At 37.4% G+C, this 144,179-nt stretch overlaps 7 pseudogenes; 2 read left to right on the top strand and 5 right to left on the bottom strand.

Moving 5' to 3' along the window:
* Window positions 1-81,711: 81,711 nt before the first annotated feature.
* LOC149164804 (histone-binding protein MSI1 pseudogene) lies at window positions 81,712-82,506 on the bottom strand (annotated as a pseudogene).
* A 403-nt stretch (window positions 82,507-82,909) lies between these two features.
* LOC149164803 (pre-mRNA-processing-splicing factor 8A pseudogene) lies at window positions 82,910-84,051 on the bottom strand (annotated as a pseudogene).
* Window positions 84,052-87,265: 3,214 nt separating this feature from the next.
* On the top strand, window positions 87,266-91,729 carry LOC149164802 (expansin-A2-like; annotated as a pseudogene).
* A 26,285-nt stretch (window positions 91,730-118,014) lies between these two features.
* Window positions 118,015-118,952, bottom strand: LOC149164801 (pre-mRNA-processing-splicing factor 8A pseudogene; annotated as a pseudogene).
* Window positions 118,953-122,585: 3,633 nt separating this feature from the next.
* Window positions 122,586-123,376, top strand: LOC149164800 (expansin-A8 pseudogene; annotated as a pseudogene).
* Window positions 123,377-141,166: 17,790 nt separating this feature from the next.
* On the bottom strand, window positions 141,167-141,958 carry LOC149164799 (histone-binding protein MSI1 pseudogene; annotated as a pseudogene).
* A 403-nt stretch (window positions 141,959-142,361) lies between these two features.
* On the bottom strand, window positions 142,362-143,365 carry LOC149164798 (pre-mRNA-processing-splicing factor 8A pseudogene; annotated as a pseudogene).
* Between the last annotated feature and the right edge of the window lie 814 nt (window positions 143,366-144,179).

Here is a 144,179-nt window from a genome sequence, read left to right as displayed (position 1 = left end):
GGAGTACTCTAGAAATCTTCTTACAACCCAAATGCTCGTGCTGCACAACACTACAATATCGTTGAGGACTTAGCGCAGACTCTGTCGGCTATGTCCGCTTTAGAAGTTCTCCAGAGCTGCCCTTCTCAGAGGAATTCCTTGCTATCCACTATTGGTGGCATAGACCCGGCAGATTCGAATTTAATTACTTTTGACTTAGAACGCCATACCCAGAGACTGCCTCCTCAAATCGCATTCCTTATACAGGTTATCATTGATTCCAAAACAATTCACCGTACAGTCATCGATGAAGGTGCTTCAACTTGCATCATGTCTGTCGCCTGTTGGAAAGCTATTGGATCTCCTACCCTGAGTCAGTCTCCCACAACCTTGGAAGCCTTTGATGGAAGAACCTCTCATCCTTATGGTATACTCCAACATTTTCCCATCGCTTTAGAAGGGCAGACGGTCGAAATGGAAGTTGAAGTCGTTGATGCTACTCTTACCTACAACCTCCTTCTCGGACGTAGCTGGATCTACACGATGAAAGTTGTTGCTTCATCTTTGTTTCATATCATCTGTTTCCCTCATCAAGGGAAGATTGTTACCATAGACCAACTATCTTTCTTCGCTTCTTCTTCTTAAGGTAACATCCCTTTTGTGGAGCATACCTCGAAATTATCTGAGAGTTTGGGAGCCGGACTTTTCAAAGATCCCACCCTTATGGGTGTTTTTCCGCTCCCACCTCCTAACGTCGCCTCTGTTAATATGATCACTACTTGTTCTGATCCGTGGATCATTCCTCCCACCGACCAAGTAGATTCTTGGGGCGACAAGATGTCGTTGAGTCCTGCCGAACTCAACTACGTTAAAATTATTGCTGCATTGGCTCCCTCTTCCGAACTTGCTCCTTCGAGCACGGTTCTCCATTCATTCGATCCATCCTCAGGGCTTGTAGATGAGGCTTCTTTGGATCCTTTGCAAGAAACATTCTCGTCCGATGAAGCCATTATTGAGACTATGTCTCTCGAGGAACTTCCTTGGCATGATTCTCACCATCGTTCCTCGTTTCTCCCTGCACCTCAGGATATTCTCACTTGCCTTGAGCGGTTTGCTCCTTGTCTCCCACTGCAAACACCTGTTCAGATTTATCAGGTGTCTTCTGAAGGGAATATGGCAAATATTATGCAAACCCAGCCCATCGACATCTCTGTCAAACCAGGGGTTGTCGAGCATCTTCATATTGGAGTCACTTGTACTCCCGAGGAGATTCAACTTTATTCCAACCTCTTTCGCGAATTTCGTGACGTTTTTGCATGGTCCTACGAAGAAATGCCCGGCATTGATCCTAGCATAGTGGTGCATGAGATAATCACGTACCCAGGTGCTAAGCCTGTTCGTCAACGTTTACGCCCCGTACACCCCCGAAAGGCTGCAGCGATTAAGGCCGAGGTAGAGAAACTTCTTAAAGACGGTTTTATTTCTCATATCCCGCTCACAGATTGGGTTTCCAATATCGTACCTGTGACTAAAAAACAAGGTACAATCCGCGTTTGTGTTGATTATCGTGATATAAATCGAGCCTGTCCTAAAGATAATTTTCTGACACCATTCATTGATCAAATTATTGACGAGTGTGCTAGAAGTGAAGTGTATTCTTTCATGGACGGTTTTTCTGGTTATAACCAGATCAATATTGCTCCCGCTGATCAACACAAAACTGCCTTTATCTGCCCGTGGGGCACTTTTGCCTATAAGAAGCTCCCTTTCGGTCTTAAAAATGCCGGTGCTACCTTCCAGCGTGCAATGTCCTATGCGTTCCATGACATTCGACACATTGTACAGCCTTACCTGGATGATCTCCCTGCTCATTCAGCTAAACGTCAGGACCACCCTAAACACCTTCGCGAAATCTTTCTTCGCTGTCGATACTACCGAATCAGGCTTAATCCTCACAAATGTGTCTTCTGCGTTGAATCTGGCAGACTTCTCGGGTTTGTCGTTTCCCGAGAGGGCATCCGTTTGGATCCCCTTAAAGTCGAGGCTATAGTGAATCTTCCTCCCCCTGCTTCTTTGCAGCAATTGCAGAGTTTGCAGGGTAAAGCCAATTTTTTACGTCGTTTCGTTCCAAACTATGCCGAGGTGGCCAAAGGTTTTACACGATTACTAAAGCGCGATGTCCCTTTTCATTGGGATACCACAGCTCAGGAATCTTTTGAGCGTCTCAAGGGCCTCCTTGTTTCTGCTCCATTGCTCCGTCCTCCCAATTATTATCGCGACTACACCTTGTATTTGGCTGCCGCCGACACCACTATCGGCATGGTTCTTGTCCAAACTGATGATGATGACACTGAGCATGTTATCTATTATCTCAACCACAACCTTTTAGACACGGAAACTCGATATGCTTATGTCGAGAAGTTGGCATTAGTCGTAGTCTGTGTTGTCCAACGCTTCCGTCATTATATTCTGTTGTGTACTACTACTGTGATTTCTGATTGCAACCCCATGACGTATATATTGTCATGCCAGTTGCTGGGGGGCAAGTACTCAAAGTGGATTGTTATCCTCCAAGAGTTTGACTTGGAATTTACCACTGCCAAGTCCAAGAAATCCCTTGTATTTGCTGAGTTAATTTGCTCTTTGCTGTCTTCTTTCCCGACCTCTCACATCGAGGATCAAATTCCGGATGAGACCCTATTCCTCATTAGCACCCTCGATCCATGGTACAGAGATATAATTATATATCTGCAAACGTCCTCCTTTCGCCCAGGCGTGTCCAAAGATGCTCGGCGAAGGATTCGCCATCAATCTCAACCATACCGTATCATTGGCGATACATTATATCGTCTCGGCGCCGACTCTGTTCTCCGCCATTGTCTTACTCTCGAAGAAGTTGAGCGGGTCTTGAATGACTGCCATTCTGGTTCCTGTGGCGGTCACATGTCCGGATATGCTACTGCCCAAAAAATCCTCCGTGCTGGTTACTTTTGGCCCTCTATCTTTAAAGATTGGATTTTCTCCGTCCGCTCTTGTCATGAGTGCCAGATATACCAACGGAAGATGCGAGCGCCTCCTGCTCCGTTGCACCCTGCTGTCGCCGTCGGCCCTTTTGCCAAATGGGGCATTGATTATATGACCTGTAACCCTCGCTCGGCCGGGGGGCATGGGTTTATTATCGTTGTTGTCGATTACTTTACTTAATGGGCCGAGGCGATGCCTACATTAACTGAAGACGGTCACACAGCGGCGAAATTTTTATTTAATCATGTTATTTCGCGATTCGGTGTCCCTCAAGCCATCGTTACTGATCACGGGAAGCATTTCCGTAATCATATGATGTCGGAATTAACAACCCAGCTAGGCTTGCAACACGATAGTTCAACTCTGTACTACCCTCAGTCCAATGGCCAAGTTGAAGCTATCAATAAGGTTTTGGTTATGATGCTTCAACGTACTGTTGGCATGCATAATTCTAACTGGCATTTGATGTTGTTCCCTACCTTGTGGGCCTACCGAACCTCTGTGAAGGATGCCACTGGTTTCACTCCATTCCAGCTAGTTTATGGACTAGAGGCTACCCTTCCGATTGAATGTGAAATTCCTTCATTAAAGTTAGCTGTCGAGCTACTTCCCAACACCACTCCGTTAGAAGAACACCTTCTTTACTTAGAACGGCTGGATGAAACTCGTCGCCTGGCCTCCTTGGCCATCGAAACACAAAAGAAGCGAGTCAAGACTCACTTCGATCAGACCGTACGTCTGCGTTCTTTTGTTGAGGGAGACTTAGTCCTGCTCTATGATCAGGCAAAAGATAAGCTAGGAGCAAGAAAGCTCGAGTCTATGTGGCTAGGCCCTTACATTGTCAAGAAAGTTCTGTAGAAAGGGGCCTACGAGCTGATTGATTATGAAGGAAACCCTCTTGCGAAGCCCCGAAATGGGCTTTATCTGAAAAAGTACTATGCGTGATGCTGGTACATTTTATTTTGTACATACATGTACTCTAGCTAGTGTGTTGTGTGTGTGTGTGTCAGTTTTAAAGGCATAACTGCCACTTATTGTGTTTCTCGCTTCTTGTGCAGATGTCGAATACACCTTATGTTGGTTTCGCTGATGGTGCCTACCGCAGTACTCACAACTTGTCCTCTGCGGCGTGGGTAATCTATGATCCTCATGGCAAACTGATAGACTGTCAGGGTGTGTGTTTGGGTCGTACTACTAACAATGTCGCCGAATACTGTGCTGTAATCGAGCTACTTGCTGAAGCAATTAATCTCGGCATTTGTGCATTGGTAGTGAACCTGGACTCTCAACTTGTCATCCACCAGCTCAACGAGCAATATTCCGTCAGAGACCATCGCATTTCAAGGTTGTATTTACGTGTGAGATTGTTAGAAAGGAACTTTGATTTTATCACATATCAACATATTCCATGACAATTAAACACATTATCTAATGCATTGGCCAATCATGTATTAGATAGACATTTGCGTAATTTGTAACTAAAACATTATACAAGCTAGCACATGAAAAACACAATAATAAACCATAGGCATATGTATATATATACGTGTGTGTCATAATGTTTGCGCCCCGCGCATTACATAATCCAAAAAATAATACATGTCCAAAACTCATACAGCCGCTGACAACATGTCTCTCAAAAACGTGCAAAAATGAAACCTAGGTGTCTAATCACGGTGATGCTCATGATAGCATGTCACCGCTCGCACCAAACGTCTCAACAGACGATGGACGCGAGTAGATACTCCCACTGTGTGCCTCTGGTATGCTCTAGGCACGTCTGCCAATCTGGCATAATCTGGAATCCCTCGAGTAAGTGCCTCAAGGTTCTGAACTAGATCGTCACCCGCATCACCCTCTACCTGAGGGTCGGCTGCAGGTTGTGCTCTCCGTGCGTTATGAGGCAAGTCAGCTGGTCGCTCTGCACCAACATCTGCATACATATATATAGATGTTGTCAGAGACAGGCATGTATTGCAAAAAAAACTTAAATACATAAAAACATCAAAACACAAAGAGTTCTTACCTAGCTCCTCGTCCCAGTCCTCTCCTGCAGGCAATGGGAGATCTGGATCTCCAGTAAAATCCGTGCCCGCATAGGGCCAGTCCTCGATGACAATCATCTGGTGACGGAGCCAGATAAAGAACTCGGGCCTCCAGGCCATCTGCTGGCCCCCTCCTCCTCTGGGCATGAGTTCTGCCCATCGATTCAATCTCGGCTCCCGTGGCACTGGATCTGCCACTATACCTCCCTGTACCCGGAATATCGGCAGTCGCTCCAGGAAGAAAGTTACTACGATAGATCCGTAGCCGAACTGTTTGTTCCCATCACGCTTACACTTGGTAAGCTGCCTTTTGATGTTTGTCGTCACTGCCGTGGCCCAATCAAACAGTGTAGGTTGGAGACACTCAGTTGCCAGCAGCAAATGATTTTTGCTGGCCTCGTGGGGCGCCTGTACCCCAGCTGTCCGGGTGATAGTGAACAAAATCACTCGTAGCACCAGGTCGGGAACCGTGATAATATCTACTTTGGCACTGTTTGATCCAAACTGTGCCCCAGGACAAACTCTTTCCATCACCTCTCCCATCTTCTCCCCGGAAGGCCTGCTACCAGTCAAGATGGGTCGTGCACCTCGCCGCGATAGACCAGTAATAAAGTAGACATCGGAAACATCTAACTCCAATGTCTGGTCTTTCAGGCGAAATACCTGATCCTCCGTATCCCAAGCATCCACGATGAATCGCAGCAACTCAGGTTGTGCACGTAAGTATGAGGTGAGGAAGAACTTTTTCAAGCCACAGTCTCTCAGAGCATCCATGCATGCATCATCCTCCATTGCCATGGCATCCACAACATCATGCTCTCTTTCTCTCCATTCTATATCCATTCCGACGAATCCCTGCAACCACAAAGTCGAAATTTTCATCATTAGATCATTGGTGAAATCAAAACTGAGGAAAATTTTCAATTTCAACGGTCAAATATGCGGGAAATTTAGGTCGCAAGGTCGCGACCCCTTTGAGCAGAAAATCCCATTGGCGCAATCCCGAGCAGAAAACTCGCGCCAATGGCGCAGCCCTATGAAATTTCAAATCCTCTTGCAGAGGACTAATCTATGGATGAAAAACTGAAAGAATGGAATGAAAACAAAGCTAAGGATGAGGCCTCTTACCTGCTTCAGACGGCGGCTCGAATGATCTCCTGGATTGATCGCAATCAGCAGTTGAAATTTGCACCCAAAACCCTCCAATGGTAAACTCACAAGGTAAAAAGTGAAAAGTAAATTTATTTTTTACCATTTCACTATTTATAGCATTTTTTGACCTAAAAATACATTAGAAATGATATTTTTTGAGTATTTTTGGAATATTTTTATGTCAAAGTGGGTTTTACGCTGTTTTTTGTATGATGACAGGGGTTGGTGCAACTCAAAGCAATGAAACGAGCTCCTTTTCGACTTTTTCAAGCTCGGTAAAACATGAGAAAAGGTTACTTTAAGGTCCGCTTTCAGCTCTTTTCTGACCATTTAAAGAGGAAAAGATTGCCGAGTTACTCCTCTTGACTCGTTAAACGTTAATAAGGGGCGGTCGTTTTAAGTTCTTTTTGTCGACCGTTAAAACATAAAAAGATTACCAGGTTTTTGTCGTTTCAAACTCGTTAATGGTTACGAAATGACGTGGTTTTGATCGCTTTTTTACTTTTTCAGGTCGAAATCACTATTTATGAAAAGTACTCCTCGATCATAATGGTCGGGCGGTTCTTTCGGGCATTATTTTATACTTTTTCGGGCCTGAGAGACACAACTTTACGAAAAAGGATACCTCTGGAGTTTCCTTTTCTGCTGTCTTTTCAAACTCTCTAAACGTGAAAAGACGCCGAGTTCTTCCTTTGTCAGACTCGTTAAAACCTGATGACATCGGATTTTGTCAAAACGACGTACCACAAGCATATGCTATCCCCATCAAGCTTGTTAAAAATAATTGGGGTACTCGCCAGAAATGGCGGTGGAAAAAAGGAACCATAATTACCATTGTGTCGGCAGTATGTCGCTCTTGAACATGGCACTTCTCTGCTTTCGTGTCTGGGTGGGGATATCTCATCTCATATTTTTCACTTGCCTCCGTGGACTTGGGTACTCCTATTTGACCTCTCATCTCCTCACTGCCTCGTCATCATGACCTCTGATACATTGATGTCAAATACTGCCAATTTCATTGTCGTGCCGCCGATATGTTCAAGAGAAGTTGACCTCTGCAAAGAAACAACCTCCCTCTGATAGCTCCCACAATCTTGATTCACAACATTATCTCTCTATCTCGTGTCGATGATGTGGGAAACATTATGGCCCACCTTCGATCAAGGTCACTTCCTGTCGACTTCAGCTCGTTATCCAAGAAGTTGATCTAGAGACTCCCTTCTGGTGCCTTGGAGCCTGCATGCCTCAATGGCAGGTTCTTCGTGTTCGACGTGAGGTTTTCATCATTGGCCTCCAATCGAATGATTCTACGGGTGTTCGACGTCAGATCATTAATTCACACGCCGTAGATTGTACCTATAGTACCTTGAGGGCCATTTTCATTATTGGTGGTACCTCTCGCGTCTGTTAACAGTTTCCAATATTGACTGGTAATCAGATGATGTTCATGCATGTTCGACTTCAGCTCATATATTCGCATGCTTGAACTTGTACTTTTGTTCGGGTCGAGATGGAGCGCAAGACCCTGGATTGTGTCTGTTGTAATCCAGGCGTGATTCTTGATACATGACTCATTCACTGGATGGCTACGACCATACCTGAGTCAATTCATTGATCCTAACCAGATGGCTGCGTCCATACTATGGATCTAGATTATCATGTACTCTCTTATGGATGGCTGCGACCATACCATGTACATCATGTATTTGAGCTATCAGTTGTATCTCTCAATGCAGATTCTCGGCAACAGCTACATGTGTTCTTGTCAAGCATTTCACCCCTCTCTCTCTCTCGGGCCTCATGCTTTAGGGGGCATCTGTTACACAATAATTTGTCACCATTGGTCACTGTCCCTGTTACCCCTGTTTCCATACATTGGAGGACGCATTCCGGGACCTGTGAGCAGTGACATAGCCTAAAAACACTTGCATTATGTTCCCCTGAGTATGTACTTCATGTTCCCTGAAGACACCTTCTGCAAATTATCCCTGAAAAGTGCCCTTTTTCCATTGGCGCGGGTCCACAGTGTCTTACCCGCGCCAATCACTGAGATCCTCAAAAAGGGGTGCGACCATTGGCGCTCTGTCTTAGAACAACATCCACGCCAACCAAGTTTGGTAATGATTTTTGACAAACGCGCACCCATATGTTTTTTCCCTTCAGATCACGAAGTCTTTTGAGGATAAAATCCATCTGATAGAGGTCGAGAGTCATCATCTATCCTTGACATCTATCCACAGCGGCTTTTCGGAGATAATGTCAATCCACAATGGGTGTCCTGGTGCATTGTATCTTCCTCCCTTCTCCATCTATAAAAGTCTGTCCTCATGCATTAAACAAGCTAGTTTTTGAGTAATGCTAGTTGTGATTATGCTTGTCCTGAGTAATAGTAAGAGTCTTGAAGCATAGGGAGGTTATGCTGCCGGAAGTCTGAGAGAGAGAAGGTCTATTGCAAGACATACATAGCTACTCGCCCAGCCAGAGGATAGGTTCAACGTCAGAACCTTGGTTTTATCTTTCTCTTCTTATTATTCATTAATAAACGACTACTGTTATGGTTCCAATCTCATTGTTCATCATGATAATGTTTGGTTTATTTCCTTTCTGACTGAAATATAGTTGTATGTTAGTGGATTTTATGCTTGTTCTCGTTTCGTTCTTTGCATGTGCAGGTATCCATACGCGGGGATCGCAAGGATTGTGACCTGCCAGAGCAAGGGAACGGGAGTATCAACTCTTCTTCGACATTAGCGTTGGACTCCAGGTTGGTTCTCGTAATCCACTTTTAATATGCAACTAGGAACTTGCGTAGTAGCGTGATTTGATTGTTGCTAGTCCCATTTTGGGCTAGTGGGATCGCCTCTGTCCGCAGAGGGGATTTACCTCTCCAACAATTAGCCTTAGTGAGAATTCAAGCGCTGCTGGATCTAAATCTAAGAGTGGACAAGAGATGCATGAGCATTCTAAAAAATCCGAAAACGACCAAGATAGAGGCGAAGAGTCAGCTAAGGACACCACTCAGTCACTGGAATTTCCGCAGCAGCAAGTTATCACCTCCCCGTCAAGAGATGTTCCCCCTCTCATCATTGAAGCACCACCTGTCACAACAAAATTAGACAAAGAATGGGAAACCTTCAACGAACTGATCAATCTTGAAGGACAGGCCCCAAAAACACCTGTGAGCAATACACAGGTAACACAAGAAGTGTGCTCAACCATAGTTAGCAATGTCACAGAAACGGAGCATATTCTTATCGCTCCATCTTTTGAGCTTCTACGGAATGTAGAAGAAATTCCCCCACTGGACATATTTTACAGTCCCCAACGTAAAGCAATTGTAAGAAGGAAAAGAAAAAAGAGAAAGTTAGAAAACACACTTTCTCAAGATGTTGAGCATTTAGACGTCCTGTGGAAAGATCCTGTCAATAATCCAACTGAAAATCTCACCAAACTGTCTCAGATCGCAGGGGCGTATGCCTCTGTGACAATTGACAAAGCATCAGAAGTACAGCAATTTCTAAAAGAGCAAGAAAAGCAGATACAGGTACTGCAACTACAATTGCAGCAAGAAAATGCCAATAATGAGGTACGAAAACAACTTGAAAAGTTGCAGGAAGACTTCCAGCAAATGCAAATAAGTTATCAAAGAAGTTTGGATGAAAAGGGAAAACAATTGCAGGATGTACAGGAGATGCACAGAGACGACCCCAAAATTACAGAGTTCATTTCAGAGTCTATTGCCTTGAACGAACAACTACTGCAGCAACAGGAGGAGTTGGGACAGAATATATCACAGTGGAGTTATTATTGCGAACTAAGTGATAAAATCACCAATCAAGTGGTGGACTTGCAAAGTGACTATGATCAGATTGACAAACGAGTGATGGAGTACTTGGCTTGGCAGGAAGAAGACGAGGGAAAAAGAGCAGGTGCACCCAAGATCAATGAAAATCATAAAGACTTTCTCTTCAACAAATGGGACGATCAAATCAGGGAAGCGGAACAAGCAGCAGAAACAACGGCTACGACAACGAGCATTCTTGTCGACTGTGTAAATGAAAATTTGCACAGAGCAAACTTGATCGAAGAGACCACCCCAGGGTATTTTCCAAATAAACTGCGACTAGAAGCAGAATGGAAACAGAAGGCACAAGAAAAGGAAAAGGCGGTCCAAGCACTAGACAGGTTAAATTGGGAGTGTTACTGGGCATACTTGGTAAAGCCGCATAGTCAGAAATGACTCTGAAATGTATCATAAATGCGACCGAGAAAGTAGTGCCAGCTCTCATAGATTCTGTTTTCTCAGCCCAGCTCAAAGCAGAAGTCAGCCAGCCGACTCTCCTCAAGCCCATGATGAATGCATGTAGCTTTAAGGATCATATTCAGAAGTAATTTTATTTAGAATGTTGTTTTTTCTTTAAAATTAGATTAGAAAAAGGACGGTCATTTGAAAATCACTTCCTAAATTTTGTAAATTAACTATTATTAGAATTAGGAGGTAGTATTTTAACCCTTCTCATGCATTTGGAGAAGGTTCCAGAAATTTGTCAAAAATTTGTCCTCAGAACATGCACTTCTACACCCTCGGAGAGGGTTTTGATGAATGGATGGATCGAGGTTTATTAATGTTTGCATTGATACTGCTACTAATGTTGCACTTCTGTACTCTTAGTAGATGTTAGAACAAGTAGAGATAAATAATTTTTGCTTGAAGCTTATGAGTATGATTAGTCATAAATGGTACTTTTATCTCTTGGCCATTTCTGCTTATATTCTTAAAGTGATATATAGTTTTTAGTTGTTTATATGTTATTGCATGAATGTGTGAGTTACCATTTGGCACTTTCGTACGGTGGAATCATTTATTTATGTTTGATATATGAATAACTTATTATGCGATATGTTGTTCACAACTACTTTGCCTAACTTTCTATGCAAAGTGGTTCATCTTAATTGATTTCTATTCTTATGATAGCTGAATGATCTTTATTACCGGTTATTGTTTGAAATCTCTTTAGATCACATAATAGAAGAAATACATCCTGGGTTAGCATAGATTAGATGTGTTGTTTTCATTAGATTACAATATCATTAGAATTAGACTAAAGTAGCTTAGATTAGAACTTGTAGATCAGCATCATCCAACTCTGCACACACACACCCTTAGATAGGGAAACTGGTCCAATTATCCCCAGTCAGACCCGCTATACCAAATGGATAAGGAGCTGCCAACCAAGGTCTGGACCGGGTGGGTATCCCTCTTGTTGTCGACCCGATTTTCGGGGCTTCAACACATCCATATCCATCTCTTCTTGAAACATCTTGGAAAATGGATGGATGGTTTTCAACATATGACAAAAATAATTTTATACTCTATGTATTTTTGTTTCTTGTAGTAAGCCAGAGCCTTCATGTAGTATTTTAGAACAAGAAGGAAAAATGAATGGGAAAATCTTTGGAATGATGGTTGGATGGTGGAAATAGATGAGGGTGTTGGATTGGCAAGGCCTTGATCCTTCTGAAGCATCTGAGCAAAGGAGGAGAAAGTCCATGTTTGACTTCCTTTGACTAGAATTTTGACCAATTTTTTCTTTTTTTGTTGCCAACTTGTTTTTTTTGTTTGTAGATGTTAGAGATCCCCTGCATTCATAATAGAGATACATAGAGAAAAGATTTTTTTTCCTTCTTCTTTTTTTTTTTCCCTGGTAGGCCTTCTAGCCACCTAAATGAGAGTTTCAACTAGTAGTTCTTCCTAGGTGCCTCAAAGGAGCTTTTCACCTAGGATATTTTCTTTTTCTTTCTTCTCTCCTTTTTCAAACCCATTGACCACCTCATGGAGGTTTTCAATCAATGAGCCAATCTCAGGTGCATCAAAGGAGGTTTTCACCTGAGATTTTATTTTTTGTCTTATTTTCAGTTTTTATTTCTTTTCCTATCCTACTGAACTTGAAGAAACAAAATCATTTTCAAGTGTAGGAATACTTCCAATGGATCCAATTGCATAACTGGATGACATATAAAGTCATGTTTAGGCTTGAAACATATTCTTTGACATCTACTAGAATATAAGAGACCAAATGCTTTGACTTTGATGATATCAAGCACAGTTGAATAAGAGAGTATTGTTGCAACTTAGATACCATCTGGAACCATATTTCAATATAGTTATGATGGCCTTGGTCAACTTCCTGATTTGGATCATCTTGGATGTCTTCTTCTTCCATGGAATTCACATCTTCTTCTTTTTGTTGATTATTCTCTTGAACACATAGAGGATCTTATGGTAAACTTGGGTGCACTTTCCCAATCTTTGATTATGATGTTTTCTCTTCGTCAAGTGTAGCCCATGATTGTTTTTTCTTTTCATTTGAATCTTCTATTTCTACATGTTGGCTTCAATGGAATTAAGAGAATCTCTTTTTTGCAATATTCTTCCTGAGCTTAGATGAATACAATTGGGATCAAGAGGAGATATTTGTAAGTGTTGTACCTCAACATTATAAGTGGGTTGAGCTACTTCATTGTGTGGGCTTGGAAATGGTGGTACAGGTAGTTGAGTGGGAATGGATCTTTGAGATAGATGTCATAGGGGTTGTGGTTGTGGTGGAGGTGAATGGTAGGGATAGCATGGAGTTCGGTATGGAGGATATTGAGGAAAATATTGAATATAATGTGGATGACTCCCATTAGTTCCCTGCCAACCTTGTTGCCAAGATTGGTTTTGGGGTTGAGATGACCCAGGTTTCTGAGGAAAGTGTATGTTCCAATAAATTTGATATTGATTTTCATAAGCTTTAAATTTTGAATGTGTCTATTGCCTCATATCACGTTGCATAAGCTGCCATGGCCCTCTTAGAGCTACAAAACATAGTTGCATTGGAAACCGACTTGCTCCATTGTCCTCTTGGTAAGATTCCTTCAACCTTGGTAATGAGGGGAAATATTTAATAACATACGATTCTCCATGGAAAACACAAATGTAAACATCTTCCATTTCTTCATCTTGCATTCTTAACATTTCTACCTATTTAGTTAGACTTTTTAAGAAATTATGTTTTAAATTCATCAAATAAATTTCCAAGTTTAGCTTGACTTACCGATGTTTATGCTGATTTACTTACTCTTGCCCTTCCTCTTGATATGTGTTTTCATGTTTCACATATTTCTACAAATTATTATTGGTATACATCACCTCTACTCATGAGATCAAGGAGATCAATCCATTCATCCCTAATTGTTCTAAGTAAGAGGGGTTTTAATGTGTCATATCCTAAATGATGTAATTTTTCCCTCTTAACATTATACATGAACATCTTTATTAGATCCTCAAGGATATAATCTTATTTTTTATTCATTCTAAATATTTCTTCATTAAGATCATGATCTTTATATTTTTCTAGAAATATATTTTGCATATCATTCCATGATCTTATTGAATTAGTCCCTAAACTCACAAACCATTTAATAGCTATGTCCTTCAATGTTGTTGGAAACAATCTCAATTTTTGAATGTTTAGTAAGTAACCATAATATCTACAATGGATCTCAAATTCAAAGAGAAAGGTTTCTAGATCCTCTAACCTTAGACCATGAAATTTTGGAAGAAAAGATGGAGGGATGTTCTTCATGTGCACACTACCATTAGTATCTTAAAGGAGAAATCCGAGAGGATCTTCCTCATTGACATCATCTCCATATATTTCTTCTACATTATTTGCCATTTCTTCTTATACCTGCAAACATGGATGATGATGTGGATCTTACTACACCAAGTGATCAAATGGGCGAGTGGGTTGGTGTTGGAGAATTTTTTTTTTTTATGATTGAATGAAAACAATAATGTAATGCACTTTTCTGTTTTTGAAATGAAATATGTCGAATGAATTTTTTATTTTTTTTACAAAAAGTAAAAAAAATGAATCAACTAGGGAAGAAAACAATGCATACTTTGACACCTCCTCGACAAGGATGCCAAAAAGTGATGAGTCTCGGTATTGCAGCAAGAATGATGCAACTCCCAAGTCTACCAACTTTAATTATCAACCGGGGGTTCATACTATCTTAAGAGGTATCGACACTATATGTGAAACATACAATGTGCCATTCCCTTGTTGTCATGATGTAATGGAGTGAATGTAATAAAATCAGATCCTAAATTAATTGCAGAAAATGAAATGATCGAAATGGAAACCTTAACCTATTGCAAGAAATAAAATACAAGGGAAAAAACATATTCTAATTGTATAAAATAAATATCATGAACTAAATGTCAATAATTACATTTCAAAGATTTTAGATCCATTAACAGATTTCATTGGATGTGGCAATCAACAAAATCATCGTTGTATTATCCAATTCATAAATTTGTCCATTAACCCAAATCACTAAAATATTTTCCATGGGTAAAGAGGCAAGTCATAAGTGGTCTTTATTCATCCCTAATCACTAATTTAGAGCATAAGGGTCATGATTGAACCCTAAGGTACCAAATCTAATATTTTTGAGGAAATTTGGGCAAGTATATACATGCTGGAAGAGTACTATAGGAAACAACAGATTTACTACCGGAAACTATAATTCACTGAATGACTAAGAAAATCAAATACAAATTGGGTGTGACAAATTTTTTAATTGACTAGGATTTCTAAGGTGTCTATTACAAGTTGAATCACTCAAAAATACCTCTGTTAACCCATGCTAAAAAATAATAGAAAATTACTAGTCTAAAATCTAGAAATTCGAGAACTAGTAAGCAAATAAACCTACCAAATGCCTAACCTAATCAAGTGCAAATGCAATGGGGTATATTGTTTTAGTATCTATAATTTTTTTGTGATATAATGCAAGTGAAATCAACTCAATTGAAGATCGTTCCCCTGCTCTAAAAAATAGCATAAATTATTGTTATTTGCAAGAAATCTAGATTTGGGAATAAACAAACTAATCCAAGTAGCTCAATGATTACTATGAACTTACAAAGTTTTTCCAAGGATGAAATGATGCTTGTGATCTTGTAAAACAACTTAATTCAAACATTTAACCGAATTCTTGAACAAGAAATCATTAATACTAAATACAGGAATAGAAAAAAGACAAGAACAAGAGATACATGTGAATAATAAGTGAAAATAAGAAAAGTAAATGATAAAAAAGGGATTTGAGGCTCCTGGGATGTCCAAGCCCAAGGAAACTCAGAGTCCTATGAAGTAGACCAGTATTTAGAAGCTAGATATGTCACCAATCTTTATTATTTCCATCAATACAATTACATCCATGTAGAAAATGAGAGTGGAGCTGCAAAAATATGAGTTCTTTCCACAAGAAGACTAAGAAAAATCAACCTCTAGATGAAATTTGACTCGGTACTTATAAACTTATTAGGAATGAAAATTGATGAACCTTAGTATTGCAACAAGAATGTTGCAACTCCCAAGGCTACCAATTTTAATTATCAACCTCGGGTTCGTACAAACTTAAGAGGTATATGCACTATATGTACAACATACAATGTGTCCTTCCTTTGCTATCATGATGTAATGGAGTGAATGTAATAAAAGGATATCCTAAACTAATTGCAGAAAATGAAATGTTCTTAATGGAAACCTTAACCTATTGCAAAAAAGAAAATACAACGAATGTAGCCTATTCTAATTGAATAAAGTATAGATTATAAAATAAATGTCAACCATTATATTTCGAAGATTTTAGATCCATTAAAAAGTTCTTTGGATGTGGCAATCAAGAAAATCATAATTGTATTATCCAATTCATATATTTCTCCATTAACCCAAATCGCTAAAATGTTTTTCATGGGTAAAGATGAAAGTCCTAAGTTATCTCTAATCTTCCCTAATCACATATTTAGAGTCTACAGGTCATGTTGAAACCCTAAGGGACCAAAACTATTCTTTTTGAGAAAATATGGGTATGTGTATACACATTGGAAGAGTACTACAGGAAATAAGAGATTTACTACAGGAAACTATAATTCACCGAATGACTAAGTAAATCAAAGCCAAATATGACGAGACAAATTTCATTATTAACTAGGATGTCTTAGGTCTCCATTCCAAGTGGAATAACTCAAAAATACATCTGTTAACCCATGATAGAAAATAGTAGAAAACTACTAGTCTAAAAATCTAGAAATTCGAGAACTAGTGAGCTAGTAAATCTATCAAATGCCTAACCTTTTAATCAAGTGTAGATGAAATTGAGTAAATTTTGTTAATAACCAGAATGTTTGTTTTTGTGATATAATGCAAGTGGAATCAACTCTATTAAAGCTTATTAGCATTCTCTAAAAAATAGTAGAAATTTATTGTTATTTTCCATAAGGGACTTCCATAAATCTAAATTAGGAATAAGAAAAAATCAACCCCTAGAGAAAAATTCGACTTGGTACTTATACAGAATGATTAGGAATCATTTCCCATGGAAGAAGGAAGCTTTCCCCACCAAAATCCCTTGATTAGTGGAGCTCCACAATTTGTGCCATAATTGCATAATATCTTGTTGATTTATTATTGAATATTGATCCTCCCCTAGTAGGAAGTAGTTCCCTAAATTATCTCCTCCTAGAAATCTTAATAATTTGCCCAATATTCTCAAAATATTCCACAAAAATAAATAATAGTAGGCACACATATGAAATTATCCATAAACCTTCCTAATGAACATATTAACGTTAAAAATGCATTATCTAATGCAAAAGCAGAGGTTTAATGTGTTTAAGGATTGTTATATGGGCCTTAATCTATGTCTAATTTAGAGGTCAATCATCTACTATGTCAAGAGAGTACTCATCTCTTTCCTTCTTATCTGATCTATAAGGAGAATCACATGAAATGTAATCCACCATTTTTCTTGTCATCGTTGATCTTCTTCCTACAAGCATATAATAACAGATAAGCCAAATAGAAACATGATCAATGATACCTCAGTTAAGTTCAGGGGAGTCTACCTCATCTGCAAAATCAATCTGGATTAGAACAACATATGTATATATAATGAAATCAACAAATCAATCGACTCAACATCAACATCATGACAACACAAAACCAAAATAGTCACCATCACAATGCATGCATAACGAACACTTCGATGAAAACAACACATGCATAACAATGACACCTACCCCATCCAGTCCAAGTTCTTGAACCCGGATGCTTAGATACCACCTGCGGTATCATATATCAATGAAAGTGAACAAAACTAACTCTAATACCACCATGTAACTGCCTTATCACATGTTTACCCAATTTCACTAGCCTGTTAGGGTAAACATGATACAAAGAGTTACTACGACATGACCTGACTTCCAAGCTCCATTTATGGAAGTGGGGTTGAAAACCTTACAACTCACAACATCTCTTAGGGCTACAATACACTAAAGGGACAAAAGACCACCCCAGGTGACCAATCTCTAAGTTAGGGCTCTTTTTTACTACGCTAATCCCATAAATGCATGCATGACACAACCAAAGTGTGGTTATAGGCCTCCAACCGCATGCAACTACTACCATGCAGTTAGAGCCAAAAATCTCAAGTTTAGACAGTGTGGTCCTAAGATATGAGAAACCTTTCTGCCTAGTTTCGCAACTACTTCGTAGAAATACCTTTAACTTCTTATAATGATAGGTGACATAATAAAAAATATTTTCATACAAAAATTGAACAACAAATTGCCGTAGACATGACTAGTCTATAACATACATTTCATCAATCACATGGAAAGCATATAAGTTATAGGTCATGAATGCTTATCTAATCATAATAGCTTGAGATTCATGTGAGGATCATAAAGAAGGATATATTCCCCCTCCACATAGCTACAATAGCACTTATTAGTCCTTATATTCATCAACCATCAGATAAGTAAAAAAATCATGTCAGGAGCTATAGATGATAAACATCATACAACTAACATATAACCATAAAATAAAAAACATAGGAATAACGAAAACTCAGACATAATATAACCAACCTAATCACTACACGTATGCAAGAATCATAGTAGAATAATAAATACTATTAATATATGAGAATACCAACCAAGTAAGGGGATTCCACGTACCACCTGACCATATATTGAGTTGAAACAAATCTCTCTTTCAACCAATCACCCTAGTGCCATATTCCAAGCATGAATGTGAGATCTCATGGATTACACCAAGACAAAAACAAACCATGGATTCTAAAGGAAAAACAACCTCAACCCTCAACCACAGTGATTCCACCTATACAGTAGAACATCACTAACACCAACCATATCAGTCTCTACCTATGTTTTCTAGGGCTCCAAGAACTAGTAACTCTACCCACAACCTTCTAGGGCTCCAGAGTGTTTGTCCAACCTAGCTCTAGGGATTAGAAACTCAACCCACCAAGGGCCCCAAAGAATTTCTCCAAACATAAGCTCGAAGACAAGTAGCTCAACATAATTTATTCTAGGGTTTCCATAGCATTTATTCCAACCCATAACCATAAGGAACATGAGCACAAACCAGAGAAACAACAAGTGGAAAAACCCACAACAAAATGGCTATTTAGGAAATGAAAAGGAAAGGATAAAACCATTTTCACTCCATGAAAATATCAATGCTAATGATAAAACATAACCATAAAATAAAATGCATATAACATCCATCCATAAATCAACAAGGAAAAGACACATGCAACTTGTTACCTGCCAAGTAATCTAGGTGCAGTTGCTGATCCAATTGTTCCCTTGCGCTTTCCTTCTTTCCTTTACCTTCTTTATCCAGATCCAAAGTATTCCATAGTGCTCCAAGAATACTCTAAGTTTTCAAGAGTATGAGAGATTGAGAGAATGAAAATGAGAGCTCCAAAACTGAACTGACAAAAGTTTCTGAATTGACCCTTAAAATCCTTTTTTATCATTGATGCTTCTATTTTCTTCATTTTCCTTCAATTTTCCTCCATTTTCCTTCTTATGCAAATATATTTCTCTTAACCTTCCTTTTCTCCTATTTCCTTTATTTTCATAAATAAAATTCCAATTATTACCACTTTTCTTTGCCAATGCCTTTACCGATTTCCATATCCATTAATTATTCATAAGTGGTACCCATCACTATGTTTTCCCCAACATTCAACTTGTAATACATGTCCCATGACCTTGGTATTATTTTGTTTACATGAAAAATCAACCAGGGGCTATTACATTTAGTGGTGAGAGTGTCCCATAAGAACTTCCTCATTGTGCTGATAAGGTGGTAAATAAATGTCCCTCATGGTTCTTCTTCTTTAGATTCAAAAATGATGACAGGATACATATGATTATTACATGATGTGGTTTGAATATCTTCCTAGTTGAGAAGGAATGTTAATTTGGAAGCTCAGTGATAAATTCCAACCATGGGACTAGATTCATCTTTTCAGGAGGACCAAATTTTACTATTGAAGTGCTCAATTTGGACAAGCAGAAGAAAAGCCCACATCTGAACATATGGACAGGTTGGGCCTAATAGGAAAATGGACACGCTTGGAATAATATAAATAAAAGTGACCTCAAGCTTATTTGCTCATCACCAATTATATTCTTATCTTCTTCATTAATTGGTTCACAAGGGTTTGAGGTTGGATCAAGGAGATCAGTGCGTACAAGTATGAGATTACATGGTTTGAAGCTCACACGTGTGTCTAGTCTTTGGTTCACAACAATAGACTTGTCATAGGTACTTTTTGGCTATAAGTGTAGGCTTGTTGGCTCAACAGTGTGGTTCAAATTTCTCAACCACATGCATATCTCATCCACCATGCAATTGGGAGTTAGGGCTAACGTTTAACATTTGACCTTAGTTTATCGCAGTTGAACGCAGATAGGAAACGTTTTCTCTGATCTGTATCGATGTTGGGAACATATTTTTTATTGTTGTTAGGTTATTTTTTTGGATTATTTTGTATTGACTCATTGTATCATCCATTGAAGATTTTATGAAAATCTAATAGAATAATAATTACAAAGGGTTTTCCATATGATGGGCTTTTCCTTTGTCATTGACTAAAAAAATGGTGTCTCTTGTTACTATGTTACTTGTCCCCTTTGTCATTGCATTGACTATTTTATCTTCAAATACTATTGATGATTGGAAATATTAGTAATTGATCAAAGGTTGCTAATACAAGAAGTGAATTAGGCTAAATTATTTGAAACAACATAAAGCAATGTGAAATTTAACAATTAGGAGTACCCCACATAGTTTGAGATGAGGTAGAGTATAATCTAATTATCGGGTCAATAGCTATTTCAACAACTTGAAATCATCATGATTCATTTTACAAAATGAATTTTTGGTTTAATGTCTGATATGTATGTATCTAATCCTTGGGAAGAGTAAGTGCTAAAAGTGCAACACTTATGCGAGGATGATTTGTAAGACCAGCCATTACACCTTTAGGTTGTGCATGGTTAATCAGTTTAGGATTAAGAGGCAACATGGTTTTAGATACAAAGAGGAAGAAAACAATAATATGAACTTGGGTAGTTTTAGAGGAAGAGGTCATATTAAAGCCAAGCAAATGGATATATGTTGTAGTAGTTCATTTATATGAGGGTTTATTAAAGAGACTTTGTAGTGCAATATAATGTAGGATCAAACATGACCATTGTGGAGAGGTTCCTCAAAACCTCCCAATAAGGCATCATCAAATTTGTTGTAAGGAGAGTCTATAAAACAAGTGAGACATGAGACATTATGTCCTGGATAAAATAAAGGTTTTATTTCAAACTGAATCGACCAAATATTTACATAACTATATCCATGGGTTAATCCCCATTCAATTTAAAATTTGATCAAAGGGATTTGTTATACTTGATGAGAGAAAGATATTGGAACATTGACAGATGCAAAAATAAACATTCATTGAACAAAAATTAAAATCTAGGGATTCTATAAATTTTCTTAAATGCAATAGGAGGGAGTTTCCAATTAGGATTAGGTTGTAGCCCCTAGGTGACAATTATGGCATCATATAGTTTATCTTTACAGAGCCTATTAAAGATCGTGGGAACCCAAGAATTATGTGTATTTTTATGGCATGTATTCTTAGTGAATGAGAGAGAACTATTTTCTGCCATTTCTTTTATTGGGTCTTTGTAGACTATGTTGCGTAAGCAAGAAAGAAATTTTATAGAAGTAAGATATGCATCACGTCCAAAAATGACCTTGAATTTGTTATCACACAGAACTTTTCCCTAGAAGTTTTCAGAAGAAGGAAACGATCGAGGTAACCACAAACCAACTTTTAAGCATAGGCTGTAGCCAACCTATGGCTCAAAGAGGGCTTTCTCTATATGATTTAGTTTTGTTTGCTGGGATTTTAGGCTAGTTCTGAAGGTTCAAGGCATTTTGATTTGTATTGAAGGTTGGATGGTGGAATCCTTAAAATATATGGATAGAATGATGTTTCTGGACCATTGGGCTATGGAGTCAAAGAAGGGAAGCAGAACTAAAATTAACTCATTAAAGGGAGTGTTAAAAGGGCAAGCTAGCATAGTAAGTGCAGGTCTTTGGGCCAGATGAGTGAAATGATCTTAACCAGGGTCAGAGAGCACTTAAGAATTCTCAGACTGGGATTAAAATTAGGAACAAAAGATAATCATAAACAAAGGGAAATTAAGAATCCTTTGCTATAGATTGCAGGGAGACTACCTAAACTAAGGAGCAATCAAGAATTCCTTAACTTAGGTAATTCGCAGAAAACATTAAAATGCATAATAGTTAAAAAAAAAGTGCAATGAAGCAAATTTTGAGATATCATTGCATATTATAGCATTCAGATTTTAGATATACAATAAATATGGTGGGAAAAATTTAAGAAAGATAACAACACAAGAGAAAAATACTTGTCTGTGTGTTGCTCTACACGTGAATCCTATGAAATTTCTTCTCTTTATTCATTAATCCAACTTGTTGGTCCAAACAGTGATACAATAGCTTACAATCTTGTGATAAAAAAGGTCTATGGAAATGTTTAATAATCCACCCTACATACATCGAACTGTGAACTATTTATACAAAAATTATTACAAAATATCTCAAACTAACTTGAGATTTAATCTATGAAATACAATATCTTCTTGCAAGAAGATAGAGACAGTTATTGAACTATTTCATGTTGTCCCTTTTATTGTGGTACTGCTGGCTTTTATGGTTGGATTTGTAGCCCTTTATGCTGGCTTTCTATTGTGGTCTTTTACGCTGGAATATTCATTGACTTTTCTTTCACCTGATACTCTTGGACACTTATACATTTTGGCATGCTGACCTTGTTTCGATCTTTTTACCTCGTTGTTTATTTTTAATGTGCAATGACTTTTTTACTGCGAATTTCTCACAGTAAAGCAATCATCTTTTCCAACCATTCAGCTTCAAGTAACCTAACATTCATCATTCTCCTATATATCTCATCAGCCTCAGTATACTTGGCAAAGTTGGGTTTGGTGACGAACAAGTCTTTTACCTCATGTTGGAGGAAAAACAAGTTCTCAAATGTATGATACAAAACTTTTCTTGTCGGCAGTGCTTTTATTCTTGATGATCTAGCTTGTTCTTTAGCTAACTTTCTCAGTCTTCTATCATAGTCCTATTGTGTCATAAGTTTTTCATTAATGACTAGTGGACTAGGCAATCCTTTTTCCCTCAAAATTTGGAATTTGGGCATGAATCTATCAATGGTTGTTTGCATCTTTTGGCACTTTTCCTCCAAGTTTAGCATTAGGTTCCTCTTGGAAAGGAACTTCCTTATCTCCAAAATGGTTTCAGTTCTATCTTCTATATCTAGATCATGAAGCTCATACCTGTTTTTGCTATTGAGGATGTGGATGAGTCTATTGGCATCCTTAGGCATGTCTCCCAATTCATCCTTCACCTTCTGAATAGATTTTGTAGCTATCTTTATTAATTCAGCCTATTCAAAAATAACTTGAATGGATGGCCAAATATCATTAACAGGGTCAATGATATTGACCCATAATAGTTCTTTGGCTTGTCCAAGGGATTTCTCCAATGTTAGGTCTTTCTCCATGGCTTTGACTCTCTCACTCATTCTATTGGCTTTTTGTGCTTCTTCCTTCTACATAATTTGGGAAACTTTGTAGTCAGTTTCTAAACTTGATACCTTTTCTTTTAGACTATTCATTTATGTATCCTGGATAGACATTTCTTCCATGGTTTTGACTAATTCTGTTGCTTTTTCTCCTGATGCACCTGTTGTTGTAGATTCTTCTATAACTGGCAATGATGTGGCAGGTGGAGCTATGGGTGTCAGTGAAGCTGCCAGTGTAGAAAGGACTACAGTAGATACTGTAGGGATGACATTTGTGGAAGTTGTGGCAATGTCCTTTTGTTTTAATTGGATCAGGATATCCAATTCTTTCTCTATTTCTCTTAGTTGATAATTGAGTCTTAAGACTAATTCCATCAACTCCTCATGCTTTTTTTAGGTCTCCAAAACTTCCATTGTTTGAGGATGTTGCAACTAGGGTATCTTTAATTGCTTCTTAAGTGCAGCAATATCATTGTTCTTCTTCTTTATTAGCTGCTTAGTAGCCTTTATATCTTTGGTATCATGTCACAACTCATAACTAAGTCTTCCAAACACTTAGTCCTTATATCCTTGGCCTGTGAGGAAGCCTTCTCCAACTGAAACTATGTCGAGATGTTGTTTAATGAGTTTTGTAGCTGATGGGCAGCTATGGCTTTACCTGTTAGGGTGGAGTATAACATCTCTTCATCCTGTTTATGAAATTCTATATGGTCTATGGGATGAATATCCCTTGCCAATACTGCAAAGTCAACCCTCTTGAAATCTGAAGATGTCTTGGGTTGTTATGTTGTAGGTTTGATAAAGGACATTTGAAGTTTTCCCTCCTTGATATCAGAAGCTGACATCAGTCTTGTTTGATTTGTGGGAGTGAGTTCTAGATATTGTGCATAAGTCTAAGCTTTGAGTTTCTCATTCCTCATTTTGATTTCTTTATACATGTCCTTTATGTCTTGGTCTTTGTGAGTAGGCCTACTAAATGAAGACACCTCCACACATAGTTTCCTTTCCAACATTTGAGTCTGTGATGTGGATGGCTCTTATATGTCACCAGATGGAGTTGTGTGCCTACTTCTGTCTACCTCTGTGTTGGTTACCTGTGTTGACCTTTCTCCATATTCTTGTTCAGAGGCAGGATTGAGCTTTTGCCTCTTGTTGTGACATGTTTCCTGCTACAGATTAGAGGTGTCCATTCCTGAAGTGGAAGCTCCCTCTCTGTTTATTTTTGGATTTTTCTCCTCATTTTGAGGAGTCTTCATGATAAGAGGGGTACTCATGGTGGCTTCTTGTTGTCCTGGCACCTGCATAAATGAGCTCTCATCAAGTTGCCTCTCTAAATCAATCAAGGTATTCTCAACGCCTACCTTTGTACTATCTCTATCTATAAGAGTGTTCTCCAACCACTTAGATTGATTGGCATAAGCTTTTATTTCAGGTATGGGGTGATAAATGTAAGGCCCCAATTAGGCATTTTTCCTAAGTCTGGTCATGAATTCCTCAGGGTAATATCTCCATATGAAACTTTGTTGGAATTTCATTTGCTACAAAATTTGGTCTTCGTCCTTCCCTGCCTCTCTAGAACTGCAGATGAAGGGGCCCAATTGATCTTTCACTCTCAATTGGGCTTTCTTTTTGGCTAAAACAAAATTTACTTCATCTAAGTTCATTATCTGCCTATTATATTCCAAAGCAAATAACCTCATGGGGAGGTATTTGGGTAGTTTATATGGTGCAAGTTGGCACCCATATATCCTTATCTCTGTGTGATTTTGGTACAGGTAGTTGGAGGACCCTTTTTATCTCTGGACTTATCCTAGGTGGAGGATTTCCTGTAAGCATGGTCATGACTGGGTGTACAAAAGAGTCTATAAAATATGAATAAGTGTATGGTGATCCAAATTTTTAGAACAATGGGGTCCAAAAAATGACAAACCTAGGTTGGCCTTTGGTATCAAGCTTCTAGAGAGTGAAAGGGAATCTATTTGGTTGGTAGTACAGGAACATTTGATAGAGGACAAATGAGTATTTAAGCATTCTTTCATTGCTCACTGTAGTAAATTGTTCATACATCCTATCAGCTATAAATTCAGCAAAATTGTACAAAACAACAGGATGTTTTCCTGGGGTATAAATGGACATGATGGAAAGTATAAGCTCATCAATTTATTCACTAGTAGTGTAGCCAAAAATGCATGATATCATGGTCACAATCTTCTTGCCCCTTGTAGAGAAGATGGCTGACATGTATCAAGGGGGATCTTTGGGAATATTTTTTCTTCCACAATAAAAGTTTGGAGTAACTGGGCCAATATAGATGCATTTAACTTGGTGTACTGGTCTATAAAATCCCCAATTTAGAGTGAGGTTAGATTGGGTCATGGTTGGAAATGTAACATTTAATTTATGGATTCAGATGTGATGGTGAAAAAAACCTTTTGGTCATGAGACATGATGGTTCTATGGCTAGGGACATAGCATGCATTTCATATGTGGACAATTTCTAGGAAGATATGCACTTGGGGGAACTGATATCTGGGAAAATTGGACTCCCAGAGGCCAATGCCATCTGAATCGTTCAGGTAGTTGTCTTTACTTAAGCAATGAATTTTGAGAAGGAGCTCTAGTGTAGTGGTATCTTTTATTTGGAAGTCCCTGTCAGCCAGGGGAAGGTGGTCTAGGTCCAAATGCGGAGTCGTCATGGGTTGGACATCCACAACAATAGGGGTAGCCATTATTTAGTTCTTGAGGATTTGACTTAGGTGCTGGGGGTTCCCTCTATGGTTTTGAACAGAAATTGGAAACTTCAAAGGGTTCTGGCCAGAGATGTTTGTAATTTTAACTAATTTTCAATTAATTGGACTTAACAAGGAATAGGCTGAATGTTTTTCAATTGTACAGGGAATGGTATTCTATGGTGAAATACTTGGAAATTAGGCAAATTGACTTTAAACTGATGGTTCTCGATGGCTGGACAGGTTTGCATGGTTCTGGTACGGACTGGGAGTTCCTTTGAGTTGTCTGTAGCGTATTCTAGAGTGAACTTGGAAGTGTGTTGGTCAATCCGGTGTTTGCAGGAGTGCAAAGGTTTTTCTCAGTTTTGCAGCGAAAGTGAGTGAAAAGAGAAAAAAGAGGGCTTTTTGGCCTTTTATAGAAAAACAATTATTTTTGGTGGGTTCATTTACAAATGAATAGTTGGTGGTTTCTTTGGTTAATCGGGAAGGTGGTATTGGAGGGCCATCACACCAATTTTGTCGTGTGGGCTTTATTCGAGAGGGGTCACCCGATGTGCTTTAGAGCACGAAACGTAGCATTTGGGGGGTCGGGGAAAACCGCCTTATCGGGTGGGTAAGGTTAGGTAATCGGGTTTAGCTAATATGGATGTAAGTTTTCAGATTAAAAAGATGTTGATCAAATGATGATTGGGCAAAGGAAACGCGTTGGTGATAAAGTGCGGGTTTAAGGGAGGGGCCCAACATTTAAACACTGGCGGTATGGGTTTAATTAGGATTTTAATCATTGGATTGAAAGTTTAATGACAGAGTTTAATTCTGTGGGTAAAGGTCGGTGGTTGGGTGAGCCCGATATGACTGTGGACCGTAGGATTTGGGCGCGACTGATCGGACGATGGTCGGGCGAGGGAATAGCTCGGATGAAGTGTACGAAGGGTTTAGGGGGGTCTGACTCTTTAATCACAAGTGATTTGTGATTTATTTAGGGTTAATGGGGGGATTTATATGTTTTGCAGGGATAAGGGGTAAATGTATAGTTTTTAGTAAAACTAAGGGTCGGGGGTATTTACATAAGGGAATTAATTTAATACGGGATAATGGGATTTCAGGGAATTTATATAATAAAATTAGAAATTAATATGAAATATAAAGGGCAGAGTGGGTTTTTTCTAAGTAAAAAGGTGGAATGTCACGTTTGCATGCTTTTCATACCTTCAATACTTAGGATGAAGTGTTTCTTGTGGGTTTTTTGAGTGAAAAGGGATTTACATGGGGATTTCCACTATTCCTAGGTAAATGGCATCAACCATAGGAAAGTAGGGTTTTATTAGGGAAATAAGGGGAAATGAAGGGAGATGAATTTTTGATGAAGGGGATTCTAGCACTTGTGTCAATAAGTCATTAAGGCGAGGGTCCGCTCCCTCCAAAATTTAGATAAATACTCTGAGCCTCTTTGACTTAAAGGATTTGAGTACTTAGAACTTATTTGCGGGAGATTAGTAAGTAGAGGGGTGAAATAATTGAGGGGATGTTAAATAAACCGAGTTGTAAACCATTGTCCTTGCTTCATTTGCTTCTTATGCACATTTGAAGGATGAATTTAAAATATGACATAAGTGCCTTTATGTAATCACATCATACTTCTGCAACCTTTCTTCTACTTACGCATTTACTCACTCTACCATTTTTTCTTCATTTTATTTGGGTGCATTTAGGCTAGAAAACCCTTATCAATTATTTTTCTTTTACAAATCAAACTATCTAATTCTAACCTTGTATCATCCAAGGGCTCAAATTAAACTGATGAGCTCCTTTTATTTACTCTACCTATCTAATGATCTACCAAGATTAAACTGTTTGGTCAGATTTTATTCTCTAACTATAAACATAAAATTCAAAACATGGTATAATCAAGATTAAACAATTTGATTACCATGGATAGTGGCATGAATAACAAGTTTCACACAATCATTATTATGCATAAAAGTAAATAGTAGTGGCATTTTGACTTGCTCAGTTTCATGGTCTCTTTTGTTTTTTTGGGTTGATATATTTTCATCTTTTCAACTTTTCAACTTTTCTTATTCTTTTTGTCCTCTGATTATTCTTTTAGGACATACCCTATTTACATTTTTTAATTTTTTAATATGGAAAACATTTGTAGAAAGCAAAGGTATGTACAATATTACAACGCTTAACCTTAGTCATTAGAAATTATGACTCCTATTCGTATAGGAACCTAATAGCATCAACAATGGTACTCTTGGCCTTCAAACATATATCTCGTTGGTGGTTTCCTACATTAGGTTCTTCAATTTCACATTTACTTCCATTCTTTCACATCGCGCTTACTCGAGAATTACATTACATTTCTCACATACTTTCTAAGGCAATATCTCTCATACCAATTTTACCAGGATCTAAGACACAACACATATTAATCGTACACAAGTCACAAGACAGAGAAAATATAAAAATTCAAGACTATAGAAGTAGTCATAGGAAAACATTTTAACACGTAGAAAATATGCCAATACTTCCACATATATGGAACACATGATACGAAATTGATAACTTAAAACATAATTCATATTATTATTATATGAACATTATAGGAGTTAATTGTTTTTTTCCTCGGGTTCCTCTAGTGTGGAAAGAAGAGAGCATAAATATTTGAATATACATTATTTAGGACACACAATATACAAAGGCAGAGACACTAAAAGCACACTCAATATTGACAATTCTATGGGATGCAATTCTTGAATGGTGAGGCTCATTGTGTATTTATACAAGAGTTTAGGTGGTGGAATAATCCTCGTGAATTATTATTAAAGATATACTCGTTTTATATTATATTGGTACGTCATATTAGACCATATCTATACTGGCTAAGAGAATCTTGTACAAACGAAGTTAGAAAATGGATATTGTCAGATTGGACAACCCATGAAAATGGAATAATATAAAGTGGAACGATTTTGGTCTCCCATGAAATCATGTGATAAAATAGTGTCTAGGATTATATGTGGAACAAGATAAGTAGAAGACCTTGGCCGTATATTGTGTAGTATTGTCCCATATTTGGAGGTTCCATCATGCTTGCTCATCTAAATACGTTAGTAAGAAATATCTGGGATCATTAATAAGGACCACTTACACTCTTATTAACCTAGAATGTTAAACTTTTATGGAGTTCAACAATGGTAAATAGTATACTTTTTTACCAAAACATGGACAACACATACAATATCTACATGAATGACAAATGAGAACCTAGCAAAAACCATGAGGAGTTTGTGGTAGTGCGAAATTAACCTAATATGTTATTATCATCGCTTTGATGTCTTTTATTTTTTAACCTTCTTAATTGAGTAGAACTGCAAGACAATTATCCTTCCAAAATTTCTACTCTATAGAAAAGGCATAGGCATCTAGCTATACACTCCATCTTAATATTCAATGATTACCCTTCTCCAATAATCTTTTGTTTGTGAGCATACCCTTCACATGTTTTAAATATTTCATTATAGAAAAAAGAAAATGATCGAGGAAGAACCATAATGTTTTAATACTATTTCTTATTACAACGATTTCTTTACAAGATGGAGGATATATTTTATCTACATAATTGAAATTTCTTGATGAATACATATATATCTCTTATCTCTTGGTATTCTTTTGTAGCATAAATCATGCTCATACTTCTTCTGAAGTACTTGTCCCTAAAATAAATGGGAGGTCTTGATCCGGACTTAAAAAAGAACGCAACAAATTACAGAGATAACCATAAACACAGATATGCAGTGGATATAGTACTTCATTTCATTAATGTAAAATATTGAAATATGCTTACAAACAGTAATGGAAATAAACCAACTAGGGCAATGGTAGCTTATCTCTAAGGAAAGATGTGGTGGCTACATGCCTCTGAATTGTGTTAAAATGAGGCTCGAAGGCCTATTTATTGTTGAGAAACAATGGAAAACTCTTAAAATTCCAAAACCTAACCCTAGAAGATGAAATTCCAAACTATGGGCCCCATTTGGGTAAACTGGTACATCAGCTTCTCGGGGTCGTAACTTTGGCATCCAATCTCCATTTGATGCATACAATAGCTCGTTAGAAAGATCTATCCAAACACTACCACTTTGGGAAGGGCAACATCAGTCCATGGACCCATGTTGCACCTAGATTTCCCAAAAAACATCATTTAGGGCCTCAAAACAGCTCCAGAAGTTCAGGACCTGAAAAACTGCTAAAAATAGTAAGTTGTGCTATAATTAAGAAAACTGAAAATGCTGAGAGAAACAATGGTGGGGGTCCAGGTGGACTTGGCAGGTGGCCACCAATATCCACCTAGATCATTCCTCCCCCCTTAGGAAGCAATGGTCCCCATTGCGTTGAGTTCCTCCATGAGATGAGGAAACTTTTGCTAAACTTGGTCCCTGGTGAGCCACTTGCCCTAGTGAAGGAGTTGGCATGTTTTGACAACTTGATACAGTTAGATATTCTATTGGTGAGTGTTCTTGATCTGTGTGTCCATGATCTCATCAGTTGCTACTTGTTCTATGCAATCTGGATTTAATTTTGTGGGTGTGATCTGTTCTGCAATGTCGGATCTGTCTCGCAATGGAGGAAAGTATGGCCAAAGGTGGTCTACATTGAACACTGGGTGCAGGCCAAGGAATGGGGGAATGTTGAGCTCAAATGCATTGTCTCCCATAGCCTTAGTAATTGTGTAAGGACCATATCTAAGTGGTATCAGTTTCCGATAGGCTCCAGTAAGGCGTTCCTTTTGCAAATGCAACTAGACTTTGTCGCCCACCTGAAACTTGTGTGGCACCCGATGTTGATCATGTTGCTGCTTGTACTTGGCATTTGATTTCTCTAGAATGTCATGGACTTGCTGGCGAATATGTTGATGTGCTCAATGAAGTTGGTTGCCCTGTCTGTTTCAGACTGGACATGAGCCGAATCTGTGTGAGTAGCTACAAGTGACATGGCCACATCAATGGGGCATAGTGGCTGGAATCCCAAGCCCACCTGAAAAGGGTTGTGGCTAGTCAAGTTGTGAAGAGCTCGGTTGTAGCTGTGCTAAACATAGGGGAGGCTCTCTTCCCATGTGCGTGGATGCTTTGAGTTGTACATGCGCAGAATGTGTACAAGCATCCTATTAACAACCTCTGTCTAGCCATCAGTTTGAGGATGGAAGGTTGTGGACTTAGTGATTTTCATGTATAGCATTGACCAGAGACTGGACCAAAATGTACTGAGGAAGCAACTGTCCCAATCTGATATGATAGACTGTGGGATCCCAAAGTGCACCCACACTCGCTCAAAGAAGAGTTTAGTAGTGGCTGTTGTTGTGATATTCTTCTTGCTGGCCATGATAATGGCCATCTTCGAGAACCTGTCGATGACCACAAAAACACAGTCATTTCCATGCTTAGTGGAAGGAAGGCTTGACATGTAATCCATGGAGATGGATTCCCAAGGTTGACTAGGGGTATGCAGCGGGGCATAGAGGCCTTGCTTCCTGATGGTCGGTTTGGAAATGGCACAGGTAGTACATGATCTGATGTACTTCCCAACATCCTGTCGAAGATTCGGCCAATAGAAATACTTTTGCAGTATTGCCACCGTTGTCTCGACCCCGAAATGCACAGTAGCCCAACTGTAGTGTGCTTCCCAAATCATCTTGGCACGCTCGCTTGAAGGAACACAAAGGTGACCAAAGTGGCATAACAAGGCATCCTGGAGGTGAAATTTTGGAACATGCCAACCCCCCAAGAGTGTCTGGTATGTGTGGCCGAATTTTGGGTCACTTTTGTAGAGAAGTGGCCAATCAGAAATCTCATGCCCGCAAGAGTTGAGCACAATGGATAACGCCATGATTGGTGGTCGACTGAGGAAATCTGCAACATTATTGGTGCTACCCTTCTTATACTTGATATTAAAATGGAACTGTTGTAGGTATGTAGACCACCTCTGATGGCGATCATTCTAAAATTCCCCTTGGGTCCATATGAACTACAGGGGCTGGTGGTTTGTGTGGATGATTGTTTCTTTCCCCAAAATGTAATGCTTCTATTGTCGGCAGGCATGCACAATGGAATACATCTCTTTATCATAAGTGGGATACTTCCGGACTGTGTCGGAAAGTGTTTCACTGTGATATGACACTAGATGCCCATGTTGAGTAAGCACTGCCCCAATAACATAGTCAAAGGCATCTGTCTCAACCTCAAATGGTTGTTGTAAATCTGGTAACGCAAGCACTGGTGCCATGCAAAGGCGATCTTTCAACTCTATGAATGCCTTCTGTTGAGATTCAGACCAAAAGAATTTTGATTTCACTGCTCCCTTGGTGACTTGACTCAAGGGCCAAGTGATATGATAAAACCCCAACACAAACTTACGGTAGAAGTTGGCAAGACCTAGAAAGCTGCGGAGCTCTATCAGAGTGGTTGGAGATGGGCAATCCCGAATGACTTGGATCTTGGCTGGATCCACATGCACCCCCTGCTCATCAATAATATATCCCAGATACTGAACTTGGGTCATGCCAAAAGTGCATTTCTCCAAATTGGCACATAGCTTGTGTTTCCACATTGTTTGGAGAACCTGTCGGATGTGGTGGAGGTGCTCTTCCCAACTCTGGTTGAAGGTCAGAATGTCATCCAAGTATACCACTAAAAATAAGTTGGTGAATGGCTACAAGATGTCATCCATTAGCCTCATGAAGGTTGCAGGAGCAAATTCGTCAATCCAAAAGGCATAACCAAGCATTCGAAAAGGCCCTCCTTGGCTTTAAAGGCAATATTCCACACATCAAATGGTTCGATTGGTACCTATTTGTATCCTAACTTCAAATCGATCTTGCTGAAATATTTCACCCCCTTTAGTTTTTCCAGGAGGTCATCAATCCATGGGATCAGGTACCTATTATGGACAGTGATCTTGTTCAGTGCCCGATAGTCAATATAGAGTCTCCAAGTCCCATCCTTCTTTTGTACCAACACGATTGGGCTCCCACAAGGTGATGAACTCGGACGGATGTGACCTTTCAGTAGGAGCTCCTGAATCTACCTATTGATTTCATCATTCTCTAGAACGGAGCGCCGATAAATTGGTCCAGTGGGTAGCGACGTACTCAGTGTCAGATCAATAGAGTGCTTGACTTGACAGTGTAAGGGAACCCCTGCGAGGGAGGTGAATATGTCCTCGTAATCCTCCACAATCTTGTCCATCTGTAGTTGTCGTTTGGAGGGGCCCTGTCTAGAGGTTGTGGCCACCGTCTTCTTCTTTCCTTGAAAGCATATCATCTAGAAAAAAAAATTCCAGGTTTTGGAAATGAGCTTACTGCATTGTTTTGTAGTAATCAAAGAGACGGCGGTAGGTGGTGCTACCGTATCCTGTACAACTTATTTCCCAATGTAATAATAACAACACGGGCCTTGATTCATGCACAACATGTCGTTTCCACAAGTGTGGTTTTCCTAATAATACATCACAAACTTCAAGGGGAGCAATGTCACACAATACCTCATCCATGAAGGGCTTGATGTTGTATGGAAGGCGACAATGCTGCCTCACATGAAGATCCCATACTTGGTGAAGCCACTCGATGGTGTATTGTTGTGGATGTGTTGTGGTTGGTAAGCCCAACTACTTCATGACCTCTACCGAAGTGAGGTTCTTTTGGCTCCCACTATCAACAATGAATTGTAGCAGGGAGCCCTTTACCCACATCTGGGAGTGGAAGAGACGCTCCTCCTCCTCTGGATCTTCGGGTTCATTTTTCTGGATCTTGCTGGTAGCAACAGTGGTGTTGGGATCTGCATAATGATCTGCTTCCCTTTGTCATTCCCCTTGTCGAGTTCTGACTCAGAGTGAGAACATGCATCTGCTTTTGAAACCTTTAGCTCAGCCACCAGTGATTGCTTGGCCCGACACTCACTTGTGTCGTGAGTGGAGCTCTTATGGAACTCACACCATTTTCCTATGCCATTTTTCGGCTTTGTGGCACTTTTCTTTGCTTACAGCTTTGGTGGGTTGTCTTGGGCTACCCCACCTTGGCTTTGTCCTTTATTCTGTGGTTTAGGGTCACCTTTCCTTTACTTCGGATTCACATATCTAAAGTCTCGCTTCTTTTGTTTAAACTTCTGCTCGACCTTGATGGCATATCTGTATGTTGTTCCGAGTGAAGAGATGTTCAGGAATTCTATTTCTTCCTGGATGTACTTGTGCAGGCAGCCACGGTATTTGAGTATCAAATGCTGCTCTGAATCCTTGATGCCCAACTTTGTGCGAAGGGTATGGAAACGATTGGTGAACTATGGCACATCGTGGTCCCTTCCCTACCGCAGCGTGTTCCACTTTATGTATTCATCCTCATAGCTTCCGACGGGGTAGTATTGCTCCTTGATGGCATCCCGGAATGAATTCCAGGTGGGTGCAGCTGAAAATAGTGAGCCAGTATTTTCATCCTTCTGCTCGCAATAGGTTTCCCACCAGTCCTTGACGTGGGGGGCTGCTTTGAGAAGAGCGAAAACAATCTTTTCTCGACTCGAAAATTCATGAACAGAAAAATAACCCTCTAGTAGATTTAACCATTTATCTACGACATCTGCATCTATCTAACCCTTGAATATGGGGATTTCAAAATTAACTTGTACCTTAAAGGGTGTGGCATTTCCAGAGTAGCTGCTGGAAGCCGATGCGTCACTTCTGGGTAGCCGCTGAAGGATTTGGGCAAAGTTGTCCATCATCGCATTCCATTGTCGCTCGATGGCTTCTTCGAGCAAGATTTTGATAGGATCTCCAGCCCCCTCGTCTTTCTTCTCATCCGCCATGGGAGGCCGTCTGGATTTGCGAGCTTGGTCTTGCAAAGGTTCAACCAGTTCAAGTCCTAACTCATATCCTGACCTCATTGGGGATATGCAAAGAAAAACAGAGAAAAATTAGAACGCTCTAATATCACTAATCCAGACTTAAACAGGAATGAAAAAAATTACAGAGATAACCATAAGCACAGATATGCAGTGGAAATAATATTTCATTTCATTAATTTAAAATATTGAAATATGCTTACAAATAATAATGGAAATAAACCAGCTAGGGCGATGGTAGCTTATCTCTGAGGAGAGATGTGGTGGCTACATGCCTTTGAATTGTGTTACAATGAGGCTCAAAGGCCTATTTATTGTTGAGAAACAATGGAAAACCCTTAACATTCCAAAACCTAACCCTAGAAGATGAAACGCCAAACTGTGGGCCCCGTTTGGGTAAATTGGTACATCAACTTCCCAGGGTCGTAACTTTGGTATGCAATCTCTGTTTGACGTGTACAATAGCTCGTTAGAAAGATCTATCCGAGCACTACAACTTTGGGAAGGGAAGCATGGGTCCATGTTTCCCCTATATTTCCCACAAAAAACGTCGTTTAGGGCCTCAAAATGGCTCCGGAAGTTCAGGACCTGAAAAACTACTAAAAATAGTAAGTTGTGCTCCAATTAAGGAAACTGAAAATGCTGAGAGAAACAATGGTGGGGGGCCAGGTGGACTTGGTAGGTGGCCACCAATATCCACCTAGATCAGGTCTATATTTGAAAGATGTAGCTTTAGAAACTTTGAACGTTTTTCTTAATAATTTGGACTTCCTTTGTCATCTTGTTAACCCATGGAATTTCATGCTTTAAGATTTGCTACAAACATTTAACATCTTTTTCTCAATTTTCATAGAACTATCTAATGTAGTTGAAGTAGCCAAGTTGTAGTTACTTTCTTTCCAATATATGTTTTTATTATTATAACAATATGAGCTATTACGTTTTTCATGTAATAATAAGAAGAATTTTGTAATAACAATTTTGTTTTGAGTTGACACTTTGGTATCTGGTGTTCCATATAGTTGGAAGCCCTAGCATATTTGTTCTGTGGTAAAATGTTTTTGTGACTACTTGTATAATCCTAGATTGCTATATTTTCTCTATGCCTTGTGACTTGTGTACCATTTGTATCAGTTGTGTCTAATATTATGGTAAAAAATGATATTTGTTGTCTCTAGAATTTCTAGCTCCACCTAGCCTTATTTGCAACTATCATCCTTTCATCCATGATCCATTCCCTCCATCCCCATTTTTTCTTATTTTTATTCTCTCGTTCATTGCACCGAGAGGCACATTCTATAGTCCTATATGACCCCAATGTGTAAGTATGTCACGTACTCAAAAAATAATAAAAATAATTTTCACTAATGTTGGCCAAAACAATCACTTGAATCTTAAATCACTAATGTGTTTAATAGCTCTTTTATCATATACATGAATTTGAATGGATCATAAATTTACCTTTAACGAAAAAAATTACCACATTAAGGTTCGAAATTAGGTAAAATTCTAAACACCTTTACTCTTTACTCAAGCCAATACCATTTCTTAAATCAAAAGAAAAAAGGTTAATTCAACACAAAGAATCAAAAAAACCTACTCCAAAATCTTTTAATGGTTCTTAAATCCTACTCCAAAATATTTTAGTGCTTCTCTTAATTAAATATTTGTAAAATAATTTTTGTAAATAAAAAACCATGTATATTAATTTAATGTACTTCTATTATATATTTTATTATCATGCTATGTAAAAAACATCATTAAATCTAATATTGATATTAAAATATTAATGTTAATATATTATAATTTTAATATTATTAAATTTAATAACTTTGGATTAATACAATATTAAATTTAATATAATAAGTTTTTTTATATTATAATATATATTAATATTTCATGATAGATAATGAACTCTAGATATATATGGAGGGAAGAACAAAGACATAAAGTGATAAAGGTGGAGAGATAGAGGGAATGACAAGGGAGATATGATGGAGATAGAATTAAGGAGAGGGAAGAGGATTAATGAAGAGAGATAGAAATAGACGAGTGAGAGAGGGAGAGAAGGGTAAGAGAGAGACAGAGGGAGACACAAAGATGGAGGGGGGGAGAGGAGCAGAGAGGGAGGAAGATAGTGACAGAGTTGGAGGGTGCAAAAAGAGAGAGGGAGAGAGAGAGAGATGGGGGGAGAGAGGAGGAGGTAGGAAAGAAAGGTAGAGAGGGGACGGACCAGAGAGAGGACTAGAGAGGGAGGGATAAAGCGATGAAGTTGGAGGGGGGTAGAGGGAGTGAAGAAGAAATACATAGAGAGATAAAATTGGGGGGAGAGAGAGAGAGGGAGTGATAAGAGAGAGATGAAGGGAGAGTGTGTATGTTTTCGGGTGAGATATAAAGACAAAGAAAGAGATATGGAAGGAAGGGGGGAGAGGAAGAGAGAGAGGAGGGGGAGATAGAGTGAAGTGGGAGAGAAATGGATAGAGAGGACGTTAGAGAGAGAAGGAGAGAGGGAGAGGGAGAGAGGGAGGTAAGAAGAAAAACATACAGAAAGAGATAGGGAGGGAGTGATAAGTGATCTGATATTTGATCTAAGACAATTAATAAGGTATTACAGACTCATGTTCATGGATGTGCCAATGTTATTTTGTGCAACGGATCGATAAGATTGTGAAATACACAGGGAATGAAGCAGTAAAAGAAAACATAATAGGAAACACATATAAACACAACAAGTTTAATAAGGATTTCACCCAATACTCCTAGGCTATGTCTCCTAGTCCAGCATTCAGTGGTGGCATCTCTATTATGTCTTCATAGCAGAGTTCTTACAATAGTAAGCTCAATTTGAGCCTCACACAACAGGTACAATCAGTAAGATTGAACTTGGATCCCCCAAGTCTCTTTTGAGTACACAGACTCTCCTCACTGACTCTCGGTCTTTGTTAATTACAATAGTATGAGCCCAATCTGAGACTCAACACATGGCAGGTGTGTAGAGGATTTTGCTTGAACCTCTCAAGCCTTCTCTATTGTACACAGATTCTCTGACTCTCTTTGTCTCTGGCTTATTGCCCCCCTTTTTTTTGCTTACTCTTTGTCTGTTTGTGGCTTTAAGGCCAGTCTATTCCCTGACTATTGGTTTCCACTTCCCGGCTTTCTGGTTCCCCTGCCTCTGTCAATTTGAATCCCTCTATCCTATGTAATCAATCACTGTACAACTCCTCACAGGGAGGTGGCCACCTATTTCATAACAGATGAGTGTCAGTTCTCTTGGACATATTTGAAATGACCATTTTTTATGTTAACTCCAAGAATGCCTACGAAACATGACCTTTTGCCAACGCATCATCCATATTAGACTTCAAATCCTATGTGATCTCGCTTTATAATATTGTCAAATCCAGTCATCCATCAAAACGCATCTCCGCCATTGATCTGGGGGCCCCAGATCCTACGGTTTTCATTCATATCGGGCAGTTGAGTAGCATGATGTTTACTCGTCTGATGTGAACGATTCTCTCTCTCTCTGCTAGGATGCGTGGCAATCATTGTGTGGCATCACGTGGAACTCGGTCAAAACTGCTTACTACTCAAAGCCCATCTGATATCCTACTGGTTTTGTGGAATCTCACTCCGACGGAACTGAAACAATATTTTCTGCATTTTATAATTATTTCAGGTCCGGGTGCTCAGGGCTTCTCTTCACTGAGAGGTTTGCCTTGCGATATGCGATTAATGAATTAAATTTGTCCCTACATTTGCTGGTTGGTGTCAGCGTTCGTTACCATGGTCCGCTGCTCTGCGCACTACATCGACAGCCCTCATTGATCTGCGTTGATTGCCATTGCAACTATTTGAGGATTCCCTCTAGTGCTTGATATTTATAATACTTTTAATCTTTGGCATAATTTTTAAAGAGTTCATGAAAACTTAGAGAGCGTTCTAAGATCCACTTTGGATCACGCCTTCCCGCTGAAAAATCTTTTTGACCACCAAAAGTTGGTTTTTAAGTATCAATCAAGTGAGGATATAGATTCCTCACTTTCCCAATTCTATCCATCTTGCATTGCTTGGTTTTGAACCTTTGAGTCCAATTCTAAGGTACTCAACATCCCCTCTACATGTAGTTCTCACCTTCTTGTCCATAACTATATCATCCTACAATTCATTGAGATATTCAGGTAATAGATCATCAGTAGAAGGTAAATGGCTCTGCTCTTCAGGATCTTCAATTAATGAAGGTTCAAACAGTCTCAAGATTTTTGCATTAAATACTGAATAGATGTGCATGTAAGCTGGAAAATCAAGGCGAAAAGCATTCTCACCAATTTTCTCAAGTATCCTGAAAGGTCCATACCTTATTAGCCTCAGATTCTTACCTTCACCTTGCATTCTGTCTTTGCTAATATACAGCCAAACTTGATCATCAACTTTGAAACTATGCTTAGTTCGATGCTTATCATGCCTTGCCTTATACTTGGCTTGGCTCTTTTCTAGTTGTTCCTACATTGCCTCATGAATCTCTTGGATTTTTTCAATGAACTTGGTTGCCTTGTCCACATCACTGTGTCCATCAACTGCTATGTCTTTACCAAAGACAAAATCTAAGGGAGACGTTGGTGTGAAACCAAAATAGGTCTCAAAAGGAGATATCTGTGTAGAAGAATGTTTAGCTCAGTTGCAAGCATGTTGCACATAACACAAATGTTCATCCCAAAGCTTGGGATGCTTGCTGCAATAGTAACCAGAGTTACGTCAGGACATAAATTTGGAACGATTTAAGCATGTTCCGTTGATGGATGTATGGAGTAAAGTAGTATGTGTGTGTATTTTTTTAAATGTTTTGAATAGATGAAATTTACCATTATGAGATTATAACTATTTCAATTGAATCTAAACTAAACTTCCACCGAATATGACATAGAAAACGGGGAACTTAGATTTCGCATTGATCTTTAAGATGAGCTAAGTTTATAAATTACATTTTATTTTTTATTTTTTTCATAATAGTTACAAATATATAGTATATAAATTACTAATTTAGACACATCTAGATCACAATTACAATTCATAGGAAACAACAACATGTAGATTGATTCTTCTTTATTCCTAATAACAACTACACATGACATGGAAGCATTACGTGGAACATTCTACCTTAAGGTTTACATGTAACATACATTACAATTCATAGGAAACAACAACATCTAGACTGATTCTTCTTTATTCATAATAACAACTACACATGAAATGGAAGCATTATGTGGAACATTATCCCTTAATGTTTACATGTAATATACATTAGAACAATAAATGATTCTTTGTCACATTTCTCCGATACAGTCATCAATAGCTCTCATATCCATTTTGAAATCTCACTCTCTTTTCTTCACCACACTTTTGAGCTTCCCACATAAATGCTTCAAACCATCCTTGTTAGTCTCAATACTAAAACAGGTTAGTCTTGATACTAAAGCTTCTTATGGAATTGCCACCATCTATTGACTATATGGTCTTCTGTTATAGATAACATTCTGGGTACAAAAGACATTGACAATTCTACAACTTGAACTTCTATAAAATAAATTATACTTCTCCAAAAAAACAAATCACACCCACTTGACCTTATTAAAAACTACTTATAACTAATAAAGGTCACATTAATTTATTCAATAATTAGTGTGTTATTTACGGATACCAATATTCTCTGACCTAACCTATCCTATCCATTTGTCAATTTTCATATACAATGTTCACACTCATATTTTGATTACCATTCCATCTAGTTCATCCCATTAAGCTATTTAAAGTGAAGCCTTCATAAATATACTTTATTATTGCATGTGTTACACAACCATGATCTTCTGCACATGAAGAGGACTTTACCACTTTCCATCGAACAGAAGCACTTCCCACTTGCCAATCAGAACATAAAATTGGCCAATCTTATAAATAGATCAGATCTGCATCCTCTGGCCATGGTGTAAGGCAGAAGATATGCCACAGATTATTTAGCACTATATGATACACATGTTAGAATTGCAGAGGCATTTATGCCGAAAATAGTTTGGACTGTGGTTTAGAGTTATTGGTGATGGCACACATGGGTCAAGATACCCGAACAAGGACAAGAATAGGCTTTCCACACATCACACCAATTTTTTCGGGACATATGCTTCCTAGATGGATTGCAGAGTTGAGGTCACTCATGGCAGTGATGGTGATGATGCTTCACGTTCTCAAGGCAGCTAAGAGGTGTTTGCGCATATCAAACCATGCCTGGCAGCTTGGATTTCTTTCAGATCTAATCAAACTATCCGTATCTTCAGCTTCAACTACAACGCATGAGATTTGTTGCATTGTTGTTTGTATTGCTGGGGAATATGAAAAGAAATGGAAAGCATCATCCCAAATTCCACCACCGTGCGATGAAATATGGAGACATTTCAACCGTTCTCATTTACTCACCCTTTCAATGCTTTTCCGCTTCGAACACGCTTCTGCTGGTGATTATCATATATTCAAGATTAAGGGTTTTCCGGATCGCGGTTGAACCTGAAGCACTGAATTGAATGGTCCGTAAAATTTCTGAGCAACACACTTACAGATTTCAACAGGGAAACAAATCTACTCACCAAGGAACAAAAAATTTACTAACACAACCACTAGATAATACATTTTATTAAACTAATCTATATACAAAGAAGTATTATAGCTAAATTTGTATGATCTCAATGTTTCTAGTGAGAGAATCAAGTCTGAACCAGCTTTAATCTTATATTAAAAATAAAATTAAAAAACCATGTCACACACAAATTACGCTTCAATCTCTTTATTGATTATAATAATTATAAATATAGGATATAAATCACTAACTTCAACACATCTAAATCAATACTACACCTTATACATAAAATCAACTAACATCTAAAATAACTCCTTGTAATTCAACTGCACATGACTGCGAACACCCAACATCCCTCTAAGCATTCGGGATTTCAAAATTTCAAAAATAAAGTTTTTAAATTTATTAATAAATATGAGATGGGGATCGGTATTTAATCAAAATTAATATTATTCATTGACTTTTAAAAGATGGATATGAATATATTGACACCTTGTCTTTAAACTCATTATTTTCTCTTTTATAATATTTTAAATTTAAAATCTAAACATTTAAATGATTTGATTTCAGCGTCATAACTAGGTCACTACTTCCTATAACCAAATTTTTCCGATGTGGGCTAGTGGTAAAATGTGGCTGAACATTTCGGTTTGTGGACATTTCGGTTTACATGCAGCTTGAACATTTATTTCATTGGCAATTCAACTTCGCAAAATAACCACATTTGACTTCATCTTTTATTTGACGAGATTTCTTTGACTAAGTTCAATTTCAATTCAATTTCTCACGGGAATTCACTGACATTATAAGTCTTTAGTTAGAGTTGTTTATGGAGGTTGAGGAATTGCTCAGATGGTTAAAAGTGGCTAGAATCTTGGTAAAATAATTTCAAAAAATCTTGTGGCCGTAATGTTTGAATCATGTTTTTGATGGTCGAAATAAATTCAACACCATCAAAAAATTTTAGGACACCTAAAATTATGAATTTTCATACCTTTTACTTGTTAGAATTAATGGAGAATAGGTTATTCTTGTTACGTAGTTATGCATTCTACTTTTCTTAGTCATTCAATTTCTATTATTCAGAGATATGATTTATTGTCCCTAACAAATTGTATCTATTTATTATTGGAGATTAATGTGAAGCTTATGTGGCATTTTGCTTGTAGGAGCTCCTGGTGATCCGCACTTGTGAGCTCCTCTTGTGTTGGTTTTTAATTTCACATCTTCCCTATGCAACTCTTGACATGGTATCACAGCTCCAGGACTGTTAATCCTGTAAGCTTAGTGAGGGTGCGACTGTAGCGGAGTCATCGTGAAATTTGAGTGGACAAGTGCCAAGACCGCACTGTAAAACTAAACACAGTTTCATTTTGGAAACTCGGCACGAGCTTTGGCTGGAGGGTCGGGACTCCGACATGTATTGCCGTGACTAGCTTCACGACTTCCCTGTGGATAAAAGCGCCAACTATGCGAAAGGCTGCGTGGAGGCATTCGAAGGCTGAGTGTTGGGAGCTGCGTGTTTTTTTCTTCTCAACAAAAACATTGCGTTTGAGTTGGTTGGTGCTCTGCCGTTTGCGCAGAGGAAGTGTGTTGACTGAGAGAACCTCGGTGGCTATGGTAGCATCGAATGATTCAGCCTGTGAACTGGTGGAAAGAAACCAGAAGGTTGGTGTTGTAGCGTGAGGGCTGCCTGGTAACTGTATGGTGACTGTGTGGTTCTTTTTTTGTTGGATGTGAGAAATTGCCATTGTGGCCGCAAGAGTGTGAGGATTCAAACCTACGTGGGAGGCTGCACTTGTGTCAAGAAGGAGGTCGGATTGATAATAAGAGTTGTAGCGAGAGGTCGCCTTTTTTTTTTGTGCGTGGTGGCTATGCGATTCTGCTTCTGGCTTGGAGAGGTTGTAGTCTGAAGGCGATCCGTGAGGTGGTTGCTGATCCACAAGCGGTAGTCAGCATAACGCCACGATCGAGGCCTTCCTACGACAATTGCTGGAGTGGAGTGAAGATCTGCTGTTGAATTTTTCAGAAGGAAAGATCGCTAAGGTGACAAAAACCACAGAGAGGAGTGTTGTTGTGCCAGAGTGGAGCATTGAATGTGGAATGTTGCTCAGATTGTAGGAGAGCGTTATCCATTCATTGTTGTCGTTTTTTCAATAATTGAAGTTTTTAATTAAAAAAGGGGAGTTTCTTTAATTAAAAGAAATGGCACTGCATTATTTTTAAAGGAATTATTATCTGATACTAAGGGGGCGTTTCTTTTCTTTTCAAAAATCTGAGGAATTTGGGGTTAGCATTTTTTTTTGTAAAGGAGATCTGGGGTTTGTTTATATTATTGAAGTTTTTTATTCAATATGAATGACCAAATATCTGAAGCTTATATCAATGAGAGTAATAAGCTTGATGGTTCCAATTACACTAATTGGAAGTTTAAGCTCTCGACTCTGCTTGAGGGACAGAATGCCTATGGCATTGCCACCGGTGATGAGGTCAAGCCGACTACTGCAACTTGTGGATCGAATACAACGATTCAAGATTGAGAGAAAAGGGAGATGAAGGCGAAGGTTCTCCTCAAGTTATCAGTCAAAGATTGCATCATCCCTCACATTCGGGATTGCAAAACAACGAATGACATATGGACGATTCTAAAAGAGATGTACGAGATGAAGAACACCAGTCAAACCTTGTACCTCAAGAAGAAGATTATCTCCATCAAGATGGAGGAGAATGAGTCTGTTTCTTCATTCATGTCCCAGATAAAAGAGTTTAAATATAAACTAACTAATATCAGTCAGACTGTGGCGAATGATGATTTGGTGACGATTACTATGAACGGCATGACAGATGACTATCAGATGTTTATAACAGGATTGAATGCAAGAAAAAATCCTCGAGGCTTTGAAGAGCTCACTGGGATCTTGCTACAAGAAGAAGAAAGGAGGTTGTCTCTGAAACCTCACTCTCAAACCTCAAAATCCAGATCTTGCATTGATGACAAAGTTCAAGCCAAAGGGGAAAGCAGTGGCTGATCACAGGAAGGGAAGCGTATCACGAAAAAGGACACCACAAGGTATGACCTCGCATAAACATGACTCTGCTCCTAAATGCTTTTATTGTGGTAAGATAGGCCATATTGCTAAATTTTGCCATAAGAAAAAGGTAGATGGGGAGAGGTACAAGAAGAGAAGACATGTAGGTCATTTGGCTGATACAGATCAGAATCAGGATGTGGGATTATTTATGGCTAAGAATGTACTATCCACTGAGGAGGATGAATCAGATATTTGGTTCATAGATTCTGACGGCTCCTCACATAGGTAAAAAGAAATGGTTCAAATTTTTTAAAGAATCCAACACTGGAGTAAAGTATACCTTGGAGATAATGGAGGGTACCAGATCAAAGGACATGGAAATGTCCTTGTCACTCTGCCTGATGGAAAGATTAGGAATATATCTAATTTGTGGTATGCTCCTGGTATTAAGAAGAACCTCATTTCTGTATCAAAAATTACAGATCAGCATCTCAAGGTAGAAAACATTAAATCTCATTGTATTATTAAGACTTGTTGGATCAGATGAAGCCGATTGCTACAAGTATTCATATAGGAGGACTCTACAAAATGGATGTGAGGAGTACACCGCAACAAGCATTGATGTCATCAGATAAGTCTGCTGAAAATTTGTGGCATCAATGACTTGGGCACATCAATTTTAGTGAGCTTCTTCTTTTGCAGAACAAAGGCATGGTAGATGGTCTTCCTATTTTGAAAAAGTTTCATATTGATTGTGAAGCATGTGCATTCGGTAAAAAACATAGAGATGAATTTCTTGTTGTTAAAGATAGGAAACAAAGGGATACACTCGAACTTGTACACACTGATTTATGTGGCCCTATGCAGAAAAGATCGTTAGGTGGGGCCTACTATTTTCTAGCCTTTGTTGATGATTGTACAAGATTCATATGGGTGTATTTTCTTAGATAGAAGAGTCATGCCTTTGATTATTCCAACCAGTTCAGGAACATGATTGAGAAGTAGACAAGAAAGTTCATCAGGATTCTTCGATCAGATCAAGGCGAAGAATTCAAGAAAGGGGATTTCAACAAATACTGTAAAGAGCAGGGATACAACAGCAGTTTACAACACCTTACACTCCTCAACAGAATGGAGTAGCTGGGAGGAAAAACAGAACACTGGTGGAGTGTGCTTGCAGTATGTTGAAAGGTAAGAATCTATCTAATGGCTTTTGGGTAGAAGCTATCAATACTGCAATATATTTGAAGAATAAGAGTCTCACTAAAAGTATTGATTATAAAACTCCTTTTGAAGTGTTGTTTGGCTTCAAGCCTGCAGTAAGTCACCTTAGAGTATTTGGTTTTAAAGCTTTTGCGCATGTTCCCAAAGAAAACAGGAAGAAGTTAGATTCAAAAGCCATTAAATGTACCTTCATTGGATACTACAGTGAGTATAAGGCTTATAAATTGTTTGATCCTTCTATTCACAAGGTGTTTGTTAGTAGAGCCATAGTATTTCATGAACAGGTTGATGATGAAAATCTTGTTCAAGGTAATGAAGAATGGAATGTACCATTACTTTCATATGAGGATGTTGAAACATGGATCAGTCAACAACAATAGTAGCAACAACAACAACAGCAGCAGCAGCAGGATAAAGAGGAGGAAATTGAGTTCAGTCCACAAAGAGAAGAACAGAGCAAAATAGTTCACAGCGCACCACTCAGGAGATCTAGCAGGCCGAAATAGTTACCATCTTGGTATAGGGATTGTGCGCTCATGACTGGTATGTTAAACATTGTAGAACCTTGTAATTTTTATGAAGCAAGTAAGAGTTATGAATGGAAGGAAGCAATGAAGGAGAAATATGAATATATTATTAAGAATAATCGGGGAAAATTTTAGGGGCTAATATTCGCCCATGGGCTAATTTTCTATTATTTTCCAAAAAAAAGATTCGCTAATTTCCATTTTTTTGTAAAAATGATTGGCCCAAATTTTATAGAATGAAATTATATTACCCTAAAAATCGCCAAAAAATTATATATAGACTATATAAAAATATTATAAATTTGAATATTTTTACAAAAATATTTCCAAACATTTTATAGATTTCATATTATGGACTAGTGGGATTCGCCAAGGTTTCTAAACTTTAAGATAAATTTCCATCCTTAAAATTTTCCCCGAGAATAATACTTTGGATCTAGTAAAGCTTCCTCATAATAAACAACCCATAGATTGCAGATGGTTATTTAAGTTGAAATTTAAAGAAGATGGGTCTATTGATAAGCATAAAGCAAGGTTGGTTGCAAAGGGGTATTCCCAAAAATAATGTATTGATTTTGAGGAAACATTTGCCCCTATTGCAAAATTAAATATAATTAGATTGATTATTGCTTTAGCCACTAAGCATCATTGGAAAATACATCAATTAAATGTTAAATCTGCTTTCTTAAATGGTGATTTAAAAGAAGAAGTATACTTAGTGTAGCCAGAGGGGTTTGTTAAGAAGGGAGAAGAGCATTTAGTATGTAGATTAAAAAAATCTTTATATGGTTTAAAGCAGGCTCCTATATCCTGGTACGAAAAAATTGATTCATTTTTCTTCATGCATGTTTATAAATGGAGCAAAAATGATCTTAATTTGTATACTGTGTTTAATGATGAGGGGTCGATAGTGTTGATTTCTTTATATGTAGATCTAATCATGACAGGGGGTTCAGACAATATCATTGAAGAAATCAAGTAGCAGTTATCACAAAAATTTGAGATGAAGGACCTTGGAGAAATACATTACTGTTTGGGTCTAGAAGTTTGGAGAGATTCAAGCCAAACTTTCTTGTCCCAGGGTAAGTATGCTAAGAGTTTGTTGACTAAATTCAAAATGGATGAGTGCAAGGCTGCATTTGTGCCTTTACAGCAGAAAAGAAAACTTCAAGTGAATGATGGTTTGAAATATGCAGATGCAACATTGTACAGATAATTAGTTGGTAGTCTTATCTATTTGACTACAACGAGACTAGATCTAGCTTATGCAGTGAGTGTTTTGAGTCAGTTCATGACTCAACCTCATGAGAACCATTGGCTTGTAGCGAAAGGAGTACTGAGGTATCTGCAAGGAACTTCATACTTTGGTATTTTGTATTCTGACTCATTTGATGTTAGCTTGACAGGGTATACAGACTCTGATTGGACAGGAAATTTAGATGATAGAATATCAATTACAGGTTACACCTTTAGCATTGGGTCCGGGGTCATCTCTTGGTGCAGCAAGAAGCAACATACTGTAGCCTTATCCTCAGCAGAAGCAGAATACCAAGCTATGTGTGCGGCGACATGTGAGGCGGTTTGGTTGCGTAGACTTCTCCAAGATGCAGGAGAAGAAGAGACAAAAGCTACAGTTATCAATTGTGATAATCAAATTTCCATCAAATTGGCTTACAATCCTATATTTCATAGAAACACTAAGCACATAGACACTGAATTTCATTTTGTTAGGGATAAGGTGCAGTCCAAAGAGATTTGTGTTGAATATTGTAATTCTTGTGATAATATGGCTGATATATTTACTAAGCCTCTGGGAAGACTGACGTTTGAGTTGTTTAGAGACATATTAGGTGTGTTTAAGAACCCTTTCTCCATTAAGGGACAATGTTAGAATTAATGGAGAATAGGTTATTCTTGTTATGTAGTTATGCATTCTACTTTTCTTAGTCATTCAGTTTATATTATTCAGGGATATGATTTGATGTCCCTAACAAATTGTATCTATTTATTATTGGAGATTAATGTGAATCTTGTGTGGCGTTTTGCTTGTAGGAGCTCCTGGTGATCCACACCTGTGAGCTCCTCTTGTGTTCGTTTGTCATTTCACGCCTTCCCTATGCAACTCTTGACATTACCTAAATTTACAAAAATATCTGCCAGATTTTTTAAAAATATAACCTGAATTTTCATAACTTTCAAGAAAAAAAAACATAATTGTTAGACTAGGGGATAAGGAGGAGGATTGGGCAATGAACAATTGCTTGCCGTTTAGTTTTTCAGAGTGTGGGATGTTGGGTTGAACTTTTGCGATCACCATGTCAAAATTCATTGTGGGGATTTGGTTGTGCAAGTTAACTTTTCTCTTACTATGACAAATGCATAGGTGGTCTTTGTTTATTATAATTTCATTTTCAAGCTGAAAAAATATCCTCTATTTTCACCCTTTATTATAAATGGATTCGTATTTTATGCATAAATTTGATATAAATGCAATTTGCATAAGTTTGAAATAAAATTGAATTTCTATAATTTTAATATATATTATAAATTTGTAATTTATGCAAGTTCATATAATTTTTTAATAACCTTATTAATAAATTTGTTAGTGATATGTAATTTTTTAATAAATTTGTAATACAAATTTAATTCGAGTGATTCAATAAAACAATTGTTATTATTTTTATTTAAATTATATAAAAAAAAAAGTTTAAATAAAAATATTGTTATTTTACGAGGCAAACGTAAACAATTGTTATTGTTCGGGGTAAATTTTATGCGTTGAAATAAAATAACCATAATATTTTTGGGATTCAAAATGGATTTTATGTGTTAAAATAAAATCACCATAATGTTTTTTGGATTTGAATAAGTGATATTTTCACATAAAGTATCTAAATTTGAATAAGTGATATTTTCACAGAAAGTATCTAAATAACATATTTATTTGTTATGGATTTAAAATCTAGTGAACATGAAAATAATGTTTATTATTTAAATTTAAATTTAAAACTAATAATAATAATAAATCAATTTTTTAAAAAAGATATTTTTAATTTTTCTTAATAATTTTTAATTTATATAAATTTAATATAAACTTAGATATATATAATTTTAAATCTATATAGGTTTCACATGTGAATGCCTCCCCAGATATATCGTAGTTCTTGGAAGATTGTTTCAAGGAATGGCTTAGTTTTCTTGATAGTGTCAAATAATAACAAAAATTATTTTCCTTAACTGTGAAGTGGTTTGAATGTGTAGTTTTACTTGAACTATAAATTATTTTAAAAAATAGAAAAAAAAAAAAAAAAAAAAAATTGAATATACAGATTCACTCGTACATGAATTATTTAATATTTCTCTTATTTTCTAACAACATATTATTTTAATTTACTTATATGTTTTGTTTATTTTACCTATAATATAGTAATACTTATCAAAATATTAAAAATACAAATTTTCAAACAACATATCATTTTAATTTTTTTTTGTTTCCCTACTTCATATTATAGTAATACTTATCAAAATTCAAAATATTAAAAATACTAAACCCATCCAAAATATTAAAAATACTAAACCCATCCTCACCTCAAGGTAAAAAGAGACACTAAATTACTAGCAACTCATTGGCTTTGTCTTTTAGCTACTAAATTCTTTGTTTCATTTAGCACTAAAATTCTTTCCTATTTCAACATTTTTTTCTTATGTAAAACAACGAGAGTATCTATTCAAATGACCAGGTGCCCCTTTTTCAGGTTCCCCAATTTTTTGTTATACCATGTACGATATACATTTCAATGGCACACTAGGCATAATTAAAATCTCATTAAAAATAATGTAGAAAATAGTAGCTAATTTCTAAAATTTAAAATCAAGAAACATATAACTAGGGCACTCTATTTCTGCACCATAGAAGGGGTGGATCATATTAGTGCATATTGCTCTAACATATTTACTAGTAATGAATTTTAGTTTGTATACTATTAATCTATTTAGGGTGGGGTGCATATATTCATTTCTTAACACTTTTTTATAGTAATTTTTAGTGTGTATACTATCAATCTATCTATGGTGGGGTGTATGTTCATTTATTATTACTTTTTGATAGTAATTTTTTATTGTTGCAATATGAGGTTGTGCCCAAGCCAAGGATAATCTATTTTTTTAGATGTAAGAATGATTTTCCTAATAGTGGAACATCGTCATCACAATGGTGTCAGATTCTATTATGCTTGGAGACACCTTAATATATTGTACCTTCACCTTCAACTCTTTCCTATGAGATTTGAACCTACGAAAAATAATTCAAATAAATTGTTGAGATCCACCTCCATCTCCTCCCTATGAGATTTGGACCTAAGCATTAATAATTCAATTAACAGTTGCCTTGTCAACGTTTCTTCTATGTAGAATGAAGTTTCTTTGATGTTGTGAATAGGTATTCAAAGTTTCCTCTATATAGAATGAATTTTCTTTGATTTTGTGAAAAGGTATTCAAACTATTAGAAAGTTTCTCTAGAAATAGGATCCTTGAGTAAAATAAAAAGTTATTTTTTTCATAACATTCATGTAATGATTTTGATATCTTTTACTGATTTGGCCCAACCTTTTTCTAAAATCCATGTGGCTTCCTCTCAACCTTTACCTTTCAAGTGAACTAGATATTCTTGAAGTCTTTCATATAACTCTCAAATAAACTATTTCTACAATTTCTTCTCCTTCTTGCTCCGAAATATACTATTTTGAATCAACGATTTGTTGAAGTATAGAACCCACATAATACTTTATTAACCTACACAATGAAATTGTTTGAGATATCCAACACTTTTCACAATTTCAACACATAAGCATTATCATAAATTTCCTCTCATGATCTTTTGCAAGATCCAATTACTTCATTCTTATTTTTTTACATGTCCTTCGAAAATATTTTGTCTAGAATTTATAAAGACAAGATCTCCCATCTAGAATTTCATCACTCACCTTTTCTTCTCATAACTTTGGTTCTACTTTTGGCTACTCCATTGTACTTGTTATTGAATTGGCATGTGCACCTTTAGAATATGCTTCACAAATGACTTTGTATTTGTACACCTCTTGTTTTCTTTGAGAAAACTTTGTCAAATTTGTAACTTATTGTGGTTCCCATCTATTCACTATTTGGAAAGGAACCTTTGATATAGCCCTACCCATACAATTGTTGCATACAAACTCTCTTTACCTTAACATCAAGTATTACTATCTTGGTTTATCTATGACTAGATATTGTCCCAATATATTTGTTTCTTTACATAGGAAATTTATTTGATTTCCAAGGTTTCTATTAACCACTTCAATTTTCCTATTAATATATAGATGTTGTGAATCACTAAAATTAAAATTCATGAAAATTCCTTCCACAAAGTCTTTTAGAAATATGAAGTTACATTTCCTAAAAAAAAAAGTTTAAATGAGGAACTTATATAACGAACCAAACAATTATGTTGGTTGTATTAGTAGGTTTTTATTCAAGGAATAAAATATATCATATTGAATAATTGATTTAGAATTATCAAGATAGAACCATGAGCATAATGAATCCTTGGAAACTCAAACGACCACTCGCTAATCCCCTATTGCAAATATTTTTAAAATTATTTTTCAATAATAAAATAATTGATAATTGGGACATGGACTTCAGAGCTTGGGGAGAGAGATTGGTTGAAAAATGGAAGATGTCTAGCTACTTTAATGACAACCATGGGATGATGATAAACATGTTTTGATGGGGCTTCCTGTGTTTTAAATTTGAGTGAAGAAGAAGGAAAAAGGACTATACTCCTCTTGCAAAAACTCACAAGCTAAGAGGACAAAAATCAAATGAGAAGGAGTTGCAAAGGTAGGAAGTGGGTCTAGAGACACATGACGAGGAGGATGATTGATTTTCTTACAACCGTGATGATGGGAAGACAATGGGAGGGGAGACCAAGCATAACGTGGCAATAGCTATACAGGCTAGACTGGGTGCTGCAAAGCTCAAGAGGTATAGTCCTCTATATTTATCTATATATGCCAGAAGCTCATGATAGACAACATTTTCTATTTATATATGTATGAAGCCGCAAGATCATTCTAATTCATACTTAACATTGGCGCTAGCAGAGAGGGTCCACGCTACTAGGGGTTGTAACCATCACATTAAATCCTTGTCCCTGAAATTTTAAATAGGAGACCACATATGCCCAGAATAAAAACCCCCATGGAATTGACATCTCGAGGTATTCATGTGATGAGATGGAAATTATCTCAATAGTTAATGGAAACCTAAATCAATTGTGGAGGGATACACATCGATGGATACTGGAGATTCATTAGTGGATGCCCCCTTCTCATGCCAGTAAAGGGGGGGCGGAGGGGGGAGGTATCATGTTTTAATCACGATCGTTACAGATTGTGAATGCACTGAAGATGTCAGGTGAGGGCCTCGAAACGTTGAGGGGGAACCTTAATAGTAGACCACGCCCTCCACTTTCCATGTTAGCAAGACGACGTTTAAATCCAAATAATGGGAGTAATCAAACCTTTGTAGCTATTGGATTGAAGGAACCTCAAGGCTTTGGGTCGTCATTGGTTTTCTTGTTTGCACACTTAGAATTTTGGCTAGGAGCTAGTGGATTAATGGTGACTTTCCCCAATTTTGGCATGACATGTTCCACCATGGTGTTTATTCTGAGCATGAAATTGGGCTTAGTTTCTTGAATATAATGGACGTGTTAATATTTGTGATAATATAAACCTAAAATCAGTCTAAATTGTCCAAATACTAAAAAGATTGGTAAATCATTGAATCAAAATTAATTTCATGGCATGCCTTGGTGAGCAATTGTAAAGCTCAATAGAGATAGCTCTCTCTCTCTCTCTCTCTCTCTCTCTCTCTCTCTCTATATATATATATATATATATATATATATATATATGTATAGAGAGAGAGAGAGAGATATATATATATATATATATATATATATATATATATATATATATATATATATATATATATATCTCTCTCTCTCTATATATATATATATATATAGCCATCGCATTAAACCCTGGTCCCTCATATTTTAAAATGAAGACCACATGTGCCCAGAACAAAACCCCCTGTGCAATCTACATCATGCAGTATTCATGCCACAATATGGAAATTGTCTGAATAGTTAACATAAACCTAAATCAATCATGGAGGGTCAGACATCAATGAAGGATGGATATTCATTGGTGGAGCCCTCCTTTTCATGTCAGCAAGGGGGTGGGGGGCATGGGTCTCATGTTTTAATCATGATCGTTGAAGATTGTGAATGAATCAAAGTTGCTAGGTAGGGGCCTCGGAACTTTGAGTGGGAACCTTGATAGCAAGCCACCACTCTTACCATGTCATCAAGGGGAGTGCGAATCCACCTTTAAATCCAAATCGTTGGACTAATCAAAACTTTGTCGTTGTTTGATTAAAAGGAACCCATGGCTTTGGGACCTCGGGGTTTTCTTGTTTGTACATTTAGAATTTTGGCTACGAGCCAGTGGAAAGCCATAGAATGCCAAAATTAATTATAAACCAAAAATCGCATTTTGCAAGGAGTCATAACCTTGGTGGCACCTTGGCCATGGTGGTAGATGACATGCATTAATGGTGGCATGACATGTGGGGACTCGAAATTAGCCTTTTCTTGGGGCCAAGTAGCCTAAAACTGGATAACACATGGCACCCCCGGATGAGGCCATGTGGACTAGGTGACATAAGAATGGCACCATCTCATTGTGATGTCGCCGTGACAATTTTCGAAGGAGCAGGAAAAGAAAACCCTAAGGAATTTACATCTTAGTGAACAAAATTTTTTCTAGCAAATGACGAAGAAGGGGGGCTTTTTCCCTACAAATCTAGAAGGGTCACATTAGAGTGATGCCACCCATGGATGATGTCACCCTAATGGTTTTAGAAGGAGAAATGAAAAAAAAGGCTAGGGTATATGTTCTAGGAAGGAGAATATTTCTTAGTGATTGACGGTAATAACTTTGTCCGAAGCATCTCTGCAGAGGGGCTATATGGCGCTTTTGGAAAAGGGCCTGGGTTAGGTGGCATGCCACAGAGGCTTGGCACGACAACACTATAGAGGCAATAATATGACATGGACTGGTTAGGGTGAATGACATGGCAGTGAGATTGGATTCCATGTGAGAACCACATGGGATCGCATGGGTGCAACATCGCAGCATGGTGATGTGGAAAGAGGTTATTGTCAAAACCTTTAAATGGCCATATTAAACTTAAACTTTAGAAATTTACTAAATTAAAATGTGATCTTAAACAATGTTATTAAACTACTAGTTCTTAAACAACGTGTTAGCAGAATCCAAGAGCTCCGATATGTAGTAGCCAAACTATTACGATAGAGGGCAATCCATGACTCACTTGGTAATTATACAATAAGAGAATAGATTAATGAAATTGAAGCTAATATGAAATGGAAGATGTTATGTAGTTGAGACAAATCCAAAGCATACAAAAACCCAAAAATAAATAAATATCACTTTATCTTTACATCTTTACAATTGCATTGAAATTTAAATAAATAACTAAAAATTATGAATTGGAAAATAATTAAAAATGGAGTTGTTTATAATAATGTGACTTTCAAGATAACTTAAAATAAAAAGTTTATACTTAAAAGTTTCTGCATCGATGTATGGCCATTTACGTTATGGATGTCGGCAGATACCAAACTCTAGAATTTTGAATTTAGAACCTTTTTAAACTAAATTTAAATTTGGATGTCTTGCCATTATTACGTTATGCACGTCGGCCAAACTCTAGAATTTTGAATTTGAGGAAATTTAAATTTGGAAAGGAAAATTTTATGTTGAAAAACAAAAGTTAAAGAAAGAATGTGGATTTTGAAAATATTTCCATTTTACTCAAATCCCGAATATGTCGGAAAAACAAATCTGGGTGGGACGGCACTTGCGTGCTCATGCAAAGCAATCATTTACATAAATATAAAAAAAAAAAATAGTTCCTAATTTAAGGAAAACATAAGAAAAAGCCGAGGGTCTTCGTCATTCATAAAGTGAAAGTACAGCAGGCAGCGATAGTCAAGGCTTAAATGTCGCCCATCACCAACACCCTGTGCAAGAGTCTCTCTCAGAGAGAATATTTGGCGAAGTCGTGGAATTATAGAATACCTTGTGCAGAGGACCCCATTGCGTATACGAATGCAGCCAATGTTATTCCTTGGGTACGGCAGGATGCCTTAGAAATATCAAGAGTTTTGGCAGTGGGAAGAATGATAGCTTGTCCACCTTGTTAGAAAAAAATCCGTTGGGGCCGAGGAGAGGAGTTTGGTTCAGAATTCAGTTGTGGCAAGGTAAGTCTTATGTTGTGGTAAGGATATCGCAACTACCCATAGGCTCAAATAATACACATGAAATAACTCATGGCAAAACAGAGTAGAAACAAAAAGGTGGCGGTAACTCATGAAGGTTTAGAATGACATCGCAACATAACATACTTTGTATTATATTTCAAAACATAGGAAAACACAAAATACTTCTATAAAACTGATTTTCACGCACCACCAATATTTCTTCCGCTATTTTCTCCTCACTATGCAAATGAATTTTGCATTCATATTTATCTCAACATACAAATTTGACATTAATACATGACAGAGAAAATATTTAATACACAGCATGGATAGTTTTACATAATAAATAGTTTTCTAAACTTGCAGGCATTGTGGAGTGTGGGCAATAGTCCTGGAGTGAATGTTTGCCCATATCTATTTACCAAAAATCATTAAATGCCTTAAACTCTCTGTTGTGTCATGGGCATTGTACTTTTGTTCTAACTTCAGTCCTTTCGCCTGCAGACAAAATCACAACCGTGCAGTTGTTGACCAGGCAAGAATCATGTTTGTTAGTGTTTTTAAGATGGTGGTTGGGATTATTATTTCCAACACCCCCCCTTAATCACAACTTTCGTCATTGACAATTCCCAAATAGTCTCTGAGATAAACAAAACTTTCATGTGCCAATGACTTTGTGAAAATATCAACAAATTGTTCTTGTGATTTGCCATGCTGCAACAAAATTTCATCATTATTAATCAACTCTATGATAAAATCATATTTAGCATCAATATGCTTGGTCCTCTTGTGAAAAGCATTATTCTTTGATAATGCAATTGCGTATGCGTTGTCACAGAATATAGTTGTTGTTCCCTCTTGGTTGTAGTGAAGATCCCTCAACATCCTTCTCAACCAAACTGCTTGACACGTTGCTGCTATTGCGGTGACACATTTTGCTTCTGTTGTTGACAATGAAACTATGGATTCCTTCTTGGAGGCCCATGAAATGGCTCCAAAACCCAAATGAAAAACATATCCTGATGTGCTCTTTCTGTCATCGACACTTCCTACCCAATCAATGTCAGTGTAACCAACCATCCTGAACTCACTTGTTGCGGTGTACAAAATGCCATACTGTTTTGTCCCATTGAGACACCTTAGAATCATTTTTGATGCATGCCAATGTGTTTCCTTAAGGGTTTCCATGAACCTCGACACCAAACTCACTGCATACATTATATCCGGCCTAGTGCCAGTCAAATACATCAAGCTTCCTATCATACCTTTGTATAATGTCGGATTGACATTGCTGCTGCAATCTTCTTTGCTCAACTTCAACCCCATGACAGTTGGAGTTGGTGTAGGCTTGTTGTTTTGCATCTTAAACCTCTCCAAAATGTCTGCACTTACTTTGATTGAGAGATAAAAATTCCATTTTTTGTTTGCTTCACTTCTATGCCTAAAAAATACCTTAACAACCCCAAGTCAGTTATTTCAAATTCACTCTTCATGACTTCTATGAAATCAGTGATGAGGAAAACATCACTGCCTATAAAAATCAAATCATCTACATATAAGATGACAATAAGAATCTTACCATCACTCTCTTTGATGTAGAGAGTAGGCTCACCGTCACATTTTTCAAAACCATTGTCCAACAAGTAAGCATCTATACAGCTATACCATGCATGTGGTGCTTGCTTCAACCCATAAAGAGCTTTCCTCAACCGAGAAACTTTGTCTTCTTGGCCTTCTACCTCATAAACAGGTGGTTGCGCAACATACACTTCCTCTTTCAGTACTCCATTTAAGAAAGTTTATTTTACGTCCATTTTATACACTTTCCATTTATGTTGATTGGAAATCGCCACAACTGTATGCATTGTCTCCATCCTTGTGACTGGCGCAAACGTCTCTGAATAATATCTTGCATTTTGCTACTTGTATCCTTTGACATCTAGCCTTGCTTTGTGCCTTTCAATCTTACAGTCAACATTGCTCTTGGTCTTATAAACCCACTTCACTCCAATGATTTCTTTTCCTTATGGAAGGTTCATTAACTCCGATGTGTCATTCTTTTCTATCGCTTCTATTTCTTCCTCCATTCCCGCAACCCATTTTTCTTCTTTGATTGCATCTTGAAAATGGATTGGGTCATCTATATGACAAAATAATGCAAATAAGGCCTCTCCTTGATAGTTCACTTGTGTGACAACTGCATCTTTTCTTCCATCCTCTTGTGAGTTCATTGATAGTTGTGCGTGCGCACCTTCTTCTTCCAAATCCGATCTTATGTTTAGGGGAAACATTCTATTGTTTGTCATCTGAACCTTTGCAATTAGCTATTTTCTTGGAGGCCTATCCAAAATTGTGCACACATCATATTCGAAGAAGACATTGTAGCCCTTTTGCATGAGTTGTCCAAGGCTTATGAGGTTATGCTTTAAACCAGGGACAAAGTAAACATCTGAGATGTACTTCTTCTCCCCCTTCTTTGTTACGATATTAACTCTTCCTTTTCCCATGACAGATACTTTTCTATCAGTCCCTAATGTCACTTTAGATTTCACACTTTCATCTAGATTGGAAAACATTTCAGCTTTCCCTGACATGTGGTTGCTACACCCTGAATCTAGATACCATATATCACTTTGTTTTTCTTGTGCTACATTACAAGCTAAAAACATGCTATCATGGTTCTGATTTTCCTTTGTGAAATTTACACTTGGTTTGTTACTAATGTCATATTGCTTCTTTCTACATTCCTTTGCATAATGACCATACTTCGACATTGGACTTGAGATTTATCGTACCTCTGAATTTGTGCTTGATTTTGGCTTGGGCCTTGACCTGGAATTTGATTGTTTCCCCTTCCACTTCATCTTGAAGAGTTGCTTCTTCCACCTCTGTGTGGGCTTCTTCCTCTTCCTCTAGCATATGATCTTCCTTTGCCCTACCTTGACCAAATGAAACTTGTGTCTTGAAGGAATGCTCCAATGAGGGGCTTGTTGATCTATTCAGTCTATGTTCATGACAAGCTAGTGATGCATGAAGCTCATCCACTAAGAACTGTGAGAGATCCTTTGTCTCTTCTATGGCCACAACAATGGCATCAAACCTTGCTGGAAAACTTTTGAAAACTTTCTCATCTATTCCGCTTTCTTGAATTGTCTCACCATGAGACCTGATTTGAGTAACCAACCCAATTACATGTGTAAAAAATGAGTCTACATTCTCACACTCTTTCATACAAAGTGTTTCAAAATCTCTTCTCAACCTTTGCAGTTTTGTTGTCTTCACTTTTTCCATGCCTTGGTAGGTTGTCTCGAGGGTGTCCCATGCTTGCTTGGACTTCGTTGCTACTGCAACCCTTGGGAAAACACTTTCATGAATCGCTTGAAAAATGTAGAAGATGGATTTTTCATCCTTCTTCCTGTTGTCCCTCAACAGATCCATTTATGCTTGAGACAAGGCAATGTATGCTTCTACGTCTACTGGTTCTTGAAAACCATTCTCCACCAAATCCCAAATGTCTTGAGAAGAAAATAGGGCCTTCATTGTAATATTCCAATAGTCATAACTTTTGTCATTAGATTAGTGAAGCTTGTGCTTGTTGTTGCCATTTCGGACTGAGAAAAAAAACCTTTCTACCTGCTTGTAAATATGCTAAAAAAATCAATATGTCCTCAAAACAAATTTTAATTGCTAGTAAAAGCACCTGTTTTTACACCAACAATGTTTAACTCGCTATGATACCATGTTAGAATATCAGAAATAAATTTGTAGGGTCAGAGGAGAAGAGTCTGGCTCAGAATTCAGTTGCGGCAAGGTAAGTCTTATGTTGCAGCAATGATATCACAACTACACAGAGGCTTAAATAATACACAAGACACGGGAAATAAGTCATGGAAAAACAGAGTAGAAACAAAAAGGTTGCGGTAAATTTACTCATGAAGGTTTAGAACCACATTGCAACATAATATACTTTGTATTATATTTCAAAACATAGGAAAACACATTCGCGTAATAAATGGAGTCTGCTGGGGTTGCGGGTAAATGTCTGTGAAATCGGTTTTCATGCACCCACCAATATTTCCTCCACAGTTTTCTGCTCACTACCTCACATACTTTCAACCTCTCTCGCTCGCTCTAATATGCAAATGAATTTTACATTCACATTTATCTCAACATACCAATTTGACATTAATACATGACAGAGAAAATATTTAAAACACAACATGGTCAATTTTACCTAATAAATGCGTTTCTCAACTTGTGTTATGGAGTGTGGGCCCAAAATTCATTAAATGTGTTAAACTCACTCTGTCCTGTTTTGCAGAATGGTCAGCGTTGTACCTCTATTCTAACTTCAATCCTTCCACACTTATGTTTTGACTTGTTCTGAGTTCAATCCTTTCGCGTGCAAACAAAATTGCATACAAAGTGAAACAAAACTGCATACGTGCAATAGTTAACGGTCAAGCATGGTGTTTGTCAGTGTTTTTAAGAAGGTGGTTGGGATTATTATTTCCAACATCCCCATTTTATATAATGTGGGCACTAATAGCCCATGAGATGCAACAATATCACTCGCTTTCAAATGATCTCCGGTGATATTAAAGGTCGTACTCTTAAAAAGTATTAAATTTTTTTGTTAAAAAGTATTAAATTTATGTGACCTTTTTTGTTGGTTTGATTTAGCGATAATTTGAATGTTGAATCACATGGTTTACATAATACCATTTAACAGGACCAATGCACTAATTTATTTATTGGAGATTTAAATTTATATAATTTCAAAATTTATTTTAGATTTTAAAGTAAAATTGTTATTTCATTTTTTAATACTATCATCATTATCAAATTAAATAAAGAAAAATTAATTAAGAAAATTGTTGTATGTTTTTTAATAATATTTTTTTTTAGTTATTATGTTTATTATGATGAGATATCTTATCTCTCATCAATAAGTATACATGACCATTTTTAGTTTGTAAAGGTAGAAAACAAGAGTAATAAAATTCAGGATGGCTACTAACTTATTTCAAAAATCATCATAACTTTGTATTAAAGTTGAACTAACTAAAGCATATAAAATTGTAACTTTTTTATCATAAATATTATTACAAATTTACATATAAAATCGTAGCTTTTTGATCATAAATATTACAAGTTAGTCCTAACACTACAAAATGTTTGAAATATATACATAGAAAAACAAATCATTTTCAAAACACTATTTCTATTTTAACATATGAATCTAAAATTTTGATTTTATGTTACCGATTGTAATTAATATGAAGAGTTAATATAAATCATTTTCAAAACACTATTTCTATTTTAACATATGAATCTAAAATTTTGATTTTATGTTACCAAGTGTAATTAATATGAAAAACTTAAAAGTTGAAAAACTATTTTTCAACCAAAAAATTAACCAACAAAAAGGTTTTGATAGTAGTAAAATATATATTTTGATAATAGTAAAGTATCAAGTATTATTAAATTTTACTTTAGTTAGTTTGATTGATGTTACCTGCTCCAAATTCGTTTCATAATAGAGAAACAAATTGATCTAAAAAAAATTAAATGTAATTTTCAAATCAGTCATAAAAAACACGGAATTTGAATTCATACCATATGTCAATAAGATTTTTTCAGGAAGAAGAAAGAAAGATTATATTATACTGGTCCTGTATAAACAGTGGCAGAAAGTACATATCATGTATTTACATATATCATATTCCATGGGAGAAACTTTTATGCAAAAAAATACAAAATCTCACATAAGAAAGATAAGACTTATGCAAAGACATCTCTAGCATCCCGCTAGGAGCATGTAACAGAGATGGATACTATCATTTGAGACCACCCATATTCAAGAGAAATCAAAAAAGGATACAGAAAGGAGAAGGACCATAAGAAAAAACATTTGAAACCATTGAAGATTATCAGAAACCTATGAAAAAATACTCCCCTTATGCCAAAACCTCCAGAGACCAGGTACCTGTACCGAGGAGAAGACCCTGCTTAGACAGACAGTTCGCAACCTGATTCTGAGTCCTGTAGATGTGCTGAATAGAGCTGCCAACCATGAGGTCCCAAAAAAACATGACTCTCTCCAACCAGCCAGCAAGATGTGGGCATCTGATGATGCATTTGCCATTAACATGATCTACCATGGACTTGGAGTCCCCGTAAATAGAGATGGAATGGATGTCAAAATAGATACAGAAAGCGAGCAGACGGAAAGGACGAACCCCTCCGCCATGCTGTTTGTCCCATTACTAGCATTCCAAGCCAGTCTGTAATGTAGATGCTCGCTTATGGTTATGAAAACCCCACAGCCACAATAATTTCATTGGGCAGCTCCGTCAAAAAAGGCCATCGGGGGCCTAAGGAGAGGATCAGGCAGCCCATTCCTGTTGGACTCTTTCATTTTTGGACTCTCTTTGCGGACAGAGCTGAGAAGGAAAGAAATGTTTTGTATAATGTCCATGAGAGACACCCTTGCATCATTAAAAATTTTATTGTTCCGCCAGCTCCAGGCACACCATAAAGCAGTCACAAAGATCGGCCTCCACGATTCTCGCTGTCTACCCCACCAGACAAAAGCAGCAAGGGATAAAGACATTGGGTTATAATATGAAATGCCAAATAAGGTCACTCAATTATCTGTTAATATATTTTATAATATATGAAATGCCAAAGAGCACAGACGAGAGTAACATAACACGACAAAGGCATTCGGTTATAATATGAAATGCCAAATAAGGTCACTCAATCATCTATTAATATATTTTATAATATATGAAATGCCAAGGAGCATAGACAGGAGTAAAATAACATAACACGACGGCATTAGCCATTCTCAAAACCAAAGGTTAATTGGTGAATTTAATAAATTATCCAAATCTATAGCAATGATTCAAAATGGTTTAATGCTTTGGTAACCTTACTGTAGTTTTATAGGACTGAACTTTCAGATATTTTTTTTGTAGTTGTCACAATCGCAAACATTTATGGGTTTGGTTCGAGTACATTTGAACCATTAACTAATATGTGATTGAGAGGTTACTATAGAGAATGAAATAGACATTTTAAAAGTCCAAGAAACATTCCAAATAAAATTTTTATTTAAAGATTATGGCCCGTCGTAAACATTAACATCCTTTTTGCAACATCTATTTGGCTTTCCATCATTAGAATTTTGTCTTTTATATTATATATATTAAATATGAAAAAACACTCTTTATAAAAATATATATCTATTATGAAAAGGTAATTTATAACCGAACATTCAATACCTTAGCACGGTGAGAAATTTTGACAATTTTATAATTCCCTCTCTTACGAGCGCCAATTCAGTGGGCTATATATGTTCACCAATTTCTTTCGCCCGATTCAACTCATCTATCCACGTCACGTGGCCCACGTTCTCGTGCGTAAATGCCATACGGACTTCGTCTCCGACCGCTTGGGCACATCATTCAGCGTTGAGGACCGTTGATACAGTTGACATCCATGTTTTTCATTTGCAAATGCTTGCTTCGCTCCGCACTTGATTGAAAAAATAAGAAATCTATGTACATCCATATTTTTCATTTGCAAATTCTTGCTTCGCTCCGCACTTGATTGAAAAAATAAGAAATCTATGTACATCCATGCTTTGCATGTGAAAATTCTTGCTTCGCTTCCCACGCGTTTGACTTGGGACTTCGCCATTGTTCAGACGTTTCTGTGGTTTGAAGCATAGTTACCAAGTTCGGCCGTCTTTGCAAAAGAGTTCGGAAATTCGCTGATTTAATACGTTAATTTCGATAAGATACGGAATTTTTGGTTAACGAAATCAATTAAGTTAATCCCTCCACTGCGGGTTGTTATTCTGAACAGCTGAGCAGAGGGTACAATGCTCTGCTGCGATATTTGAATTTCCTGTGCTTAATAAGCAAGCAGCCATAGGGATATAATTTAATCATTGTTTCGCTTCTGTTCAGGAGGGATATTTGATTTTCCTTTGGTCAATAATCAAGTAGCCATTATAATATATATAGAAACATCTATTCTACAGAACATTTATATATATAGAAACAACTAACCAGCCATCGTAATATATATAGAAACCTTTATCTCAGAGGAGCATTTATACATATATAGAAACATCAATCCTCCGATACAAAAATATTTATATATGGAAACATCCATTTTATCCGAGCATTCACAAGTATCACTGATCATTTATATATTAAAAAATATTATTGAAATTTTCAATTATAAAATAGTAAATTCTTTATTAAAAATGTTGCTTTTGTATTAAAAAATAAAAAAAATTAAGTTTTGTATTTTAAAAATTGTAAAAATTTCAAAATATAGTTTTAGATAATAGTAATTATCTAAATAAGTTATTAGGGTTTTAATTTGAAGTTCAGTTAGAGTGTTTATTTTTTGTGATTGATCACAAAAATTAATCTACCAAGTTATTATTGAATAAATTTGGATTTTAATGAGAACTAGTAATCTTTTTGGTTTGTGGAGATTATTTAAATATCCAATATTTCATTTTTTACATTCAAAATCAATTGAGAGTTTTTGTTATTTATATTAATATATTTAATTTACATGTTTTCTCAATTGACAATACAAATAATAGATTATCTTAAATAGATTAAGAAAAAATGGAAAGAAAAAATTAATAATTTATTATTTAGATTATAAAATTACTATAATAAATACATTTAAAAAATTTATTTTAAATTAATAAATATATTATTTTGAAATTAATTGAATTTAAATTAAGATTTAACTTAATATGTGATTTAAAGTATTTCTATAAATCAAATGAATAGTAAATACAAATACATCTTATATTGCCAAAAAAAAAATCATAAAAATTAACTAAACTTGCACAACGAAATTAATAAGTAATTTTATGCTTATAATGATATCTAATGGCATATGAAATTTGGAGAAAGATGCCGATCAAGTATACCAACCACTTAATTGATTGGGTTGTCATAGTTGTAGATACCAATACTTAATGACTCTTGCTCTTACAAATTATACATTCAAATCTTAATTTATTATGGTAAAAACTGAGATTAAAGTAGCCAATACAAAACATTTTAAATTTGTTTAACACAACCATTTTGTAATGTTACATCTACAACACCATATCCTTTGATTTGATGTGAGTGATCATCCACAAGATATATATTACCACATTCTTGAATTCATAATACGTTGTTTCTCCTTTATCAACAAAATTTCTAATATTCCCTTTATTTCTATGTGTGGACTCACGTAAATTCATTTTGAATAACATTGAAACTTGTGACAATAAGAACATGCATCATTCATTTTAATATTAACATTGAAATTTCGTTGGGTAATAGCTTGATGTGGCTTTGCACATGGTGGATTTACATATCTTTTACTTCTCCTTATTTGCTTCCCATGGATTTCTTCTAGAACGATGCTTTCCTTTTGCTATCAATGCAAAGTCTAAATAATAAGACCTACATTTAATATTTTCCCTTCATTGTTCTTCTTCTTGCCAAAGAATACAATGAGGTCATCAAATATAGGTGACGTTTCTCATGTTACAAAGAGAATTGTAACAAAACATACAATATTATTTTAAAATATCATTCAACGTCATAGTTACCATATCTTTGCTTGAGATCTTTTCACCGATATCACCTAGTTTTTTTTTCAAGTATCTAATTCTAGAAATAAAACTATTACATTCTCATTCTCCTCTATTTCAATTGAAAGAAATTGATTTTTTTAGATCTAAAATCGGTTTTCATTGGTTGTTTTATACAAACCTTTAAGGGTATTCTATCTCTCCCTGAATTTCTTGTAGTCTCTCATATGAAAATTAATATTGTCCTTCACGAACATTTTTAGAATCAACTTTTCTTTTCCCTCATGGGGCTCCCAATTATGAACCTTTGTGAGGACTTCAAGTTTGGATTCATGTCTATATACATTGGGCCAAACATTTGTCCCTTCCATCAACATATGAATATTGAACTTACAATTCATATAATTGGACTTGTCTAACTTGTTTGGTTCAGTTAAATAAGGATTTTCCAAAGTCTTATTCATTAAGCACACCTTTAATAAGAAATAATTCCCACAAAAAATTACCTTATCGAGGCCCTAGGATGTTGCCACCTCCTTTGTTGTTGATAAGATCAATAAGAGATATGTGGATGAATACCTGCCCATCATCAATTCCAAAAACAGTTGATCCAATGTATTTCGATCACACTGACAACAAGAAAAATATAATACCTTCTACATAATTCACAATTCTAGTTAACCATATAAGATTCTTCCCCATATCCAAATTCGACTTCAAAATATATGAGTTTCAGCTATGAAAATAATTTTCCAAATCTAAATATTTTGAATGGGATAGAATCATCAAGAGAGAAATCTTCTTTAAGTATAACTCTCTTGTAACTCACTCAAGATAGATCTCAATCGAATCCTTTTCCATTCATGCAACTTACAACACCTCAACACAGTCTCACATGCATTAATCCCATAGCTTTCATGACTTGAACAATCCTTAGCTAACTCAATTTAGACGCATGTAGCTTACATAGAATCCCACACAAAAGTATTTCTTAGTGTAACATTCTTGATAGTCTGATTCTCGTTCACATTGCAACATTTCCAACATTCTTGTATTGACAACAACTTCAATGCAACAGTCCACACATTTTTCAATAGACAATAATTGACATAATATACGGCTCTTTATTTTTTGATCTTGCTGTCAATTAAGAGGGTATCGTAGATTTGGAGACCTTGAGTGCTCAAAAATCCAACCCGAATTCGAAGTGATACAACATGACCCACTGTTCACACAAGTTTGTACACATATTGCCTACAATAGACAACAATTTCAACATGGTTCATTATAATGTTGCATAGATCCATGTGTAATCACACTAACTTCCATCTCCACATCCTCACAAAACAACAAGACCATTTCCTATACACACCACACACCTCTCAATCAATCCTCTAATTTTTTTTTACCTCCCGCTCTAATGCCAAGACAAAATATTAAAGGCAATAAATGGAAATGATGTTGCAGCTCATAGGTGAGATAATAGTCACACTAAGAGGTTTCCCACACTCTCACATCACCCAATCAACATCCTCTTACTTTTATAAGTGACACAAAAAAAAATTGGGTCTGCGTATTTCAAACTTCGATGGATTTTGAATTTTGTGAGCATAAGTGCTCACCTTTGGAATCCTATGGGTTATGGGCCCATGGAATTGTATTCTATACAACAATGGAGCTCCTAAACCTTACGTCCACTCATATCAGGCTTGCTTGTAAACTCATGTTGGGAACGGGATCCCCCAAGGACAATTTTGGGGTTAAGAGACCATGTTTTGGGTCGAATTTTGTGATGTGGCTCAACCTGGCAGGAAGAGTGACACTGGTTAAGGCACTTCTCTCGACCTTGCCTATATATCAGTATGCAATCATTATGGCTCTGGCAAGCGCCCACAAGCAAATGGAACTGATAATTAGAAGCTTCCTCTGGCAAGGAGGAGAACAAGATAATAAAAAATTTAGCCTTGTTAAATGGGAGCAAGTTACTCTTCCCTATGAAAAAGGAGGTATAGCAATATGACTGCCAGGACTAAGGAACATTTCCCTGGGGACAAAAATTATCTGGAGAATGATAAATGGGAACGACCACTGGTGGGAAAAAGTACTAACAATGAAATACTTGAATGGTCATAGAACAAAGATGCTCACTAATACTATTCCAGACAGGCCATGCACCCAAATCTGGAAATTGGTTAAAAGGATAATTCCTCTTATTAGAGATCAAATATCAACAAATCCAGGGAATGGAAAAACAATTTCTATCTGGGAGAAGAGAATAATGGGAAAAAACCCCTTAAACTAGCAACAAAATTTAAGGGGCCTTCAGAGTTGGATGGAAGAGCAAAGTTTCAACACACTTTATTCTATTTCGGATTAGGATCAGAATAACTGTGTTAGATGGAAAAAGATGGCCACTCCATCAAGACTTAAAAGTCAGTGGAAAATTTTAAAATTCCATTTGGCTGGGGCTGTGCCCATCAACATAGAATAGCAGGATGACTTTGTTTGGGACCCAAATGGAGGGGATTACACAATGAAATTGGGGTACAGCCTCGTTCAAAATCTTCACAATCAAAATGACTAGAGTCTTTGGAAGGCAACTTGGAATTCAGAGACTCTGCCCAAAATTAAATTCTTCACCTGGACCCTTCTCAAAGGTAAAATTATTACCTCTAAAAATCAAAATAAAAAGGAATACAAGGGCCCTCAAAATGTGTCATGTGTCAAAAGGAGGAAGAAAATATCCAACACCTATTCGTTAACTGTATGGTGGCGAGAGAGTGTTGGAAACAGGCAACAAGTCCTTTGGAAATAAACATAAATCCAACAATCCAGTTGACAATTCTTCATAAAAATTGGGATAAAAGCTACCCATATACAAAGAAAAAAAAGGAAACAATAAAAAGGATATGGAAATGTCTCCCTTCAATCTGATTTTGGCAAATTTGGTTAGCGCGAAACAAATGCATTTTCAAAGAACAAAAGCCAAATCTAGGCAAGATCTAATGAAAAACTTGGAGCCAAGTTGCAGAGATAATCAGTACAAATGGAATCTCAAAAATGGATCAGAATAATTTACAACAAGAAGAGAAAGAATGGTACATTAAATCAATGTTAGAAAACAAAGAAAAAGAAACAGTTACAACAAATAATAAAGAATCCCACACAAACAAGAATTGGAAATTAACATTGGAGGACAAAGAATTTTCAGAATGGATAAAAGAACAGAAGAGACGCATTCTCTTTTTTGACGAAGCTGCAAAAAATAACCCAGGCAAAGCAGGGGAAGGAGAAGTTATAATAGATCCGAATGGACAAAAAATAATAACTTATGAATGGAGCCTGGGAGAAATGACAAACAACAGGGCTGAAGCATACAGCCTTCTCCTAGGCACAAGGATTTTAAACAAAAATGCATTCAAAAACCCTATAATAATAGGGGACTTTGCTATCATAATAGCTGCTCTGGATGCTAATAGGGACTTCAAAAGCATAGCCATCAATAAAATCTATATAAGGATCAGAGAAAGTTTTGAAAGTCTGGGAAATATAACCTTAAAGCACGTCCTAAGAAACCAAAATAAGGACGCGGATAGCCATGCCAACAAAGCAATTGACAGACCAGTTGGCATAGTCAAAGAGAACAATGAAGTTTATGGAGAAAGTATCCCTTGACCTGTTGTGGGGGAAAGTATCCAACTCGGAATGACCCTAACCCACTCTAAGGGTGACAGTTCCTTAGCAACAGCTGAAAGCAAAGCTATCTAAAGTTTCTTCTTTATGACATGCAAGAGATAAAATGGAGAGATCCACTTACCGATGTCTTGCGCAAATGGTCGATCCAATCTCCTTTGTTTGCCGCTTGCTCCCAGCTCCAAGTCTTTTCACGGGCCCAGCTACACGAGATCCTGCAAATAAGACAAGAAGAGGAAACTACAAGAAGCATGCATTCATAATCGATTCAAGGATTAGCATAAATCAAAAATGCAAGTAAGACAATTCACCATTGAAACACATGCGAATAGAAGAACCTCAAATGCTTTATTAATATATGGAAGTAAGGTTCAGGCGGTGATACAACCATGAGAGGTCCAATCCAGCATCACCTTCCCGACGGAGAGAAATATCTTCTTCACCTCCCTCAAGCAATCCCCCAATACTCTCAACTGCAAACCAACAGCGATTCTTTGCACTGAATTCCGCCCTCTAGATCCCATGGGATGAGATCCTTATATAGAGTTTTGGAGTGAAGATAAGTCAGCTTCATGTGTGACTTGTTGTCCTCTTCAACTCCAGTTGTTCTTCAGTTCTTCACTTGGAGTTTCTGTCTTCCACTTGGAGTTTTAGAAGCTCTTAACTCATCATTAGGCGAATCTTATGATCAAGTGTCTTTTTGGAAGCTTCCTGGGCACTGGCATATTGGGAAAAAGATTCCTCCACATGTCCAAGTACGCCCAACGCAGGTAGCCTTTGTTGCACCTGCTATGCAGCGCAGGTAGCCCTTGTTGCACTTGCTATGCAGCGCAGGTAGCCTTTGGAGCAGCTGCTTTGATCCAAAATTGACCTGTTTTTGAGTGTTTTTCAGTGGAGAACTGATTTGCAGTGCTGTGGTTTGCTGACCTTGTTCCTCTAAGGGTAAGAACAACATGTTTAGGGACTTTGGATCCCTTAGATTATTGACATTTCATGCTCTATGCTGTAAGGCACAAAAATGTCTATAACAGTTGCCCCCTAAAGTATGAGGTCATTTATCGGGTGAAATGCTTTATTAGGAGGATCCGAAGTTCATTCAATCGCCGGGAGGTGACCTGTAACAAAATACAATACAATACATTATCTTTTCATACTTTCTTTTCATGATCTAGCTGATGCGGGCATTTCCCATGATCAGCTTTATAAATACATTTGCCGTACATAAACAGACGATCGTCTGATAAGAGATGGATATTTCTCTGCTTTTAATTATCATCCTTTTAGTAGGATGCTCATCTGCTACACATGTCTATGTTTTTATCTCCTGAATATATATCGCAGCCCAGATGGATGAAACTAGATCCGGGGTCTTCAAACTTGTCCGATCTTCACTCTAGTACAAGTCGATCCATGTGAGAATTTCTTGGAGTCGAACGTGGAAGGACATCGCTTGATTACCAGTCAATAATGTAAACTGTTAACAAGCGCAAGAGGAATCACCGATAATGATGATGACCCTCAAGGTACTGCAGCACAATTCACGTGGTGTGAATATAGGATCTGACGTCGAACACCACGCAAAGTCTCCTGGTCGAAGGTCATTAATGTATACCTATCGTCGGGAGTGAGAAACTTGCCATTGAGGCATGCAAGCTTCAAAGTACTGAGGGGGTGTCCCTAGATCAACTTCTTGGATAATGAGCTGATTTCGACAAGAAGTGATCCGTCAAAGGAGGGCCTTAATGAATCCCACATCAGTGACACGGAACGGAGCTAGTGATGATGGTGAAAACGATCTGTGAAATATGATTCAGGGCGGTGGTCATGGAAGGATGAAAGATGATGTACGGTAGTGGATGGGACCCGGTTGACACTTTCTGAATGACATCTCTTGAACATATAACGACACTGATGTGATGGACCGGTAGCATTACCCCATGTATGGATGGTATGGCGAGACCATGGTGAAGGGACCGGTGAATGATAATAACCCAACCCGATATTTACGGAGGCAAAAGTGTCATGTTCAAGAGCGACTTGCTACCATTAAGCTTTGAGGTTCTTCCCAATTTTTCCCCAGTCATTTCTGACCAGTACCTCTTTATTTTTGTCAAGCTTGAGGAGGATAACATATGCTTGATCTATAACCTGCCCTTCGGGCAAGCCCATCGCTATGTTTTAACGAGCCTAGCGATAGGGAAACTCGTTCTTGTCTAAAGAGAAGTTTGTCGCTATCTAATATTTTTAACGAGCCCAGCGACAAAGACAACTCGGTCCTTTTCATTTTTAGAGAGTCTGAAAAGGGTACATAAAGTAGACTCCAGGGGTCCTTTTTCGTCACCTAATCCCTTAAGTCCGAAAAAGTATAAAACAATACAGAAGGGATGAATGTTCGATATCTTTATCGAGCCGAACTAGACAAGCGCTCGATCTTTTTGTGCAATAATCCCTCAGGTCCAAAAAGATTAAAATCTAGAGGAGGGATAGCTCTTCCGGTCCTTTTAACGAGCTGGAAGGCCAAAACTCGACAAACTTTTCATTTTTTACGAGTCAGTGAAAAGAGCTCAAAGAAGACTCGTATTTTGAGGAACGAGTGATAAACAGGGATAGCAGCATATTCCAGGTACAGGTTGGAATTTTCCAATCACGGCAGTATTACAAGGATGGCTAAGTGGGATCACTCTTCGCAGCTGTTCCCCAAAATAGGTAAACAATCAAGTGGATGTGAATGATCGGCCAAATGAAAAGTGGAGGTGACGGTGCACAAACACGACCAAGGCTTTTATGGCTGATGAATTTACGGTCTCAAATGGTTATTTACCGGTTCATTTTTTCTGAATGAGCTTGAACACTGGGGGAAGCCTGCTCACAAGCTTATGTTTATTTTTTAACGAGCATGAATTTCCGCATTAAAACTGCTCGGATCTTGCGTTTATTTTTTAACGAGCATGAACTTTGCCAAAACTGCTCGTTTTTGCGTTTATTTTTTAACGAGCATGAACTTTGCCAAAACTGCTCGTTCTTTTGCATGCCCCCAGCATCATAATAACGCATGTCAAAGGAGGGTGCCCCCCAAGCTTCATTGCATTCAACTTGGTGGTTGGAATGAAGGTTTACCTTTGAATTTTGAAAAGGGGATTTGTTTCATTTTTTAATGAGGTTGACATAGTAAAAGAACTATCCTCATGACTCCTTGTTTCATTTTTTAACGAGGTTGACACGAGATAAGAACCGTCCTCGGGGCCCACTGTATTTACAGTATTTCCATTAGGGCGATGATCCATGCTGACAAAATGTTTAGGAATCTTCTGAATCCGTTAGATATAGAAGATTTCATATTGTAGGTTTCCACTGTGGCTACTTCCGCCAGATTACTTGCCGGCGGTAGGGCAAAAGTACCCATTAAGGCAGGGTCTTTTAGGAGACCTACTCCAATATTTTGGAGCGACTTATTACTTTCATGGATCATTGTGCTACCTCCCGTAACTTGAGAACTGTCGCGGAGAAATGTTTGTTGGTCGACGACTGTAATTCCTCCTTGAAAGGGAAATGCAATCTTCCTAAAGTAGGTCGACACAACTGCAGCCATGGCATATATCCAAGGCCTTCCCAGTAGGATGTTGTAATCGAGGTTTCCGTCGATTACTTCCACATCAACTTCTACTGTTTTGCCCCCAGTTCAACTTGCAAGTTACTTAAAATCCCGTATGGAGTGTATGATCGTCCATCAAATGCTTTTAACGTCGTTGACGATTTTGACAAGGGTGGTGAGCCTAAATTTTTCCAGCAACTCATCGACATAAGACATGTAGATGCCCCCTCATCAATAATTGTTCGATGAACAGTTTTGTTGAGGGCTTTCACTTGAATAAGGAAAGCTTGTTGAGCTGGTAACTGAGGGTCATATCCTTTATGATCAAAGGCCACAAGATTGGAATCCATTGGGCCAATCCCACCTATGGCTGATAATAAAGCTTGCTCTTGGGAGGTGCAATTTTGCGCTACCTCAAGTGTCGACATAGCGGACGACGATTGGGCCAGGTCCTCTATTATATTATAATCCTGTGTTATTTTTTCACGAGGATTAAATGTCGATTTGTGTACTACTCCCTTTGGCGACTTTATCATTGGTTTAGGAACGATGGGTGGCACAACTTTGGTCAAAGTTGTTGTTGAACTACTAGGTTGTTTATTTGCCTTGTTGTTCAACTGCTTTGGATTCCTGTGATCTTTATTCCTTGTCAAAGCATTATTTTGCTGCTTTGAGGTGGACAACATAAGCACTTGGGATCGGGAAGCATTTTGATTAGCAACCAGATTTTGTCTCGGACTAGGAAACGGATCAGTCAATACTGTTGGGGTTTTCGAACTCTTAAAGAGCTTCTTAACTTCAGCTATATGTGGACAATCTTTCGTCCAATGATCCTCATCGCATATATGACACCCTGTCGGGGGTTTCCCTTTCCTTTTCTTTTTCTTCTTGCCCCCTGGTTGCTTCAGTTGTTTGCTCTTGTCGGTCGACATGGCATTTACTTCTGAGGCAAGAAGTTCCTCATTTGCATTTTGAATAGAGATTTTGCGTTTTCCAGTCACGCCATTACTAGCGTGAGAGTTAGTATTCGATTTAGGAGGGGGAGGAATTGAAAATTCAGGTCTAGGGGCGTCAGGTATTTTGTCGTAGAGCGTGCCCGACTGAGTATATACTAAGTCTAAGTATTGAGCACGAGAAATGACTTGCTCCTCTGTTACGACTCCTCCCTTGGCCACATCTTCCGTTATAGCTGGAAGTAACGACTTTATAAACCATTCAGCTAACAGCTGATCGGGAACGTAAGTTTTCACCATCCTACGACGACGTCGCCACTCATGTATATGATCAGATATGTGAGTGGCCGTTGTCTGTTTGAAGTTGGTAAGGAGTTCTGTTCCTGTTTCATACCTTATCGGTAATTGAAAATGGGTTAAGAAAGTCGTGGCTAAGGAGCTGAAATTGTCGAAAGAGGCTCTTGGCAATTCAATGTACCATTTAGCCGCTGGACCTGTCAATGTCCTCTGGAAGAGGCGAAGTCTTATCGAATCATCATTTAGAGTGTTCGATGAACACCACAGATGAAAAGTCATGATGTGATTCGACGGGTCTTCACCTGGATTTCCATTGAATTTAGGAATGTCCGATGGAAGTTTATGCGGAATCGCTGGCCACCAAGGGGCATAAGCAATTGGATCATTCGTCAGCCGGTTTAGATCTGGAAATTCTAGAGTTGCTACAAAGGGCAATTGTTGGTTCAGGTTAGGCGAAGCATATCCAGGATAAGATGGTATCGCCTGAGCAATGGGTCTTTGCAGACCAACATAATGCTGACAACTTTGACAAAGTTGATGAGCATAACCATTATAGCATGGTTGCCCATTACTCACAAAGACTTGTTGCTCAGGTCCTTGATATGATTGCTGGAATGGCGGTTGTTGAGATTGAACCAGCTCTGGTTGTTGGACCATTTGCTGTTGACCAATACTGGATGATTGACCAAGATGAGGAGTCACAGTACTTGTTTGAGCCTGAGTCGCTCCAGATAAGGAGGCACTACCCTGAGATTGTGATTGAGCCGCTGAGACAAGAGGTTGTTGTATTACAATAGGTAGCGCTTGTACTTGCGACGCATTCGCCATAGCAGGTGTGGTGGGAATATTCGACACAGGGTGTACTGGTTGCATTGAATATGCAACTCCTGATTGTTGAGGCAGCATTGGTACCCGACCGCTGGATGTAATTCCAGTTTGACCTGATCCTTGTTGTAAACTCTCATATGGTTGTTCTCTAGGAGGGAACAATGAAAGAGCATACTGCCCTCCACATGGTGGAAATCCAGTACTTAAAGGGTAAATTGGCCTTTGAAGACACATTGGATCAATTTGTTTAGTTTCAACATAAGAAGTACCAGGTGATAATCCGGATGAAGAAATAGGAACTAACCATATCGTCGTCCCTGATGGGACTCCGGCTTGTTGTTGACAATTTGCCGGGACAGATGGTATACCAGCGAACATTGTTGGAGTAGCAGCAGGAGGTTCTGCTGCTACTGTGTCAGACGACACAGTCCTAGATGTCAACGGTTGTTCAGACATATCTAGTCTATCCAAAAGATTTCTTAGCGATTCTACAAGAACTTACGATGCCAAAAGACTAACATCGAAGATCAACGCAGGAATAGGAGGTGATTATGTTCCGCTTAGAATGAATTTTATATGACGACGCTTCAGACACAACTTGCTTTTTCACTTTTTAAGAGTCGAGAAAAAGCTAAAGATGACTCTAGTCTCCTTCGATGTATTAACGAGCCCGAAGTGACAAATGCTCGGATGGACTTTTTCAGTTATAGAGTTTGAAAAAGGCCAAAAGAAACTACTCTGGAGTTCTAGGCAGAGGGTGTGCCAAACCTTTCGCGAAACCACAGAATACGTTTTACGGTACGAGTGGTCGATCTTCGTGAATGCTGTGTTCACTGCATCGCGATCAGTAGGGCGGCTGACACGGCTTCCTATGGATAAAGGCTTTGTTCCTATAGGGGTCCCCCAATATACGCGACGGTACGCGGGGGCACAAGTCCGTATTAGTGCTATCGTCCCTCAGGAGGAATCACCCACCTTCGTAGAGATCGACAGTCACTATGTTTAACGACGTCGGTTCACGTCTCTACCTAGACCTCTACTGTGTTTCGTTATGTTTCAAAGCGTTGTTAGATAAATTCAGTTCTTTTTAGGTTGATCTTGTTTAGCAGTTTGCCTTTATGGATCACCACGTGATGTATGATACAACTCCTAAATGCAGTCTAAGAATGATAAGCAAGCTTTTTCAATTCTTTCAACTTATGAAAACCTTAACTACTGAAGGAAAAGAAAGACATCATCTTTTCAAACAGATCATAGAGCACACACTGATGCACTTTTCCTAAATCAACATGCAAGCTGTCAAAATGCACATGCACAATGCAAGTATTTCTTTTCTTCTTCCTTAATGTTGATGTATTACAAAAAGAAAGTTGTTGTATAATTTCGAATTCGATTTCAAGCGAAAGCAAACAAGTTTATGTCCAATAATCAAAAGAACACCTTAAGATTCACTCATTTCAACACAAGAAATACTGAAATTCGAACCATATAACGAAAGCAAATGCTCAAGCAGCTATGAACAGCAATAAACTAACTCTTAGAATCACAACGACACTTTCTCATAGGTCTAGATCCAAGAGGTCATAGCAAGACTAGTTCACTTTCGCTATGGGAAACTGTGAATGACAGCAAGGAATACAATAAGAACAATCACAGTTTCTTCATACAACTGAGGCGGAATGAAGGCAAAGAGGAGTGGTTTCAGCTGGGTATACAGGTTGACAACAGGCTGCAAAAACAACACTGAAAAACTGGGCAACAGACAGTGGGGAATCCCAGTTGCACAAGGCAAAACTGGATCAGCGCAGGTGCTGCACTGTCAATCTGAGATGCAGCGCAGGTAGCCCCTTCGGGACCTACGTTGCAGTGCAGGTAGCCTTTGCTGCAGTTGCACTAACGAGACAACTCTCGTCTCTCTCAGATTCCGGGTCACAGTTTGCTCAAAAATCAATGGTTTTTGGCCAAATCAGAGGCTATCAGTCAAGTATACACTAGAGGATGATTAAAGGAAGATGAACACTATCACAAAGAGCTAAAAAGAGTCCTTGTGGATCAGCTCTTCAAATCATAAACACGCCCAGCACTGGGCTAGAGTAGCTGCCCTTCTACTTTGCATTCGAAGGACTCGAATGCAGTTCGATTCGGTACTCCTTTGTTTAAGAAATGAATAGCAAGAAACACAAGCTACCAACAAGACACGATCCCCAGTGGAGTCGCCAGTCTGTTGTGGGGGAAAGTATCCAACTCGGAATGACCCTAACCCACTCTAAGGGTGACAGTTCCTTAGCAACAGCTGAAAGCAAAGCTATCTAAAGTTTCTTCTTTATGACATGCAAGAGATAAAAGGGAGAGATCCACTTACCGATGTCTTGCGCAAATGGTCGATCCAATCTCCTTTGTTTGCCGCTTGCTCCCAGCTCCAAGTCTTTTCACGGGCCCAGCTACACGAGATCCTGCAAATAAGACAAGAAGAGGAAACTACAAGAAGCATGCATTCATAATCGATTCAAGGATTAGCATAAATCAAAAACGCAAGTAAGACAATTCACCATTGAAACACATGCGAATAGAAGAACCTCAAATGCTTTATTAATATATGGAAGTAAGGTTCAGGCGGTGATACAACCATGAGAGGTCCAATCCAGCATCACCTTCCCGACGGAGAGAAATCTCTTCTTCACCTCCCTCAAGCAATCACCCAATACTCTCAACTGCAAACCAACAGCGATTCTTTGCACTGAATTCCGCCCTCTAGATCCCATGGGATGAGATCCTTATATAGAGTTTTGGAGTGAAGATAAGTCAGCTTGATGTGTGACTTGTTGTCCTCTTCAACTCCAGTTGTTCTTCAGTTCTTCACTTGGAGTTTCTGTCTTCCACTTGGAGTTTTAGAAGCTCTTAACTCATCATTAGGCGAATCTTATGATCAAGTGTCTTTTTGGAAGCTTCCTGGGCACTGGCATATTGAGAAAAAGATTCCTCCACATGTCCAAGTACGCCCAACGCAGGTAGCCTTTGTTGCACCTGCTATGCAGCGCAGGTAGCCCTTGTTGCACTTGCTATGCAGCGCAGGTAGCCTTTGGAGCAGCTGCTTTGATCCAAAATTGACCTGTTTTTGAGTGTTTTTCAGTGGAGAACTGATTTGCAGTGTTGTGGTTTGCTGACCTTGTTCCTCTAAGGGTAAGAACAACATGTATAGGGACTTTGGATCCCTTAGATTATTGACATTTCATGCTCTATGCTGTAAGGCACAAAAATGTCTCTAACATGACCCCCTCTCCCAGTATAAGGAACGAGAATGTATACCATGATCCACGTGTATCAGTGCAGGCTCCCAGGTAATATTTGAGCACATTTGATGATGGTGATCCTCTTGAGCTGTCATTTTCCACACTAGTAGATGCAGATCTTGGATTGAATATTAAGGAGGATGAGGTGTAAGAGGATGGAGGAGAGAGTAGTGGAAAGGGTGTTGATTTTGATGATTCTAACATGGAATAGGACTAGTGATAATGATGATCTATGAGATTATCCCATATATGGTTCTAGTATATATTATCCTATTTTGTACTTATCATTAGCATTCCTACCTATAGTGTTTGTGACACTATATACATACACACATATATTATGATTACATATATATTAGATATTCTAATTTATTATGTGTTTGATAATCATTAGTGTAGTAACTACTTGTATCAACATTTTATAGACGTTGTGCTTTATTAAAATATTGGACATGTCTCTCTACCTTTCATTTTTGTATTTGAAATTTGAAATTTGATATATATAAAGTGTTAAAAGTGTATTTTTTTGGGTCAATGTATCCACTATTGGATACTCATGTCCATGTTTCCTCCATGTCCTATGTCATATTGTCACGTGAGTTACAATTCCATATTGTCACATGACTTACAATTCCAGAAATAATATGATCCCTTTATGAATCATACCATTCCCCTTGAACCATGCCCTTTACAGAGACACATGGGAAGATAACCTAGAATCCAAAATTCATACTTTCTCTTGGAAATTCGATATGAAGAATATTTCTACAAGATAACAAATTCCTTCCTTGTTTCAAAATACAATAGGATTCCTTCCATGTTCCAAAATTTGATAGGAGAGTCATCCTACTTCTACAAGAACATAAGTACAATTTTTTCATGTTTGTCATTTTCTTATACTTTTAAAATTTTAATTTCTAATTATTTCTTCTTCTACTACCTCTTGGTTTTCTCGTAGTCTCACCATGTTTTTTTTCCTCCTTAAAATATCATCTTGTCAACAATGCTTATGAACTAATAATTTATTTCGAAATATCTTTTGATATTTATTTCAGTGATTGTTGACAAATAACTTCATATATCATGATATGCTCCAATTAGTGCTACCACTTATGTCAAGAACACAATTACCACACAAAGTATGTAAAAAGAAAAGGAAGACAATGCATTCCTAAACATCCTTCACCTCATCTTTAATGGCCTTGAATTAATTTAAAAGTGTTTTGCAGTATTTGGGTGATTGGTCACCTTGTCACCATCCTTCATCTTTATGGAATATGATTTCTATCCCAGGAGTAACTAGGGTGGTAATATGAGGTACCGAATATTAGCCCCCCTATTTATAAAATAAAGCTTATTTGTTTCATTGTTCCTCATCACCATCACCATGAATTCAAACAATCTAAGGCTTATCAAGAAAAGGAACTTATCCCTTGCCTTGTTTCAATCATTCCACTTAATAATATTATGTTTCTTTCCATTATAATGAAATCCTTGCTCTCTCTCTCTCCCCCTCTCTCAGGCACACACACATACACACACATAATAAAGAAATAATACACACACAATAAAGAAATAATCCATTTTGAATTTGCAAATGTTTAAGTTGTTTCCATTAAATTTATTGATCACTAACTTTATAAATTCCATTTTCTACTACAAAAATAACCATAATTTCCATTGAAACTAAATTAATTACAAGATAGAAAGTTATATCTCCTTGGTTATGGGTAATACTACAAATTTATCAAAAAGAAGCAACAAGCTCTAAATACATGCATGATGAAAACATCTTCAAAACCTCATTTTACTTTAACATAAAGGTATATATATATATATATATATATATATATATATATATATATATATATATATATATATATATATATATATATATATATATATATAGATATATATCTATATATATATATATATATATATATATAGATATATATCTATATATATATATATATATATATATATATATATATATATATATATATATATATATATATATATATTACTTGATAGGAAATCCAATCCACTATACTGATAATGATGCAATGACAATTATTAACTAGTGTGGAGAGCCCAATAATGTGAGAAAATATTTTTCAACAAAAATATTAACAAGCAAAGAGATACTCATATTCATAAAAGTTCCAATATCGTATTAAATTTCAATTAGAACAATTTAGCTTATCATAGATGTGCCAAGATTTTCTTTTTATCTCAATAGAGTTAAGATAGTTTTACATTTTGGTATATGTGTTATAGTTTTGTAGTTTTTGAATTTCCAACTCAAATGAATTTCCAATCCACATTTGAGTTGGGTTTTCTTTAGCCATTGATATGGTTTTATTATTTTTTATTGGATGACATTCTAAATACAATAGGAAATAGGACATTCTAAATACAATAGGAAATAGGATTTGTAATTATGAATTAAAGAATCTAAATAATTTTTGTATGTAAAAGTTGTTGTACTTGTTATCTCAAAATCAGGCCCTGGAAGGCTACAAACTAGTAGGACTTCAAGTAACTGTTTCAGACCAATCTTTTAGCTAAGGCTTAGCCTCCTTAGCCTGAGAGGGCTCTCTCAAAGGGTTTAAGATTTGTGATTTTGATTGAGATGGCTAACTCTTTTATAAAACAAATAGGAATGAGGCTAGTAAAATCTAAATTAACAAGCAATCCATTGGGCTCATGGAGTCATATGTCATTTAGCGTCAACAGTGAATTGACTTTGCAATGAAATCAAGGCATTCAGACTTCAATATATTTAAAGTACAACAGACACAAAAGGGACAGTATATGAGTACATGAAAGAAATTAGAGCACAACATATGATTTCCAAGTAATCAAGTACCCATCAAATTGTAAACAACGTGAAAGACAACAAGAGGAATTCATACATTGAAGTCACTATGATTCTTGAGTAGCAAAAACCATTACTGTATTACCAAAAGAACAGAGTCTTTACATAAGCTTCACAACAGGGCTTTTTTACATAAACTTCCTACCTCTATTAAATTTCTGTTTCTCCTATATATAGACCTGATTGAGATTCCTTAAACATTAGGGGAACTCGAGAACTACATATAATGACACCTGTTTAACTTTTAACTGCTTATTAAATGTAACAAACTTCAACTAGACCTTCTAGATATCTAAATCAAGTAGGAATCTGATTTCATAACAGCTTTGGTCTACAATCATCCTCGTTCTTTGACATCTGGTTCCCTTCTTATTTTGGCTATGATGGATCTTCAAGGCTCCATGTTGATCTTCAATGTCACATATTTTACAATGCCCTGAAACATAGGAAACTACCCCTGTGTACCGGTCTTTAGTTTGCCTCAAAATGTTCGGATCCGACAAAGTATATCCTTTATCTTTTAATGACCCAAAAAGGAGCAAACTTCCACGTCTTTGATGTGTTGTCCACCGTTTTCATGCGTGAAAGCCAAAATTCTTGCAAACTGTTTTACATATCCTGAAGTGCGGTAAACATGCTCACTTTATGACAAAAATCTAAAGTTGGATTCAAATACATATTATCTCCACCTGTCTTGACCTGGTTGAATCTTAATAGCTTCAGCTGATGCCTTGCATACCTTGTAGACATTACCCTTTCAAAATTCCCACTCATATTCAAAAACCGGTTAATTGAAATTAGACTGTGTTGCTTCAGTAGTTTTGTAGTGCGCTACGAAACTGCTGAGCGTTAGTCTTCATCCAAACTCTGACTGTCTTGAGCTTTCTTTTCTCAACACCCACTCATTGAACGGATTAAAGGCCAAAGAGTTAACCTCACTCTGACGAGCTACAACTGATTGTTGAGGCTTGTTAGGTGCAGGTGTACGCATGTCCCATATGAGAAAAATGGCAATCATTTCCAACAGAGCCAAAATGGTATTCGTGCTTAAAATGCCATGAAACATTTTCAACTGCTCTCTCATGAACCTTAAATATTTGATTGGCCTCAAGCACTTTCTTTCCAAATGCAGCGTTTATATCCCACAAGCATATTTGTGCATCGTTTGAACCACTTAGTAGGTGACCTTCTTTGAGAGGACTCCATGTCAAACCATATCCTTCATTAGAATGACCTTTCAATATCAATTCAGGATTGCAAACCCTTTCTTGAGGAGCCTTTGATGAATGCTTGCTTTAATCAAACACATAAACATCTGAGCTCACTGTCTTCGTTGCAATGGCAAATGAATTCTATGGCATGTAGCGAGCCTTGTTAACTTCTCCTTCATGATTAATATTATGGGTTGTTTGTACTTTGGCTTCTGTGGATTCAAAACCTCCAATGATGTTATCTTCAGAGTTTTGCAGGGGAATCTGGACCTCTGCTATCATCAAATAATTGGGCTATTCTGAAGGTATGATGGAGCCATTCAACTGTCATTTTCTGCTGAATTGTCTTTTTCATCATCAATTAACGTTGACAAGTTATTTGACTGTTTCAGTGCTGCGGCATTACCTATAACCCAAAGTCCTCTGCGAGCTCTTGACATGGTTTTGGCTCGTCTACTTTAAACTTTGTATAAATAGACTTGTTGATCCTCGCACTACTTGACAAGTTTTTCATCACTAGAGTTATGTTTGTTAATGCATATGAGAACCTGAAATTTTGTATGGCTTGATGCACAAAATGTTCTCCTTGTATCCATTCAGGATTACTGGTTGATTCTTGTTCCTGAGTTTCTATTTACTGATTTTCATGAAAACGAAGAAACCTGTGTGGAAGTTGGTCTTGGCTTAAATGGACATTTTCATCAAGTATTTCATCACGAGAACCAAAGACACAACGATCTGGTGCAAGTGATTTCACTATCTTTTCCAAGTGGCATGTTTGAAGTATTTCTGGAGCTTCATAGGAAACATTCGAACTTGATTCATCAGCATTCACCCTGTCTCTTATATGCGCCACACAAGAAGCTTCACCAGGTTGGCATAAGTTGAGCTCAAACTCTGTTTCTTCGCGGGATAACCATGTGGATTTCTTCCAGTGTCTTTGTTGAGCTACCCCCATTCATAACCTGTTGGAGTAAGCTTATATGCAGTTAAGGAGCAGGAGCCGGGAGTGAAACTGCATGTAAGAATGATACATTTCTCTCCATCCCACTGCTTATTATTCTCCAAGATTCGAGCATGGCATGTTAAGTCCTTAGGTGATAATTGAGGAAGCTCGTTGGGTTGTGTATGCATCCATCCCAAAGGCTCTAAATCATTCAAAAATTTGTGCTCCGACAAATCCAAAGGCAAATGAACTTGCTGATGTGTTTCCCATTGTGGAGGCATAGCTATATAGCTAATTTTCTTCACCTGTGGATTGTCGGGAGGGCTTATACCGTAAATGTACCCCGAAATCTGAGTCCTAAGGTCAGCTATGCAAAAGAATTTTTTCAATATGTTCTTTGGCATAATGTATGTATAACCAGTTTCCTTGATATCATCAGAGTTAACATATATATGATTGACTCAAAGATAGAGATTTGTGGTAGATATTGCCATTACACACCAATCCGTTTTAGAACCAAAAGCGGCCTGCTCAAATGGACTAGTTGTGGTGACAATCAACTTATCACCGTGCACATTTGTAGTCCTCGTGGTAACTGCAGTGAGCTGGCTTGCTTCCTTTGCCTGCTTTTCAATTTCAGCAATCTGTTGCCTTTCTCTGCGAGGATTTTTCCCATCTCCAACTATCGCCTGCCCAATCCACCACAGATGCAGGTGAAAATGACCTTGAACTCGCCAGTATGCTCCTCTGGAACCTGTGCAATCTCTAGAAGCTGAACTCGGCCTTCATAAGAGATAAGTGTACCACCTTTTACATCCTGTGAGAGTAGTTCATCAAGCTTCTCACTGTTCAAAAGAGAAGGGAAAACATCTCCGTGACCAGGTGGCAAATTCATAATGGCATTCTCAATAAGATAAACCAGGTGGCACAGTTGATTCTCTTGAGACGTTGTATTCTGTTTTCCAGGCTTCATCAAAAGAACGGTTCTCCCATTTGTATAACTGTATCTTTTAATTGATGCCAGCGAGCAACTTTCCATTAAATACATGCAAATTGTAAACAGAACCCTTTGTCTCCTTCTCAGCAACAACTGCAACATGTGCCAGTACCAAGACACCTAACGACCTAAAACACAGCAGATTCTGATAAGTATGACAGCTGGGTGAGATTTGCTATGGATCAGCACAAAATCACCTAGACCAGGTTTCTGCGCTACGAAATCACCTGAAACATGTTGCGCTGCGAAAACACCTAAAACTGACTTATGCACTATGAAATATCCTAAAGAGATTTGTAGCACATAATAACCTTTGAACAAAGCTGACACATGGAAGTTGTGTGAATTATGAGACCAGTGGTGAATGAGGATGCATAATGGACTCCTAAGACTCAGACTCTAAGGCAAACAAAAACTCAAACCTAGACTAGCACCTAATTTTTACCATCAAACTAATGTGAGCAGTTTTGAAATTAGAATTCTTAAGTGATAACAGTACTTATATAGTGTTATATGAGCTATCATTGTTTTCATTTCTATGGTTATGTTTTTCAATTTTATTGATTAATAATATTTGGTGAATTTCACTATATTGTTATGCCCATTATAACATCTTTTTTATTCTATTTTATTTTTTTCTTCATTCCTTTTTCTAAATAAAAATATATTTTTCTACAAAAATTTAATGAATCATTGATAAATTTTGTAAACCTTATAAGTTAGATATTTTTGAAAGTATTAAATCAGGAAAATTTACAATTTCAATCAAGTTAGGTCGAAGACTTTTGTGATCCATAATTAAGAGAGATAGTCTTTCGGATTAATCACATCACAAGGATTGGGTCGACGTTTCTCAAATAATAAAATAATAATATAAGCAAGCAGTGAGCTAGTCAATATAATAACTGATTATAATAATATTAGGTAAAAGTTTGTTTTTCGTTGGTAGAAATATAATATATTTACCAAATTAAATAACTCAAATCTTATAAATTCATATAATAATGTCATATGACTATTATAAATTTATCTAATAATAATAGTTTGAAAATAATTAATCTTATAATTTTATATGATAATATGTTACTGAAGAACTAACATATTTGCTAAGTTAAATAACTAAAATCCGATAAACTATTACAAGTTTATATGATAGTAGTTTGAGAATAGTTAATTATAGAGTCTTATATAATAATATAATACTAATTTTATGAATTTATATAAAAATTTAAATGAAATTAATAATCAATAATATAATTATTTATTTATATCAAAATTTTTAATTATTTTTTTTAGATAACTATATATTAACAAACATTCAAAAAGGACTATAAGGGGGGAAAGCCATTAAATAAAATGAGGAAGATAACTAAAGCCAAGAAGGATAAGGGGGAGGAGAGGGAGGCAGAGTTAAGAGGCGAGAGCCGGAATCCAGCTTTTACTTAGCTTCCAACCATCATCCCTATTCAGGTTATTGGTATGCCTCTCAATCTCAATCGCTTCCTTGAGTTTCCTGTGGTGGAAATGACTAATTTTAGCAATGACTTTAGACTCTTCAATGCAGACATGGTACTTAGATTTCTCAGCATGTTCTGTAAAGGCTGACGTGCGGGAGCAAGACTTCTCTGGCTCCATTTGGATCTAGCAAACTAGATCTCAGTGTCCCTATGGAATGTGATTGACAGTAGTTCGGCAGCGAAGGCCCTCCGATTGGAAGAATCCTCCAAGAAAAAGCATTTCATTAAATTCGAAAGGCTATTGAATTATGGGAAACGCTCTTCCAGTTTTGTTTTTAGCTTGGATCTGCTTCAATCTGCTAGTGCAGTAAACAATGAACAGGTCTCTGCATTGAGGAATTGGGTTTGCACGCAAATTTCTTCAAAACCCGATTCTGCATCTTCCCCCTCTCCCCCAGGGTGTTCTCTCAAAATTGTTGGACGGTCTCCTTCTACTTCCCCTCTTCAGGTTTATGTTTCTGGTGCACTTGCTGAGTCCTCTTCACAAGTTGTCAAGTTGCTTCCTACCACTGACCCATCCTCCAGATCTCCTGCGGATTCATTTTTGGACTCGGTTTCAGCACCCGCTAGGTCCTCTCCGGTGGCTGTTGACATATCTCCTTCCAGATCTCCCAGGGATCCATTCACGGACTCGATTTCGGCACCTGCTCGGTCCTCTCTACTAGCTGTTGACATTTCTCTCTCATCTCCATCAGCGATACCACCCTCTGCAGCATTGTTGATGAACCTAGTGAATTCATTGTCCCCTCGGTCTAACCTCTTCCATTCCGTTCCCTCCCTCGATGATAACCCCTCATCTTCGCTCATACCTCCACCTTCCGTAATCACTGTCTAGTACTCTGACTATGTTGAGAGGTCCAAGTCCACTCTTCGCAACATCCCTCCCCCTCTCCACGCAGATACATGCTATTGAGTGATTTCTTCCACCACAGAATCCTCCTTCCCCCTCCCTCCAGCTCGCCCCCGGCATTGGTTATTGGTCTAGCTCTCTCCTCCTCCATCAATTCGAACTTAGCGGATTGCTCCTCCACCGTCCCATCCTTAATCATGTTGTCTCCCTCTCGGCCCTTTCATTTTAATAGACATAACACAAATAAACACAACATCTACTCTAATATCTCTGCTAAAAACAAGAATATTTCTAAGAACCTCGTTCATAATAACAATTTAATTTTTAGGGTTGATAGTAATAATACTAATTAATTAAATCACAATAACGATATTAATAACTCTTATCATAGCAATAAATATAATAATAATATTTATGACTATAATAATAATAGATGTAATAATAATTACAATAAAAATAGTTACAACAACACCAGCTATGATGATGATGATGATGATGATGATAATAATAGGGGTTTGAAGAATGTTATTAATCTATCAAGCAAGAATTTCTATCCCTCTGTCTTTAGTCTTCTCAACAAAGGTCTCCTATTACCGATAAAGACACGGCCAAATTAGTTGGCCTTTGCCTCACCTCCACTTTTTTTAGCTTTCAGGGTGAATTCTATGAACAAAATTGTGGTGTTGCGATGGGCTCCCCCCTCTCCCCTATTGTCACAAACTTGTTCATGGAAGATTTTGAAACCAGGGCCCTTGCTTCGACCAAATATTGTCCTAAAAAATGGAAGAGATTCGTTGATGACACTTGTGTCATCTAGCCTCATGGTCGAGAGAAACTAGATTTTTTTCTTGAGCACCTTAATTCCTAATCAGACTCCATCACGTTCATCATGGAGGTGGAGGAGAATGGTCGCCTTCCCTTTCTTGACATCCTGCTTTCTAGGAAGGATGATGGGTCCGTCTGTTACCAAGTTTTTCAAAAGAAGACTCACATGGAACAGTACCTCCATGCCGACTCTCAGCACTTCCCTGCTAAAAAATTTGGGGTTCTCAGCACTCTCGCTACCCGTGCCCTAAGAATCTCCGATGACGAGCATCTTGATCAAGAGAAATCTCATGTTCTTGAGGTTTTTTAAAATAACGGGTACAACCGATCCCATAGCCTTAAGGCTTTTCACAGAGCTAGCAAGGAACCGAAGGTTAAATATGCCCTCTCTGATCCTATCTCTAAGGTTCATCTCTCGTATATCCAAGGGACCACTGATAGGATTGCCCATATTCTTAAGAAAACTAATGTTTCTTCGTCCTTCAAGCCTCTCAATACCATTAAAAATTCTCTTAGGTCAGTCAAGGACCCTATTGACCCAATGAGCTCAAAAGGGGTCTACCTTGTTCCTTGCTCATGTGGTATCCCCTACATTGGAGAAACTTGGAGATCTATTAAGCAGAGGATCAGTGAACATGTGGCTGACCTCAGACATAATCGCTCCCGCATGTCAGCCCTTGCAAAACATGCTGAGAAATCTAAGCACCATGTCTGCATTGAAGAGTCTAAATTCATTGCTAAAATTGGTCATTTCCACCACAGGAAACTCAAGGAAGCGATTGAGATTGAGAGGCATACCAATAACCTGAATAGGGATGATGGCTGGAAGCTAAGTAAAAGCTAGATTCCAGCTCTCGCCTCTTAACTCTGCCTCCCTCTCCTCCCCCTTATTTTTCTTAGCTTTTGTTATCTTCCTCGTTTTATTTAATGACTTTCCCCCTTATAGTCCTTTTTGAATGTTTGTTAATATATAGTTATCTAAAAAAAATTAATAAAAAAAAAAATTCATATAAATAAATAATTATATTACTGATTATTAATTTCATTTGAATTTTTATATAGATTCATAATATTAGTATTATATTATTATATGATTTTCTATAATTAACTATTTTCAAACTACTATCATATAAACTTATAATAATTTATCAGATTTTAGTTATTTAACTTAGCAAATATGTTAGTTCTTTAGTAACATATTATTATATAAAATTTTAAAATTAATTATTTTCAAACTATTATTATTAGATAAATTTATAAGTCCTATGACATTATTATATGAATTTATAAGATTTGAGTTATTTAATTTGGTAAACATATTATATTTCTACCAACAAAAAACAAACTTTTACCTAATATTATTATAATCACTTATTATATTTTGACTAGGTCAGCCCTGCTTATATTATTATTTTATTATTTAATTAATAAGCTTTCACTCGTTCGAAAATAAGTAATTTATTTTTACATAATGGCTAACACTGTGGAATGATGCATCCCTGCTCTTTATTTTCTCAGATGGATCGATTTCTCACCTTGTCTTGAGGATGAACCACATTAGCCTTGTCTCGAGGATGAACCACATTAGTTTGTTCTAAACGTCGAATCCTTGCAATGTGATTAATCCGAAACACTGTCTCTCTTAATTTCAATCAATTTAATGGTGCATTTTATAGATTATAACATTTTCATAAAATGAATTAGAAAACAAATATAACATTAATCATTAAGGAATTTAGACTTCTGTGATCCATAATATTGTTTAGGTAATCTTCGGCAAAATCACATAATCAAACTTTTGTCGACCCGTTTCGAACCAACCAGTGACATTAATCATTATTCTAACATACATATATATAAAAGGTAGAAAAAAATTAAAAAAATACATAGTTATTTCATAAAAGTGAAAATTTCTATAATTTTTATTAATTCAATCTAAAATATAAAATATTTAATAATATATATATAATTAAATTATTTTTAAAAATATTAACTATTTAATTATTTAAAAAGTTATAAATAACCTAAACTAACACCTTTTCAAAATTGAATCATACTTTTATGAACTACTATAACAGTAATACACATAAAAACAAAACACATCTTTACTACAATGGTTACATTAATACACATAAAAATTAAACACAAACTTCATCAAAATTATTAAATAAACACAAATTTCATCACAATTTTTAAATTAATAATTTTATTGGTACATCCCCACAATCCACCATAATCCTAATCCTCCTCCAACATACAACTGTACCTGCTGCTCCCATATGTTCATTGCTCGTCTATTCTATACAGCCATTACGATGGCATTAATTAATACATCTGCTCACAGTCCACCATTATCCTAGTACTCGCTGCTACCTATGTTTGTTGCTCGTTAATACTATACATCCATTAACGATCGGATATTTTGGTTAGGTTTTTCATCCCCTGCTCTACATTTATTCAAAATTTTGATCGTTGCGAAATTCGTCCTCTCACGAGCACCAATTCATTTATCTATCTATGTTGGAGCAAATTTCACATCATATAGCTACTTTATGTCCTCGTCAAAAAACTTTCTCCCGCTTAGTACTCTCGCTTTATATTTCGACTTAGATGGGCTCTTTATCACCCCTGCTTTATCACCTCTTTATCACACGTTGAAATGACGTTTGAAACAATATACATTTCGGTAATGCTCGTCAAAATGTTCGATTATACCTCTAATCATTTATTTTCCTTTAAAACTAGAATAGTTGCGGGCACAGTTTTGTCATGTAACAGGGATAGTTTGGTCAAGCAGCCATTTCGTACTCGGTGAACAAATCTATCCAGTCATTATGACGTAGCTGCTTGTTTTTGCTTGTAAACAACACTTCAGCGTTGAGGACCGTTGAAACAGTTCACATATATGCTTTTGTATTTGCAAACACTGGCCGACACCGTTAGATAAGAAAATTCAAGCAATGATATGAATAAGCACATGAATTTTGTGATCAACGTACGTAAAACTAGCGTAAGATGAGAAGTATAAACCTTAATTGTCACCCACGGGCCACCGGCCTTTCCAGTAGTGTCGGTCATATTGTGGTCAGACTTTTGAAAATAAAAACCCCTAGTTCTAGTTCCAGTAGTGTCAGTCATATTTTGGTTAGACTTTTGAAAATAAGAAACCCTACTTCTCCTAGTGTCGGTCATATTGTGGTCAGACTTTTGAAAATAAGAACCCCTTGGTCATCGCAATATTCACCTGATTCTTGAATCCCGTGTGCAGATGTCACCGAAAGTTTGAACGTGCGGTGCATGTGCACTGTGCACCAAACGACTCTCCAACGGATATTAATATCTAGACAATATCCGCTCGTTACGGTCGGTGCCGACGTTAGCGGAAGAAATTTCGATAACTTATCAACCTCCCGATTCTTTATATCTGTTGGAGCTCACCAATCAGCCATCGACTCAGATGATCGGTTCTACTTTCCATTCTACTTAGTTCTAGGGTTAGATAAACATTAAGAGGAAACCTACCTATCTTTAAGTGAGCATCTGTTTCGTTGTGAAATGGCTCCCGTAATATTGGCCACAACCTTCGGTTTCTTGTGGATAGCTGGTACAGCCTATGCACTAGGTAGCGACTAGCAATCCGCACATGCTACGTTTTACGGTGGCAACGATGCGTCGGGGTGCATGGGCGTAGTACGTTCAATAATACTGGCTTCATTTTCAGCTTTAGATAATTATTTCATACCATATGTTAGTTAAGCAAATCGACTGTGAAATTAATTGGACAGGCGGTGCGTGCGGATACATATAGCCAAGGCTATGGAACAAATGCTGCAGCTCTGAGCACGACGCTTCTCAACAATGGAGCTACCTGTGGAGCCTGCTACGAAATGAAATGCAACCACCACTACGACCCTCAGTGGTGCCTACCAAGCACTGTGACAGTTACTGCGACTAACCTCTGTCCCCCTAACAATGCTCTTCCCAACGACAATGGAGGATGGTGCAATCCACCTCTCCAACACTTCGACATGGCTCAACCTGCTTTTCAACAGATCGCCATATACAGAAGTGGCATTATTCCAATCATATTCAGAAGGTAATTAATTGCTACCCTAATTAGTCTGATAACACTATAATGCTATTCTTCAACCTGAAGTTTTATTTCCAATTGGACTTTAATTAGGATGAAATCCTTAGCTGCAAGGTTAATATATATGCGTGCAGGGTGCCATGCGTGAGGAAGGGAGGAGTTCGATTCACGATCAATGGGCACTCCTACTTCAATTTGGTACTCATTACCAATGTAGGAGGTGCAGGGGATGTGGAGGCGGTTTCCATCAAAGGCTCCAACACTAGTTGGAAAGCAATGTCCCGAAACTGGGGACAGAATGGGAAGAGCAACTCCTATTTAAATGGGCAGAGTCTGTCCTTCCAGGTCACCACCAGCAACGGGACAACTATCACTTCCCATAACATTGCTCCTGCAAATTGGCAATTTGGCCAGACGTTCGAAGGACTGCAATTTTAAGCCATTCTAGTATGTATCAAGGCTAACTTGTGTAAGAGTAACGCTGAAGCGAAGAAGCGGAGGTGATCCGACAATATCACCCGCTTTTAAGTTGTTATTACCCCGAGAGTACTTCAGGAGGCTAGTATTCATAATGTTGAATAGGATACGCAAATTAGCCCCCGATTCTGATTGTTGCTGTAGCATAGAATTGATGTATGCATCGCGTATAGAGCTGTACTGCCAACTTGGGGTGGCGATATTTTGTATTAGTACCATATTTCTCCTCAATCGCATAATTGGGAGTCTCGATAGCTTCATTTTAATCGCTTATGACTGACGGTAGAGATTCTTATGACTTTTACAATTGCGTAATCTGAAATTGGTTCTGCTAGCCATCTTCTTTCGGCTTGATAAATTGAAGTAACCAGAGTTACGTCAGGACATAAATTCGGAACGATTTAAGCATGTTCCCATCTTCTTTCGGCTTGATAAATTGAAGTAACCAGAGTTACGTCAGGACATAAATTCGGAACGATTTAAGCATGTTCCGCTGAGGGATGTATGGAGTAAAGTAGTATGTGTGTGTATTTTTTTAAATGTTTTGAATAGATGAAATTTACCATTATGAGATTATAACTGTTTCAACTGAATCTAAACTAAACTTCCGCCGAATATGAAACAGAAAACGGGGAACTTAGATTTCGCATTGATCTTTAGCTAATTTTATAAATTACATTTTATTTTTTATTTTTTTCATAATAGTTACACATATATACTATATAAATTATTAATTTAGACATATCTAGATTACAATTATAATTCATAGGAAACAACAACATCTAGACTGATTCTTCTTTATTCATAATAACAACTACACATGACATGGAAGCATTACCTGGAACATTCTGCCTTAAGGTTTACATGTAACATACATTACAATTCATAGGAAACAACAACATCTAGACTGATTCTTCTTTATTCATAATAACAACTACACATGACATGGAAGCATTGCGTGGAACATTCTCCCTTAATGTTTACATGTAACATACATTACAACAATAAATGATTCTCTGTCACATTTCTCTGATAGAGTCATCAATAGCTCTCATATCCATTTTGAAATCTCACTCTCTTTTCTTCACCACACTTTTGAGCTTCCCACTTGATCCATTTAAGACATAAATGCTTCAAACCATCCTTGTTAGTAGTCTTGATACTAAAGCTTCTTATGGAATTGCCACCATCTCTTGACTATATGGTCTTCTGTTATAGATAACATTCTGGGTACAAAAAACATTGACAATTCTACAACTTGACCTTCTATAAAATAAATTATACTTCTAAAAAACAGATCACACCCACTTGACCTTATTAAAAACTACTTATAACTAATAAACGTCACATTAATCTATTCAATAATTAGTATGTTAGGAGATACCAATATTTTCTGACCTAACCTATCCTATCCATTTGTCAATTTTCATACACAATGTTCACACTCATATTTTGATTCTATCATTCCTCCATCTAGTTCATCCCATTAATCTATTTAAAGTGAAGCCTTCATAAATATACTTTATTATTGCATGCGTTACACAACCATGATCTTCTGCACATGAAGAGGACTTTACCACTTTCCATCCAACAGAAGCACTTCCCACTTCCCAATCGGAACATAAAATTGGCCAATCTTATAAATAGATCAGATCTGCATCCTCTGGCCATGGTGTAAGGCAGAAGCTACGCCACACAGATTCTTTAGCACTATATGATACACGTGTCGGAATTGCAGACTGTGGTTTAGAGTTATTGGTGATGGCACACATGTGTCAAGATACCCGAACGAGGACAAGAATAGGCTTTCCACAGATCACACCGATTTTTTCGGGACATACGCTTCGTGGATGGATTGCAGGGTTGAAGTCACCCATGGCAGTGATGGTGATGATGCTTCACGTTCTCAAGGCAGGTAGGAGGTGTTTGCGCATATCAAACCGTGCCTGGAAGCTTGGATTTCATTCAGATCTTATCAAACTGTCCGTATCTTAAGCTTCAACTACAACGCATGAGATTTGTTGCATTGTTGTTTGTATTGTTGGGGAATATGAAAGGAAATGGAAAGCATCATCCCAAATTCCACCACCGTGCGATGAAATATGGAGACATTTCAACCGTTCTCATTTACTCACCACTTCAATTTCAACATGGAAACAAATCTACTCACCAAGGAACAAAAAATTTTACTAACACAACCACTAGATAATACATTTTATTAAACTAATCTATATACACAGAAGTATTATAGCTAAATTCGTATGATCTCAATGATTCTAGTGAGAGAATCAAGTCTGAACCAGCTTTAATACTATATTAAAAATTAAGATTAAAAAACCATGTCACACTCAAATCACGCTTCAAACTATATCAAAAATTAAAATTAAAAAACCATGTCACACACAAATCACGCTTCAATCTCTTTATTGATTATAATAATTATAATAGATAGGATATAAATCACTAACTTCAACACATCTAAATCAATACTACACCTTATACATAAAATCAACTAACATCTAAAATAACTCCTCGTAATTCAACTGCACATGAATGCGAAAACCCAACATCCCTCTAGGCATTCGAGATTTCAAATTTCAAAAATAAAGTTTTTAAATTTATTAATAAATATGATATGGGGATCGGTATTTAATCAAAATTAATATTATTCATGGGCTTTTAAAAGATGGATATGAATATATTGACACCTTGTCTTTAAACTTATTATTTTCTCTTTTATAATATTTTAAATTTAAAATCTAAACATTTCAATGATTTGATTTCAGTGTCATAACTAGGTCACTACTTCCTATAACCAGATTTTGCCGATGTGGGCTAGTGGTAAAATGTAGCTGAACATTTCAGTTTGTGGACGTTTCGGTTTACATGCAGCTTGAACGTTTATTTCATTGGCAATTCAACTTCGCTACATAACCACATTCGATTTCATCTTTTATTTGACGAGATTTCTTTGACTAAGTTCGATTTCAATTCAATTTCTCACGAGAATTCACTGACATTATAATATGGAGGTTGAGGAATTGCTCAGATGGTTAAAAGTGGCTAGAATCTTGGTAAAATAATTTCAAAAAATCTTGTAGAGGTAGTGTTTCAATCATGTTTTTGATGGTGGAAATAAATTCAACACCATCAAAAACTTTTAGGATACCTAAAATTATGAATTTTCACATCTTTTACTTGTTAGAATTAATGGAAAATAGGTTATTCTTGTTACGTAGTTATGCATTCTACTTTTCTTAGTCATTCAATTTCTATTATTCAGGGATATGATTTGTTGTCCCTAACAAATTGTATCTATTTATTATTGGAGATTAATGTGAAGCTTGTGTGACATTTTGCTTGTAGGAGCTCCTGGTGATCCACACTTGTGAGCTCCTCTTGTGTTGGTTTTTCATTTCATATCTTCCCTGTGCAACTCTTGACATGGTATCATAGCTGCAGGACTGTTAATCCTGTAAACTGAGTGAGGGCGCGACTGTAGCGGAGTCGTCGTGAAATTTGAGTGGACAAGTGCGACGACCGCACTATAAAACTAAGCACAATTTCGTTTTGGAAACTCGGTGCGAGCTTTGGCTGGAGGGTCGAGACTCCGACATGTATTGTCGTGACTAGCTTCACGACTTCCCTGTGGATAAAAGCACCGACTATGTGAAAGCCTGCGTGGAGGCATTCGAAGGTTGAGTGCTGGGAGCTGCGTGTTTTTTCTTCTCAACAAAAACACTGCGTTTGAGTTGGTTGGTGCTCTGCCATTTGCGCAGAGGAAGTGTGTTGACTGAGAGAACCTCGGTGGTCGTGGTAGCATCGAATGATTCAGCCTGTGAACTGGTGGAAAGAAACTAGAAGTTTGGTGTTGTAGCATGAGGGATTCCTGGTAAATGTAAGGTGACTGTGTGGTTCTTTGTTTGTTGGCTGTGAAAAATTGCCATTGTGGCTGCAAGAGTGTGAGGATTCAAACCTACATGGGAGGTTGCACCTGCGTCAAGAAGGAGGTCAGATTGATAAGCAGAGCTGCAGGGAGAGTTCTTTTTTTTTTTTTGTGCGTGGTGGCTATGCAATTCTACTTCTGGCTTGGAGAAGTCGTAGTCTGAAGGCGATCCGTGAGGTGGTTGCTGATCCACAAGTGGTAGTCAGCATAGCGCCATGATTGAGGCCTTCCTATGACAATTGCTGGAGTGGAGTGAAGATCTACTGTTGAATTTTTCAGAAGGAAAGATCGCTAAGGTGACAAAAACCACAGAGAGGAGTGTTGTTGTGCCAGAGTGGATCGTTGAATGTGGAATGTTGCTCAGATTACAGGAGAGCATTATCCATTCATTGCTGCCGTTTTTTCAATAATTGAATTTTTTTAATTAAAAAAGGGGAGTTTCTTTAATTAAAAGAAATGGCACTGCATTATTTTTAAAGGAATTATTATCTGATACTAAGGGGGCATTTTTTTTCTTTTCAAGAATATGAGGAATTTGGGGTTAGCATTTTTTTTTTGTAAAGGAGATCTGGGGTTTGTTTACATTATTGAAGTTTTTTATTCAATATGAATAACCAAATATCTAAATATTATCTCAATGAGATTAATAAGCTTGATGGTTCCAATTACACTAATTGGAAGTTTAAGCTCTCGACTCTACTTGAGGGACAAAATGCCTATGGCATTGCCACCAGTGATGAGGTCAAGCCGACCACTACGACTTGTAGATCGAATACAATGATTCAGGATTGAGAGAAAAGGGAGATGAAGGCGAAGGTTCTCCTCAAGTTATCAGTCAAACATTGCATCATCCCTCACATTCGGGATTGCAAAACAGCGAATGACATATGGATGATTCTAAAAGAGATGTACGAGATGAAGAACACCAGTCAAACCTTGTACCTCAGGAAGAAGATTCTCTCCATCAAGATGGAGGAGAATGAGTATGTTTCTTCATTCATGTCTCGGATAAAGGAGTTTAAATATAAACTAACTGATATCGATCAGACCGTGGCGAATGATGATTTGGTGACGATTACTATGAACGGCATGACGGATGACTATCAGATGTTTATAACAGGATTGAATGCAAGAAAAAATAATCCAGGCTTTGAAGAGCTCATTGGGATCTTGCTACAAGAAGAAGAAAGGAGGTTGTCTCTGAAACCTCACTCTCAAACCTCAAAATCCAGATCTTGCATTGATGACAAAGTTCAAGCCAAAGGGGAAAGCAGTGGCTGATCACAGGAAGGGTAGCGTATCACAAAAAAGGACACCACAAGGTATGACCTCGCATAAACATGACTCTGCTCCTAAATGCTTTTATTGTGGTAAGACAGGCCATATTGCTAAATTTTTCCATAAGAAAAAGGTAGATGGGGAGAGGTACAAGCAGAGAAGACATGCAGGTCATTTGGCTGATACAGATCAGAATCAGGGTGTGAGATTATTTATGGGTAAGACTGTACTAGCCACTGAGGAGGATGAATTAGATATTTGGTTCGTAGATTCTGGAGCCTCCTCACATATGACAGGTAAAAAGCAATGGTTCAAATCTTTTGGAGAATCCAACACTGGAGTAAAAATATACCTTGGAGATAATGGAGGGTACCAGATCAAGGGACATGGTGATGTCCTTGTCACTCTGCCTGATGGAAAGATTAGGAATATATCTAATGTGTGGTATTTTCCTGGTAATAAGAAGAACCTGATTTCTGTATCAACAATTACAGATCAACATCTCAAGGTAGAAAACTTTAAATCTCATTGTATTATTAAAGACTTGTTGGACCAGATGAAGCCTATTGCTACAGGTATTCATATAGGAGGACTCTACAAAGTGGATGTGAGGAGTACACCACAACAAGCATTGATGTCATTGGATAAGTCTGCTGAAATTTTTTGGCATCTACGACCTGGGCACATCAATTTCAGTGACCTTCTTCTTTTGCAGAACAAAGGCATGGTAGATGGTCTTCCTGTTTTGAAAAAATTGCATATTGATTGTGAAGCATGTGCATTCGGTAAACAACATAGAGATGAATTTCCTATTGTTAAAGATAGGAAACAGAGGGATACACTCGAACTTGTACACACTGATTTATGTGGCCCTATGCAGACAAGATCGTTAGGTGGGGCCTACTATTTTCTAGCCTTTGTTGATGATTGTACAAGATTCATATGGGTGTATTTTCTTAGATAGAAGAGTCATGCCTTTGAGTATTTCAACTAGTTCAGGAACATGATTGAGAAGTAGACAGGAAAGTTCATCAGGATTCTTCAATCAGATCAAGGCGGAGAATTCAAGAAAGGGGATTTCAACAAATACTGTAAAGAGCATGGGATACAACAGCAATTTACAACACCTTACACTCCTCAATAGAATGGAGTAGCTGGGAGGAAAAACAGAACACTGGTGGAGTTTGCTCGCAGTATCTTGAAAGGTAAGAATCTATGTAATGGCTTTTGGATAGAAGCTGTCAATACTGCAGTATATTTGAACAATAGGAGTTTCACTAAAAGTATTGATTATAAAACTCCTTTTGAAGTGTTGTTTGGATTCAACCCTGCAGTAAGTCACCTTAGAGTATTTGGTTGTAAAGCTTTTGCGCATGTTCCCAAAGAAAACAGGAAGAAGTTAGATTCAAAAGCCATTAAATGTACCTTCATTGGATACTACAGTGAGTATAAGGCTTATAACTTGTTTGATCATTCTATTCACAAGGTGTTTGCTAGTAGAGCCGTAGTATTCCATGAACAAGTTAATGATGAAAATCCTATTCAAGGTAATGAAGAATTGCATGTACCATTACTTTCAGAAGAGGATGTTGAAACATGGATCAGTCAACAACAGTAGTAGCAACAACAACAACAACAACAACAAGATAAAAAGGAGAAAATTGAGTTCAGTCCACAAAGAGAAGAACAAAGCAGAATAGTTAACAGTGCACCACTCAGGAGATTTAGTAGGCTGAAACAGTTACCATCTCGGTATAGTGATTGTGCGCTCATGACTGGTATGTTAAACATTGCATAACCTTGTAATTTTTATGAAGAAAATAAGAGGTATGAATGGAAGGAAGCAATGAAGGAGGAATATGAATATATTATTAAGAATAATCAAGGAAAATTTTAGGGGCTAATATTCGCACATGGGCTAATTTTCTATACTTTTTCCAAAAAAACGATTCGCTAATTTCCATTTTTTTTGTAAAAATGATTGGCCCAAATTTTATAGAATGAAATTATATTACCCTAAAAATCGCCAAAAAATTATATATAGACTATATATATTTCATATTATGGACTAGTGGGATTCGCCAAGGTTTCTAAACTTCAAGATAAATTTCCATGCTTAAAATTTTCCCTGAGAATAATACTTTGGATCTAGTAAAGCTTCCTCATGATAAACAACCCATAGGTTGCAAATGGTTATTTAAGTTGAAATTTAAATCAGATGGGTCTATTGATAAGCATAAAGAAAGGTTGGTTGCAAAGGGGTATTCCCAGAAATAATGTATTGATTTTGAGGAAACATTTTCCTCTATTGCAAAATTAAATACCATTAGATTGATTATTGCTTTAGCCACTAAGCATCATTGGAAAATACATCAATTAGTTGTTAAATTGATCCGGATATAAACAGGAATGCAACAAATTACAGAGATAACCATATACACAAAGATGCAGTGGAAATAATACTTCATTTCATTAATAGAAAATACTGAAATATGCTTACAACCAGAAATGGAAATAAACTAGCTAGGGCGATGGTAGCTTATCTCTGAGAAGAGATGTGATGGCTACATGCCTCTGAACTGTCTTACAATGAGGCTCGAAGGCCTATTTATTGTTGAGAAACAGTGGAAAAACCCTTAACATTCCAAAACCTAACCCTAGAAGATGAAATGCCAAACTATGGGCCCCGTTTGGGGTAAGTTGGTACATCAACTTCCCGGGGTCGTAACTTTGGCATACGATCTCCGTTTGACGCGTACAATAGCTCGTTAGAAATATCTATCCGAGCACTATCATTGTTGGAACGAGCAACAACGATCCCATGTTGCCCCCGGATTCCCCAAAAAACGTCGTTTAGGGCCTCAAAACGGCTTCGGAAGTTCAGGACCCGAAAAACTGCTAAAAATAGTAAGTTGTGCTACAATTAAGGAAACTGAAAATGCTGAGAAGAACAATGGTGGGGGTCCAGGTGGACTTGGCAGGTGGCCACCAATATCCACCTGGATCATTCCTCCCCCCTTAGGAAGCAATGGTCCCCATTGCGTTGAGCTCCTCCATGAGATGAGGAAACTTTTGCTGGACTTGTTCCCTGGTGAGCCACTTGCCCTGCTGAAGGAGTTGGCCTGCTTTGACAAATCGATACAGTTGGATATTCTGTTGGTGAGTGTTCCTGATCTGTGTGTCCATGATCCGATCAGTTGCAGCTTGTTCCATGCAATCTGGATTTAATTCTGTGGGTTTGAGCTGTTCTGCAATGTCGGATGTGTCTAGCAATGGTGGAAAGTATGGCCGAAGGCGGTCCACATTGAACACTGGGTGCACGCCAAGGAATGGGGGAATGTTGAGCTCAAATGCATTGTCTCCCATAGCCTTAGTAATGGTGTAAGGACCATATCGGAGTGGTCTCAATTTCCGATAGGCTCCAGTAAGGCGTTCCTTTTGCAAATGCAACCAGACTTTGTCGCCCACCTGAAACTTGTGTGGCACCCGATGTTGATCATGTCGTTGCTTGTACTTGGCATTTGATTTCTCAAGAATGTCATGGACCTGCTGGCGAATGTGTTGGATGCGCTCAATGAAGCTGGTGGCCTTATCTGTTTCGGACTGGACATGAGCTGAATTCATGTGAGTAGCTGCAAGTGGCATGGCCACATCAATGGGGCATAGTGGCTGGAATCCCAAACCCACCTGAAAAGGGCTATGGCCAGTGGAGCTGTGAAGAGCTCGGTTGTAGCTGTGCTGAACATAGGGGAGGCTCTCATCCCATGTGCGTGGATGCTTTGAGTTATACATGCGCAGAATGTGCACAATCATCCTATTGACAACCTCTGTCTGGCCATCAGTTTGAGGATGGAAGGTTGTGGACTTCGTGAGTTTGGTGTCCAGCATTGACCAGAGACTGGACCAAAATGTGCTGAGAAACTGACTGTCCCGATCTGAGATGATAGACTGTGGGATCCCAAAGTGCACCCACACTCGTTCAAAGAAGAGTTTAGCAGTGGCTTCTGCTGTGATATTCTTCTTGCAGGCCACCATAATGGCCATCTTCGAGAACCTGTCGACGACCACAAAAACACAGTCATTTCCATGCTTAGTGGAAGGAAGGCCTGACATGTAATCCATGGAGATGGATTCCCAAGGTCGACTAGGGGTAGGAAATGGGGTATAGAGGCCGTGCTTCTTAATGGTCGGTTTGGCAATGGCACAGGCAGTACATGATCTGATGTACTTTCCAACATCCTGTCGAAGATTCAGCCAATAGAAATAATTTTGCAGAACTGCCACTGTTTTCTCGACCCCGAAATGCCCAGCAGCCCGACTGTAGTGTGCTTCCCAAATCATCTTGGCACGCTCGCTTGAAGGAACACAAAGGTGACCCAGGTGGCATAATAGGGCATCCTGGAGGTGAAAATCTGGAACATGCCGACCCTCCAAGAGTGTCTGGTATGTGTGGCCGAATTCTGGGTCGCTTTTGTAGAGAAGTGGCCAATCAGAAGTCTCGTGCCCACAAGAGTTGAGCACGGTGGTTAACGCCATGATCGGTGGTCGACTGAGGCAATCTGCAACATTATTGGTGCTGCCCTTCTTATACTTGATATTCAAGTGGAACTGTTGCAGGTATGTAGACCACTTCTGATGGCGATCATTCTGCAATTTCCCTTGGGTCTGTATGAACTGCAGGGGTCGGTGGTCTGTGTGGATGACCGTTTCCTTCCCCAAAATGTAATGCTTCCATTGTCGGCAGGCCTGTACAATGGAATACATCTCTTTATCATAAGTGGGGTACTTCCGGACTGTGTCTGAAAGTGTTTCACTGTGATATGCCACTGGATGTCCATGTTGAGTAAGGACTGCCCCAATAGCATAGTCAGAGGCATCTGTCTCGACCTCGAAATGGTTGTTGTAAATCTGGTAACGCGAGCACTGGTGCCATGCAGAGGCGATCCTTCAACTCCATGAATGCCTTCTGTTGAGATTCAGACCAAAAGAATTTTGCTTTCGCCCCTCCCTTGGTGACTTGACTCAAGGGCCAAGAAATATGAGAAAACCCCAACACAAACCTGCGGTAGAAGTTGGCAAGACCGAGAAAGCTGCGGAGCTCTGTTAGAGTGGTTGGAGAGGGCCAATCCCGAATGACTTGGATCTTGGCTGGATCGACATGCACCCCCTGTTCATCAATGATGTATCCCAGATACTGAACCTGGGTCATGCCAAAAGTGCATTTCTCCAAATTGGCACATAGCTTGTGTTGCCATAGTGTTTGGAGAACCTGTCGGATGTGGTGGAGGTGCTCTTCCCAACTCTGGCTAAAGATCAGAATGTCATCCAAGTATACTACTACAAAGGAGTTGGTGAATGGCCGCAAGATGTCATCCATTAGCCTCATGAAGGTTGCAGGAGCATTCGTCAATCCAAAAGGCATAACCAACCATTCGAAGAGGCCCTCCTTGGATTTGAAGGCAGTCTTCCACACATCAGAGGGTTCGATTGGTACCTGGTGATATCCTGACTTCAGATCGATCTTGCTGAAATATTTCACCCCCTTTAGTTGGTCTAGGAGGTCATCAATCCGCGGGATCGGGTACCTATTACGGACAGTGATCTTGTTCAGCGCCCGATAGTCATTACAGAGTCTCCATGTCCCATCCTTCTTCTGTACCAACACGATCGGGCTCCCACAGGGCGATGAACTCGGACGAATGTGACCTTTCTGCAGGAGCTCCTGAATCTGCCTCTTGATTTCATCGTTCTCCAGAACGGAGCGCCGATAAATTGGTCCATTGGGTAGCGGCGCACCTGGGGTCAGATCGATGGAGTGCTTGATTTGACAGTGTAGAGGAACCCCTGCCGAGGAGGTGAAGATGTCCTCGTACTCCTCCACAACCTTGTCCATTTGTAGTTGTCATGCAGAGGGACCCCGTCTGGAGGCCGCGACCACTGTCTTCTTCTTTCCTTGAGGGCGTATCATCAGGAAAACAAATTTCCTGGTTTTGGAAATGATCTTACTGCATTGTTTTGCAGTAATCAAAGAGATGGCGGTAGGTGGTGCTACCTCTGGTATCCTGTACAACTTATTTCCCAATGTAATAATAACAGCATGGGGCCTTGATTCATACACAGCATGTCGCTTCCACAAGTATGGTTGTCCTAGTAATACATCACAAACTTCAAGGGGAGCAATGTCACACAATACCTCATCCGTGAAGGGCTTGATGTTGTATGGAAGGCGACACTGCTGGCTCACACGAAGATCTCGTCCTTGGTGAAGCCACCCAATGGTGTATGGTTGTGGATGTGCTGTGGTCGGTAAGCCCAACCGCTTCACGACCTCTACCGAAATGAGGTTCTTTTGACTCCCGCTATCAACAATGAACTGTATCGGGGAGCCCTTTACCCACATCTGGGAGTGGAAGAGACGCTCCTCCTCCTCTGGATCTTCGGGTTCATTTTTCTGGATCTTTACGGTAGCAACAGTGGCGCTGGGATCCGCATCAATGATCTGCTTCCCTTTTTCATTCCCCTTATCGGGTTCTGACTCAGAGTCAGAACATGCATCTAATTCTGAAACCTTTAGCTCAGCCACCAGTGACTGCTTGGCCCGACACTCACTTGTGTTGTGAGTGGAGCTCTTATGGAACTCGCACCATTTTCCAGTGTCCTTTCTCGGCTTCGCGGCGCTGTTCTTTGCTTGCAGCTTCGGCTGGTTGTCTTGGGCTGTCCCGCCTTGGCTTTGTCCTTTGTTCTGTGGTTTAGGGGCACCTTTCCCCTGCTTTGGATTCGCAGATCCAAAGTCTTGCTTCTTTTGTTTAAACTTCTGCTCGATCTTGACGGCATATCGGTATGTTGCGCCGAGCGAGGAGACGTTTAGGAATTTTATTTCTTCCTGGATGTACTTGTGCAGGCAGCCACGGTATTTGAGTATCAAATGTTGCTCCGAATCCTTGATACCCAACTTTGTGCGAAGGGTATGGAAAAGATTGGTGAACTTCGGCACGTCTTGGTCCCTTCCCTGCCGCAGCGTGGTCCATTTTATGTATTCATCCTCATAGCTTCCAACTGGGTAGTACTGCTCCTTGATGGCATCCCGGAACGAATCCCAGGTGGGTGCAGCATAAAATAGTGAGCCAGTACTTTCATCCTTCTACTCGCAGTAGGTTTCCCACCAGTCCTTGACGTGTGGGGCTGCTTTGAGAAGAGCAAAAACAATCTTTTCCCGACTCGAAAATTCATGAACAGAAAAATAACCCTCTAGCAGATTTAACCATTTATCTACGGCATCTGCATCTATCTGACCCTCGAATATGGGGATTTCAAAATTAACTTGTACCTTAAAGGGTGTGGCGTTTCCAGAGTAGCTGCTGGAAGCCGATGCGTTGCTTTTGGGTAGCCGTTGAAGGATCTGGGCAAAGTTGTCCATCATCGCGTTCCGTTGTCGCTCGAGGGCTTCTTCGAGCAAGATTTTGATGGGATCTCCTGCCCCCTCGTCTTTCTTTTCATCCTCCATGGGAGGCTGTCGGGATTTGCGAGGCTGGTCTTGTAAAGGTTCAACTAGTTCAAGCCCTAACTCCTTATATCCCGACCTTGTTGGGGACATGCAAAGAAAAACAGAGAAAAAGCAGACCGCTCTGATACCACTGATCCGGATATAAACAGGAACACAACAAATTACAGAGATAACCATATACACAAAGATGCAGCGGAAATAATACTTCATTTCATTAATAGAAAATACTGAAATATGCTTACAACCAGAAATGGAAATAAACAAGCTAAGGCGATGGTAGCTTATCTCTTAGAAGAGACGTGATGGCTACATGCCTCTAAACTGTCTTACAATGAGGCTCGAAGGCCTATTTATTGTTGAGAAACAGTGGAAAAACCCTTAACATTCCAAAACCTAACCCTAGAAGATGAAACGCCAGACTATGGGCCCCGTTTGGGGTAAGTTGGTACATCAACTTCCCGGGGTCGTAACTTTGGCATACGATCTCCGTTTGACGCGTACAATAGCTCGTTAGAAATATCTATCTGAGCACTATCATTGTTGGAATGGGCAACAAAAAACGTCGTTTAGGGCCTCAAAACGGCTCTGGAAGTTCAGGACCCGAAAAACTGCTAAAAATAGTAAGTTGTGCTACAATTAAGGAAACTGAAAATGCTGAGAAGAACAATGGTGGGGGTCCAGGTGGACTTTGCAGGTGGCCACCAATATCCACCTGGATCATAAATCTTCTTTCTTAAATGGTGATTTAAAAGAAGAAGTATACTTAGTGTAGCCTGAGGGGTTTGTTAAGAAGGGAGAGGAGCATTTAGTATGTATATTAAAAAAAGCTTTATATGGTTAAAAGCAGGCTCCTAGATCCTGGTACGAAAAAATTGATTCATTTTTCTTCATGCATGTTTATAAACGGAGAAAAAGTGATCTTAATTTGTATATTGTGTTTAATGATGAGGGGCCGATAGTGTTGATTTCTTTATTAGTAGATCTAATCATGATAGCGAGTGAAGACAACATCATTGAAGAAATCAAGCAGTAGTTATCACAAAAATTTGAGATGAAGGACCTTGGAGAAATGCATTACTGTTTGGGTCTAGAAGTTTGGAGAGATTCAAGCCAAACTTTCTTGTCCCAAGGTAAGTATGCTAAGAGTTTGTTGACTAAATTCAAAATGGATGAGTGCACGGCTACATTTGTGCCTTTACAACAGAAAAGAAAACTTCAAGTCAATGATGGTTCGAAATATGCATATGTAACATTGTACAGATAATTATTTGGTAGTCTTATCTATTTGACTATAACGAGACTAGATCTAGCTTATGCAGTGAGTGTTTTGAGTCAGTTCATGACTCAACCTCATGAGAACCATTGGCTTGTAGTGAAAGGAGTACTGAGGTATCTGCAAGGAACTTTAGACTTTGGTATTTTGTATTCTAACTTATTTGATGTTAACTTGACAGGGTATACAGACTCTGATTGGACGGGAAATTTAGATGATAGAATATCAATTACAGGTTACACCTTTAGCATTGGGTCTGGTGTCATCTCTTGGTGCAACAAGAACAACATACTGTAGCCTTATCCTCAGCAGAAGCATAATACCAAGCTATGTGTGCGGTGACATGTGAGGCGGTTTGGTTGCGCAGACTTCTCCAAGATGCAGGAGAAGAACAGACAAAAGCTACAGTTATCAATTATGATAATCAAATTTCCATCAAATTGGCTTACAATCCTGTGTTTCATAAAAACACTAAGCACATAGAATCTAGCACCCTGTACAAGATTCTCTCTCAGGGAGAATATTTGGCGAAGTCGTGGAATTAGAGAATACCTTGTGCAAGGACCCCATTGTGGTATACGAATGTAGCCAATGTTATTCTTTGGGTGCGGCAGGCTGCCTTAGAAATATCTAGAGTTTTGGCAGTAGGAAGAAAGACAGCGTGTCCACCTTGTTAGAAAAAAATTTGTTGCTGTAGAGGAGAGGAGTTTGGCTCAGAATTCAGCTGCGGCAAGGTAAGTCTTATGTTGTGGTAAGGATATCGCAACTACCCATAGGCTCAAATAATACACATGAAATAACTCATGGCAAAACAGAGTAGAAAAAAAAAGGTTGTGGTAACTCACGAAGGTTTAGAATGACATCACAACATAACATACTTTGTATTATATTTCAAAACATAGGAAAACACAAAAGACTTCTGTAAAACTGATTTTCACGCACCCACCAATATTTCCTCCACGATTATTTCCTCACTATGGAAATGAAATTTACATTCATATTTATCTCAACATACAAATTTGACATTAATACATGACAGAGAAAATATTTAATACACAGCATGGACAGTTTTACATAATAAATGTTTTTATAAACTTGCAGGCATTGTGGAGTGTGGGCAATAGTCCCAGAGTGAATGTTTGCCCATATCTATTTACCAAAATTCATTAAATGCCTTAAACTCTCTGTTGTGTCATGGGCATTATACTTTTGTTCTAACTTCAGTCCTTTCGCCTGCAAACAAAATCACAACCGTGTAGTTGTTGACTGGGCAAGCATCATGTTTGTCAGTGTTTTTAAGATGGTGGTTGGGATTATTATTTCCAACACCCCCCACTTAATCAAAACTTTCGTCATTGACAATTCCCAAATAGTCTCTGAGATAAACAAAACTTTCATGTGCCAATGGCTTTTTGAAAATATCAGCAAATTGTTCCTGTGACCTGCCATGCTGCAACACAATTTCATCATTATTAATCAACTCTATGATAAAATGATATTTAGCATCAATATGCTTGGTCCTCTTGTGAAAATCATTATTCTTTGATAATGCAATTGCGTATGCGTCGTCATAGAATATAGTTGTTGTTCCCTCTTGGTTGTGGTGAAGATCCCTCAACATCCTTCTCAACCAAACTGCTTGACACGTTGCTGCTATTGCGGTGACATATTCTGCTTTTGTTGTTGACAATGAAACTATGGGTTCCTTCTTGGAGGCCCATGAAATGGCTCCAAAACCCAAATGAAAAACATATCCTGATGTGCTCTTTCTGTCATCGACACTTCCTACGCAATCAATGTCAGTGTAACCAACCATCCTGAAATCACTTGCTGCGGTGTACAAAATGCCATACTATTTTGTCCCATTGAGATACCTTAGAATCATTTTTTGTTGCATGCCAATGTGTTTCCTTATTTGTTTCCATGAACCTCAACACCAAACTCACTGCATACATTATATCCGGCCTAGTGCCAGTCAGATACATCAAGCTTCCTATCATACTTTTGTATAATGTCAGATTGACATTGTTGCTGCAATCTTCCTTGCTTAACTTCAACCCCATGACAGTTGGAGTTGGTGTAGGCTTGTTGTTCTGCATCTTAAACCTCTCCAAAATGTCTGCACTTACTTTGATTGAGAGATAAAAATTCCATTTTTTGTTTGCTTCACTTCTATGCCTAAAAAATGCCTTAACAACCCCAAGTCAGTTATTTCAAATTCACTCTTCATGACTTCTATGAAATCAACGATGAGGAAAACATCACTGCCTATAAAAATCAAATCATCTACATATAAGACGACAATAAGAATCTTACCATCACTCTCTTTGATGTAGAGAGTACGCTCATTGTCACATTTTTCAAAACCATTGTCCAACAAGTAAGCATCTATCCTGCTATACAATGCATGTGGTGCTTGCTTCAGCCCATAAAGAGCTTACCTCAACCGAGAAACTTTGTCTTCTTGGCCTTCTACCTCATAACCAGGTGGTTGCGCAACATACACTTCCTCTTTCAGCACTCCATTTAAGAAAGTTTATTTTACGTCCATTTGATACACTTTCCATTTATGTTGATTGGAAATTGCCACAACTGTATGCATTGTCTCCATCCTTGCGACTGGTGCAAACGTCTCCGAATAATATCTTGCATTTTCCTACTTGTATCCTTTGACTTCTGGCCTTGCTTTGTGCCTTTCAATCTCACAGTCGACAATGTTGTTGGTCTTATAGACCCACTTCACTCCAATGACTTCTTTTCCTTATGGAAGGTTCATTAACTCCGATGTGTCATTCTTTTCTATCACTTCTATTTCTTCCTCCATTCCCGCAACCCATTTTTCTTCTTAGATTGCATCTTGAAAATGGATTGGGTCATCTATATGACAAAATAATGCAAATAAGGCCTCTCCTTGATAGTTCACTTGTGTGACAACTGCATCTTTTCTTCCATCCTCTTGCGAGTTCATTGATAGTTGTGTGTGCACACATTCTTCTTCCAAATCTGATCTTATGTTTAGGGGAAACATTCTATTGTTTGTCATCTGGACCTTTGCAATTAGCTGTTTGCTTGGAGGCCAATCCAAAATTGTGCACACATCATATTCGAAGAAGACATTGTAGCTCTTTTGCATGAGTTGTCCAATGCTTATGAGGTTATGCTTTAAACCAGGGACAAAGCAAACATTCGAGATGTACTTCTTCTCCCCCTTCTTTGTTACGATATTAACTCTTCCTTTTCCCATGACAGATACTTTTCTATCAGTCTCTAATGTCACTTTAGATTTCACACTTTCATCTAGATTGGAAAACATTTATGCTTTCCCTGACATGTGGTTGCTACACCCTGAATATAGATACCATATATCACTTTGTTTTTCTTGTGCTACATTACAAGCTAAAAACATGATATCATGGTTCTTATTTTCCTTTGTGAAATTTACATTTGGTTTGTTACTAATGTCATATTGCTTCTTTCTATATTCCTTTGCATAATGACCATACTTCGACATTGGACTTGAGATTTATCATACCTATGACTTTGTGCTTGATTTTGGCTTGGGCCTTCACTTGGAATTTTATTGTTTCCCCTTCCACTTCATCTTGAAGAACTGCTTCTTCCACCTCTGTGTGGGCTTCTTCCTCTTCCTCTAGCATATGATCTTCCTTTGCCTCTACCTTGACCAAATGAAACTTGTGTCTTGAAGGAATGCTCCAATGAGGGGCTTGGTGCTCTATTCAGTCTATGTTCATGACAAGTCAGTGATGCATGAAGCTCATCCACTAAGAATTGTGAGAGATCCTTTCTCTCTTCTATGGCCACAACAATGGCATTAAACATTGCTGGAAAACTTCTCAAAACTTTCTCAGCTATTCTGCTTTCCTGAATTGTCTCACCATGAGACCTGATTTGAGTAACCAACCCAATTACATGTGCAAAAAATGAGTCTACATTCTCACACTCTTTCATACAAAGTGTTTCAAAATCTCTTCTCAACCTTTGCATTTTTATTGTCTCCACTTTTTCCATGCCTTGGTAGGTTGGACTTCATTGCTGCTGCAACCATTAGGAAATCACTTTCATGAACCGCTTGAAAAATGTAGAAGATGGATTTTTCATCCTTCTTCTTGTTGTCCCTCAACAGATCCATTTCTGCTTGAGACAAGGCATTGTATGCTTCTACATCTGCTGGTTCTTGAAAACCATTCTCCACCAAATCCCAAATGTCTTGAGAAGAAAATAGGGCCTTCATTGTAATAGTCCAATAGTCATAACTTTTGTCATTAGATTAGTGAAGCTTGTGCTTGATGTTGCCATTTCGGAGTGAGAAAAAAAACCTTTCTACCTGCTTGTAAATATGCTAAAAAAAGCAATATGTCCTCAAAACAAATTTTAGTTGCTAGTAAAAACACTTGTTTTTACACCAACAATGTTTAACTCGCTATGATACCATGTTAGAATATTAGAAAAAAATTTGTAGGGTCAGAGGAGAAGAGTCTGGCTCAGAATTCAGTTGCGGCAAGGTAAGTCTTATGTTGCAGCAATGATATCACAGCTACACAGACGCCTAAATAATACACAAGACACAAGAAATAAGTCACGGAAAAACAAAGTAGAAACAAAAAGGTTGTGGTAAATCTACTCATGAAGGTTTAGAACCACATCGCAACATAACATACTTTATATTATATTTCAAAACATAAGAAAAAACATTTGCGTAATAAATGGAGTCTGCTGGGGTTGCGGGTAAATGTCTGTGAAATTGGTTTTCATGCACCCACCAATATTTCCTCCACAGTTTTCTCCTCACTACCTCACATACTTTCAACCTCTCTCGCGCTCTCTAATATGCAAATGACTTTTACATTCACATTTATCTCAACATACAAATTTGACATTAATACATGACAGAGAAAAAATTTAAAATACAACATGGTCAATTTTACATAATAAATGGTTTTCTCAACTTGTGTTATGGAGTGTGGGCCCAAAATTCATTAAATGTGTTAAACTCACTCTGTCCTCTTTTGCAGAATGGTCAGCGTTGTACTTATGTTCTAACTTCAATCCTTCCACGCTTCTATTCTAACTTGTTCTGAGTTCAATCCTTTTGCGTGCAAAAAACATTGCATACAAGGTGAAACAAAATTGCATACGTGCAATAGTTAACAGTCAAACATGGTGTTTGTCAGTGTTTTTAAGAAGGTCGTTGGGATTATTATTTCCAACATCCCTATTTTATATAATGTGGGCACTAGTAGCCCATGAGATGCAACAATATCACTCGCTTTCAAATGATCTCCGGTGATATTAAAGGCTATACTCTTAAAAAGTATTAAATTTTTTGTTAAAAAGTATCAAATTTATGGGACCTTTTTTGTTGGTTTCATTTAGCGATAATTTGAATGTTGAATCACATGGTTTACATTACACCTCATAACAGGACCAATGCACTAATTTATTTATTAGAGATTTAAATTTATATAATTTCAAAATTTATTTTAGATTTTAAAGTAAAATTGTTATTTCATTTTTTAATACTATCATCATTATCAAATTAAATAAAGAAAAATTAATTAAGAAAATTGTTATATGTTTTTTAATAATATATTTTTTTTAGTCATTATGTTTATTATGATGAGATATCTTATCTCTCATCAATAAGTATACATGACCATTTTTAATTTGTAAAGGTAGAAAAAAAGACTAATAAAATTCAGGATGGCTACTAACTTATTTCAAAAATCATCATAACTTTCTATTAAAGTTGAACTAACTAAAGCATATAAAATTGTAACTTTTTTATCATAAACATTATTACAAATTTAAATATAAAATCGTAGCTTTTTTATCATAATTATTACTACAAGTTAGTCCCAACACTACAAAATGTTTGAAATATATACATAGAAAAACAAATCATTTTCAAAACACTATTTCTATTTAACATATGAATCTAAAATTTTGATTTTATGTTACCAATTGTAATTAATATGAAGAGTTAATATAAATCATTTTCAAAACAATATTTCTATTTTAACATATGAATCTAAAATTTTGATTTTATGTTACCAAGTGTAATTAATATGAAAAGCTTAAAAATTGAAAAACTATTTTTCAACCAAAAAATTAACCAACAAAAAGGTTTTGATAGTAGTAAAATATATATTTTGATAATAGTAAAGTATCAAGTATTATTAAATTTGTTGACACCTAATCCTCAATGGATGGGTGAACTGGAACGCGAACAGTCATCAAGAAGATGAACTGATCCGTCCCATTTATGTATATAAATGATAGTTAGCTAATGAATTATGCAATGAGTTTTTTCTCTGCCCATTCTGGAGTTACCCTGGCCTGACATGGTATCAGAGCACAGGTCCCAGAATCCTTGTAACCCCTCTAGCCATAATGCCTCTGCCTGAACGTTTTCCATCATGCCTTTGTCCTGCGCTGCTCTGCCTCTGTCTGATATTCCTCTGACAGATATCTTTATGCTCTCTGACTAACCTGAACGCCTGAGACTACACACTGCCCGGTTTGAACGCTTGCGTTATTTGTCATGTTGGTTACCCTTGAACACACTCCTTGTATTCTCATTCTGTCAGTAAGAAGCTCGTAGGCGGTTTGTATCAGAGCTTCAAAGAACTTTTTTGCCTTTTCTTTTTTCCCGCTCTCGGCTTCGGCTTTTCTCTTGGCCGCCAATGCTTCCAGGATTTTTTTCCGGTCCTCAGGCATGGTTGCAGTAACGTAAGATCTCTATTAGCCGAAAATCCTGGTATCCATTCATTTGATGGCGGGCTGCTTGCCCCAGAGAAGCAAATCGAATTGCAGCAGGACTTGGAAAAGCAGTACACGGCAGGTTTGAGGCGCCGAGATGGTCGAACTGTTGAATTAGGTCTATAGGCATTACGGGTGGCTATGTCGTCTGCATAGTTTACTTAGTTTGTCTGTCCAGTTCTTTTCTGGGGAAGGTTGTGGCACTTGCCACATTGCTGATATTAGTGTCAGTCTCTCTTGCTTATGAGAGTGATAGAAATAGGTTTATAAATTCTTTTTGCATAACTTTTCCATGCAATTTGAATTATGGGTTCCCTTTCTCAAAACAGTATAGCCGTTTGTTTTGCGGAGGAATGAATTGGCACAATCTGAACAATTGCTGTATATTTTCGTTGAATCAAACAATTGCATCTATGGTCTCGGATAGATCCGCATAAAGATATTGGTTACTGAGAAAGCGTCGACAACAGGGTTAAGATGTTTTCATTTTCCTTATTGTCATGATGGTGATCGAAGGCTTCAAACAAAGGCTTTGTCGTTGAATTAGAAACCAAGTTCAGTGTCAAATGCTACTACTACTACATGTGGGCAGCCTCGTGAGTAGTTCAAAAAAAAAATCTACCATTTTGTAACATGGATTTTTCGTGTTTTAGTTGATGCTTCATTCACGACTTTCATGGTGGGTTGAAGGCTGTAACTGGGGATTTTATTCATTTTTATAAAAAATCCTAAGCTATCTTCTTTTGCTACAAGGTCTGTTCTGCACAGCCACCAGATTTTGAATAAACTTTTCAATCTGTGTTTAATAGAAACGATACTCAATCTGGTTATGGGCTCAGGTCTAGAGAATCAAAGGGATTTATGGTGATTTTTTAGTCTTTTCAGTGAACTTTGAAATTGTAATACCGTTGTTGCTCCAACTTTGTAGAGCTCGCGGTGAATGACTGATTATTTTTTAAACAACCAAATTTATTTCCCACAGAAATGTTTTGAGTACAATTTCACTGTACATCAGTAAAAGTTTTTTATCAGCAGAAATTTCTTATCAGCAGAAGTTTTTTTAGCAGAAATATTTTTTTTACAGAATGCATTCAATCATTTCTATGGTAGGAATAGTTCTCACTGGCAAGGAGAACTATTCTAAATGGTCTCGGGTGGTAAAACACACCCTCATCTACAATGAGTTGTGGAAAGGAGTGTGTGTCGGAGAAGAAGACAAAGACCCTGTGCAGCCTACATCAGATAAAGAACTTGTCATTTGGGAAAACAAGAACAGCAAAGCCTATGCATTGATCGCAGCATCTGTAAATGAAGAAGTAAGTCGTCATATTTCATCCTATTCCACTGCCTTTGAAGCTTTACAAAAGCTGAAAGAACTCTATGATTCACATTCTGCACTTGAAGTTGTTCAGCTCATGATTAAACTCTTCACTCTTGAACTAAAAAATAATGATCCTCTTGCTCTTGCATCTGAAATAAAGTCTATAATGCATGATATTAAATCCACTAAGGTTGAGCTGGATATCTCTCTTATTTCCTTTCTCAAAGCACTCTATCCTACCTACTCCAATTATCTTGAGTCTTTACAAGCAAATGGAAATCTTAAAGACATAACCTTTGAGTCTCTTGTGAAAAAGTTTTCTGAAAGAGAGAAAGCCTTTGGAAGGAAAACAGTCCATGAATCTTCTAAAGAGACTGTTTGCCTTGCTCATAAAGAAAAGCATCCTGCTCAAGATTCTACAAGAGGAAGAGGTGGACGAAGAGGAAGAGGAAGATACTTTAGATGCAGGGGGTCAGACATTCTCAAGGTGAAAAAGCAGATATGCATTGCATTCGCTGCAAACGAAATGGATCACATGATGCTTCTACATGCAAGCTACCATGGGACAAAATTGAGCAGAGAAGAAACCAGCAGAAAGGTAAAACTGATGACACAGACAAAGGTAAAGCACCTGAATCCGCTCACTATATTGAGGCACAATGTAACATTAGAGTAAATGAATATTTGTTTAATGCTTCACTTGCTTCTTCGAAAAATGATTGGTTGCTTGATTCAGGAGCAACCTGTCATATGACTCATAGGAAATATTTTTTGAAGATTTCACTGACAATGTTGATGGAGCAGTATACTTTGCAGATCAGTCAAAAATCAAGCCATCAAGGCTTGGCACAATCAGGCTTAAACTGCCTGGTCTTCCAGACTTTCTTCTGGATCATGTTCTATATCTCCCACAGCTCAAGAGAAACTTGTTGTCCTTGGTCCACATCCGCCAGCAAGGTCACTCCATTCATATGTTTAATGGAAAGCTTGAGGTAAGAAAGGCATCTAACCACTCACTTGTCATGAGGGGTGTAGAAGAAGAAAGACTTCTTAAAATGCAAGGAACCTCTGCTCATGCACAACATTTCTCATATATTTCTCATCATGAAGAAGGTACACTTCCGTCAAGTTTATTATGGCATGCTAGATTTGGACATTTAAACTATGATAGTCTCCGCTTGTTGAAGAAAAATGGTGTTGTTGGTTTGCCTACAATTCCTAGAAAACATAAGCAATGTGATGCTTGCATTCTAGGAAATCATAGCAAACAATCTTTTCATGATTCACATTCAAGAGCACATAGGAAGCTTGAACTCATTCATTCAGATTTATGTGGTCCAATGCCTGTTCCTTCTGCAAATGGAAATAAATATATCATGACATTTATTGATGATTACACCAGAATGTGTTGGGTTTATTTATTGAAGAACAAATCTGATGCTTTTCAAACATTCAAGAATTTTCATAAATGGATTGAAAATGATGCACAATCTCATATTGGGTCTATTCGCACTGATAATGGAAAATAATATACATCAAATGAATTTGAAAACTATCTTCGCCAACATGGGATCAAACATCAAACAACTGTGCCTTATAATCCTCAACAGAATGGTGTAGCTGAAAGAATGAACAGAACAATTTTGAATATGGTACGATCCATGCTTTTCTTCAAAAATGTAAAGATAATGTTTTGGGCTGATGTTGTTCTATGTGCTACATATATAAAGAATAGATGTCCATCTAGTGCCATAAGAAACAAAACTCCTTATGAATTGTGGTATGGACATGTTCCTTCGGTAAAACATCTCAGGATCTTTGGTTCCACCTGTTATGCTTTAATACCAAAGGTACATAGAAACAAACTTGGTGCTAGAAGTCGTAAGTGTATCTTCCTGGGGTATTCAAACACATCTAAAGCATACCGTCTCTATGATGAAGTAAATAAAAAGTTTGTTGTATCTAGAGATGTCATTTTTCTTGAATCATCCAAATCTGACAGTGTTGTTGAGCGGCAACTTGATCGCTTGGATAGATTCACAAAACCGAAATCATTCCAAGAGTTTGATAATCAGATTCCACATCTTGAAGGGGGGATTCCTATACTAGATCAACATGTGGAATCTTCTTCTGAAGAACAATCTCCCCTGCATGACACTCCAACAACGGATGATGCTTTAAGTGATGTAATTGATAGAATTGGGAGACTCAATCTTGATTCAGACCCAACTCAATCAACAGAGCAGCCTGGACCATTTCAGAAAGGTCCCCCAAAGTGGCTGACAAAGACACTTGAAAGTGTTCATCCTGATGAAATTGGAAAAATAGGAACCAGAAATACAAACCGACAAGATGGAGGTGATGTAGATAACTCTAATTCACCTGTTGATATGGATGTTACTTATGATTGTGAATTGAACTTGTCTACATATTTTGAACCAACTTCCTTCAAAGAAGCTGCTTCTCATGATGAATGGAATGAAGCGATGCAGAAGGAGTATGATGCCCTCATAAAGAATGGCACTTGGAAGCTGGTTGATCCTCCATTTGGAACCAAACCAATTGGCTACAAGTGGGTCTACAAGAACAAATACAAAGCTGATGGCTCACTTGACAAGCACAAAGCTAGGCTTGTGGCAAAAGGTTTTGCACAGAAGGAAGGGGTCGATTATGAGGAAACTTTTTCCCCCACAGCAAAATGGGCCACCATCCGGACACTCTTTGCACTAGCTGCTCAGAACGGTTGGAAAGTCCATCAAATGGATGTAAAAACTGCATTCTTGAATGGAGATCTAAAAGAGAATGTTTTTATGTCCCAGCCTGGAGGATTTGCTGTGAAAGGACATGAACATAGAGTATGCAAACTTGTGAAGTCCTTGTATGGCCTCAAACAAGCACCACGAGCCTGGTATGAAAAACTAACTGAGCATCTTCTGAAACTCAACTTCAATCATTTTGATCTTGATGATGCAACTTTAGTTGTCAAGAAAGTTGGCAAAACAGTTGTATATCTTGTGGTATATGTAGATGATCTTTTAATGACATGGAACAACGAAAGCTATATTGCATCCATAAAGAAAGAATTAGAAAAAAGTTTTGAAATGGCTGATTTGGGCTTTGTTCATTACTATCTTGGCATTGAAGTAACCCAACATCCAAAATCCATATTTCTTTCTCAAAAGAAATACATTGGAGATTTGTTAAACAGATTTGGCATGACAGAGTGCAATCCTCTTTCTACTCCAATGGAACAAAACTTGCAGCTCACATCTATTGAAGGAAAGGAATTTGAGGATATGGTATTAAATTATTAATCTAAAGTTGAAACTGCAAAGCGAATAGTGTCTGCGCCCTCCAAGATGTCCACAGGGCTGGAGTTTTGTGGAGGTATGAACTTACCCATTGTGCCCGACGCATCGCTGCCACCGTAAAACGTAGCATGTGCAGATTGCCAGCCACCATCTAGTGCAAAAGCCGCACCAGCTATCCACAAGAGACTGAACATCGTGGTCATTGTTACAGGCGCCATTTTACGGTTGCTTAATATAAGTAGACTTCAACTGAACTGATATCTCGGGTGAGAAGTGATGCCTCAATCCACAATCGAGTCTTGGACCCCGAGGTTTCCCAATAAATAGAATTGGGAGGCAGACAGAGGATCAAATTTTCTTCCGCAGATGGCGGTACCCATCGCAGCATGCGGAGATATGATTCGCTGTTAAGTTATTTGGTGGACGTACGCGGGACGTTCAAACAAATGGTGGCTGGCGTTGCTTATATTCAAAAGTCTGACCATCCTATAACCTTCATGGCCGGTGGGCGACGATTAAGCGTAGAATTTCTGTCTACTTATAAGTGCCGAAAGGTATATGGTTATTCGTGTCTTCGCTGGAATTTAGGAATTACTTTTTATAAATTATATATAGAAAATAATATATATATTTTTGATGATTGTAGAAATGTCATTATTTATCAACGCTTATATTGTACATTCATAGATATTCTTATTTTTTCAATAAAGTGGGAAGCGAAGCAAGAATTTTCACATGCAAGGCATGGATGTACATAGATTTCTTATTTTTTCAATCAAGTGCGGAGCGAAGCAAGAATTTGCAAATGAAAAACATGGATGTACATAGATTTCTTATTTTTTCAAGCAAGTGCGGAGCGAAGCAAGCATTTGCAAATTGTTGAGCCACCCCCATTCATAACCTGTTGGAGTAAGCTTATATGCAGTTAAGGAGCAGGAGCCGGGAGTGAAACTGCATGTAAGAATGATACATTTCTCTCCATCCCACTGCTTATTATTCTCCAAGATTCGAGCATGGCATGTTAAGTCCTGAGGTGATAATTGAGGAAGCTCGTTGGGTTGTGTATGCATCCATCCCAAAGGCTCTAAATCATTCAAAAATTCGTGCTCTGGCAAAGCCAAAGGCAAATGAACTTGCTGATGCGTTCCCCATTGTGGAGGCATAGCTATACAACGAATTTTCTTCACCTGTGGATTGTCGGGAGGGCTTATACCATAAATGTACCCCGAAATCTGAGTCCTAAGGTCAGCTATGCAAATGAATTTTTTCAATATGTTCTTTGGCATAATGTATGTATAGCCAGTTTCCTTGATATCATCAGAGTTAACATATATATGATTGACTCGGAGATAGAGATTTGTGGCAGATATTGCCCTTACACGCCAATCCGTTTTAGAACCAAAAGCGGCCTGCTCAAATGGACTAGTTGTGGTGACAATCAACTTATCACCGTGCACATTTGTAGTCCTCGTGGTAACTGTAGTGAGCTGGTTTGCTTCCTTTGCCTACTTTTCAATTTCAGCGATCTGTTTCCTTTCTCTGCGAGGATTTTGCCCATCTCCAACTATTGCCTGCCCAATCCACCACAGATGCAGGTGAAAATGACCTTGAGCTCGCCAGTATGCTCCTCTGGAACCTGTGCAATCTCTGGAAGCTGACCTCGGCCTTCATAAGACGTACCACCTTTTACATCCTCTGAGAGTAGTTCATCAAGCTTCTCACTATTCAAAAGAGCAGGGAAAACATCTCCGTGACCAGGTGGAAAATTCATAATGGAATTCTCATTAAGATAAACCAGGTGGCACAGTTGATTCTCTTGAGACGTTGTATTCTATTTTCCAGGCTTCATCAAAAGAACGGTTCTCCCATTTGTATAACTGAATCTTTTAATTGATGCCAGCGAGCAACTTTCCATTAAATACATGCAGATTGTAAACTGAACCCTTTGTCTCCTTCTCAGCAACAACTGCAACATGTGCCACTACCAAGACACCTAACGACCTAAAACACAGCAGATTCTGATAAGTATGACAGCTGGGTGAGATTTGCTATGGATCAGCACAAAATCACCTAGACCAGGTTTTTGCGCTACGAAATCACCTAAAACATGTTGCGTTGCGAAAACACCTAAAACTGACTTATGCGCTACGAAATCTCCTAACGAGCTTTGTAGCACATAATAACCTTTGAACGAAGCTGAGACATGGAAATTGTGTGAATTATGAGACCAGTGGTGAATGAGGATGCATAATGGACTCCTAAGACTCAGACTCTAAGGCAAACAAAAACTCAGACCTAGACTAGCACCGAATTTTTACCATCAAACTAATGTGAGCGGTTTTGAAATTAGAATTCTTAAGTGATAACAGTACTTATATAGTGTTATATGAGCTATCATTGTTTTGATTTCTATGGTTATGTTTTTCAATTTTATTGATTAATAATATTTGGTGAATTTCACTATATTGTTATGCCCATTATAACATCTTTTTTATTCTATTTTATTTTTTTCTTCATTCCTTTTTCTAAATAAAAATATATTTTTCTACAAAAATTGAATGAATTATTGATAAATTTTGTAAACCTTACAAGTTAGATATTTTTGAAAGTATTAAATCAAGAAAATTTACAATTTCAATCAAGTTAGATCGAAGACTTTTGTGATCCATAATTAAGAGAGATGGTCTTTCGGATTAATCACATCGCAAGGATTGGGTCGACGTTTTGCAAATAATAAAATAATAATATAAGCAAGCAGTGACCTAGTCAATTAACTAGTCAATATAATAAGTGATTATAATAATATTAGGTAAAAGTTTGTTTTTTGTTGGTAGAAATATAATATATTTACCAAATTAAATAACTCAAATATTATAAATTCATATAATAATGTCATATGACTATTATAAATTTATGTAATAATAATAGTTTGAAAATAATTAATTTTAGAATTTTATATGATAATATGTTACTAAAGAACTAACATATTTTCTAAGTTAAATAACTAAAATCCGATAAACTATTATAATTTTATATGATAGTAGTTTGAGAATAGTTAATTATAGAGTCTTATATGATAATATAATACTAATGTTATAAACCTATATAAAAATTTAAATGAAATTAATAATCAATAATATAATTATTTATTTATATCAATTTTAATTTTTTTTTAGATAACTATATATTAACAAACATTCAAAAAGGACTATAAGGGGGGAAAGCCATTAAATAAAACGATGAAGATAACAAAAGCCAAGAAGGATAAGGGGGAGGAGAAGGAGGCAGAGTTAAGAGGCGAGAGCCGGAATCCAGCTTTTACTTAGCTTCCAGCCATCATCCCTATTAAGGTTATTGGTATGCCTCTCAATCTCAATCGCTTCCCTGAGTTTCCTGTGGTGGAAATGACCAATTTTAGCAATGAATTTAGACTCTTCAATGCAGACATGGTGCTTAGATTTCTTAGCATGTTCTGCAAAGGCTGACGCGTGGGAGCAAGACTTCTCTGGCTCTATTTGGATCTAGCAAACGAGATCTCAGTGTCCTTGTGGAATGTGATTGACGGTAGTTCGGCAGCGAAGGCCCTCCGATTGGAAGAATTCTCCAAGAAAAATCATTTCATTAAATTCGAAAGGCTATTGAATTATGGGAAACGCTCTTCTGGTTTCGTCTTTAGCTTGGATCCGCTTCAATCTGCTAGTGCAATAAAAAATGAACAGGTCTCTGCATTGAGGAATTGGGTTTGCACGCAAATTTCTTCAAAACCCGATTCTGCATCTTCCCCCTCTCCCCCAAGGTGTTCTCTCAAAATTGCTGGACGGTCTCCTTCTACTTCCCCTCTTCATCTTTATGTTTCTGGTGCACTTGCTTAGTCCTCTTCACAAGTTTTCAAGTTGCTTCCTACCACTGACCCATCCTCCATATCTCCTGTGGATTCATTTTTGGACTCGGTTTCAGTACCCGCTAGGTCCTCTCCAACGGCTGTGGACATATCTCCTTCCAGATCTCCTAGGGATCCATTCACAGACTCGGTTTCGGCACCTGCTCGGTCCTCTCTACTAGCTGCTGACATTTCTCTCTCATCTCCATCGGCGATACCACCCTCTACAGCATTGTTGATGAACCTAGTGAGTTCGTTGTCCCCTCGGTCTAACCTCTCCCATTCCATTCCCTCCCTCGATTCTAACCCCTCGTCTTCGCTCATACCTCCACCTTCCTCAATCACTGTCCAGTCCTTTGACTATTTTGAGAGGTCCAGGTCCGCTCTTGGCAACATCCCTCCCCCTCTCCATGCAGATACATGCTATTCAGTGACTTCTTCCACCACGGAATCCTCCTTCCCCCCTCCCTCCAGCTCGCCCCTGGCACTGGTTATCGGTCTACCTCTCTCCTCCTCCACCAATTCGAACTTAGCGGATTGCTCCTCCACCGTCCCGTCCTTAATCATGTTGTCTTCCTCTCGGCCCTTTCATTTTAATAGACATAACATAAATAAACACAATATCTACTCTAATATCTCCGGTAAAAACAAGAATATTTCTAAGAACCTCATTCATAATAACAATTTACCTTTTAGGTTTGATAGTAATAATACTAATTACTTTAATCACAATAACGATATTAATAACTCTTATCATAGTAATAACTATAATAATAATATTTATGACTATAATAATAATAGATGTAATAATAATTACAATAATAATAGTTATAACAACACTAGCTATGATGATGATGATGATGATAATAATAATAGGGGTTTCAAGTATGTTATGAGTCTATCAAGCAAGAATTTCTATCCCTCTGTCTTTAGTCTTCTCAACAAAGGTCTCGTATTACCGATAAAGATAAGGCTTTCAGGGTGAATTCTATGAACAAAATTGTGGTGTTGCGATGGGCTCCCCCCTCTCCCCTATTGTCACAAACTTGTTCATGGAAGATTTTGAAACTAGGGCCCTTGCTTCGGCCAAATACTGTCCTAAAAAATGGAAGAGGTTCGTTGATGACACTTGTGTCATCTCGCCTCATGGTCGAGAGAAACTAGATTTGTTTCTTGAACACCTTAATTCCTAATCAGATTCCATCACGTTCACCATGGAAGTGGAGGAGAATGGTCGCCTTCCCTTTCTTGACATCCTGCTTTCTAGGAAGGATGATGGGTTCGTCTGTTACCAAGTTTATCGGAAGAAGACTCACACGGAACAGTACCTCCATGCCGATTTCTCAGCACTTCCTTCCTTAGAAATTTGGGGTTCTCAGCACTCTCGCTACCCGTGCCCTAAGAATCTCCGATGATGAGCATCTTGATCAGGAGAAATCTCATGTTCTTGAGGTTTTTTAAAATAACGGGTACGTTCAATAATATTGGCTTCATTTTCAGCTTTAGATAATTATTTTATACCATATGTTAGCTAAGCAAATTGACGGTGAAATTAATTGGACAGGCGGTGCGTGCGGATACGGCAACCTATATAGCCAAGGCTATGGAACAAATGCTGCAAATCTGAGCACGGCACTTCTCAACAATGGAGCTACCTGTGGAGCCTGCTACCAAATGAAATGCAACCACCACTACGACCCTCAGTGGTGTCTACCAAGCACTGTGACAGTTACTGCGACTAACCTCTGTCCCCCTAACAATGCTCTTCCCAACGACAATGGAGGATGGTGCAATCCACCTCTCCAACACTTCGACATGGCTCAACCTACTTTTCAACAGATCGCCATATACAGAAGTGGCATTATTCCAATCATATTCAGAAGGTAATTAATTGCTACCCTAATTAGTCTGATAACACTATAATCCTATTCTTCAACCTGAAGTTTTATTTCCAACTGGACTTTAATTAGGATGAAATCCTTAGCTGCAAGGTTAATATATATGCGTGCAGGGTGCCATGCGTGAGGAAGGGAGGAGTTCGATTCACGATCAATGGGCACTCCTACTTCAATTTGGTACTCATTACCAATGTAGGAGGTGCAGAGGATGTGGAGGCGGTTTCCATCAAAGGCTCCAACACTAGTTGGAAAGCAATGTCCCGAAACTAGGGACAGAATTGGCAGAGCAACTCCTATTTAAATGGGCAGAGTCTGTCCTTCCATGTCACCACCAGCAACGGGAGAACTATCACTTCCTATAACATTGCTCCTGCAAATTGGCAATTTGGCCAGACATTCGAAGGACTGGAATTTTAAGCCATTCTAATATGTATCAAGGCTAACTTGTGTAAGAGTAACACTGAAGCGAAGAAGCGGAGGTGATCCGACAATATCACCCGCTTTTAAGTGGTTATAACTCCGAGAGTTTTTCAGGAGGTTAGTATTCATAATGTTGAATAGGATACGCAAATTAGTCCCTGATTCTGATTGTTGCTGTAGCATAGAATTGATGTATGCATCGCGTATAGAGCTGTACTGCCAACTTGGGGTGGCGATATTTTGTATTAGTACCATATTTCTCCTCAATTGCATAATTGGGAGTCTCGATAGCTTCATTTTAATCGCTTATGACAGTTGGTAGAGATTCTTATGACTTTTACAATTGCGTAATCTGAAATTGGTTCTGCTAGCCATCTTCTTTCGGCTTGATAAATTGAAGTAACCAGAGTTACGTCAGGACACAAATTCGGAATGATTTAAGCATGTTCCGCTGATGGATGTATGGAGTAAAGTAGTATGTGTGTGTATTTTTTTAAATGTTTTGAATAGATGAAATTTACCATTATGACATTATAACTGTTTCAACTGAATCTAAACTAAACTTCCACCGAATATGACACAGAAAACGGGGAACTTAGATTTCGCATTGATCTTTAAGATGAGCTAAGTTTATAAATTACATTTTATTTTTTATTTTTTATTTTTTTCATAATAGTTACATTTTTTCATAATAGTTACACATATAGTATATAAATTATTAATTTAGATACATCTAGATCACAATTATAATTCATAGGAAACAACAACATCTAGACTGATTCTTCTTTATTCATAATAACAACTACACATGACATGGAAGCATTGCGTGGAACATTATCCCTTAATGTTTACATGTAACATACATTAGAACAATAAATGATTCTTTGTCACGTTTCTCCAATACAGTCATCAATAACTCTCATATCCATTTTGAATGTTGGGTATACGACCAAAGTCCCACATTGACTAGAGGTGGGGAGGATCATGGATATATAAGGATGGAAAAATATCTCCATTGGTATGAGGCCTTTTGGGGTAAGTCCAAAAGCAAATCCACGAGGGCTTAGGCCCAAAGTGGACAATATCATACCATTGTGGAGATATGTGGTGTCCAGAGTCCTTTCAAGTGGTATCAAAGCCATGCCCCGAAGTTAGCCAAGTGGATGAATCCTCGGAATACCGAACAAAGGTGGTGGGCCCCGGTAATATCACGATGGGATCCGTGGATGAGCTCGGTTAGACAGGCTGTGTGCTCCGGATTCTTCATGGACGTGTCCTGGTCCCAACACGGTGAAGAGGAGTTGACCTGGGATAGAGCAAGCTCTCGAGGCAGGTGGTGCTCCATGTAAGGCGTGTGCTTCCAACGCATTGGAGCGGAGAATCCCAGTTGGTAGAGAGTGGACGGATGGATAATCGCTTGAGTGGGGGCTCGATGGTCCTTTGTTCGAGGGGAGGGTTGTTGGGTATACGACCAAAGTCCCACATTGACTAGAGGTGGGGAGGATCATGGATATATAAGGATGGATAAATATCTCCATTGGTATGAGGCCTTTTGGGGTATGTCCAAAAGCAAATCCATGAGGGCTTAGGCCCAAAGTGGACAATATCATACCATTGTGGAGATATGTGGTGTCCAGAGTCCTTACATTGAAATCTCACTCTCTTTTCTTCACCACACTTTTGAGCTTCCCACTTGATCCATTTAAGACATAAATGCTTCAAACCATCTTTGTTAGTCTCGATGCTAAAACAGGTTAGTCTTGATACTAAAGCTTCTTATGTAATTGCCACCATCTCTTGACTATATGGTCTTCTGTTATAGATAACATTCTGGGTATAGAAGACATTGACAATTCTACAACTAGACCTTCTATAAAATAAATTATACTTCTAAAAAACAAATCACACCCATTTGACCTTATTAAAAACTACTTATAACTAATAAGCGTCACATTAATCTATTCAATGATGAGTACGTTATTTGCAGATACCAATATTTTCTGACCTAACCTATCCTATCCATTTGTCAATTTTCATACACAATGTTCACGCTCATATTTTGATTGATCTGCAACTACCATTCCTCCATCTAGTTCATCCCATCAAGCAATTTAAAGTGAAGCCTTCATAAATATACTTTATTATTGCATGCGTTACACAACCATGATCTTCTGCACATGAAGAGGACTTTACCACTTTCCATCAAACAGGAGCACTTCCCACTTGCCAATCGGAACATAAAATTGGCCAGTCTTATAAATAGATCAGATCTGCATCCTCTGGGCATGGTGTAAGGCAGAAGCTACACCACACAGATTCTCTAGCACTATATGATACATGTGTCGGAATTGCAGAGGCATTTATGCAGACAATAGTTTGGACTGTGGTTTAGAGTTATTAGTGATGGCACACATGTGGACAAGAATAGGCTTTCCACATATCACACCGACTTTTTCGGGACATGCGCTTCGTGGATGGATTGCAGGGTTGAAGTCACCCATGGCAGTGATGGTGATGATGCTTCATGTTCTCAAGGTAGGTAGGAGGTGTTTGCGCATATCAAACCATGCCTTGCAGCTTGGATTTCTTTCAAATCTAATCAAACTGTCCGTAACTTAAGCTTCACCTACAACGCATAAGATTTGTTGCATTGTTGTTTGTATTGCTGGGGAATGTGAAAAGAAATGGAAAGCATCATCCCAAATTCCACCACCGTGCGATGAAATATGGAGACATTTCAACCGTTCTCATTTACTCACCCCTTCAATGCTTTTCGGCTTCGAAACGCTTCTGCTGGTGATTATCATATATTCAAGATTAAGGGTTTGCCGAATCGCGGTTGAACCTGAAGCACTGAATTGAATGGTCCGTAAAATTTATGAGAAACACACTTACAGATTTCAACATGGAAACAAATCTACTCACCAAGGAACAAAAAATTTACTAACACAACCATTAGATAATACATTTTATTAAACTAATCTATATACAAAGAAGTATTATAGCTAAATTCGTATGATCTCAATGTTTCTAGTGAGAGAATCAAGTCTGAACCAGCATTAATACTATATTAAAACTTAAGATTAAAAAACCATGTCACACCCAAATCACACTTCAAACTATACTAAAAATTAAGATTAAAAAACCATGTCACACACAAATCACGCTTCAATATCTTTATTAATTATAATAATTATAAATATATAGGATATAAATCACCAACTTCAACACATCTAAATCAATACTACACCTTATACATAAAATCAACTAACATCTAAATAACTCGTAATTCAACTGCACATGACTGTGAACACCCAACATCCCTCTAGGCATTCGGGATTTCAAATTTCAAAAATAAAGTTTTTAAATTTATTAATAAATATGAGATGGGGATCGGTATTTAATGAAAATTAATATTATTCATGGGCTTTTAAAAGATGGATATGAATATATTGAGACCTTGTCTTTAAACTTATTATTTTCTCTTTTATAATATTTTAAATTTAAAATCTAAACATTTAAATGATTTGATTTCAGTGTCATAACTAGGTCATTGCTTCCTATAACCAGATTTTGCCGATGTGGGCTCGTGGTAAAATGTGGCTGAACATTTCAGTTTGTGGACGTTTCGGTTTACATGCAGCTTGAACGTTTATTTCATTGGCAATTCAACTTCGCTACATAACCACATTCGATTTCATCTTTTATTTGACGATATTTCTTTGACTAAGTTCGATTTCAATTCAATTTCTCACGAGAATTCATTGACATTATAAGTCTTTAGTTAGTTAGAATTGTTTACGGAGGTTGAGGAATTGCTGAGATGGTTAAAAGTGGCTAGAATCCAGGTAAAATAATTTCAAAAAATCTTGTAGAGGTAGTGTTTCAATCATGTTTTTGATGGTGGAAATAAATTCAACACCATCAAAAACTTTTAGGACACCTAAAATTATGAATTTTCACACCTTTTACTTGTTAGAATTAATGGAAAATAGGTTATTCTTGTTACGTAGTTATGCATTCTACTTTTCTTAGTCATTCAATTTCTATTATTCAGGGATATGATTTGTTGTCCCTAATAAATTGTATCTATTTATTATTGGAGATTAATGTGAAGCTTGTGTGACATTTTGCTTGTAGGAGCTCCTGGTGATCCACACTTGTGAGCTCCTCTAGTGTTGGTTTTGCATTTCACATCTTCCCTGTGCAACTCTTGACATGGTATCATAGCTGCAGGATTGTTAATCCTGTAAACTGAGTGAGGGCGCGACTGTAGCGGAGTCGTCGTGAAATTTGAGTGGACAAGTGCGACGACCGCACTGTAAAACTAAGCATAGTTTCGTTTTGGAAACTCGGCGCGAGCTTTGCCTGGAGGGTCGAGAATCCGACATGTATTGCCGTGACTAGCTTCACGACTTCCCTGTGGATAAAAGCGCCGACTATGCGAAAGCCTGCGTGGAGGCATTCGAAGGCTGAGTGCTGGGAGCTGCGTGTTTTTTTCTTCTCAATAAAAACACTGCGTTTGAGTTGGTTGGTGCTCTGCTGTTTGCGTAGAGGAAGTGTGTTGACTGAGAGAACCTCGGTGGCTGTGGTAGCGTCGAATGATTCAGCCTGTGAAGTGGTGGAAAGAAACCAGAAGGTTGGTGTTGTAGCGTGAGGGCTCCTGGTAACTGTATGGTGACTGCGTGGTTCTTTGTTTGTTGGCTATGAAAAATTGCCAATGTGGCCGCAAGAGTGTGAGGATTCAAACCTACGTGGGAGGCTGCACCTCCGTCAAGGAGGTCGGATTGATAAGCAGAGTTGCAGGGAGAGGTCGTCTTATTTTTTGTTTTGCGTGGTGGCTACGCGATTCTGTTTCTGGCTTGGAGAGTTCGTAGTCTGAAGGCGATCCGTGAGGTGGTTGCTGATCCACAAGTGGTAGTCAGCATAACACCACGATCGAGGCCTTCCTACGACAATTGCTAGAGTGGAGTGAAGATCTACTGTCAAATTTTTCAGAAGGAAAGATCGCTAAGGTGACAAAAACCACAGAGAGGAGTGTTGTTGTGCCAGAGTGGAGCGTTGAATGTGGAATGTTGCTCAGATTACAGGAGAGCGTTATCCATTCATTGCTGCCGTTTTTTCAATAATTGAAATTTTTTAATTAAAAAAGGGAAGTTTCTTTAATTAAAAGAAATGGCACTGCATTATTTTTAAAGGAATTATTATCTGATACCAAGGGGGTGTTTTTTTTTTCTTTTCAAGAATCTGAGGAATTTGGGGTTAGCATTTTTTCTTTTGTAAAGGAGATCTGGGGTTTGTTTACATTATTGAAGTTTTTTATTCAATATGAATAACCAAATATCTGAATCTTATCTCAATGAGAGTAATAAGCTTGATGGTTCCAATTACACTAATTGGAAGTTTAAGCTCTCGACTCTGCTTGAGGGACAGAATGCCTATGGCGTTGCCACCGGTGATGAGGTCAAGCCGACCACTGCAACTTGTGGATTGAATACAACATAACATACTTTGTATTATATTTCAAAACATAGGAAAAAACATTTGCGTAATAAATGGAGTCTGCTGGGGTTGCGGGTAAATGTCTGTGAAATTGGTTTTCATGCACCCACCAATATTTCCTCCATAGTTTTCTCCTCACTACCTCACATACTTTCAACCTCTCTCGCACTCTCTAATATGCAAAGGACTTTTACATTCACATTTATCTCAACATACAAATTTGACATTAATACATGACAGAGAAAATATTTAAAATACAGCATGGTCAATTTTACATAATAAATGGTTTTCTCAACTTGTGTTATGGAGTGTGGGCCCAAAATTCATTAAATGTGTTAAACTCACTCTGTCCTGTTTTGCAGAATGGTCAGCGTTGTACTTATGTTCTAACTTGAATCCTTCCACGCTTCTGTTCTGACTTGTTCTGAGTTCAATCCTTTCGTGTGCAAACAAAATTGCATACAAGGTGAAACAAAACTGCATACGTGCAATAGTTAACAGTAAAGCATGGTGTTTGTCAGTGTTTTTAAGAAGGTGGTTGAGATTATTATTTCCAACATCCCCATTTTATATAATGTGGGCACTAATAGCCCATGAGATGCAACAATATCACTTGCTTTCAAATGATCTCCGGTGATATTAAAGGCTATACTCTTAAAAAGTATTAAATTTTTTGTTAAAAAGTATTAAATTTATGGGACCTTTTTTTTTGGTTTCATTTATCGATAATTTGAATGTTGAATCACATGGTTTACATAATACCTCATAACAGGACTAATGCGGTAATTTATTTATTAGAGATTTAAATTTATATAATTTCAAAATTTATTTTAGATTTTAAAGTAAAATTGTTATTTCATTTTTTAATACTATCATCATTATCAAATTAAATAAAGAAAAATTAATTAAGAAAATTGTTATATGTTTTTTAATAATATTTTTTTTTTAGTTATTATGTTTATTATGATGAGATATCTTATCTCTCATCAATAAGTACACATGACCATTTTTAATTTGTAAAGGTAGAAAACAAGACTAATAAAATTCAGGATGGCTACTAACTTATTTCAAAAATCATCATAACTTTCTATTAAAGTTGAACTAGCTAAAGCATATAAAATTGTAACTTTTTTATCATAAACATTATTACAAATTTACATAAAAAATCGTAGCTTTTTTATCATAAATATCACTACAAGTTACTCCCAACACTACAAAATGTTTGAAATATATACATAGAAAAACAAATCACTTTCAAAACACTATTTCTATTTTAACATATGAATCTAAAATTTTGATTTTATGTTACCAATTGTAATTAATATGAAGAGTTAATATAAATCATTTTCAAAACACTATTTCTATTTTAACATATGAATCTAAAATTTTGATTTTATGTTACCAAGCGTAATTAATATGAAAAACTTAAAAATTGAAAAACTATTTTTCAACCAAAAGATTAACCAACAAAAAGGTTTTGATAGTAGTAAAATATATATTTTGATATATGTAAAGTATCAAGTATTATTAAATTTTACTTTAGTTGGTTTTGATAGTAGTAAAATATATATTTTGATATATGTAAAGTATCAAGTATTATTAAATTTTACTTTAGTTAATTTGATTGATGTTACCTGCTCCAAATTCCTTTCATAATAGAGAAACAAATTGATCTAAAAAAAATTAAATGTAATTTTCAAATCATTCATAAAAAACACGGATTTTGAATTCATACCATTTTTCAATAAGATTTTTTCAGGAATAAAAAGGCAAGATTATATTATACTGGTCCTGTATAAACAATGGTAGAAAGTACATATCATGTATTTACATATATCATATTCCATGGGAGAAACTTCTGTGCAAAAAAATACAAAATCTCAGATAAGAAAGATAAGACTTACGCAAATACATCTCTAGCATCCCGCTAGGAGCATGTAACAGAGATGGATACTATCATTTGAGACCACCCATATTCAAGAGAAATAAAAAAAGGATACAAAAAGGAGAAGGACCATAAGCAAAAACATTTGAAACCATTGAAGATGATCAGAAACCCGGGATACAGAAGCCCTGTATGAAAAAATACTCCCCTTATGCCAAAACCTCCAGAGACCAGCTACCTGTACCGAGAAGAAGACCCTGCTTAGAGAGACAGTTTGCAACCTGATTCCGAGTCCTGTAGATGTGCTGAATAGAGCTGCCAACCATGAGGTCCCAAAATAACATGACTCTCTCTAACCAGCCAGCAAGATGTGGGCATCTGATGATGCATTTGCCCTTAACATGATCTACCATGGACTTGGAGTCCCCGTAAATAGAGATGGAATGGATGTCAAAATAGATATAGAAAGCGAGCAGACCCGCAAGGACCATCGCCTCTGCCATGTTGTTTGTCCCATTACTAGCATTCCAAGCTAGTCTGTAATGTAGATGCTCGCTTATGATTATGAAAACCCCACAGCCACAAGAATTTCGTTGGGCAGCTCCGTCAAAAAAGGCCATCGGGGGCCTAAGGAGAGGATCAGGTAGCCCATTCTTGTTGGACTTTTTCATTTTTGGACTCTCTTTGTGGACAGAACCAAGAAGGAAAGAAATGTTTTGTATAATGTCCATGAGGGACACCCTTGCATCATTAAAATTTTTATTGTTCCGCCAGCTCCAAGCACACCATAAAGCAATCACAAAGATCGGCCTCCATGATTCTTGTTGTCTACCCCACTAGACAAAAGCGGCAAGGGATAAAGACATTAGGTTATAATATAAAATGCCAAATAAGGTCGCTCAATCATCTGTTAATTTATTTTATAATATATGAAATGGCAAAGAGCACAGACGGGAGTAACATAACACGACAAAGGCATTCGGTTATAATATGAAATGCCAAATAAGGTCACTCAATCATCTGTTAATATATTTTATAATATATGAAATGCCAAGGAGCATAGACTGGGGACGGTGATATATTGCTGCGCTGACTGGGGACGGTGATATATTGTATCAGTGACATGTTTCTCCTAAATTCTGTAAATTGGAGCTTTATGTTTTAATTGTTATCGTTGACGGCAATTATTGGAGATTTTGATGACCTCTACTCGCGCATTGTCGTGATTGAGTTAATTGATTTTGGTAGACTTCGGCTCCACTAATTAGTTGAAGCGAAGTGTTTTTCTTAAATTTAGATGGAACTTTGACAAATTTATTTCACAGGTCAGTGAAAGCTCTGCACACATTCAAAGCCTCTCCGTTCATCTCGACTCCCCTCCTACAATTCCTGTTTTTCTGGCCGGTGCTGCGAAATTGCGAATGTTATCTATTATTTTATTGCAACACATATTCCTGCTTCGCCGTCCCGCTAAATTGCGAAAACGCGTTTGACTTGGGACTTCGCCATTGTTCAGACGTTTCTGTGGTTTGAAGCATAGTTACCAAGTTCGGCCGTCTTGGCAAAAGACTTCGGAAATTCGCTGATTTAATACGTTAATTTCGATAAGATACGGAATTTTTGGTTAACGAAATCAATCAAGTTAATTCCTCCACTGCGGGTTGTTATTCTGAACAGCTGAGCAGAGGGTACAATGCTCTGCTGCGATATTTGAATTTATATAATTTAATCATTGTTTCGCTTCTGTTCAGGAGCAATATTTGATTTTCCTCTGGTCAATAATCAAGTAGCCACTAGAAACATCTCTTACAGAAATTTATATATATGGAAATATCTAACCAGCCATCTTAATATATAGAAACATTTATGTCAGAGGAGCATTTATACATATATAGAAACATCAATTCTACAATACAAAAACATATATATATATATATATATGGAAACATCCATTTTATGCGAGCACTCACAAGTATCACTGATAATTTATATATTAAAAAATATTATTGAAATTTTCAATTATAAAATAGTAAATTCTTTATTAAAAATGTTGCTTTTGTATTAAAAAATAAAAAATTTAAGTTTTGTATTTTAAAAATTGTAAAAATTTCAAAATATAGTTTTAGATAACAGTAATTATCTAAATAGGTTATTAGGGTTTTAATTTGAAGTTTAATTAGAGTGTTTATTTTTTGTGATTGATCACAAAAATTAATCTACCAAGTTATTATTGAATAAATTTGGATTTTAATTAGAATTAGTAATCTATTAATCTACCAAGTTATTATTGAATAAATTTGGATTTTAATGAGAACTAGTAATCTTTTTGGTTTGTGGAGATTATTTAAATATCTAATATTTCATTTTTTACATTCAAAATCAATTGAGAGTTTTTGTTATTTATATTAATATATTTTATTTACATGTTTTCTCAATTGGCAATACAAATAATAGATTATCTTAAATAGATTAAAAAAAAATAGAAAGAAAAAATTAATAATTTATTATTTAGATTGTAAAATTACTATGATAAATACATTTAAAAAAATTATTTTAAATTAATAAATATATTATTTTGAAATTAATTGAATTTCAATTAAGATTTAACTTAATATGTGATTTAATGTATTTCTATAAATCAAATGAATAGTAAATAAAGATACATCTTATATTGCCAAAAAAAAAAATCATAAAAAATACCAACCACTTAATTGATCGGGTTGTCATAGTTGTAGATACCAATACTTAATGACTCTTGCTCTTACAAATTATACATTCAAATCTTAATTTATTATGGTAAAAACTGAGATTAAAATAAAAACATTTTAAATTTGTTTAACACGACCATTTTGTAATGCTACATCTACAACACCATATCCTTTGATTTGATGTGAGTGATCATCCACAAGATATATATTACCACATTCTTGAATTCATAATACATTGTTTCTCCTTTATCAACAAAATTTCCAATATTCCCTTTACTTCTATGTTTGGACTCACTTAAATTCATTTTGAAGCAATCTCTAGAATAACGTCAAAACTTGTGACAATAAGAACATGCATCATTCTTTTTAATATTAACATCGAAATTTCGTTGTGTCATAGCTTGATGTGGCTTTGCACATGGTGGATTTACATATTTTTTACTTCCTTCTCCTTATTTTCTTCCCATGGATTTCTTCTAGAACGATGATTTCCTTTTGCTATCAATGCGAAGCCTAAATAATGAGACTTGCAATTAATATTTTTCCTTCGTTGTTCTTCTTCTTGCCAAAGAATACAGTGAGGTCATCAAATATAGGTGACGTTTCTCATGTTACAAAGAGACCTGTAACAAAACATACAATATTATTCTAAAATATCGTTCAACGTCATAGTTACCATATCTTTGCTTGAGATTTTTTCACCAATATCACCCAGTTTTTCTTTCAAATATCTAATTCTAGAAATAAAACTATTACATTCTCATTCTCCTCTATTTCAATTGAAAGAAATTGATTTTTTGAGATCTAAAATCGGTTTGCATTGGTTGTTTTATACAAACCTTTAAGGGTATTCTATCTCTCCCTGAATTTCTTGTAGTCTCTGATATGAAAATTAATATTGTCCTTCACGAACATTTTTAGAATCAACTTTTCTTTTCTCTCATGGGGCTCCCAATTATGAACCTTTGTGAGGACTTCAAGTTTGGATTCATGTCTATATACATTGGGCCAAACATTTGTCCCTTCCATCAACGTATGAATATTGAACTTACAATTCATATAATTGGACTTGTCTAACTTGTTTGGTTCAGTTAAATAAGGATTTTCCAAAGACTTATTCATTAAGCACACCTTTAATAAGAAATAATTCCCACAAAAAATTACCTTCTCGAGGCCCTAGGATGTTGCCACCTCCTTTGTTGTTGATAAGATCAATAAGAGATATGTGGATGAATACCTGCCCATCATCAATTCCAAAAACAGTTGATCCAGTCTATTTCGATCACACTGACAACAAGAAAAATATAATACCTTCTACATAATTCACAATTCCAGTTAACCATATAAGATTCTTCCCCATATCCAAATTCGACTTCAAAATATATGAGTTTCAGCTATGAAAATAATTTTCCAAATCTAAATATTTTGAATGGGATAGAATCATCAAGAGAGAAATCTTCTTTAAGTATAACTCTCTTGTAACTCACTCAAGATACATATCAATCGAATCCTTTTCCATTCATGCAACTTACAACACCTCAACACAGTCTCACATGCAGTTGTCCCATAGCTTTCATGACTTGAACAATCCTTAGCTAACTCAATTTAGAGGCATGTAGCTTACATAGAATCCCCCACAACAGTATTTCTTAGTGTAACATTCTTGATAGTCTGATGCTCGTTCACATTGCAGCATCTCCAACATTCTTGTATTGACAACAACTTCAATGCAACAGTCCACACATTTTTCAATAGACAATAATTGACATAATATACGACTCTTTATTTTTTGATCTTGCTATCAATTAAGAGGGTATCGTAGATTTGGAGACCTTGAGTGCTCAAAAATCCAACCTGAATTCGAAGTGATACAACATGACCCACTGTTCACACAAGTTTGTACACAGATTGGCTACAATAGACAACAATTTCAACATGGTTCATTATAATGTTGCATAGATCCATGTGTAATCACACTAACTTCCATCTCCACTTCCTCACAAAACAACAAGACCATTTCACATACACACCACACACCTCTCAATCAATCCTCTAATTTTTTTTACCTCCCGCTCTAATACCAAGACAAAATATTAAAGGCAATAAATGGAAATGATGATGCAGCTCATAGGTGAGATAATAGTCACACTAAGAGGTTATCCACACTCTCACGTCACCCAATCAACATCCTCTTACTTTTATAAGTGACACAAAACAATTTTTGGGTCTGCGTATTTCAAACTTTGATGGCTCTTGAATTTTGTGAGCATAAGTGCTCACCTTTGGAATCCTATGGGTTATGGGCCCATGGAACTATATTCTATACAACAATGGAGCTCCTAAACCTTACTTCCACTCATATTAGGCTTGCTTGTAAACTCATGTTGGGAACGGGATCCCCCAAGGACAATTTTGGGGTTAAAAGACCAAGTTTTGGGTCGAATTTTGTGATGTGGCTCAACCTGGCAGGAAGAGTGACGCTGATTAAGGCACTTCTCTCGACCTTGCCTATATATCAGTATGCAATCATTATGGCTCCGGCAAGCGCCCACAAGCAAACGGAACTGATAATTAGAAGCTTCCTCTCGCAAGGAGGAGAACAAGATAATAAAAAATTTAGCCTTGTTAAATGGGAGCAAGTTACTCTTCCCTATGAAAAAGGAGGTATATCAATATGATTGCCAGGACTAAGGAACATTTCCATGGGGGGAAAAATTATCTGGAGAATGATAAATGGGAACAACCACTAGTGGGAAAAAGTACTAACAATGAAATAATTGAATGGTCATAAAAGAAAGATGCTCACTAATACTATTCCAGACAGGCCATGCACCCAAATCTGGAAATTGGTTAAAAGGATAATTCCTCTTATTAGAGATCAAATATCAACAAATCCAGGGAATGACAAAACAATTTCTATTTGGGAGGATAGAATAATGGGAAAAACCCCCTTAAACCAGCAACAAAATTTAAGGGGCCTTCAGAGATGGATGGAAGAGCAAAGTTTTAACACACTTTATTATATTTCGGATTAGGATTAGAATAACTAGGTTAGATGGAAAAATATGGCCACTCCATCAAGACTTAAAAGTAAGTGGGAAATTTTAAAATTCCATTTGGCTGGGGCTGCGCCCATCAACATAGAAGAGCAGGATGACTTTGTTTGGGACCAAAATGGAGGGGATTACACAGTGAAATTGGGGTACAACCTCCTCCAAAATCTTCACAATCAAAATGACTAGAGTCTTTGGAAGGCAGCTTGGAATTCAGAGACTCTGCCCAAAATTAAATTCTTCACCTGGACCCTTCTCAAAGGTAAAATTATTACCTCTAAAAATCAAAATAAAAAGGAATACAAGGGCCCTCAAAATGTATCATGTGTCAAAAGGAGGAAGAAACTATCCAACACCTATTCGCTAACTGTATGGTGGCGAGAGAGTGTTGGAAACATGCAACAAGTCCTTTGGAAATAAACATAAATCCAACAATCCAGCTGAAAATTCTTCATAAAAACTAGGATAAAAGCTACCCATATACAAAGAAAAAAAAGGCAACAATAAAAAGGATATGGAAATGTCTCCCTTCAATCCTATTTTGGCAAATTTGTTAGCCCGAAACAAATGCATTTTCAAAGAACAAAAGCCAAATCTAGGCAAGATCTTAGGAAAAACTTGGAGCCAAGTTGCAGAGATAATCAATACAAATGGAATCTCAAAAATTGATCAGAATAATTTACAACAAGAAGAGAAAGACTGGTACATTAATTAATGTTAGAAAACAAAGCAAAAGCAACAGTTACAGCAAATAATAAAGAATCCCACACAAACAAGAATTGGAAATTAACATTGGAGGACAAAGAATTTGTTGAATGGATAAAAGAACAGAAGAGACACATTCTCTTTTTTGACGAAGCTGCAAAAAATAACCCAGGCAAAGCAGGGGCAGGAGGAGTTATAATAGATCCGAATGGACAAAAAATAATAACCTATGAATGGAGCCTGGGAGAAGTGACAAACAACAGGGCTGAAGCATACAACCTTCTCCTATGCACAAGGATTTTAAACAAAAACGCATTCAAAATCCCTATAATAATAGGGGACTTTGCTATCATAATAGCTGCTCTGGATGCCAATAGGGACTTCAAAAGCATAGCCATCAATAAAATCTATATAAGGATCAGAGCAAGTTTTGAAAGTCTGGGAAATATAACCTTAAAGCACGTCCTGAGAAACCAAAATAAGGACGTGGATAGCCATGCCAACAAAGCAATTGACAGACCAGTTGGCATAGTCAAAGAGAACAATGAAGTTTATGGAGAAAGTATCCCTTGACCCCCTCTCCCAGTATAAAGAACGAGAATGTATACCATGATCCACATGTATCAGTGCAGGCTCCTAGGTAAGATTTGAGCACATTTGATGATGGTGATCCTCTTGAGGTGTCATTTTCCACACTAGTAGATGCAGATCTTGGATTGAATATTAAGGAGGATGAGGTGTAAGAGGATGGAGGAGAGAGTAGTGGAAAGGGTGTTGATTTTGATGATTTTAACATGGAATAGGACTAGTGATAATGATGATCTATGAGATTATCCCATATATGGTTCTAGTATATATTATCCTATTTTGTACTTATCATTAGCATTCCTACCTATAGTGTTTGTGACACTATATATACACACACATATATATTATGATTACATATATATTAGATATTCTAATTTATTATGTGTTTGATAATCATCACTGTAGTAACTACTTGTATCAACATTTTATAGACATTGTGCTTTATTAAAATATTGGACATGTCTCTCTACCTTTCATTTTTGTATTTGAAATTTGAAATTTGATATATATAAAGTGTTAAAAGTGTATTTTTTTTGGGTCAATGTATCCACTATTGGATACTCATGTCCATGTTTCCTCCATGTCCTATGTCATATTGTCATGTGAGTTACAATTCCATATTGTCACATGACTTACAATTCCAGAAAGAATATGATCCCTTTATGAATCATACCATTCCCCTTGAACCATGCCCTTTACAGAGACACATGGGAAGATAACCTAGAATCCATAATTCATACTTTCTCTTGGAAATTCGATATGAAGAATCTTGCTACAAGATAACAAATTCCTTCCTTGTTTCAAAATACAATAGGATTCCTTCCATGTTCCAAAATTTGATAGGAGAGTCATCCTACTTCTACAAGAACATAAGTACAATTTTTTCATGTTCGCCATTTTCTTATACTTTTAAAATTTTAATTTCTAATTATTTCTTCTTCTACTACCTCTTGGTTTTCTCGTAGTCTTACCATGTTTTTTTTCTCCTTAAAATATCATCTTGTCAACAATGCTTGTGAACTAATAATTTATTTCGAACTATCTTTTGATATTTATTTCAGTGATTGTTGACAAATAACTTCATATATCATTATATGCTCCAATTAGTGCTACCACTTATGTCAAGAACACAATTACCATACAAAGTATGTAAAAAGAAAAGGAAGACAATGCATTCCTAAACATCCTTCACCTCATCTTTAATGACCTTGAATTAATTTAAAAGTGTTTTGCAGTATTTGGGTGATTGGTCACCCTGTCACCATCCTTCATCTTTATGGAATATGATTTCTATCCCAGGAGTAACTAGGGTGGTAATATGAGGTACCGAATATTAGCCCCCCTATTTATAAAATAAAGCTTAATTGTTTCATTGTTCCCCATCACCTTCACCATGAATTCAAACAATCTAAGGCTTAACAAGAAAAGGACCTTATCCGTTTCCTTGTTTCAATCATTCCACTTAATAATATTATGTTTCTTTCCATTATAATGAAATCCTTGCTCTCTCTCTCTCTCCCCCTCTCTCAGGCACACACACATACACACACATAATAAAGAAATAATACACACATAATAAAGAAATAATCCATTTTGAATTTGCAAATGTTTAAGTTGTTTCCATTAAATTTATTGATCACTAACTTTATAAATTCCATTTTCGACTACAAAAATAACCATAATTTCCATTGAAACTAAATTAATTACAAGATAGAAAGTTATATCTCCTTAGTTATGGGTAATACTACATATTTATCAAAAAGAAGCAACAAGCTCTAAATACATGCATGATGAAAACATCTTCAAAACCTCATTTTACTTTAACATAAGATTTTTTTAATCACAATAGAGTTAAGATAGTTTTACATTTTGGTATATGTGTTATAGTTTTGTAGTTTTTGAATTTCCAACTCAAATGAATTTCCAATCCACATTTGACTTGGGTTTTCTTTAGCCATTGATATGGTTTTATTTTTTTTATTGGATGACATTCTAAATACCATAGGAAATAGGACATTCTAAATACAATGGGGAATAGGATTTGTAATTATGAATTAAAGAATATAAATAATTTTTGTATGTAAAAGTTGTTGTACTTGTTATCTAAAAATCAGGCCCTGGAAGGCTGCAAACCAGGGGGACTTCAAGTAACTGTTTCAGGCCAATCTTTTAGCTAAGGCTTAGCCTCCTTAGCCTGAGAGGGCTCTCTCAAAGGGTTTAAAATTTGTGATTGTGATTGAGATGGCTAAATCTTTTATAAAAAAAATAGGAATGAGGCTGGTAAAATCTAAATTAACAAGCAATCCATTGGGCTCATGGAGTCATATGTCATTTAGCATCAACAGTGAATTGGCTTTGCAATGAAATCAAGGCATTCAGACTTCAATATATTTAAAGTACAACAGACACAAAAGGGACAGTATATGAGTAAATGAAAGAAATTAGAGCACAATATATGATTTCCAAGTAATCAAGTACCCATCAAACTGTAAACAACGTGAAAGACAACAAGAGGAAATCATACATTGAAGTCACTATGATTCTTGAGCAGCAAAAACCATTACTGTATTACCAAAAGAACAGAGTCTTTACATAAGCTTCACAACAGGGCTTTTATACAAAAACTCCCCACCTCTATTACATTTCTGTTTCTCCTATATATAGACCTGACTGAGATTCCTCCTTAAACAATAGGGGAACTCGAGAACTACTTCTAATGACACCTATTTAACTTTTAACTACTTATTAAATGTAACAAACTTCAACTAGACCTTCTAGATATCTAAATCAAGTAGGACTCTAATTTCATAACAGCTTTGGTCTACAATCATCCTCGTTCTTTGACATCTAGTTCCCTTCTTATTTTGGCTGTGATGGATCTTCAAGGCTCCATGTTGATCTTCAATGTCACATGTTTTACAATGCCCTGAAACATAGGAAACTACTCGTGTGTATTGGTCTTTAGTTTGCCTCAAAATGTTCGGATCCGACGAAGTCTATCCTTTATCTTTTAATTACCCAAAATGGAGTAGACTGCCATGTCTTTGATGTGCTGTCCACTGTTTTCATGCGTGAAAGCCAAAATTCTTGCAAACTGTTTTACATATCCTAAAGTGTGGTAAATATGCTCACTTTATGACAAAAATCTAAAGTTGGATTCGAATACATATTATCTCCACCTGTCTTGACCTGGTTGAATCTTAATAGCTTCAGCTGATGCCTTGCATACCTTGTAGACATTACCCTTTCAAAATTCCCGCTCATATTCGAAAACCAGTTAATTGAAATTAGACTATGTTGCTTCAACAGTTTTGTAGCGCGCTACGAAACCGCTGAGCGTTAGTCTTCATCCAAACTCTGATTGTCTTGCGCTTCCTTTTCTCAACAACCACTCATTGAACGGACTAAAGGCCAAAGAGTTAACCTCACTATGATGAGCTACAACTGATTGTTGAGGCTTGTTTGGTGCAGGTGTACGTATGTCCCATATGAGCAAAATGGCAATCATTTCCAACAGAGCCAAAATGGTATTCGTGCTTAAAATGCCATGAAACATTTTCAACTACTCTCTCATGAACCTTAAATATTTGATTGGCCTCAAGCACTTTCTTTCCAAATGCAGCGTTTATATCCCACAAGCATATTTGTGCATCGTTTGAACGACTTAGTAGGTGACCTTCTTTGAGACGACTCCGTGTCAAACCATATCCTTCATTAGAATGACCTTTCAATATCAATTCAGGATTGCAAACCCTTTCTTGAGGAGCCTTTGATGAATGCTTGCTGTAATCAAACACATAAACATCTGAGCTCACCATCTTCGTTTCAATGAGAAATGAATTTTGTGGCATGTAGCGAGCCTTGTTAACTTCTCCTTCATGATTAATCTTCTAGGTTATTTGTACTTTGGCTTCGGTGGATTCAAAACCTCCAATGATTTTATCTTCAGAGTTTTGCAGGGGAATCTGGACCTCTGCTATCATCAAATAATTGAGCTATTCTAAAGGTATGATGGAGCCATTCAACTGCCATTTTCTAAATTGTCTTTTTCATCATCAATTAACGCTGACCAACTATTTGACTGTTTCAGTGTTGTGGAATTACCTATAACCCAAAGTCCTCTGCGAGCTCTTGACATGGTTTTGGCTCGTCTACTTTACACTTTGTATAAAAAGACTTGTTGATCCTCGCATTGCTTGACAAGTTTTTCATCACTGGAGTTATGTTTGTTAATGCATATGACAACCTGAAATTTTGTATGGCTTGATGCACATAATGTTCTCCTTGTATCCATTCAGGATTACTGGTTGATTCTTGTTCCTGAGTTGCTATTTGCTGATTTTCATGAAAACGAAGAAACCTCTGTAGAAGTTTGTCTTGGCTTAAATGGACATTTTCATCAAGTATTTCATCACGAGAACCAAAGACACAACGATCTGGTGCAAGTGATTTCACTATCTTTTCCAAGTGGCATGTTTGAAGTATTTCTGGAGCTTCATAGGAAACATTCGAACTTGATTCATCAGCATTCACCCTATCTCTTATATGCCCCACACAAGAAGCTTCACCAGGTTGGCATAACTTGAGCTCAAACTCTGTTTCTTCGCGGGATAACCATGTGGATTGCTTCCAATGTCTTTGTTGAGCCGCCCCCATTCATAACCTGTTGGAGTAAGCTTATATGCAGTTAAGGAGCAGGAACCGGGAGTGAAACTGCATGTAAGAATGATACATTTCTCTCCATCCCACTGCTTATTATTCTCCAAGATTCGAGCATGGCATGTTAAGTCCTGAGGTGATAATTGAGGAAGCTCGTTGGGTTGTGTATGCATCCATCCCGAAGGCTCTAAATCATTCACAAATTCGTGCTCCGGCAAAGCCAAAGGAAAATGAACTTGCTAATGCATTCCCCATTGTGGAGGCATAGCTATACAACAAATTTTCTTCACCTGTGGATTGTCGGGAGGGCTAATACCATAAATGTACCCCGAAATCTGAGTCCTAAGGTCAGTTATGCAAATGAATTTTTTCAATATTTTCTTTGGCATAATGTATGTATAGCCAATTTCCTTGATATCATCAAAGTTAACATATATATGATTGACTCAGAGATAGAGATTTGTGGCAGATATTGCCCTTACACGCCAATCCATTTTAGAACCAAAAGCGGCCTGCTCAAATGGACTAGTTGTGGTGACAATCAACTTATCACCGTGCACATTTGTAGTCCGACTCCTCGTGGTAACTGTAGTGAGCTCGTTTGCTTCCTTTGCCTACTTTTCAATTTCAGCAATCTGTAGCCTTTCTCTGCGAGGATTTTGCCCATCTCCAACTATTTCCTGCCCAATCCACCACAGATGCAGGTGAAAATGAACTTGAACTCGCCAGTATGCTCCTCTGGAACCTATGCAATCTCTGGAAGCTGAACTCAACCTTCATAAGAGATAAGCGTACCACCTTTTACATCCTGTGAGAGTAGTTCATCAAGCTTCTCATTGTTCAAAAGAGTAGGGAAAACATCTCCGTGACCAGGTGGCAAATTCATAATGGCATTTTCAATAAGATAAACCAGGTGGCACACTTGATTCTCTTGAGACGTTGTATTTTGTTTTCCAGGCTTCATCAAAAGAACGGTTCTCCCATTTGTATAACTGAATCTTTTAATTGATGCCAGCGAGCAACTTTCCTTTAAATACATGCAGATTGTAAACAGAACCCTTTGTCTCCTTCTCAGCAATAACTGCAACATGTGTCACTACAAAGACACCTAACAACCTAAAACACAACAGATTCTGATAAGTATGACATCTGGGTGAGATTTGCTATGGATCAGCACAAAATCACCTAGACCAGGTTTCTGCGCTACGAAATCACCTAAAACATGTTGCGCTGTGAAAACACCTAAAACTGACTTATGCGCTACGAAATCTCCTAAAGAGCTTTGTAGCACATAATAACCTTTGAACGAAGCTGAGACATGGAAATTGTGTGAATTATGAGACCAGTGGTGAATGAGGATGCATAATGGACTCCTAAGACTCAGACTCTAAGGCAAACAAAAACTTAGTCCTAGACTAGCACCGAATTTTTACCATCAAACTAATGTGAGCGGTTTTGAAATTAGAATTCTTAAGTGATAACAGTACTTATATAGTGTTATATGAGCTATCATTGTTTTGATTTCTATGGTTATGTTTTTCAATTTTATCGATTAATAATATTTGGTGAATTTCACTATATTGTTATGCCCATTATAACATCTTTTTTATTCTATTTTATTTTTTTCTTCATTCCTTTTTCTAAAAAAAAATATATTTCTACAAAAATTGAATGAATTATTGATAAATTTTGTAAACCTT

The sequence above is a fragment of the Pinus tabuliformis genome, chromosome 5_1 (assembly GCF_031772625.1).
Source record: "Pinus tabuliformis cultivar Carrire ecotype Pingquan chromosome 5_1, CPIR1, whole genome shotgun sequence".
Taxonomy (NCBI): Eukaryota; Viridiplantae; Streptophyta; class Pinopsida; order Pinales; family Pinaceae; genus Pinus; species Pinus tabuliformis.
This window is presented reverse-complemented; position numbering and strand designations above follow the sequence as displayed.